This window comes from Phodopus roborovskii, unplaced genomic scaffold (assembly GCF_943737965.1).
Source record: "Phodopus roborovskii unplaced genomic scaffold, PHOROB, whole genome shotgun sequence".
NCBI classification, from domain to species: domain Eukaryota; kingdom Metazoa; phylum Chordata; class Mammalia; order Rodentia; family Cricetidae; genus Phodopus; species Phodopus roborovskii.
Window position 1 is genome coordinate 48,478,083 of NW_026126480.1, and position 136,918 is coordinate 48,615,000.

A 136,918-nucleotide genomic window follows, 5' to 3' on the forward strand; every position below is an offset into this window, starting at 1 on the left:
AGGACCATGCCTTACCTGAACTTTTTTTTTTTTTTTTTTTTCTTTTTTCTTTTTCCCTTGGTTTTATACAGGGTTTCTCTGTATAACAATTCTAGCTGTCCTGGAACTCGCTTTGTAGGCTGGGCTGGCCTCAAACTCACAGAGCTCCACCTGCCTCTGCCTCTAGGGGGCTGGGATCAAAGGTGTGTGTCACCAACACTCAGCTTCTACGTGGACTCTTTAGCTATGCATACTTCTTGCCCTCTCTTCAAACCTAAACCCCATGTCAGTACCTGTCTTAATTTCAGCACAGTGGCTGTGCCTTAATCTATTGCTATTTCAGCCAGCAATTTCGACTCTACAGGCTTTAAGATCACTGAGATTGCGGCTACAATGATGACTCAGAGGTTAAGAGTACTGGCTCCTCTTCCAGTGGTCCTGAGTTCAATTCCCAGCAAACCACATGGTGGATCACAACCATCTATAATGAGATTTGATGCATACATGACAGAACACTGTATGTATAATAAATAAATCTTGAAAAAAATCTCTGAGGTAATATTTCTCCATCAACTTAAAATGCCCTTAGAGTCTGTAATTTGTATAAATATCAAATCCATTTGATATTTGAGTCATAAAATAGTCATGGTGTATAATTATTGTTGCTTTGAACTTTTAGCCTTCAGTTTCAAGGATAACTGACCCAGTCAGTATCTGTGTGCAGGTCAATATGGACACATTCACACATATCTCTGAATACTCATAGGAAACAATCAATGTTCACTATGTCACAGCATAGAAATTGTGTTAAGTTGTTGGAAACTTTTATTTGGCTGCTTAGATAATATAATAGTAGGTTATGTGTATGTCAGTGTTTATATGTCACATGTGTGTGGGTACCCTCTGAGGCTAGGAAAGGGCATCAGAGCCCTTGGAACTGGGAACCAAGCAGGGAATTTATTGAGGTAGATCAATGGGTATGTCTGGAATTCACAACAGTTTCCGGATTGGTACATTTCCAGGCTTGGGGGAACTGTCCTGTGTTGATTGGTCAACTGGGTTGCTATAGCTTATAGGCCCCCCAGGGCAGTTGTTATGCTCTGTATACCATTGTTACCTTAAAGCACATCCAGAGCCCATAAAGCACATCCAGAGCCTGCCAGCTAACTTCTGATTGGCTCCTTGCCACATGGAGGGTATCAGACCTCCTAGTGAGTAGGAGGTTGGCAAGGTCAGGAAACTCAGCCCATGTTGCTGAGCCAGAGGCCTAACTCTTGCTGAGTCTTTTCTGCAGCCTGTCATTGCTGCTAAAGCAGGGGGCTAGATGAGGGTCTGGTCCCTTCACTAAAACTCACCTTGTAGATCAGGCTGGCCTCACAGATCTGCCTGCCTCGACTGCCACCCCCCCCCACCCCAGTGTTTGGAGTAAAGCCACATGCCACCACAGCCTGGCTCTAATTTGACTCTTTTAATTGGCTTATAGAGGATGGATAGCTGGCTATACCTGACTTGGGGCAGGGTTAGGGATTATGGTTCTGTCCCCCAAATTCTATAACACTACATTAGTACAGCAGGCAGGCACAGGACAGAGACTCAGCAGTACTTCCTGGTGGAAGAGGCTTCTGGGAAGGAAAAGTACATTAGCTAATCACATAGCAATCCCTCCCATCTCCTTTTGGTTAGCTTGGTCTCCACCCAAGACCAAAGAGTAGAATTTAAAACAAAGCCCAGATACCACCACCTTTTTATACCTTAATTTAAATTCCAGGAAAGGGCAAAGCTGATGTTTGCTTTTCTAGTGTCACCAGGGAAACTGCAAGCAGGGCCCAAAGCCTCAATACCCTGAGGCTACTGTGTAACAACAACAGAAAAAGGAAGGAAGGAAGGAAGGAAGGAAGGAAGGAAGGAAGAAAGAAAGAGTTTCTTGATTAGTTGAGTACAGAAAAAAATTCAGTATCTTCTACTATATAGATCTGTAACTATACAGAACATTTCTGTGACCCTAGAAGCAGGCAGGCAGCCTCAGGCACTAAGGGACTAGGAGTTAGGCTAGGCATTAAACAGGCAGACAGATAGGGAGAGGGGCCACGACTGGGTAATAAAGATAACAGATTTCCTCACCATCCTGGCCTGGGACAAAAGCCTGGCCAGTTAAAAACAAAGGCTTGGGAGGCCTTTTTCCCTCCAGTAAAACCACCTTGCTGATGAACCTGAATAATGAATGAAGGCCAGATCAGGACATGATTACACAACACTGGTGAGCCAATCAGCCAGTTTGTCTTGTTCAAACGTACAAAGGATTAAACCAGGAAAGAAGGCCTTTCAAAGTTTAAAAAGCCATGGAGAAGAGTTTTTATGGTTCCCATGCCTCTTTCCCTCCTGCTGCTGGAAGACCAGCTTTTAGCAGTGTCAGAGAAACGGGAAAGGAGATGTGCTGTGGGGTGGGGCTGCTTACACACACAGGAGACTCTTCTGAGGACCAAAGCTTAATTCTTCACTTTATTTTTCTCTCTGCTGGATGCTCCTTTTCTGCCTTACATTTTCCCCTTATCCCTTTTATACCACCGAAGACAAAAATTTCTATTTCAAGAAAAGATGTGGTGATATTTTGTTTATGATCTAACAAATAAAGCTTGCCTGAAGATTATTCTGCAGACCTAGCCACACTAGTTAGCCATAGAAGCCAGGCACTGGTTGTAAGGATTCAGGCATTACGGTGGCCTGCCCCTGTCACCTGGCAGAATGCACTCAGGCAGTACTCTGGTCAGCCCAGGGTTCCAGGAGTGCTAGTCTGCAGGCAGGTGTAAAGGACCCCTTTAAAAGTCAGACCCCTGCCCACTTACACGCTCTTTTCAGCTCTTCTCTCTCTCTCTCTCTCTCTCTCTCTCTCTCTCTCTCTCTCTCTCTCTCTCTCTCTCTCTCTCCTCTTCTGTTCCTGGTGTCTCTATGTCTCTTCCCTTCCCCCTCACTCCCCTTTCTAAATAAACTCCTCATTCAAGCTCTGCCTGTTGTGTTATTCCCTCCGCCTTGGTCACTCCCTCCTGCTATGGAACCTGTTATGCTCTCCCACATGGTCTCTTACCTTGGGACCCCCAAGCAGGGCCACCACCACCACCACCACCACCCCCATTCCCACCCACCCCCCAACCCTCCACCCCCCTCACCCACCCACCCCCGCCCTTCTCCAGCTTTATTCCTCTAACTGTGACAAAAGAACAACATTTTGGTGCTATAACTCGGTCTGGCTGTCCTCGAAAATTCCCCTGCTGCCCGCTGGCAGGTGGCAGAGATGCTTGGGAATCCTAATTCCGAACCAACAGTCCAGTTCCATCTACCCATTCGCTGGAAATAGCATCCCACACCAGCTACAATTCAGTAAGGTACTCTTTCTCACTCATCATAAATGTTTCGTTTCTCTTATTCTTACATATGGGGGAACCTTCAGCCACAGTCTTTAAGGCTGGTCTCTCACTGACCATAACCACGGGTACATTTCCCACAGGTGAGGTAAAGTACCGCCCTTGCTGAGCAGTACATCTGATTCCGGGCTTTCACTTCACTTTCGGCTTCATGCCTGTCGGTAACTGCCTTCGGACTGCTGAGTCCTTATCAGCCCTGGCAGCGTTTTTGGGGCTGACGAGCCTCTGATAACAATCTGCCACTCCTGTTTATCAGGCACCTTGCCCTTGGCCATGTTCTTGGGCTGACAAGTTCCAAGAATGATTGGCCAGTTTTTGCTTCACCCATGGGAAATAAGCCAACCAAGGAGATAAGCCCATTCACTCCACTGCGATTTTACCAGACCTTCCCAATTGTTGCCAGTGAATAGGTAGATGGAAGGAGTTACCATATATCCAAGCATTTTCTACCTCTCTGCTAAGAATCTCTTAAACTTTCCTTAAACAAGTTTCCATTGTCTTCTGGGCATGCTAACACTCTCCTCCTGCCTGCTGAAGCTGCAAACTCTCAGGGCAGGAACCTCCCTCCACCTAAAAATGTCCTGTTCTGCTAGGCATCTTGTGCTCTTGTTTTTCCTATCTCTGCTGCTCTTCTACTTTGTTTCTTCTCTTGCAGATGCCAGTGGCTCACAGTGGACTGGCCTGAGGCAGCATCTGCTCAAGATGCTCTGAGTTTTTAAATTTTTTTCCCCCATGAATGAAGTTTTCAGGTTTCGTATCCTAGCACCGCTCATGCTGACTGATTGTGCATTCGTTTCTCAGACCCAAGAGGGGTCTCTCGGGTTTTATACCCTAGCGCTGTCCATACACTGGTATAGTCGTTTCTCAGACATACGGTGTTTTTTTTGTTTTTTGTTTTTTGTTTTTTTATGTTGTACCCCTTGGACTCCTATGTCCTGTTAGTTTCACAAATCTCAAGGAGAGAAAAAAGCCAAAAAAAAAAAAAAAATTATATCTCAAAACTTTCTAACGTCTGCCAGTGGTCAGGAATGTGTTTATAGCAGCTGCCATCTTGACCATGTGGCCTAGCTCACCCCACATGGTTTTTCCCTCTGCTACACCAGCCTCCTAGGCAGAGGGACAGTCTAGCCAGTTTCTGCCACCAACAAGACCTATATTTCATTGACTTTTTTGCCTTTTATTCTTTGTCTCTAATTTCTTTTTCATGGACTCTGTTGCACATGGCTTGTTTGTGGAATGGCGTGCCTCTCCAGGGCCTGGTAGGGCACACATTTCACACAAAAATCTTGTAGCAAATCTCCTTTCTTGTCACTGACAGTTTTAAATCTACGCTGTATCTTTAAATGTCCTGTCTGTTTGCTACAACATAGAAATCAGAGATCACACCCTGGTTCTTATTTTTACCCAGTCCTGTTTGATATATCTGTATATGTGACTTAAATTTAACTTTATATGTAAATGTAAGCTAACTCTATACAACTTAAATTCAACTGTGTTGTCTCAAATATTTCTAAATTGTTATGTGTCTTTAAATGATGGTAAACATTTAAGGTTATAAATGTCTATTTCAAATTAACAAAATATTTATACCTCCCAGTCCTTCCTGTAAGCTGTTTATAAAAGTTAAGCTATTACAAAAGGGAATTTTTCTCTACCTCTTTGCCCTTTATAGGTGTAAATCTAACCTATTAAGTTAAAACCAGTTACAGTCAGGCTGGAGGGCTCTGAGTAAAACATCCCTCTAGTTTCTCAGCTTAGATCCAGTTTTCCAGACAGATTAATTAATTATAGGGATAAAGCCTTACCTATGTTCTTAAGGCAAGTAACTAAAGACAAATTTTGTCCACTGAGATATACTAAACAGACAGCCCTCAAAAGCTCAGAGATCTAGAGAATACAACATTTAAAATGTTTCATTAAAAAGCTTTTATAACAGAGAGAGGCCAGCTGCTGGCACCACCCATTTCCTCCAAGAATTCTGATGAAGACTGAAGAAGCTCCATCCACAAAAGTGGCAACACTAGCCACTGAGCAATCCTGCCTTTCATCTCAACTGCTGCAAAGGGCTCTAAGGACTGTGGGCAAAAGGGCAGTAGAATCTACTTTCTCCACATTGCTTGGGCCAACGGTAGCTAAGTTTTCCAAAAGCTCCTAATCCAAAGGTCTCAAACCATCAGCAGAAGGCAGATGTCCCTAAAGCCTCCGACCTCAACAACTGTAGAGGACCTGGGTGTGGCTGTCCATGATGTCAGCTAGTACATCTCTGTTACTCATTAATTCAGGTAAAATTTTATCCTTCTCAAGAACTCTGATGCTTTTGACGACTGGTAGTTTTGCCAGCTTAAAGCAGCAACCAAGGCACCAACTGTTTCAAAACAGATTTCAGGAATGGATATTTTAAGGTTTATCTATGTGAAGGTAGGGAAGTATAAGTTGTATGAAGGTCTAAGAATGCAAGTTATGAAGGTCTGAGGATGGAAAGGTCTAAGATGATTAAGTAAGGTATATGAATTCAAGTTATGAAGGTCTGAGGAGAAAGGGGCTTAAGTGATGACAGAAAAGTGATTTGAGACACTCAAATGAATGAAACATGTTCCAGATCTCTCTCTCTCATTATGCTACTGTTCATGTCTTAACATTGATCAATAAAGTTTTAATAAGGTACTAATCCAGTTCTGACACAGAACTAAACACCATACTATGCCACTATACAATCATAACTTAATTAACTACAAGCTCAAAATTAAGGCATTTTTCATTGTGCTAAAGATCTGTCAGTTGTATAAGTGTTAATTCTTTCAGCCAAATCATTTTTAACATGAGTATGCTGCTAATGTGCCTAATATTTATGTTTTCACAAACTTAAAGGATTCTTGTAAGTTCCAGGGAGCCAAATTGAACCCACCCAAACAGGTCAGATTCATTCCAAATAAATATTCAACCTTTCCCTGGTCCCAGGACTCCCTTCCTTCACCTCGGGAATCCCTCCCTCATCTTAAAATTCTCCCCTCAAGTACCAGGACCTAAGGAAATTTTTTTTTCTAAACCCTGTCCTCTGCTCTGCCAACATTTTGCCAGGTCTCAAAGAGACACCAGAGTTCCATACAGTCAAGACTTCGATGAAACAACCAGCTGCCCCAGGACGTGACAGCACCCTGGTTCTAAGGTCCCCCAAAGAAGATCAATGCCTCCTGGTCAGCAGGAAGTAGTCTTGAGAATCTGACATCCTTATTCCCTAACCTGCCACGCCTAACTCCTCACCTATTTAATAATAAGTAAAGGCAGAAATGTAAGGATTCAGGTATTATGCTGGCTTGCTCCTTTCGCCTGGCAGAATGCACTCAGGCAGTCTCTGGTCAGCCCAGGGTTCCAGGAGTCTGCAGGCAGGTGTAAAGGACCCCTTTAAAAGTCAGACCCCCACCCACTTATGCTTTCTTTTGCTCTTTTGCTCTCTTTTGATCTCTCTCTCTCTCTCCCTTCCCCTTCCTTCCCTTCCTCCCTCTCTCTTCTCTTCTGTTCCTGGTGTCTCTATGTCTCTTCCCTTCCTCCTCACTTCCCTTTCTAAATAAACTCTTCATTCAAGCTCTATCTGCTTGGCATGCTATTCCCTCCTCCTCGGTCACCCTCACCTGCTATGGAACCTGCTATGCTCTCCCATGTGGTCCCTTACCTTGGGACCCCACCCGGGATCACCCCTCCCCCTTTCTCCAGCTTTATTCCTATAACTGTAACAAAAGAACAGTGGTGGTACACACCTTTAATCACAGCACTCAGAGACAGACAGATCTCTGTTAGTTCAAGGCCCACCCTGGGCTGCACGAAACTGATTCAGTCTAAAAGAGAAACAGAGCTCACACAAAGGTCATCCAGCACTTGGGATGACACACCTTTAATCCCAGCACTAGGGAGGTGGAGACAGGAGTGATATGACTGGGAGGAGAGAGCAATGAATACAAGGCAGGGGGAAGAGGGAGAGGGGGCAGTGGCAGGCAGTCTGAGGAGGATGCATAGACCGATGCAGTCTTGAGCAGCAGTGCAATCTGAGGCAGTCTGAGCACAGGATCGCTCCTTTGGTCTGAGGTAGAGGTAAAAGCTAGTAGCTGGCTGCTTTGCTTCTCTGATCTTTCAGCTCCCCCCTCATGTCAGACTCCAGGTTTTTATTATTAAGACCTATTAGAACTTGTGCTACAAAAAGATTACCTCATAACCACATTACATATTGTCCAAAAACAAATTAAAATCTTTACATTAGAAATCACATTAAGATCTTACAAGTTACATGTTTTCCTTAGAAGCCCACAAGTAGTTAAACATTTTTTATATTAATTTTCTCACCATAACATTTTCACTACATAGCAATGATTCTTTTATTACTGATTAACAAAGTTTAAGCAAACTAAGTATACTTCAGCCAGTTTCTTTTGTACCAGCAGGCAGCTGTTTGTGGTTTCAGTGTAGATTTTTTTTCTTAATTCTACTCTAGAGAAACTTTAAACGAGTGGTCAGCTAACCATCTATTTTCCTTTACACACAATAGGGTTATTTTATTTCCTTTTACAACTTTGTTTTTTCAAAGTGAATACTGGGGCCTGTGATTAATTCTGTAAGTTACATGACCAAGGAACTCAGGCCTAACCTTGGGTGTAACTGTTTTCTTTGATCATCAGCTTGTTTTTCTACAAGCAGAATTCATGAATTCATGAGTCTATAATGCATGAAACCTTATTGTTCTTATTCTCTCTCTCTCTCTCTCTCTCTCTCTTCTCTCTCTCTCTTTCTTCTTCCAGTTTCCAAACAGGGTTTTTCTATGTAGCCTGGCTGTCCTGGAACTCGCTCTGTAGACCAAACTAGTCTCAGATTCACGGAGATCCACCACCTGCCTCTGCCTCCTGAGTACTGGGATTAAAGGCATAGACCACCACGCCTGGCCCTTGTTCTTTTCATCTTCTGCAAATCTCACATCTAACGAAAAGAAGGTAACCTGTAGCCTATTTCTGCCTTTTTTGTGTCTCTTATTGGAGCAATTGTCAGAATGACCTAAATCATATCCCTGATCATATAATCATATATATATATATATGTATATATATATATATAATTTATTATTTTACATGTTGATCCCAGTTCCCTCTCTCTCCCTCTTAACCTCTCTGCCCTCTCGCATGCACCCTGACCACCCTCCCCTCCTATCCCCCCACCCCAATTCCACATGTAGGGCAATGCCATCCAGGTGGGGTCATGTAACTGTCAAGTCATTTGAAGTAGGGACTAGGACCTCTCTCCTGTCTCTAGGTTAAGGCAGTATCCCTCCATCGAGGATGTGTCCGCAAGGTCCTTTTGTGCACCAGGAATACATCCTGGTTCCACTGTCTGAGGTCCCTTAGACTGCTCAGTCCTTCTGGCTGAGACCCATATTCAGGGGGGCCTGAGTCAGTCCCATGCTGGATTCCCAGCTATCAGTCTGGGGGCCCATTAGCCCCTCCTTGTTCAGGTCAGCTGTCTCTATGTGTTTCTGCAACCTGGTCTTGTCCTCTCCATCTGCATCTGGGTTCTAGTTTGACTCAGTGTTTATGTATGGGTGTTTGCTTCTGTTTCCAACATGTACTAGATGAGGGCTCCATGGTGGTGGATAAGTTAGTTGTTGATCTCACTATCCGGGAAGGGTATTTATGGTAGCCTTTCCACGGTTGCTCAAATTGTTAGTTGGCAGCAGTCTTGTAGGTCTCTAGACCTTTCTTTAGATTCAGTTTTCTCTTCAAACCAATAATGGCTCCCTCTTTTATGTTCTCTCTCTCATCTAATCATCTTTAATAACTGTCCTAACCACCTGTATCTTTATGTTGTTGTTGTTGAGTTTTTTGTTTTGCTTTGTTTTTTGTTTGTTTGTTTGTTTTCCGAGACAGTATTTCTCTGTGGTTTTGGAGGCTGTCCTGGAACTAGCTCTTGTAGACCAGGCTGGTCTCAAACTCACAGAGATCTGTCTGCCTCTGCCTCCCAAATGCTGGAATCAAAGGTGTTCGCCACCACCGCCCAGTTAGCCACCTGTATCTTTTAAGCTAACTCAGAAATCCAATTAAATAATTGGTCTAACTAATCATCATTGTTTGTTCTGTGAGTTCCCACAGAGCTTTGGAGCTAGTTTGATCTCAGAATGTTAGCACCTGATTTTGATCTGCCTTTTGTGACTGCTACCTTCTGTTTGAAGTATGCAATTTTTTTTGTGTTTGTTTGTTTTTCAAGACAAGGTTTCTTAGTGTAGCCCTGGCTGTCCTGGAACTTGCTGCCAACCAGGTTGACCTCAGACTCACAGAGATCCACCTGTCTCTGCCTCCTGAATGCTGGAATTAAAAGCATGTGCCACCCCAGCCCATCTTAAAGTAAATTTATTGGAGTGCTTGCTAAAGGTTTCAAAGCCTATGCAAAACTTGGTTGCAGAAAAACCAAGATGTTCAGTGGCTGAGAAATGCTTTGACATTTGTCTCTTTGTAGAGCTTCAGATAATTGACTTGCTAAGGTGCAAATTGTGTAACAAAAACGAACAAACAAACAAAACCAGCCTTTTGCAAAGAAAGCTACAGGCAGTCAGTTCACCAGAAGCTGAGTCCCCTGAGGCCACAAAGGCTGAAAATCATCCTAGTCTTGCAGAGGCCCATGTGAACTGAATGCCCAACACAACGATTGCTCTTATATAAATCATCTTCATTATGGTCTGCAAGAAAAATGCCCAGTGAGCAGTGGCATTTTCCCAAGAAACAACCGCACTACACTAGATACAGTGGGATCCTTTCATACAGTAATCACACCATGCCAAATACAGCAGGAACATGTAGCAGCAAGCAGAAGGAAGCACAACAGAAGTAAAGGGAATTCTGGAAACCATATTCCCAGGGCTTTGCCTCTCCAGGATGTATCTAGAGTAGCTTTGTTATCGACTGGGTTGAATGCTCTAAGTACTATTTCTGTCTGCAGCTCCTCTGACATGGCCACCTGCATCCTCCTTTGCCCAGGCTCTTTCTCTGAGTGCCTGCCCCATATGAGCATATTCCTAAGAAAGGCAACTCTTTAAGGTCTGATTCTGTATACTGTGTTTAAGATTTTCCTGATGCTACTTGTCACATTTGAGATTTTTTTTTTTTCCTGCCTGTTTTTGTTTGTTTGCTTGCTTGCTTGCTTGCTTGTTTTGTTTACCTTGAGACAAGGTTTCTCTAAGTACCCTGGCCTTCTCTGAACTGACTTTGATCTCAGATCCACCTGCCTCTGCTTCCTGATATTAAAGGTGGTGTCAGCATTGTGCAGCCAGCTTTTTAATTCTTTAACTGGCAGGTTAAATGAACCTGATCAATACCCCAGATGTAATGAAAGGTTAGGAGTTAGACTCCCTGGTAGGCAGATAGGGAGAGGGGCCGTAGCTAGGTAATAAAGATAACAAATTTCCAAGATGTCTAGCTTCTTCCTCAGCCTCTGGATTTGACACAAAAGCTTTTGTCTCCCACCTGCAGGGCCCCTGCTTATAGACTGGCTCAACATGTTCAAGGCCAGTTTAGGACTGTCCCATACAGTTATGGACCAATCAGCCATCCTATCTGTCTTCATACCGACCAACCCTAAGGTAGGGGAGTGAACTCTTCAGGGGCTTTAAACCTCCAGCCCTCAAGAAGACACTGGACTTTTTGGTTCCCCCATCACCCTTCCCCCTGCTTTGAGGAAGGGTGTGTTTGTTTGCTTGCTTGCTTTGTTTTTTGTTTTTCTGTGTGCTTTGTTCCATGTGGATGAATGTTTATTCACCCCAACAAATGCCTTCCTTTCTGCGATGGTTGAGATTTTTCTGCTGCTGCCTGTTGCGCTTCAGATTTTTGCCTTTTAATTCTTTGTTTGTTTTTCTAGACAGGGTTTCTCTGTGGCTTTGGTGCCTGTCCTGGAACTAGCTCTGTAGACCAGGCTGATCTCAAACTCACAGAGATCCGCCTGCCTCTGCCTCCCAAGTGCTGGGACTAAAGGCGTGAACCACCACCGCCTGGCCACTCCTCTCTCTACAGTTCCTGTTCTGCCCACCTCCAGTTCCCTAGCTTTTCCATCCTACTTATGAACCCCTTCACTACAATACCCCCTGCCAATAACAATCCCCCTACTGTTCAACCCTCAGTATCCCCAGAGTCCTACCCTGTCCACTCAACTCCCACCCTCTTATCAGCTGCTCCAGCCCCTGTGGACACTTCCCCAAACTCCTCCCCACTTACCCTCCCTTCCTAACACCTGATCCATGGCAACAATGTTCCCATCACTTGAGGTAACAGGAAGGGATGGCCCCACCTCAGTCAAAGTACCTTTCACACTGGCAGAATAGATGTCATAGAACAAAATCTTAGGTCACTCTCTGAAAAACAACCCCATTTCCAAAAACAATTCACCTGAATAACTCAAATCTATGGTCTCACCTGTCATAGTATTGATGGACCTGCCTGACAGAATTAGAAGCCAACTTGTTACAAGGTCAAAATAAGTTCATTCCTGTTTTCTGTAAAACTTGGGTTTGAACGGGTCTAGACCAATTTTCTTAATTTGACAGGTTCAATACCCTATATCTTGACTTCCAACCTGACAAGATAACTATTCTGCCAAATAATTTTGAGATGTTTTGCCAAGTTCCCGTGTAACCAAAATTATCTCTGGAAACCCCCCAATTCTTGAAAACCCCTAGTCTTATAGTTTTTAAGATACATAAATCCTGCTTTCTCCTATGTTCAATGCTGTTCTTTCAAACCCCACTTTAGGAAGACAGCTGTGTCTGATGAGGAATGAAGGTTGGTTAATTTGACCAAAAAAATTTAGATCAGTGGGGTTAACAATATCTGCTATATCCTGATCTCTATCCTCACCCAAGATGAAAAGGACCCACACCTAGAAGGCAGCCAGGGACCACACAGATGAACACCATCAACAAAATGACACCCTCCTGTCAGGGAGGACACAATCCCTTTGAGGGACACTGGCGCTGGGAAGGAACACCTGTCAGCAGTTAATTGTAACTTATTTAGGGGAGGGAGGGCATGCAACATAGTGCTCACTCTAGAGTTAACTTTGACACACTAGGGGCTGCCGTTGGTGGTACGCCTTTAATCTCAGAGCTGGAGAGGAAGAGGCAGGCTCCAGAGGCAGAGGCAGGTGGATTTCTGTGAATTCGAGGCCAGCCTGGTCTACAGAACTTTGACACACTGAAAGGGGTCACTCATGGGCTGGAGAGATGGCTCAGAGGTTAAGAGCACTGATTGTTCTTCCTAGATAGTTCTGAGTTCAATTCCCAGCAATCACATTGTGGCTCACAGCCATCTATAATGAGATCTGGTGCTCTCTTCTAATCTGCAGGCAGACATACAAAACTTTGTTTTGTTTTTTGTTTTTGGTTTTTTGTTGTTGTTGTTGTTTTGTTTTGTTTTTCTTTTTGGTTTTTGGAGACAGGGTTTCTCTGTGGCTTTGAAGTAAATCACAGAGACCTGCTTGTCTCTGCCTCCTAAGTGCTGGGATTAGAGAGTTTGACACTAATGATAGGCTCATAAATAAATCTTTTTAAAAAGGGGGGGTCACTATAACCCCAATGGAAACCACACTTTTTGCTAAGCCCATCTTATTGAGACAAAGTGCACTAATGTGGGAGTCAGACACACCCGCCCCCAGGAACTTTCTTACTCCATGTCCATTTCCTGGGTCAAACTGTCCCAGACAATAGACACATGTGCTAGAGATTACAAAAGGGATCCCTAACCCCTCAAAATGACTCCTAGGCCAAGCAGTGGTGGGTGGCACATCCCAGCAGAGGCAGGTGGATCTGAGTTCCAAGCCAGCCTGATCTACAAAGTGAGTTCCAGGATAGCCAGGGCTGTTATACAGAGAAACCATCTCAAAAACAAACAAACAAAACCAAAAAACAAAAATGACTCCTAGATGTGGCTTTTAAAGTTTTTAACAACAAAGAGGATGAGGCCAAAAAGGAACGTGAGGATAGGAGAGAATGCCATGACAGTTTCAAATTGCAGGCAGCACAGCTCAACAAAATAAAGCTCAACTCACCACCTGCTGTCCCAGCTCCCTCACACTTCTGTCCTTGCTTTCAATGCAATCAAACTGGCCACTGGGCTGAGGGATGCCCTAACCCACAGCCACCTTCCAAGGCTTGATCCAGCAATGGATAATGGGGCTACTGGAAGATGGGTCATCTATTGGGTTGGCCTGGCACTCCCCTGACTCCTGTTGACATTTCTTGGTCAATGCCTTGGTCCAATGATGGGATTTGAGTTCTTGATCCCCAACTGAAACCTGTGTTGGCTCATCAGAACTCAGGGTGAAGGGTACAGTCTGTGGCTGGTAGAATTCTCTCTCTCATATTAGACTAGACACAGGGGCTTTCTTTCTCCTTACCAAGTGGCATGGGCCAACCAAAACTATTAACCTAGCAACAATAGGAGTCTCAGGAATTCCCCATAATCCACTCTATACACCTGACTTAGTCTGCCAGTTTGGCAACACAACCCTCACCCATCCTTTTATCCTAATATCTCAATGTACACTCCTACTTTGAGGTTAGGATCTCTTTCTAAGCTTAAGTTTTTCATATACATCTCTCCCCTGAGAATATTCACCATTTTTTTTCCTTAAGCTGGACTCAGGTGGCATCCCCACCCAAAACCAGACCTCTACCCCTACCTTCTTGCCCTAGGTCAACCCTCTAGTGTGGGACATTTCAGACCTCTTAATAGCTAACCATCACAATGCTGTCCTCAGAACCTGGAGAGACCCTTCTGCCTTTGTTGTCCAGGACCAATATTCTCCCATCCCCACCACTCGCCATGGTCTTAAGCCTGTCGTTGAGGGACCACTACAAGCAACCCTTTTAACTTTCATAGCATTCTCATAGCATATGGGATCTCCTCATGGCATTCATATTCTGGACATCAAAAAGCCCAGTGGTTCTTACTGCCTAATCCAGGGCCTCCAGGAGATCATCTTGGCCATTGTTCCCCACTACCCCATGGTTGCTAATCCATCCTCTCCTCCATCTCTTCCTCTGCTCCCTTGTCTCTGATCTTTGTTGTTGTTGCGTGTTCTGATATAAGGTCTCTCTGTGTAGCCCTGGTTGTCCTGAGCCTTACTCTGTAGACCAGGCTGGTCTTGAAGGCAAGATCCACCTATTCTGCCTCCCAAGTGCCAGGATTAAAGGTGTCTTTGATTTTAAAGGTGCCTTCTTTACTCTCCCCCTACACCTGTCCTCCCAAACCCTTTTCTCCTTCGCCTGGGAGGACCCAGACACCCTGCCTGCCCAGCAACTCACCTGGACGGTTTTGCCCCAGGGATTCCAAGATGGCTGTCAGTACTTTGGCCAGGTCTCACCAAACTAGATTTATCTCCTAGTTTTCTTCTCCAGCATGTAGATGACACACCACAACCCTCCTTGACTCTCTAACCTCTTGATACTACAGGGTCTCCTAACACAAAGTCCCAAATCTGCCAGCTATCAGTCACCTATCTGGGCCTTTCGGTCTCACAAGAGCCAGAGTAGAGGAACACCTTGCCTACCCCATCTCACAATCCAAGTGTGAATTGCTTGCATTACCTTAATTTTTTTTCCATCTATGGATCCCCAACTTCTCTCTCACTGCTCAGCCTCTTTATGAAGCCACCAAGGGACCCACGGAGGAGCCACTCTTGTCCCCCAATCCCTCCTTTGTCCCATAAACCTACTTAAGTCCACTCTTTCACACATCTTTATGCCAACCAAGGACAAGCTCTTTGCAATATTCTGCCAAAAAAGGGGTTGGGGGCACTCATAGCCCCATAGCCTATTTCTCCCAGCAGCTAAAAACAGTGACCAGAGGCTAGCCACCCTGCCTCCAGACCCTAGCTTCAATTGTACCACTTGCCCCTAAGGCAAAGAAAATCTCATATCACAGCCTCCTACACATCCTTATTACAGGCTCACTCAAGGACCTCATCAGTAACCATGTTTTCCCAACACTTCCCCACCCAGGGTACAGCTTCTCCATGATTACATATTAGATCCCAACCTGTATATGAACTATGCCCATCCCTCCACTCCACAACACTTCTCCCCACAAACCTCTCTACATCCTCAGATCTCCTTCAATCTTGCTCATAGCTTTGGTTAACCCCTGAGAAAGGCCCAGACTGGTAGTACCCTAAAACAAGACCCTTACACAACAGAATATGCTGTACTTCAAGGGGATCTGACTACCTCTACAAGCCCACATGTGCTGGAAGCTAAATCCCTACCCTCCACACAACTTCACAACAGGCAGAGCTAATTCTTACCTAGGCTCTCACTAATTGGTAATCTGCCATGCCCCTCTCAACAAGTTTCTTCACTGATGCAGTAAGCCAGATCGACTTGAATGGAAAGGTGTATTTGAACAATGAGAAGAGCAACTCCTGTGTCGGTTCTCCGGTCCCAGTCATCGAGGCCAGAGAAGTCATACCCACAAACCAAAGCAGGGAGATCTTAACGGTTGTAGTCAAATGAGAAATGAGGTGTCTGCCACAAGATGGGTTTGTGCCCAAGTATGGTCAAAAACTAAGCACTCAGGTGGGGACTAGCTGGCTCATGGCATCAGGAGAGGAAGCTGCAGTAATGACCGAGATTTCAGAACTGGGCTTTTTGGCACCTTTGCTTTGTTCAGAGACTCTTTGAGCAGGCAGGGTGTGAAGAGAGAGAAAGACCAGATCATGCAGGGGCAAGCTGAAGGCTCCAACTGAACACTCGCATATACCTATAATATAATACACTCACTCCAATATCTTAATCTGGAAGGAAGGGAATTTACCAGCGCCTAGAATCAGATTATCTCCTTTAGTGAATTGGTGTAGGAAAGATGAGTTGTCAGTGGGACTATTCCCTGGCCAAGGGATTCTGAACTGCATAGAATAGAGAAAGGGAGCTGGGCACTAGCTGCATGCATGCAGTCTCTTCTGACTGCAGACTTAGTAGAACCAAATGCTTCAAGCTCCTGCTGCCTCAACTGATTTAACCCCCCCCCTTAATCTATTGTAACCTGGAACCCTGTGGCAAGATAAATCCTTCTTCCTTGAGTTGTTGTTGGGGTATTTTATCATAACGAGAGACAAAACAAACAAACAAACAAAAGACCAGCTGAGCATCAACTTTTTCTTTTTGGTTTTTTGAGACCAGGTTTCTCTGTAACTTTAGAACCTGTCCTGGCACTCATTCTGTAGACCAGGCTGGCCTTGAACTCACAGAGAACCACCTGCCTCTGCCTATTAAGTGCTGGGACTAAAGGTGTGTGCTACCACCATCCAGCTGTCTTCTTTTGAAACAGTCTCACCATGGAGCCCAGGCCAGCCTCTAAATTTACTATCTCTCTGCTCAGCCTCCCAGCAACTAAGATGACAGACAGGTCTAACCCACCACGCCCAGCTTATGGTAAAAGTTGTATTTATTTATTTGTTTTTGAGGCAGGATCTCATGTATCCCTGGATGGCTGAGGGTGGCATTTAAGGCTCAATATTCCTGCATATCCACCTCTATATTGCTAGGATTACAGGATTACACTCCTGATTTATGCAAGGCCGAAGGTCAAACCCAGGGTTTTGTGCCTGTTAAGCAAATGCTCTGACTGCTGAGCTATACAAATCCAGCCCCCCAAAGCTTTCAATATTTTGCCCTAGCATGTCAGTTTTCTTTTTAGTCTGTTTATGGCATTTTGTCGTGCAAATTTTAACATATTTATATAGCCATGTGCATTCCTCTATTTCCTTGCTGCATCTCGCCTTTTAAGTCTTCCTTAGAAAGACTTGTCAATGTCGAGGCTAGAGAATTTTCCCTGTGCTCTGATGCCTGTGTGGCCTCAGCTTTCATGTTCAGATCCTTGGTCGGCTGTGTTTCTCTTGTGTATAGTGTGAAATACAGGTCTCTTGTTCTTTGCCCCAGGACCCCCTCAGCTACCTTAGGGCCCCTCAGCTGCCCCAGCAACATTCACTGAAGAGTCTGCATTCACCTCACACATTACATGCCTCCTGTGTTTGGATCAAATCTGGATTACTATGTGCCCTCTGTCCCCCACATCTATGTTCATGCAGAGGGCAAGCCCAGCTTTAGCTGGACTTCTTCCACAGCTTCCTGCTCTTGCTCAGCGCCCTATCTTTGTTTCCCTGGGCTTTTTCAGTATGGGCCTGGCCTGTGGGATAGCCTGAGCTGCCTGTCTGTGCCTTTCCTTGGGTTTGTTCCCATTCTTGGACCCAGGAGCTGCTTCTGAGAATTTCCTGGGGGGGGGGGGTCACTGACCCATCTGTCCCGAGGCCCAGTGTCCAGGCTGGTTAGTCTGTGGGTAACCAAAGCTCTACTCCTCTTCTTCCACCAGCCCTGCTGAGAAAAGGGAGAAAGCTGAAACCTTCCCTCCAACCTTCCTATTCAAAGCCAGACAGTGGGCTTTGAATGGTTCCTGGCAGCCGGTTGCTTCAGAGTGGATTTGAGGGAGGAATGGTTTGTTCTTCCCCCACTCTGGATTGAACCCTTCCTGGGCCCACTTTTCCTTCATAGATCCCAGGACCTGAGGAACTCTGGCTTTTCTCCAGAAAATTCCCTTACTAACTGTGTTTGTCAACTTGGTGCCACAACACTTTCTCATCCAAGTAACTCTTTAACTTTTTTCAAAAGATACTTTGGGTCTATTGCTATAGCCAGAGCGTCTCAAGCCCTACCTCCCCAGGCAGGGACTAAAAGCCAGTGGTCACAGCAACTTCGGCTGAGGCAGGACACATGAAACACTGAGAAAGATTTTTTTTTTTTAATAAAACAAACAGCAACTCGAGTTTCCTGACTGTTAAACAAGAGGCCCAGTGAAGCAGGCTTCCAGGCTGTAGTTCAGACTTGTTGCCAAGAAACCAGCTCCAGGGCCCTGCCCTGCTGGTCCCAGCTCCCCAGGGCAGGAAGCCATCTCCTCTCTGCACATACCGATGCGTCCACCCCGCCAGGGCCCTGTGCCAGCCCTGGAGAAGTCTGAAAATCATGAGCCACAGCAACAACAAGCAGTAATCAGAAGCAGCCACGGGACACTTTGTTTTTCTTGATCAAGTTCTGTTATCATCACATTTGGGATATTTCTCCATTGCAATCCATTTTGAATTTGTCCTTAAGAACATGGTGGTTCAGTTCTGAAATCCTAGCAAGGTGATCATGAGCTGAGGGCCAGCATGAGTTGCATAGCAAGATTCTATCTCAAATATGAACAGGTCTATAAAATTGTAGGGTCCTGGGGGTTTGGCTTCCATAAGGGAAAGGTTCATTCTTGCACTAAAACGTTTCCCTGGGACATTTATGAATATCAGCCGTGCCCTGCTGGAGTATGCCTGGATATGGCTTAAGACACTCCATACTGAGTGGAATAGTGACTTTAGGTTGTGCCTTGCTCTGGAAGACTACATTTTACAAAGCAGCATTAGGCTTCACTCAGGGTATAGAGGCAGGACAATGTATCTCATTTGTACACACACACACACACACACACACACAGAGGACAATTGTATCTTATTTGTGCATGCACGCGCACGCGCACATACACACACAACCCCCACAAGCTGTTCATCATCAGTCACCAGGCACAGACTGATTAAAACTTGTTCACACAAGTTAAGGAGTACCACCCATGGCCTTATCAAAGTAGATCAGGATTACACGGACCAAATTAAAAGCATCTCAAAAAAAGCCAGGCTTGTTGACTTATTAAACACACCAGACCAACCAAAGGATGCCCCTCTCTCACCTAGCTCATGTAAATTGGGGTCATGTAACACTGTGGTGGCAGTAACCACACCAACCAGTCACTCAACTGTCCAATGGCTACAGGCAGAGAACTTCTGCCCCTGTGGCTTCAGCTCAGTATAATCCCTGTGGCATGATTGTCTGTCCTTTTGAATAGCCATGTTGATCTGGATTAGTTCTGAGCTTCCTGCCAACTTACCTTGTACCAGCTCAGCTCTGCACCTGGGCTCTGTTACCTACTACACCTCTCTGAGTTCCTTAAAATCTTACCTAACCAGTCAGGCATGGAGGTGCACACCTTTTATCCTAGCAATCTGGATGCAGAGGCAGAAGGAGCTCTGTGAGTTCAAGGCCAACCTACATAGTGAGTTCCATGATAGTCAGAGCTACATAGTGAGACCCTATCTCAAAACAACCAAAACAATTTTTTAAAAGGAAAAAAAAAAAAAATCTAAGCATCCGTGTCAGCTCTCTGCCTCTGCCTTCAGGAAGGCCTCTTTTAACTGTGATCTATATATTTAGTTGTATAAAATGTAATACATGATGTATGTTAGTATTAGCAAATAAGATTATAAGCCAGGCAGTAGTGGTGTACACTTTTAATCCCAGCACTTGGGAGGCAGAGGCAGGAGGACCTCTTTGAGTTCAAAACCAGCCTAATCTGCAAAGTGAGTTCCAGGACAGTCAGAGCTGTTACATAGAGAAAACCTGTCTCAAAAAAACCAACCTCCCCCACCCCCCCAAAAAAAACAAACAAGCAAACAAAACCTAAAATAAATCCTGGGCATGGTGGTACATGACTTTACTCCCAGCAATCAAGCAGTAGATGGATCTCTGTGAGATAGAGGCCAGCCAGCTTAGTGTACTATTGAATCCCAGCCCAGCTATGGCTACTTAATGAGACCCTGTCTAAAAACAAACAAACAAATAAATAGGAATAAAGAAACTTTAATCATCATGGCAATACTGTCAAGAGAAATCTGGACTACTTCAAATTGCAACAAATAAAACCAACTAACATAGCTTGTGAACTTATTTTTATTCAATAAACTTTGACATCATGGAAAAACACAAAATATGTCCATGTTCCTGATACAATGTGCTGACTTTGGCTCTTTGGAAAGGATTTATACTCAAACATGGACATTTCAATTGCTGTCACTGCATGTCATACAGAGTTTATCTAATGAATAAGCTGTTTTGTTTTCATGTTGGGGTGTTAGGGAACAAACACTCCCCATGTCCATTCCACTCTACCCATGAGGTGGGCAGCCCCAGGATTCTCTTGAGCCTATAGTCTGTTGAGGAGGAAGCTGAGGATGGAATGCCTAACCTGATAGTTAGGCCTTCACCAAATGGGTGACTCAGCACAAGGTCTAACTGGTTGCAAGAACTAGAGGCCGAACCTGGAATGGCAGACAAAGACAAATGGCTGTTGGGAGGTCCTCATCATTTTTGGAGAAGCCAGGAGGGTTCTTCCTATCTGGAACAGGGTAGGGACAGTCATGGCATACTCCCTTAATGCCTAGATGGGCTCTTTGCTAGCTATAAGGACACAGATAACCATTTGTTTTCTTGTTTAACAAGAGAAAAACACAAATTTTTGTACTAACTTTACATACACCTTTTGGGGATGTTCACAAGATGGAACTGTTTTGTTCTGAAGTGTTTGGGGTGGGTTTGTTTGTTTATGCTTTACTTTTTTTTTCCTTCTTTTTAAGTAGAAATCAAACACACTGGGCTGTGACTCAGAAGAGTGCCTTTGCTCAGCCATCATCTGGGAAGCTTCCTTTTGCAATAGTTAGGAACGAACACAGAGAACCACAACTGGTCAATGCAGACAGTGAAAGATTCTGGAACACTCAGTTCCAGAAGGCTCAGGAGGCAGAAGGATTTTAGAGCCAGAGGGGGTGGGTGACACCAAGAAAACATTCTGACACACATATGAACACTTGCTTATATGATTTCTGTATTTGTGTTTTTATGGGTTTTATTTGTATGTGTGTTTATTTTTTAAATTTTGGCTTCTGGGGATTTTGGGGGGAGGGGTTGGTTTGATTTTTTTTTTTTTTTTTTTTTTTTTTTTTTTGCCTATTTGTTGTCTAAGATTGAAAAGGAATGTGGAGTTGGATGATAGGGGAAGATCTGCCAGGAACTGGGAAAAGGGAAACCACGATCAGAATACATTGTAAGAAATTTTTTTTCAAAATAAACGCATAAATAAAATAAAAGTAGAAGTCACAGGACAGTTCTCTCTACCGTGAGGGTCATGGGGATCTGTCAGGCCTAAGTGCCCTGATCTTTTGCACCATCTGGCCAGCCTATGAGAGAGTGATTAGAATAAATAACCTGATCTTCCTGCCCCCACCTCCTAAATGCTGGATTAAAATGTGTACTGCCACACCCCCTTTATGCTGTTTTGGCAATCATACCAAGGCCCTGGTGCATGCTAGGCAAGCCTTGAGACAAAGAACTGTTAAGTCTGAAGGAAAGACAAAGATAAACTCATCTGTGAATAAGGGTGGTAATGTCTAGGGGTGGCATAGAGGTAGGGGGTGATTCAGGTTAGTGGAAGATAAGGGTTGCTGCAAGGAGTGTGTTCACTTAGGTTCTGGGTAGTTTGGTCAGCTCAGTTAGATAACTAGCTAAGTTAGTTTAGTGGCCACAGCAGTTTTCTGCCTCAGTGTGAGGACGATAAGTTTCCTTAGAGACTCTGTGGCTTCCTGCCTGTGAGGAAAGAGGCCAAACAGCCCTTTCTGAAGTTACAGCCCTGAAGAGGCCTAAGCCAGAAACAACTTTAGCTCCCCTGTGGGAGCTGCCACATTCCTGGCTGCAAGGGCTTCTGGTCTGCTGCGGACCCCACCCCACCCCAAGCTTACAGGGAGCCTGCCAGGTTCTAAGAAGCTGTCAGAGAACAAGAATCCTTGAATGAGACCCAAAACATGTGGCTCCCTCAACCGCAGGAACAAAGGCCACCTGCCTGCAGTGTCACAGTCCAGACTGACCCTTTGTGACCTTTAGCTTAGGGAACTCCGCATGCTGTACTTAGGCTGAGCAGAGGGTTCCACAGACAGGACACACAGAAAGGGGACCTGGATCGGCTCACCAAGCCATCCCCTCCCCCCTCCCCCCTGTCTCTGAGTCCTGGGCTGCTCTTTGGACTGTTTGGTCATTCTAAAATTTAGTACTGCTCAGGACAGAGACCCAGCCAGGAGTGACCTTTCTTCTCTTGTCACTGCTTCTCTTGAGAGGCTAGCAGCTATGGATTTACAAGGCTAAGGTTTTCCTTCCTCCAGCCTCCCTCAGAAGGGAACCGGGCATCGAAGGGAATCTTGACAGCACCCCTACCCCGGACTCCGGGATTTCTACACTGTGCTGAATGATTCTAGGACCAAGGGCAAAAGCTGGATCTGGACAAACAGGGTGGACATTCTTCTAGGGGGAGGGGGGAGTAGGCGCTGCCTCCCGTATTCTGGGCCCTCTTTCTCTGTAGACTCAGAGCTGCAAACCCCAGACCTATGCCTGACTCCTCATCTTCCCAGCTCCCATGCTGCACTCCCCCACAATCCCAGACCTCTTCCTACCTCCTCTCTCCTCCTTCTCCCTCCTCCTCCTCGGGAATCTCGCTCCCCTCGGGCTAGATTCGCTTGGTCCCCTCCCCCCACCCCGTTCTTTGGGAACTCCCTCCCCCAGGCCCCCCATTCGCTTGGTACCCTCCCCAGCCCGCTCTACCCGGCAGTCACTGTCACTTCTCGGAAGAGAGGAGGCGGAAAGCTGGGATGCAGCCAGTCTTCTGTCCTCCCACGTCAGCACACGCCCCGGTGCACCACAGTTCTCCAGCTCTAGCCCCTCACCCACTCCCGCCCTTATCCAAACGGGCCTGCTCCCTGTGTGCCCCCTTCCTCTCTTTCCACGTGTTCCCTACATGTTCCCACGCACCCCTTCTTTGACCTCCAGCGTAACTGGCTGGATGCCCACATTCTCCCATCTCCCTGTCCCCCCCCCCCCCCGACCCACGGACCCTGTCCCTTCCTACAGCCTGAGGACTAGGGGCCTCTGTATTCGAGAATACTGTGAATATACCCTTCTGATACTGTGCGCCAGGCACCAAGCACATCAGTAGACGTGCCACTCACTCCCAGCAGCATTCCAGAGCACTCTGGCAGAAGCGTCGCAGCCTGACGCAGATCCTGGCCCAGGGCAAAGCCCTGAACACTCTGAGGCCCAAACAACGAGCCTGCGGCGCCACCTGATGACCAGTCTAACTCATAGAACTCACGGACAAAGGGGTGGGGCCCAGGGGAGGGAACGGGGGAAGGGGAATGGGGCTAGGTTGAGAGGTGGGCAGGGGTAGGTGAGAGGGCTTGGCTGCCCCGGAAGATAGGCCTTTCATTTCGGCAGGGCCCCAGGCACCCTCATTTCTTCAGATGTCAAGCATTCCTGGTTATACTGAAGCCTAAAATCCAGGCACGGTAATTGGAGGAAAGTAGAATTGCGACACGAAACGAAACGAAGGTCTGGGTCCTGTTGGCCCTAGGGTCTGGAGCAGGGTGTAAGGAGCATAGGGATGGAGAGAATGAGAGTCACAAGGACAGTTTGAGCACAAGTTCCTGAAACCCACTCATCTCCAGGAAAAGATAGCCATCTCCACAAGAATTGAGGACAAAACAGAGAAATAGGACCAGTGGCAGATTCCAGGACAGAAAAGGCCCAAAGATGAGCCTGGAAAGTCCCCAAATGCCATAAAGTCTAGAACTCAGAAAAACATAACCCATAAAGACAAGATGTCAAAGCAACACGGGAACCAGACGAAAGAGCCCTCTGGTGGTCAAACTGAACAATTGGAGCAACAAGATGAGCAAGGGGTGTGGGAATACCCAAAAGCAAGAAAGTAATGTCCAGGAGTCCGGGCTTTGTGACCAAAGGAGCGAATAGGAGCGGCTCTTAGGAAGAATCCTACAGCAAAGAAGAGGTCCCACCGAGACGTTAAACCTCCACTGTTTCCTCCGCCTTTCCTAGAGGTGAATGTTTCGAAGAGGCACAACAAACACCTCCTCGATGTTCTGTGCCTGTATCAGCAGTTCCTGAGCCACAGAGCTGAACATTGAGGATCCCATGGGGGGGGGGGTCCCTGGGGGCATCGCCTTTGGAGTCTCCCTTCCCAAGCCCCCGAATCTCAGGATTTCCCCAGCCTGAGGAAGAGCAGGCGGTTCTGGATGGAGGGAGCCCTTGCACAGGCTGACCAGTCTTGTTCTCAACCACCTAGGTCATCAGAGACACCTGAAGAGATGTGACGTCTCAGTGTTATCTAAGACCCTAGATATGTATCTGGAGCAGAGGAGGACACTGCGGGAAATATGAGAATACTGAGGAAATATGAATAGAGCATGAACTTCAGTTTAAGTAGTGTGTTTGCCTGAGGAGATAGCATTGATGAGTACTGATTGCATAAACATGATGGCCTGACTTCCTGGTCCTAGAATTCATGCCATTGGGCCTGTAACCTGAGCACTGAGGAGGTGGGACATAGAAAGCTGGGGCTTGCTGGAGAGCCAGGCTGCCCCAAACCAGAAGCCTTCAGATTTAGAAAGAGATTTTATCTCAAGACAACAAGACAGAAATGATAGAGGAGGACACTTGATGTCTTCCCCTGGCCTCTAAGTACACAAATACATGTCTCTCTCTCTCTCTCTCTCTCTCTCTCTCTCTCTCTCTCTCTCTCTCTCACACACACACACACACACACACACACACCATATATCAAATGTATGCACCACACACAGAGAGTAAAGTATTGATATTATAACATGCACTCATACGTACACACACACCACACATATACCACATGCATGCACCACACACACAGAGTAATATATTGATATTACAGTAACAAATATATCACAGGAAAACAAAATTATGGCTTGAAACTCTATATTATATATTCTGAATTTCTGTAAATGTAATAGTGTTCTAAAAAAACTGTTATTATTTGGGGGAGTCTATGAATTCCAGGCTGGCCTGGAACTCAGCATTATCTGGGAGTCTGTGAACTCCTAGCTGCTTGGAACTCACAGTTTTCTTCTCTCAGCATCCCATGCCAAGGCTACAAGTATGTACTATATTTTGCCTTAATTCTATTTTGTTTGCTTGTTTGTTTTTTGAGACAAGATTTCTCTGTGTAGCCTCGGCTGTCCTGGAACTCACTCTGTAGAGCAGGCTGGCCTCAAACTCACAGAGATCACCTGCCTCTGCCTCTTGAGTGCTGGGACTAAAGGCATGCACTCGACTTTTTGATTCCATTTTTTAATTTTTGAGGCAAGGCATCTTGGTTTTTTTTTATTCTTTTCATCTTTCGAGGGGCCCACCACCCAGCTCCCAAATGAATCACACATAGAAGCTTATTCTTAGTTATGAGTGCTCTGCCTTGGCTTGCCTTGTTTCTTGCCAGCTTTTCTTAAATTATCCCAACTACCTTTTGTCTCTAGGCTTTTATCCTTCTCATTTCTGTATACCTTGCTTTCATTCTTACTCTGTGGTTGACTGGGTAGCTGCATGGCTGGCCCCTGATGTTTTCCTCTCTTTGTTCTCCCAATGCTCCTTTGTCCCTCATTTGTCCTATTTATACTCTCTCCCTGTCAGGCCTACCTATCCTTGCTCCTGTCTCACTATTGGCCATTCAGCTCTTTATTAGATCATCACATGTTTTAGACAGGCAAAGAATCACAGCTTTACAGAGTTAAAAAAAAAATGCAGCATAAACAAAAGTCACATACCTTAAAATAATAGTCCACCACAGGGTCACTATATAACTCTGGCTGACCTGGAATTCGCTCTGTAGACTAGACTGACCTTGAATACACGGACATCCATCTGCCTCTGCCTCTGCCTCTGCCTCTGCCTCTGCCTCTGCCTCCCAAATACTGAGATTAAAGGCCTGCACTACCACATCCAGCTCTCAGTTCTGTTTTTCAAATTGCTACACAACTGGATTTTGTGTTTGTTTACTAAATCCTTTCCCGAATGCCCCCCTTCCCAGAAACGTTTGGAAGATTCTCCCAATTCATAGGGCCCTGAAACTGATTAGTGAGGAGCTTCTGAAAGCTTTAGGAGCTCTGGTACTGCTGTCACTGAAGCGGGACTACAGCAAGACAGGGCCAAAGGGCCTTCACCTCCAAAGGTGAGGGAGAATGATGACTATATTGGGCAGTAGTTAAAGAAACATAACAGGACATGATGGTGCACACCTTTACTCAAGAGGCAGAGGCAGGCTGATCCCTTCAAGCTAGAGGCCAGCCTTGGAGAAGGAGACCCCTTCCCCCCATGAACCTAGTTTCTTAGAATAGAATTCACTCATAGAAATTCAATAAGTAGAAACTTGCCAGACACCTATGACATTCATAACCAGGTCCTGGAGAATTCTGGCCTTAGGGCATGGGAATAGGCCCCAAGAAGTTCAAAGCCAGATACTCCCACAACTGCAGAGTCGAGGTTCTGGGGACTCACTGACAAAAATGTGGCTCTGGGCAGTAGAAAGTCCAATGGATCCCCCCTCTTTTTTTACACAGGGTTACACAGGGTTTTGAGACTCTGTGTAACAGTCCTAACTGTCCTAGAACTCGCTTTGTAGACCAGGCTGGCCTCAAACTCACAGAGATCCGCCTGACTCTGCCTCCTATGTGCTGGGACTAAAGGCATACACCACCACCCCCATGCTGGATCCCCAAATTTGAGTCAGGAGAACAAGACAAAAGTGACCTCATCTAAGCCAGAATGCATGTGGTTTATCTCAAGCCATTTTAATTAATGGTTTATCATCAATGCCATTGACCACATTTTGGCACAGATAGCACCAACAGCCAGTTGTAAAACAGCACTACCCTAATGGTTTTGCCTGTCTATAGTTTGCCAGAAAACTTTGTAGTGAAAAAGAAACTAGGATTACCATAGGCATCCTCATGGTAGTTACAACCCACGATGCCTGGAGCCAGGGCAAGTTGGATCCATACGTAGAGAAGGAAATGAACTTTTCATCACTCTGGAGGTCTGAAATCACGGTGTGAGTCAGGATCATACTTCCTTGCTGTCCAGAAATTCCACATTGCTCTATTCTTAAGCAGGTGGGAACTGAGCTCCCTTATAAGAAAAGGCACCTAACTTGCTATGGTTCCCCATCACCCTACATTTCATTTCTCCTCTGCTTGGTCGATATAGAAAACAGTACTTCTTAGAGAATGAAGGATTGTTACAGTAAATGTGACCAGACCCACAGCTCTGGAAACTACCTTTCCTGATTAGTGTCACTGCTACAGAACATTTACCACACATCTCTACCCCCACCCCACAGCTGGACTGATGTGCAAGTGCCCTTTCTCCATACTTGTTATAAAAGTATGAGGATGAAGATGTGAGGATGAAGACATTACTTTCAAAAGACAGCTATACCTTCATGGTCCTTTTTTCTCCCAGGACTGATGCTCTAGTCCAGAATTGTCTCCTACTTCATAGGGACCACCTTCATTGCCTTTCCTCCCCATTACGGTGCTGACACAATGGTGACTGCACTTGGAGGACAGAAAGTAGATGTTTGCAGTTGGATGTTTCCCAAATAACCACTCAAGGGACTTAATATTAGTTATAATCATTTGGCCAATAGCTCAGGCACATTACTGACTACCTCTTACAATTAAATCAACCCATTTCTATTATTTTGTATTTTGCCATGAGGCTCATGGTTTGTTACCTCACATCTTGCTTCTTTGGTGGCTACATGCCATCTTCCCAACCCTACCTTTTTTCTTCCCACATCTTTGTTTAGATTTCCTGCCTGGCTCTATTCTGCATGGGCATTGGCCAAATCAGCTTTATTTATCAACCAATAAAAGCAACACATATTCAAAACATACAGAAGGATATCCTACATCAGATGTTCACTATCATTCTTAGTAGAATTAATGTGCTGAAAAGTGGATCTATCAGAGCCTGGGACTCAGTTTCTCAGGGATTCCAGGTGTGGTGGCCTGAATGAGAATGGTACCCATAGGCTCATGTGTTTGAATGCTTGTCCCCCAGCTGGTGGAGTTGTTTGGGAAGGATTAGGAGGTATGACCTTGTTAGAAGAGGTGTGTCACTGGGAGTGGTCTTTGAGGTTTCAAAAGCCTATGCCATTCCTAGTTCTCTCTCTGCATACAACTTACATGTCCAGATGTAAGCTTTTAGCTACTCCAGGTCCATACATGCCTGCTTGCTGCCATACTCCCTGGCATGATGATCATGGACTCCAGGCCTCTGAAACCATAAATTCCAATACATGTTTTCTTTTGTTTTTATTTCTTGTCCTTGGTGTTTTGCCTATATGTATGTCTGTGTGAGGATGTCAACTCCCTGGAGATGGAGTCATAGACAGTGTGAGCTGCCACGTGGGTGCTGGGCATTGAATGTGGGTCCTCAGGAAGAACAGACAATGCTCTTCACCATTGAGCCATCTCTCCAGCCCCTACATGCTTTCTTTTAAGTTGCATTAGTCTTGCTGTGTCTTCATAGCAATAGAAAAGTAACTAAGATACCAGGGTCCAGTGTATCCAGTCTCCTCAAGCATAGGACAGACAGCATGCTTAGTATATGCCTGTTATTTGAGACAGTTTTTTTTTTTTTTTTTTTGTTTTTTTTTTTTTTACCAACCTGCTAAAATTCCTTCCAGGGAGAGATATAGTAAATGTCTACCCTTTCTCCTCAGGTCCCAGTGGCAAACCAAGGCACAATTCCTCCCAAGTTCACTCAGGAGAACCAATGAGCTTATTGGACTTCCTTATAGATTGTAGGTGAGGGGTTGTTTACAGGGGTGTGGATATTCCTCACCCAACAGGCCACACCTGCAAAGCCTTACTCAGCAGGGATAAGAGTTTCCCATGGCAGCATGGATGGAGAGTTTCCCTGTACCTAGCTGTCCCCAGCCTATATACTCTAGTCCCTCCCCCAAGATCACCAGCAACTATGGCAGAGTATATACAACAGATAGTAGAGAGCAGTTGGATACTCAAGTGAGAGTTTCATGACCCTTTCCATCTCTCTGTAAGGGGTACAAACCATCAATAAGTCCAACTGGAATGATCTTTTTCAAAGAGTTCAGCTGAATTCAAAGTTGCTTGGCTCAGATATCAGTCACTCCTGACAGGGTACTCACTGCAATCCCCTAACTGAATAGCCCCAAAGAAGAGAAAGCTCTTATGCAATTATGAGCACTTACTACTCTTGCACAGGACCAGGGTTTGCTTCCCAGCACCCACCTGGGGGCTCACAACCATCTGTAACTCCAGTTCCAACAGACTGCAATGCCCTCTTCTAGCCTCAAAGGGTACTGTGTGCAAGTGGTACATATGAATACATGCAGGCAAACACGCCTACACATAAACTAAAAATAAACAAAACCTTTAGTTGAGGGGGCTCTACAATAAGTCCAGGCTGTCAACAAACTAACCCAGTGGAGCCTCTGGTTAGCTCTTCAGATGATTAGTGCATGGACATTGGCAAAGTACTGCCCTCACCAGAAGGAAACTATTCTGGTTCCAACTGGTGTCCTAAATACTGAGCATCCATCCTTAACCACTATTAGCACATCTGACCCACTAAACCTCAGGGTGAAGCTCATGGTAATATCCCTCACTAATAAGATATACAGTGGCCCTGGAGGCCCGAGTAGGCAACTCCAGGAAGCAGACCATGAGTAAGCAAGCACAAGAGTCACTCCTGACACAACGGTTAAGTTCCTCTGAAGCTGTACACACCAATGCCTCTGTGGGGAGCTGTTCCATGTGAATACTGACCCAAGCACTAAGAACAGAGAGTGGGATAGCCAATCTGTGGGACTATCACTTCCCCCCCAAAGCACACTGCTCTTAACCAGGGAGAAAAGAAGCCAAGCTCTGTGACAGCAGCATGAATACATGTTAGACACAACCTCATATGCTGGCTTTTTTTTTTTTTTTTTTTTCAAATTGACACAAACTGGAGTCACCTGGGAAGAGGGACCCTCAATTGAATAACTGAATAGTGAACATGTCTGTAGGGCATTTTCTTAATTGCTAATTGATGCAGGAAAGCCCAGCCCACTGCATGTGGTGCTGTCCTTAGGCAAGGTGGGCCTGGGTTGTATATGAAAAGTATCCAAGCAAGCCAGTAACCAGTGTTCCTCCATTGTCTTACTTCAGTTCCTGCTTCCAGATTCCTGCTTGAGCACCTGCCCTGGCTTTCCTCCACAATAGACTGTAATCTGAAAACCGAAATAAATCCTCCCCTCCCTAGGCTTCTCTTTGGCAGAATGTTTTATCACAGGAACAGAGAAAGCATGCGTATCAGAATTTGGATTTCCCATCCCGGGCTCATTCAGTTACAGCTACTGCAGCTGAGAAAGGCACCAACCCCCTTCATCCTGAAGGGGGCAGTGCTTTGCTCTCCCTAGGATAGTTGCTTGTTCTGCTTGTGGATGCACCTTTTCTGGCAGCCTGAATGCTTCTGCCCCAATGGCAGTTTATGGGCTGAGAGGAGGGCCTGTTCACACAGTGTAAGTTTCTCTAGAGAACTCAGTGTCTGGCCATGTTACAGCTGAACAGTAAAATGGCTCCTAGAAGCTGTTTTGGTGTGAGTAGAGTGGCCACACTGTGGGGCTGGGATGTAACCAGGATAGGCCTGATGCTCTAGATCAGTGTCCATGATACAGCTCACCAGAGACAGGATCCACAGGTGCAGGCATCAGGAGGAGAAACAGCAATTATCTTGTTTCCTGTCCCTACAACTTTGGGCTCTACTGGCCTAGTGATCTTAGATCCTAAGGGACCAACCAATTTATCCCTCACTGGGTTAAAGCTAAAAGTACCTGGTCCTCTGGGCCCCTTCAGTGCTGGACAAATGCAAGAGTGTTCTACCAGGGATCATATCCTATAAAAGGGTGCCATGGCCGGAGATCTATAGATAGAACATCACTGTGCTGTCTAGGACGCTAGGTCCTATCAAGGGGAGATCAGGGCCATGTTATGGACAGGATGAGAGACTCAGAACAAAAGAATTCCTTGAGAGTGTCCCTTAGCATCTGCAAGTCCCATGGGAAATAACTATAGAAAACCAAATCCATCCTGTACAAACGAAACTGCTAAAGGACAAACCTTTTGGGAATGCAGGCTTAGGTTCCCCATACCAGGAAAAGACCCTCAGCCTTTTCAGAGGGCAAGGGTATCAGAATGCTCCATCAAATGGGTAGTTGTGGGGCTGGAAAGATGGTTCAGCAGTTAAGAGCAGTGGCTGCTCTTCCAGAGGACCTGAATTCAATTCCTAGCAACCACACGATGGTTCACAGCCATCTATAATGAGATCTTGTGCCCTCTTCAGGCCTGCAGGCATGCATGCAGACACAACACTGGATATGTAATAAATAAATAAAAAAAGGGGGGTGTAGTTGTCAGTGTCACTACAGCCCCATAACTGAATGGTGCTTTCCCTTACCCTCCGGTAACCAATTCCTTTGCCTCCTTTTTCCTTCTCTAGTTCCCCTCCCATCTAACACAACATGTATTCACAATGGCTAATGGTTCCTGTGTTTGCATCATTTACCTCTTGGATGTGCTCAGGGAGTGTGACTCAGCTACAGGAATGAATAGCACCCAAAGGTGAATGTGAAATTTTGATCAGGTTTCTCTGGAGAGGCAGCCAATTTTGGTTAGCAGAGTTAACTGTGGTTCTGCTTTGGTTAAACATAGTTGTAGAAGCTGGAGAGATGGCTTAGCAGTTAAGAGCACTGGTTGCTCTGCAGAGGAGTCAGGTTGAGTTTTCAGCACTCACATGGCCACTTATCTCCTGGCAGTTATCCAGGAGCTCCAACGCCCTTTTCTGGCCTCTGTGGGCACCAGGCACACAGATGGTGCAGCAGACATGCATACAGGCAAAGCAGCCATACACATGAAACAATTTAATTTTTTTTAGTAAAATGTTTTTTTGGGGGGGGGGGGTTTGGTTGGTTGGCTTTTTATTTTTTATTTATTTATTTTATGTTCTTGCATGCTTTCATCAGGAGGACTGTTGTCTTCTTATCAGCTTGGCTAGACTAGAACATCCCCCCCCCCCCCGCAGTTGAGTGATGTGGTCACAGCCAGATGTGTTAGCAAGAGGAACAGCTGTCTAGATTGTCAAAGATTGCCTACTCAGTTGTTCTGCCACCACCCTTTACCCTACTTGCTAGATGCCAGATGAACAGAGGAAATTCCCTAGCGAGGGACCAATGAAGGGTCCCAAACACTTCACTGCCAGTACCTGCTCTCTAATAGTTGCTTTCTTTAAAATGTTGCTTATTATGTGTCTTCCCAATATAAAGTAAGTCCCATGAAGCAGAGACCTTATCTCTTGTTCACTACTGCACCATCTTCCAGTTGTAACAATACTAGGTAATGTCTCTTAGCTGAATGACTATGAGGATACAAAAGCAGCTACAGCAGGTGACATGTAAGGTGTGTGTGAAACAGAACACTTGTTTGAGACAATGTTTAGGATATACACATGTGCAGACAACAGAAACAAATCAGAACACGGGGTGAGTTGATGAGAACAGAAGCTGGTGGTTGGAAGAATGTTTTAAAAAGCACTGTGTAAGCACAGAAATGTGGTCTATTGGATTTTATGTCCCAAGGTTACACAGTGGTAGTATGATAATGTTAAAACAAAAGACAAGCCAGGCAAGCCAGGCGTGGTGACAAATGCCTTCAACCCCAGCACTTAGGAGGCACAGACAGATGTCTAAGAGTCCCAAGCCAGCTAAGACCACATAGTGTGACCCTGTCTCAAAACAAAACAAAAAGAATAAAAGGAGAGCGAAGCAACCTCACAAACAGGATCAGTGGGTTGACAGTGATGCATGCAATGTGGGGTGGCTCCACTGCTTGCTGAGGCGGAGACCACCCTTTAGAATGGACACAGGAAGGTGCTCAGTCATCTCCACTGGGGCACAACCACTCCAGGGTGAGAAGGTCTCTAGCTACCCCGTTCCTATGGTATCTTTCCACTTAAGGCCATGAAGGAGGGGAGACTATTCAAATGTCCAGTCCACATTCCTAACCCACGCGTTCTGCAGGCTCACAGAAGCTTTTGCTACATCAATTGAAGTACTGTGGTCAATAGGCTGGAACGTCAAGAAGAATCAGCTGTTTGCAAAATGGAAGAGCGGTGGTAGTCAGGAGGGTTTAGATGCACCAGCAAGAAAGCAAATACAGTGCACAACCGAAGTAATCTCGACAGAACTACCCTCCACCCACCTGCCCTTCATCACAGCTAAAGAACACCCGAGCCTGGTTCAAGTCCCACTGAGAGCTAGGCTGAGCTCCTCTTTGGTCAGCAAGCTTTCTCTGCATGCTCATTATCCCCAAGGTTTACCCAGACATACAGCCGGCTTCCTGCAGCACCCCTCGCCCTTGCCACGGCTTCCACGGTGACAACGACCTCATCTTACATCCCTCTCCCCGAACGTCCCTGGTCCCTCGGCGCGGATTCGGTCCCCGCAATCCCCCGCATCCCCGGGCGCGTGGCCGACGCAGACCAGGTGAGTGCGCGCGTGGTGAGGACCACTGGCACACCCTAACGCACCGCCCCGCCTCCGAGTATCATGGATTGGTTGTTCGCGGGCTGGCCGCGGCCGATTGGCTCCAGCCACGCGGCTGCCGGTCCCGTTTCACGGTGGGTAGCACCGCAGCGTGGATGCTGCTCCGTCCCGCGGCGGCCAGAGGAGCGTGAGCAGCCGGGAGGGGCGGGCGGGGGAGCGCCTCAAGGAGCCGCTCCCGCCGCCCACCCCGACCGCGGCCCGAGCAGCCTGGGCGTCGCGACCGAATCCCATAGCCCCGGCAGTGGACAAAGGGCCATGCGGGGCCGCAGGCGCTGAGTGCAGCAGGGTGGGCCGGGGGATGTGGGGCGGGGCAGGCGGGGCCGGGGGGCCGCAGCGACGCCCCTGAATGTGGCGCCGCGATGCCGTGGTTCCCGGTGAAGAAGGTCCGCAAGCAGATGAAGCTGCTGCTGCTGTTGCTGCTGCTCACCTGCGCCGCGTGGCTCACGTACGTGCACCGGAGCCTGGTGCGCCCGGGCCGCGCTCTGCGCCAGCGGCTGGGCTACGGGCGAGGTACGCGAGGGCGCGCGGCGTGAGGGCCCGGGCCTCCCAAGACGCGGGTGGTCTGACTGTCCAGAGCCCCCGATGTTCTGCTCCTCCCAGCTCCGCTATATTGGGGGAGGGGTCGCGGCTCTGTTCGGCGGGACCTCTGATTACGTCAGCAATAACGCCAGGGGCCCTTTTGGGGACGCATCCCTAACCTTTTAGGACCCTGGAATCTAGCTTAGATCCAGTGGTGATGGAGTTAACGGTGGGCTATTGAGGGCACCTGGGCCTTCAGCCAAGAGGCCTGGCAGGCCCTTATCTACTTAGCAAGGCCTCAGTTTCCTTGTCTCCTGTGGGGGTATAGGTGGTGTTGAGGGATCTATCTGCCTAGAGTGGGCAAAACAGTTGGAAACCGTGGGTACACCTGTGACTGTGGACTGAGATGCCTGTGTGCTAGAGACCAATGCTAACTTGAGTAAATGCTTGTAGTCTGCACATTTAAGAGTGGGTAGAAGATGCACAAAGCAACTCAGACCTGGTGAGCCCTGTGGGCTAAAGTAGGGAGAGCCTCTGGAGATGGTGGCCATTGACCCACACTTTGGTGGAAAAGCTGCAGAGCAATGTGGGCATCCATGACAGCTAGGTAGAAAAAGCAGGGAATGGACCAGAGAAGCCCAACCAAGCTAAATAGAGCCTAGCCAGGCTGTGTCTGAGCCTTGTGATGGAGGCTGGTGGACTGACCAGCAAGTGTCTCTCCTCTAAGAGACTGAGAGCAGTGACACTGACTTATGGCATCCTGGTCCACTTCACTTGACGGATCCAAAACTCCCTATTCAGCCCTGCTCCTGTCTCATACCTTCAGAAGGCCCTCTGCCTCCTCATGTGCCTGACACCTGTTTCCATACATCTTCCACCAGATCCTGGGCCAAGGATCTGAGACAGATCCCAGTCCCAAAGAAAGTCTGTGGGTCATCCCAATCATGTACCTTATGACTGTGACATCCTCAAGATATCCTGGCACAGTTCTATCCCTAAGAGAAGCATTGTACAAGGTCTGAACCCAGAGCTGACCTTGTACCAATAAACCCAGCCCCCATCAGCTCCCCTTGTGGGTTTTTCAACAGCCACAGGCCTCCTGGCCGACTTCCTGAGCAATTTGATTCTGACTGAGACCAACCAGGAAGGGGTGAAGACAGGGAGCCCCAGTGCTGAAGGTTGGATTATTAGGGCAGCTGGCTCTGCTACTCCTGGGTGGGTGGGATCTGTTCTGGATCCTGGAAGATCAGTGCTGCCCAATGGTACTGCTAGAAGCAGCCTGGGCTGCAAGGATAGGGCCCCAAACACACACACTCTACTTTGGGCTGAAGCCCATCTCTTATCTGGACACCTGGGATCCCACCAGGCACTACAAGGCTTGTGAGAAGCTGAGCATGTGCCTAAGACTTTTTGAACTGTAGTCAGGATTTGGTGTAGGCAACTTTCAGTGGGTGTCCAGCAGCCTCTGCTTCCAGATTTCTCTAAGTCAGGTTGGGCCAGCAGCCTGTCTGCATTCCCGGCAGTGCTGAAGCTTACTTAGCTCCTGCAAGATGGTGATGGTGGCCTGGGCCACTATAGAAGGTTCCCAGTGTACTCCAGGTGCCTGCACTTAGCTTGATGGGCCAGGCTCTGGGAATTTGACTCAGCGAGTCTTGGTTGCTCACTTCCTGGCTGGTCAGTATCTACATGTGGATCAAGTGAGAGGCACCACAGCAATCTCAAGGGAGGAGACCACCTGCAGGCAAGCACCTAGAGACAGTTCAGAGCCTTCTGGTATCATGTGAAGTGTGTCAGGGCTTCCAAGATCTGCCCTGAGGACCTGATGTGGATGCAAAGCATAGTTGGAAACAGGAAGGGTTCCTGGATCCAGTGTCTCTCATTGGAAGCACCAGGAGGGACAAGACTAGGATAAAGTGAAACTTCTTGCCTTTGAAGATGCAAGTCCAGAAGAGTAGGCACCCAGACATGCAGTGGGCATACAGATTAGGGAGAAGGTCCAGGAAGTGGAAATAAGGTACATGTGGTCTACTCCAAACTGGAGGGGCAGTTATGGACATTCTTCGTATAAATATAGGGAGAGTCAGAAGGCAAACACCCTAGCACATGGGAAAGGCATGGAGGGTACTAGGCCATCTGCAATTCTTCCCAAGGCAAAGCCATTCAGAAGATCACCAGATAGGGGTGAGCTTGTATAGTTTTACAGCCTGGGTATGTATATAGCTCTGCTCCCAGCATTCATCCAGGACTGGAGAAGAGCTTGATGAAGGACTCTTACTTTGCACTGCCCACCCAAGGTGGGTTCTAGAAGGGCCCCAAAATGAAGAAGCACAAGTTCAGAAACTTTAGCAATTCTCCCTGACCCTCCCCTCCATCTGACCCCAACAACAACTATGCTGACCTTAGAGAGTCTGGGTCCTGACACATTTCACATACCATCTGCAGATGGTGAGAAGCTGACTGGTGTGACAGACAGTAAGGGTGTCCGACTGGTGTCATCCACGCAGAGGGCCGAGGACTCTAGTGAAAGTCATGAAGAGGAGCAGGTGGTAAGCAGTGACCAGAAATAACTATGCACAAGAGGCCACTCTCCTGGATTTATGGATGGATGGATGGATAGATAGCCAGGGGTTGTATGTGAGCTTAGATACCGTGTTTGGGTAATGGGTGATCTGCTCATGTTGTGTACCCTGTTGGTGCATATCTACCTGGGCAAATTGGCTGGAAGTGTCTATGTGGAGAGTACTTAGATAATGTGCAAAAGTGGGACCATGAAGTTCTGCTTCGCTGTGTGTACCTAGATGAACTGTGCAGTTGTGACACTTCCTGCCATTAGAACTCTGACATAGCTCCCCTTTCCTGCAGCCTGAGGGGCGGGTCCCAAACATGCTGTTTCCTGGAGGAGTTAGGAAGCCACCACCACTGAACCTTACCCACCAGACACCTCCATGGCGGGAAGAGGTGAGCTCTGTTGCGTTGAATGGGGCTGGGCTGGGAGGAGGAGGGGTGAGGCAGGCTGTATAACAGCAAAAGTGCCCTCTGCCCCCTAGTTCAAGGGTCAGGTGAACCTGCACGTATTTGAGGACTGGTGTGGGGGTGCTGTGGGCCACTTGAGAAGGAACCTGCATTTCCCGCTGTTTCCTCATGTGAGTACTTCAGGAAAGGATGGGTGGGCAAAGTGGGCATGGCATGCAATGAGCTGTGAGTCAATGGCTATTGCACTACCGGCAGACTCGCACTACTGTGACAAAATTAGCTGTGTCCCCTAAGTGGAAGAACTATGGACTCCGGATTTTTGGCTTCATCCACCCAGCCAGAGATGGTGAGTAGGTGGGGTATGCCAGGGACAAGATGTCTTGAACAGTCCAGCTTCCTGAGCCTCTGTCCCATGGACTAGGAGACATCCAGTTCTCTGTGGCTTCGGATGACAACTCTGAGTTCTGGCTGAGCTTGGATGAGAGCCCAGCAGCTGCCCAGCTTGTAGCCTTTGTGGGCAAGGTAGGTTCTGCCCTCTTGCCCTAGCTCCTCTGTCGGCACCACACCCATACCCATCGGGCTTCTTACAGCCTCTTTAATGTGTCAGATGCCCACAAGGAAAATGTGATCGCTTCTCTACCCTCACCCCTTGTGTCACCCCCTAGACTGGCTCTGAGTGGACAGCACCTGGAGAATTCACCAAGTTCAGCTCCCAGGTGTCTAAGCCTCGGCGGTGAGTAACTAAGGGTGCATGCATTACGTGTGTATACACATATGTGTTGGCATGTGAGAGGGAGGCTGGGTATCACCCTTGCCCTTATTACACATCCTCCTGAGGGACCCTCCTAGAGGGATGTGAGAGTCTTTCTCCACTCTCCAGGCTCTTACTCTGTTTGGTGGGAGACAACCCTGGCTCCTTATGTCCACAGGCTCATGGCCTCCCGGAGATACTACTTTGAACTGCTTCACAAGCAAGACGACAAGGGCTCAGACCATGTGGAAGTGGGTGTGAGTGTGGCCTGCCCCCTGGAGGAGCTCCAAAGACCACAGCTCTCCCATCCACTTCCCATGTCCTTATTGCGCAGTCACTCAGGGTGGTCCACAACCCAAAGGGATTTCCAGTCTAGGAGATAAAGCAGATATTCAGGGACATGGGCCAGGGTCAGGAGGGCATGTTGTGCCTGCTGGATGCTCAGAGGGGCTGCACTTAAAAGCAGCCCTTCACCAGGAGACGTGGTGGAGAAAGTGTACAGTAGGAAGTACGGCATGTAAATTCTGTACCTGGAGAACTGGCCCCCATTTTCTAGCATCTTCTGAGACCCCGAGACGTCTGATCATGCCAGACCTATAAATGCCATGCTGAACTAACTGCTCAGGCTGTCGTGTGAGAGTGGGGCAGTGAGGTTTGCATGCCAGGAATCCCTCCTGCCACTGTGGAACAATGGGAAGCTGAGAGGTAGAACCTGAGAAAGTGTATTGTTACTTTTTTGTTGCCATACTTGTCACTGTAACTAAGTACTTGGCAAGAAGCATCTTAAGGGTTTGTTTGGGCTGGAAGTTTGAGGGTTCAGTTCATTGTGGAGGGGGAGTCCTGGCAGTAGGAGCGTGAGGCAGCTGGTCACATTGCATCTGCAGTCAGGAACAGAGAGAGATGGATGCTGGTGCTCAGCTCACTTTCTCCTTTCTATCCAGTTTTGGACCACAGTCCATGGAATGGTACTGCCCACATTTTAGGGTAGGTCTTCTCCCCTGATTAACCTCATCTAGATAATCCCTCACAGACATGCCCAGAAGTTTGTCTTCAGTGAGTGTAGATCCAGTCAGGTCGAAAATCAGTATCAGCATCACAGGGAAGAAAGACAGGTAGCTGGGAGGTAGTTGAGAAGGGTTGCACAGCAAGGTGGAAGAGCCTGGAGGATGCGGATGCGGTGCAGTGGCCACAAAGGGAGTGGCCTCAGCACTGTAGGATATTACATGTCACCCCAACTCAGTAGTGTGGAGACTCGGGGGACTTGATGGCCCCAGGAAAGCAGAGGTATTGGTATAAAGGTCTAGGACAAGCCGGCAACAGAAGTCCAGAGTCAGCCCCCCAGGAACCCCAGATCTACAGAGGTGGGAGGCACACATCTACAAGGACACTCAGGAGCAACCATGGAGCTGGGGCATGGGAGGCCATCTGGTGGCAGGTCCTAGGTCTGGGGCTAAGGAAGATCCAACAGTGACCTCAGGAAGGCAACATGCAAAACCAGAGAGAAAATGGGGTCATAGTTTATAACCAGCAATCCTTGGAGGAAAGGAAGAGGGAGGGAAGGAAGTTGGATGGGGCCTGGGTGTGCCCCTTGAGCCCCTCAACCTTTGGGGGCTTCTGTCAGGTGCATCTTCCTTAAGCCCCTCCTTCCCTCTCTCCCCACCAAGCTTCTTACATCCTTGGAGGATTTTCACTCTCTAGTCCCTCACCCCCGAACTAAGGAAAGCCGCCTACCACAATCCAACCTCTTTCCTATCCCCACACCCCCAGTGGCGAGCTTTCCTGCCTGGTCTGAAGTTCGAGATCATTGGCTCCGCTCACATTTCCCTGTACACAGGTGAGGGCTGGGTACTTCCTTAGGGGAATGGCTGGGTTCTGATGGGCTCAGCATGGGGATGGTGAAGGGTAGGCTGAAGTTCCAGACATCCTTCTATTCTCAGATGAGTCATCTCTGAAGATGGACCATGTGACCCATGTGCCTCAGTCTCCAGCCAGCCATGTAGGGGGATACCCACCACATGAGGAACCCAGCGCCGACATGCTGCAGCCAGACCCCAGGGACACCTTCTTCCTCAGTAAGAGGATGCTCCAGAGGAGGGTGAGGATGGAGTGGAGTGCGGTGAGGACCAGGCCACCAAGTGACAGCCCTTTTGTTATAGCTCCTCGGATGGAACCTCTGAGCCTGGAGAATGTACTGGAGCCCTGTGCCTATGCGCCTACCTATGTCCTCAAGGATTTTCCCATAGCCAGATACCAAGGACTACAGTTTGTAAGTGCTCAATGAGAGAGGCCTCCTAAAGCAACCCTTTCCCCCAAGCCCTGCCCCTAAGCTCTTGGCCCTGCCTGCAGGTGTACCTGTCCTTCATCTATCCCAATGACCACACCCGTCTCACTCATATGGAGACAGACAACAAGTGCTTCTACCGTGAGTCCCCACTATACCTGGAAAGGTAGGTTTTGTGTGTGTGTGTGTGTGTGTGTGTGTGTGTGTGTGTGTTGGGGGGCAAGGTTGTCTTATCAGAAGTGAGGTAAAGCCTCAATGAGGAAGGTCTCTGATGCCCTTTCTCCTTCAGGTTTGGGTTCTATAAATACATGAAGATGGACAAGGATGAAGGAGAGGAAGATGAGGAAGAAGTTCAACGTAGAGCCTTCCTCTTCCTCAACCCGGATGGTGAGTGCCCCACTCCTACTGTCCTCCCACACATCCGCCAGGTACTCAGGTCACTTACCAGACACTCTCTACAGACTTCCTTGATGACGAGGATGAGCAGGAACTATTAGACAGTCTGGAGCCCACTGATGCATCCCTACGACAGAACCACAGGACCCCCATCCCAACAGCCTCCACTGGTACTACAGACACCCCGACCCCACCTATGACCAGTCCTCTGGATGAGCAGACCCCCAGACACTCCCGGGCACTGAATTGGGCCCCACGCCCCCTGCCCCTTTTCTTGGGGAGAGCTCCACCTCCCCGAACTGTGGAGAAGTCACCCTCAAAAGTGTATGTGACCAGGGTGCGACCTGGACAGCGGGCTTCCCCGAGGGCACTGAAAGACTCACCCTGGCCACCCTTCCCTGGCGTCTTCCTACGCCCCAAGCCTCTGCCCAGAGTGCAGCTGCGGGCACCCCCACATCCACCGCGGACCCAGGGCTATAGGACCAGTGGCTCCAAGTTCACAGAACTAAAGCCCCCAGTCAGGGCACAGACCACCCAGGGAGGCCAAGAGGGCCGGTTGCATGGACAGGGATTCGTGGTGCCCACAGTGGACTTGAACTCCTCAGTGGAAACACAGCCTGTGACTTCCTTCCTGAGCTTGTCTCAGGTGTCTAGGCCACAGCTGCCTGGAGAGGGTGAAGAAGGGGAGGATGATGGGGCCCCTGGTGATGAGGCCACATCAGAAGATAGTGAGGAAGAGGAGGACCAGGCCGCTGGGCAGCCCCCGGGCCGCTGGCGCGAGGATGCCATTGACTGGCAGCGCACATTCAGCGTGGGTGCCATGGACTTCGAGCTGCTGCGCTCTGACTGGAACGACTTGCGCTGCAATGTCTCGGGGAACCTGCAGCTTCCTGAGGCGGAGGCGGTGGATGTGGTGGCTCAGTACATGGAGCGGCTTAATGCACGCCATGGCGGGTACGGGGCAGGTTGCTGCTTGGAGAAAGGGCATGCTGTTTCCCGCAGAAACCTCAGACCTTCCTTGGCTCTCAGCTGCTCTCTGATCTCCTTTTCCCTCTCCAGTGATAAGTGCCTTATTGTTCTGCCTCACCCAGGTTGAAGGGCTCTCTGGAGCCCCACTCAAGACTGGCTTCATATCCCAGACTGCCAAACCCCAAATCCATCACCTTGAACTCTAGGATGAATCCAGATTACAGGGGATAGTTGTCACTGTCAGCCAGGTCATGAGCAGTCTTCAGTGTTAAGAGACACTGAAGAGTTGAGCTCAGCACTGCCAAACCTCTCCTTGTGGAGCACTGAAGGCCTAAGAGACTATGTCTAACTCAAGTGGGGAGAGTTCAAGGCTCTTGTCCCACTGACCCCTTGGCCTTCCAGGTCTTAGGAATCTAAGTTTTTGCCCCATTTTGAGGGAGATTAGGGCCATGATTTGTCTTTGAATTCTTATGAAAGTCTGTTCTGTACATTGTCAGCCTTGAGGAAAGTTAGAAACTTATGTGGGCCTTGATAAAATCAAGGACATCGAGACAAGGTGTCTAGCCTGTGGATAGAAAGAGCCAGGCTTAACAGGAAGTTTTGAACAGGGCAGGGGTTGTACATAGGTGTGGTGCCGATCCAGAGGACAAGAGCATGACAGTCCTCAAGTAGGGCAGTGATGAGGTGGCCTAAGACCCTCTTGTCATGAGGGGTGCAGGGCAGTCCCAAGTAGTTCAGAGGACAGGTTTCCTGAAAGTAGCTTCTGGGCACAGTCCCATGATCTCTTTAATGGACTGTCCACCCTGAGTGGTCCGGGGATAACCTCACTTTTGCACATCTGGGTACTAGGGTGTGGGTAGCCCCAAGGAATAATCAAGAGTGTTTGGTTGTGGGAGCAGAGGTTCCTGACTTGGGGTGGGCAATGAGTCACATGTATGGGTCTGGTCCTATTTGAAGTCACACTGATGGGTTACTGTAGAGAAGCACTAGCTGTCATGAGAAGGTAGGTAGAATGAATAGCCCGAGGCCTGAGAACTCTTGCCTGAGACAAAATGGAGGGGCCTGCTGGAAGGGGGGGGGGTGGCCAGGAGAGAACCAACATCCTCCTCCTTATGGCTCTGTAGGAGGCTAATCATAGCAGGAGTGGACTGAGAGAGCACCCCAGGACAAAGAAAATCAGGCAAGGAATTCATCTGGGAGACCATGACAATCCCAGGCTCACAGCACCTTCTAGTGCTTCCCTACTTCCTGCTGGACTGAGGAAGTGAGATGTGGGAAGGTCAACCTGTATCTGGGAAGGTCGGAGCAGGTTGCAGGTGTTACATGGTGTCTGAGGAGTGCTGTTGCCTGATGCTGCTGGGGTGAAGTGGGCGGGGACGTCAGGTGGAATTACTCCCCTTGGCTAATCAGCCCTGCTTCGCAGGCGCTTCTCTCTTCTGCGCATCGTCAATGTGGAGAAGCGCCGCGACTCTGCACGTGGAAGCCGCTTCCTTCTGGAATTAGAATTACAAGAGCGTGGGGGCAGCCGCCAGCGCCTATCAGAATATGTCTTCCTGCGATTGCCTGGAGCGCGTATCGGGGATGAGTATGGAGAAAGCCCTGAGCCCCCTCCTGCCGCCTCAATCCACCCAGACAGTCGCCCAGAGCTCTGCCGGCCTTTGCATCTGGCCTGGCGTCAGGATGTCATGGTTCACTTCATTGTGCCAGGTATGTATGCCTTGGTGGTGGTGCGGGATGCCAAGGGCATAGGTGCCTGTGAAGAGGATCTTCCAAATGAGAAACCATGTTGTCCAGTCATGCTGACTCAGTGGCACCCCTTCTCCCAGTGAAGAATCAGGCTCGCTGGGTAGTACAGTTCCTGGCAGATATGACTGCGCTGCATGTGCACACGGGGGATTCGCACTTCAACATCATCTTAGTGGACTTTGAGAGCGAGGACATGGACGTGGAGCGGGCCTTGCGCGCGGCTCAGCTACCTCGGTAATGATGACTGTAGCCACCACATAATGAGGCCAAAGATCTTTCCTCTTGTGGGAGGTGGGTTGTGCTGACACCATCTACTTCCCTCGATGATCCCTGTGGTTCCTTCACTTCCTCAGGTACCAGTACCTGAAACGAACTGGAAACTTTGAACGCTCTGCAGGCCTGCAAACTGGAGTGGATGCAGTGGAGGTCTGTGGGCCAGTCAAGGGCTTAGGGGAGAGAAATGAGGGTGCTGAGCTCACCTTGGGGAGGTGGGCAGGGCTCAGACCTCCCAACCTACAGGACCCCAGCAGCATCGTTTTCCTTTGTGACCTGCACATCCACTTCCCACCTAACATCCTGGACAGCATCCGAAAACACTGTGTGGAGGGCAAGCTGGCCTTCGCCCCTGTGGTCATGCGTCTGGGATGTGGAAGTTCACCGTGGGATCCACATGGTAAGGACCCGAGCGTTCCCGAGGAACTCCAGGTTCTCACAACCACCAGGGCAAAATCCAAGCCTAGGTTCCCCGGGTAAACCCAGGCCCCTATCCATAGCTCATAGTAAGTACCCAGAAGTGAAGGGTCATGCAGCTTTCATAAGACCTTCTTCTCCATGGGCCTGTGAGTTCATGGGTTATGATCTAATACAAAGTCTCCTAAGAGTCTCCAAAATGAGGAGGCTTCTTGGAAGTCCTGCTGAGGTCCTCCAGTCCTCCCTGGGGAGAGAATGTTAAGGACCACACTGCCTGATGGACACCATCCCCACCCCAAGGTTACTGGGAAGTGAATGGATTTGGCCTCTTCGGAATTTATAAGTCAGACTTCGACCGAGTAGGAGGAATGAACACTGAGGAGTTCCGTGACCAGTGGGGAGGCGAGGACTGGGAACTTCTGGACAGGTGACTGCCTTCCCCTACTTCATACCAAGAAATCTCATCTTCCTCCAGTGGGAGGGCCCCACAGGGTTCCTCTTGCTAAACTGCCCCTGATGGGACCTTAGAGACCCACAAAAGCCCTTCCATCCTACTGCTCCACTCATGCTCAGGCTCCTGTAGTCTCAGGCAGCCCTGAATCACAGCACCTGAACCAGGGCTCTGACATCCCACCCACCCATCCCAGGGTCCTGCAGGCAGGGCTGGAGGTGGAGAGGCTTCGACTGCGTCACTTTTACCACCACTACCACTCGAAGCGGGGCATGTGGGCCACTCGCAGCCGCAAAGGTGCCCGCACGCAGCGATCCTGAAGACCCACAGCCCTCTGTGCCACTGGGTTTTGAGGCAGCAGCTAGAGGTTGCACCCTGAGCCTGATTCAGGCTCTACTACTGCCTGTGCTGGCCCCATCAAGTCTCCTGTGTGACTCCAGATAGGCAGCCTTCATGGCAGGGCAGGTACCTTGGTCCCCACACTCCCTGATGATTTCTGTGAAATTTTCTGTAGCAATGACATTGTTTTCAGAATTTACAAGAGTTCTGTCTGTTCTGTTTTTTATTCAGAATGAAATGAAATATTTTTTTTAGTTCTGACTTGTTCTCTGTGACTGTTCTCTCTCTTGTGAGGCAGAGCCCTGGTTACCACGGTTGCACTGCAGCCTCTACTCCCACCCCCAACTTCCTGCCCTTACTTAGCCTCTGTGTTTCCACCTGGTTTCTGTGGAGTCCAGCTACCCAGAACTGACAATGCATGAGACCTTCCCACACAGGAACTGTTGCTGAGCCAGCATTTGCGGAGACACCAAGGTTCCAGTATGATCTTGATCTGTCACTCCACAGGGGACGACCCACACAGCCAGAGCAGACACATTGAGGTCCCCAGTTATTCACATTGCCTTTTTTATATCTAGTTCAGATGAAGTGCTCCTACCTACAGATGTTTTTTACAAGAAAAAAAGCATTGGATTTAAGAATATATGTTCTAGAGGCTGGAGAGACAGCTCTGTGGTTAAGAGTACTTGTTGCTCTTGCAGAGGACCTGGGTTCAGTTTCCAGTACCTACATAGTGTCTCACAATTAGCCCCAACCCTAGTTTCAGGGATCCAACACCCTCTTGATGTCTCAGGTCACCTGGTACACATACATGTGTATAGGCAAAATGTGTGTGTGTGTATTAAAAAAAATTAAAAGAAGAAAGTGTGCTATAAGCCAGACATACACCTTTAATTCCAGCAGTTGGGAGAAAGACTGTCATATCTCTCTGGCCTGGATACATAAGACCCTATCTCAAAAGATAAAAAAGAAGAAGGTGGCATGCTACCAGGGCCAGCAAGATGAATCAGCTGCTGAATCTGATGACCTGATGACCCACATAATAGAACTAATTTCTCCAAATTACCATGGCACATGTTCAGATAAAAGCATAAAATGTTTTAAATTCTGGGTGGTGGTGGCACACACTTTAATCCCAGCATCGGGAGGTAGATGGATCTCTGTGAGTTTGAGGCCAGCCTGGTCTATAGAGTGAGTTCCAGGACATCCAGGGCTACATGGAGAAGCCCTGTCTCGAGAAACTTTTTAAAAAATGTTTTGAAATAAAGTACTGTCAGTTAAATGAAAGAATCTCTCTTTAAAAATAAGTAAATAATATGAGCTGTGCTGGAGTACCGGCTTAAGCAGTTAACATTTGCTGCTCGTGCAGAGGATAGAATTCAATTCCCAGCTCACATGGTAGCTCACAACCAACCAGGACTGCAGTTCCAAGTGATCCAACACCCTCTTCTGATCTCCACACACACTACACATGCACACACATGTGGTACAATACATACACACATGCACACTCATGGTATGCAAAATGTGACTTAAGCACTGCTGGTCTTCCAGAGAATCTGAGTTAGGTTCCTGGCATCCACATCAGGTTACAGGGGACCCAAGGTTCTCTGGTTTCTGGGAACACCCGCACACAGATGGCATATACACATACACAGATATGCACACATAAATAAGAATAAAATCCTTTTAAATTAAAAAACAGCAACAACAAACCAAGTGTGATGTTGCACACACGCAAGCCCCACTACTCAGGAGACTAAACAGGAAGTTCTCAAGTTTGAGGCCAACATAGACTGTGTCAAAGTGGGGTGGAGAATACATGATATCAAGAAAGAAACATTCTTAAGCAATAAAGACAGGAAAAAAGAAGCCATAAGGAAAAGGAAAGTGAAGCAGAATAATACCAGAAGCCCAAGTCAGCAGGCTATGCTCATACTATAAATTCACATTAGCATATCAAGGAGTTCTCCATCCCTTCCTCCCTCCCTCCCTCTGCCCCCTCCCTCCCCCAGGGGGTCTCTACATAGCCCTGGCTGTTCTAGGTCTCACCATGTAGACCTGGCCGGCCTCTAACTCATGGAAGATCCATCTGCCTCTGCCTTTGCCTCCCAGTGCTCTGCTCCCAAAGGTATGTGCCACTTTGGACTGTTAAGGTGTTTTCAGTGAGTGCCAGTCAGAGGACAAGACTGGGTGGTGGTGGTATTGGTGCTGCACCCATCAGACACACTAGTAAAATATCTAATATCATAGTATCAGTTAATGGCAAGTGCTATAATGAATAGGGCCAGAAAAGAAAGTAGTATATCTGTATTTGTTGTGGATAGGAAAAGCAAGCCTGCAAAGGCCTTCCTCACCCTCTTGGAACTGGGGGAACAAGCAGATAATTTGAGGAAAATTTAGAAAATTGATGATGAAAATAATGGAAATAGAAAATATGGGCAGCACTTAGGCAGAAAAATTATTTAAAGTTAAATAAGATCTTTGCAAAAAATAAAAGCCACTTTAGCATTTGGTATATAGCTGAGTGGTAGAATGCTTTGCTGGCATATAAAAAATCCCTGGATTTGTTCCCCAGAACCCACACAAAACAAAGCCGGGCGTTGGTGGCTCAGGCCTTTAATCCCAGCACTCTGGAGGCAGAGGCAGGCAAATCTACAGAAGCCAGCCTGGTCTACAGAGTGACTTCCAGGACAGGCTCCAAAACAATACAGAGAAACCCTGTCTCAAAAAAACAAAAAACAAAAACAAACAAACAAACAAACAAAAAAAACCACACAGCATACAGAATGGAAGGATCTGCTAACCTGGGACACTGTGGAACTCAGCAAGATCTCTGATAAACCCTATCTGTAAGAGTGAGCCTCTCAGGACGGTGGCGGTGCCTGCCTTTAATTCTGGCAATCAAGAGCAGAGGCAGGGGGTTCTCTGTGAGTTCGAGGCCAGCCTGGTCTACAGAGTGAGTTCCAGGACAGGATCCAAAACTACAGAGAAACAGTCTTGAAAAACAAACCAAAACAACAAAAAAGTGAGCCTCAAGTGGCCGGTAGTGGTAGCGCATGCCATTAGCCCCAGCGCCCTGGAGACCAAGGAAGGTGGATGGATCTCAGTGAGTTTAAGGCCAGCCTGAATCACAGAGTAAATTCCAGAACAGCCAGGGTATGTAGAGAGACCCTGTCTTAAAAAAAAAAAAAAAAAAAAAAAAAAGTGATCCTCAAGCAAGTACTAGGGCCAGCCAAGACCTCCATAGAGGCAGTAGCCTCAGGAGGGGACTCACAGGACCAAGATGCAGTCTTCAAGACATACTGAAACCCCACCACTAACAGAAACAAACTGTACCCTTGGAGGAAGTGTCCAGGAAGTGGCCCAGATAGAGATGACCATCAACAACTCTACCAAGACCCCATTCTGCCAGCAAGCAACACCCTGATCTGCTGCTCAAAGTTAGGAATGTCTCCAGATGCTGCGTGTGATGGTACAGGTCTCTATTCACAGCACTCAGAAAGCACGGGCAGGAAGATTCTGTGAGTTCAAAACCAGTCTGGTCTACATAGAGAACTCTGGGCCAGCCAGAGCTACACAAAGAAATCTGAAACTCTGGCAAGACAGATAGAGATAAAGACAGAGATAGAGATAGAGAGATAGAGATAGGATAGAGATAGAGAGGGAGATACAGATACAGATAGAGATAGAGATAGATAGAGAGGGAGATACAGATACAGATAGAGATAGAGATAGATAGAGAGGGAGATACAGATACAGATAGGTAGAGAGAGAGGGAGATGGAGGGAAGAAGGAACAGAAAGAGGGAGGGAGGGAGAAAGGCAGGGAGGGGAAGGAAGGAAGAAGAGAGATATTCTGGCTTGCTTTACAATTTGTGTAATTTAAGGAAACTCATTTAGCCTCATGGAGCCTTGGTTTCACCACCCATAAATGGAGGTAGTCATAGCTCTACTCTCCTGGAGTTTCTGTGAGGATTAAGGGCAGAGTATGAACAAAGAATTCATCACCCTGCCTGGTGGTACTTCATCATTCAGGGGTCAGCATTAGCCACACTCTAGGGAACAACTCACTGCCATGGGGCAGTTCCTCCCATTACCACACCTTCTGCAAGATGACACTAGTCTTTTCCCTCGTAATTCCTTTGCTACAAAGGCTAACCACACACACACACACACACACACACACACACACACACACACACACGAGCATGCACACATGCACTTAACCTCTCGTTTTCACCTTATTACTCTGCGGCTGTTTTTGGTACTTGGTTCTGCTTTGGTACTTTGCTCTGCCATAAACTGGCCAGTACCCTGCAATGCTGTCACCACTGCAAGTCCAGGAGGGAATAGTCAGGGATAAGTCCTGGGTGTCATGTCACAAGAGCTGCCTTCAGAAGTGCCTGGTGCACGGGATAAGGTGAACCTGACCAATGAATGGATTAATGTGGATGGATTGACAGGCAGGTGGACATATTCCCACGTGTTGGTGACCTGAACTGGCATTCCTCAGCTACCTTCCGGGGTGTAAGTCTGGGATTGGAGCATGGGCAGTGATAATAAAACCAGCACACCCATGGGCCCAGGCTGGGATAGGGAGCCATAATGTCTGGGAACGTAGAGTGACACCCATGAGACATGTCTGAGTAGGCTTTGTGAAAGAGGTGGTCTTTGGGCAGGCGTGATGACTCTCAGACTACTGGACATCACCAGCACAAGAACAACGTGCACCACAGGTCTCAGGTCAGGCTACTGTACCCAGCCAGTTCATCAACTCATCCCAAACAGTGCTGGCATGCCCTCACCCTGCCCCTCGGGCTTCATGAGCACCAGGAACCTCCTTAACCTGTCTGTGCCCCAGCATACTCATGACATTGTGTTTGGGAAACTCTGCTGTTACTATCCTGACACTCTTCTGGGCATTCAACATCCACTCCTTAGTAAGCCCATCCCTCCCCACTGTCATGCTGTGCACTGTCTCCCAGCAGGCCTGCTCACTGCCTCCCTCCCCCAGCTCTTTCCTCAAGTGCCCGCCCACAAGTAGCAAGCAAAATCTCCCACTCCTCCTCCACTCAGAACCACTCTTCCCCCAATCTGCACTCCTCTCTGGGAGGTGGCAGCCTCTGAGAGGGTGGCAGAGAGGGTGACAGCCTAACAACAGCTTTACTCATCCTTCATGATCCTGAGTTCCAGGTTCTAGACCCTATTATAGCAGAAATTCAACCATCCATCTCTAAGAAAAGGGAGAGGGACCTTCACAGAAGTTGAGGGGACACTGGTCACAGAGGTCAGACACAGATCCAAACACAGGGCTGAAAGGAACACAGTGAGCATTACTGATCCCTTAAGCCATATAGCCATTAAAGAAAGTACCCAAGATTCCAAGCTTTTTAGGGACACTGAGCCCCAGATGTGGACACAGCTCTCAGTCCCCATGTCCTTAAGGAGACTGGTCATAGCTGTGGCACCTACAGCCCTCTGCCAAGTGGACCCCCCCAAAGCTGACTCTGACCTTCCATTCAGCTGCTCACCAGGTACCATCTTATCTGGCTACAGCCACACCTAAGCCCCCTGCAGCCATGTGTAATTATGGCCCTCCTCTTTGTAACCCTCTGTCCCCTCTGCCCCCCAGCCTGGCTGCTGTAGGGCTCTGGGTGGACCTAGGGCATACAGGGCGGGCCTCTTCAGACCAGGCGTGTGCCTCCGGGCCGCACGGCGCCGCACAAACTTGTCTCCCAGGATTTTTCCACACGAAACACGTCTCTCAGGGAAGCAACCGGTCTGATGAGATGGGTGTGCAATGTTCCCACCCCACCCTCAGGTGCCCCCACGGTACCATCTCCAAACAGAAGTTGTTGCCCACAGGAGCTGGGCCCTGATGGAGCCCACCACAGGATCTCGGACCCGGATGGAGCCCAGGAGGAGTTGTTCTACCGCAGTGGCCTCCAGAATGAGCCAAGGGGCCTGTGGGATCCAGGCCAGCAGCAAGGTAGGTTGCCCAGACCTTGCCTCCACCCATGACCAGTAGACCCAAGCCAGCCTCTCTCTCCTGGAGGGGCTTCACCCTCCTTGCTCTTTCCCCAGCGACCTCTCACTCCCATCCTCCAGCCCTTCCATCGCCCTGAGCTTGTCTCTGACACTATTTTCTCAGAGCACTCTCCTTCTTCCAGGCTTCTGCTCCTAGCCACCAGCTGTTAAAGCAAATGTCTTTTAAAAGCCGGGGACTCAAAGCTAAGGACCTGGTGTGGGAGGGAGAGCTTGGGCTGAGCCCAGGGACTGGGTTCTGGGAAGACAGAGCCTTAGGATAGTGTCCCAGGAATGCTCAAGGGAAGTCCATGGGGCATGTGGAGGCAACTTGTCCCCATCCTCCAGTTCTTCTAGCTTTTTTTCTTTAGCTCCTGCCCCCTCCCCCCTTCTACTGGGATGCCAAGCCTAACTCACAAGCTAGTCTACCAGACAGGGTTAGACTTGGGAGACCTTCTAGGGACAAGCTCTGATGCCCCTCACTTCTAGCTCTCCCATTTTCTCTAAGCCAGCTCCCCCACCCCCAACCTCCTGGCCCCCCAGCCTGGCAGGCACTGACATGAGCCTAGGCCCCTCTGAGTCAACCCCTTGGGGCGGCTCCGCCTGCCTGCCCTGACTCATACGTTGGGAACGGGCCTCCCACCCCAGGCCTGGGGGGCAGAAGCTGGGGAGAGGTGCCAGAGAGGGCCAGGCAGCCCTTCTGAAGCCTCTGTAGAGGTGGAGGCTGAGTGAGTTTCTAGGTTTGCAGGCCACAGGGTGGACATTTGTCTAACTCACTGGGCAGTCTTATTGAGTTGTAGGGCCCAGGTTTAGGGCCTTCATGGGGCTGCTTTTGACTTTAAAATCCAGCACTCAAGTTCTTTATCCTCTACCAGGATTCTATAAACACAAAACTGTCTCTGGATACCACTCTGCCTGGACCTCACCAAGCCCTGGGCCCAGATGTCTTGAAGGCTGCCTGGTCTTTGATGCTCTAGAGTTCCCAACCCCCAGGCTGGGAAACCCTTTCTCATATGGCTTGGAGTGACAGGCTCCCTATCCTACTCTCATCATACTTAGATCGCTCGCTCCCACGGGGCTTGGTCTGGGCTTGGAAGGCGGGGAGCAAGTAGAACCCAAATCCCTGTGGCCCTGTTCTCGGATAGGAGGAAAGGGAAGGCTGGGCCATGACTTGAGGACGCGCTGGGCCTGTTCTTCCGCCCAAATTCCACCTTAAGCAGGCAGAGGCCCCTCCCTCCCACCTGGCCCAGGTGTCCCCGCCCCCAACCAAGCTCTGGGCTGGGCGGGCGTCTGTCTAAGAGAGCCAGCCAGGAAGAGACTTCTGGAACCGAGCCTTGAGGGACAAGACCGGGAAGAGGCCCAGGACAGGTGGGGTGGATAGTCGCCCCTGTCACTATGCAGGAGGGTAACTTCCTGCTATCTGCCCTGCAGCCTGAGGCTGGTGTTTGCTCCCTGGCACTGCCCTCGGACCTGCAGCTGGATCGTCGAGGTGCCGAGGGGCCGGAGGCTGAAAGGCTTCGAGCCGCCAGAGTCCAGGAGCAAGTCCGAGCCCGCCTCCTGCAGTTGGGCCAGCAGTCGCGGCACAATGGGTCTACTGAGCTTGATGGCGCCACCGAGACCACCAGAGGTAGGCCAACTTGGACATAGTGGGCAACAGAGGGCGATGAAGGTGGAGTGGTGACAGTGGCAGGTAGAGGTGGCTAGGGCAGGAGCGTTGGTGGCAAGGGCAGAGGCCGTACCAGCTCGGGGTTCAGGCCTTGACTCACGGCACTGAGGCCTGCTCTGAGTCACTGCCCCGCCCCAGTAGGCATGGGGAGCAGCCTGGGTGGGGCATACCTCCTCCCCAGCCAAGACAGGGGTCCTAAGGCTGGACCCACCCACTCTCTAAGTAGGGAAGACCTGAAAGCTCAAGAGCAGCCAGGCCCACCTATTGGCAACGCCCCCCCCCCAACACATTCCCTCCCATCACCACAGGCTCACTTGAGGTCTCAGATAGAGAGGCCAGAATGCCTTCTAACCAGATGGGAGTGAATTTAACAGTAGTATGAGAGAGCGATGATCCTGGACAGAGCCCAGGTCTGTCTGGAGCAGGGGCTCCCTGAGGAATTACAGAACTGGGCCTACCAGGAGTGACCCAGATACTCTTCATGAAAATAGCCTGCAGGGTACTCTTTAGGGGCTCTCTCTCTCTCTCTCTCTCTCTCTCTCTCTCTCTCTCTGTGTGTGTGTGTGTGTGTGTGTGTGTGTGTGTGTGTGTGTGTGTGTGTGAGAGAGAGAGAGAGAGTTAGAGGGTCACTCAGACATGCTGGGCTCAAGGCAGTCATTCCAGAAACATCATTTTCCTACCTGCCAGGCTGCAACAACAGGCATTAAATTCACACAGTACAATAGACCTCTGTTCAGAGGTCCAGACCCCAGTTCACAGTGGTCCACATGATGTCTGGCCTCTAGCTACTAGCCAGAAGGAGAGGGCTGTCTGGCAGAAGGGCTGGTCAGGAATTGGATTGCTGCCTGAAATCTTCCTGAGCCTAAGCTTTCTGGAGCCAACTTGATGCCCAGGGGTCATAGGGTGGGGAAGGGCAGAGGGAGGGGTTAATTACCACCTGGCTACCCTGCCAATTAGGGGGAGGAGGATAGTAATTTGGGGGTGGGCGTAAGGTCCCCAGGCTGGGGTGTGCCCCCTAGGCTGGCCCTCACTAGCGTCAAAGGGTTAACAGCCCCTGCCCAGAAGCCTCATTAATCTGGGTGGATCTGGGGAACACCAGACTGTCCACCCCCTGAGCAGGGTTGGGAGAAGTAAAGGCCCCTTCCCCATACCCATACTGACCTCTGTAGTAGTAGCCTTGCTTAGGGAGTGCTTCCCAAGTAGAGGAGCCTTGTCAGAGGCTGAATCCACCCAAGGCCTGCCCACTATCACCATCAACTCTTGGGATGATGTGTCCTGGGTGGTCTCACCTCGGCACCCACTATCTCTCTGTTCATCTGGTTGCCCATTTTTCTGTACACCTATGTGATCCTCCCTCTTTCCCACCAATCCGTTCATCTACATATCACTCTAAGCTTCTGACCAGCCCTCCCCACCTACTCACCCACCTTTCTGTCCACTGACCATGGAGCTGATCTGACACCCTGTCCATAGCTAATATGCAACTGGATGGGGTAGGTGTGGTCCCTGCCTCAGGCTCTACCAGGTGACTCTCCTACTGTCCATCAGAGCAGATAGATTCCAAGAGACTACATCCTTGGCCTGTACAATGTCACTACCCTGTGACTGACTATAGTACAAATGGAGTCTGGGCACAAGAGGCTCTCAAAGGAAGTCATTGTGGATTGGGGCAGGCTGGACTGGCTTCCTGGAGGGGGCCAGAAGCTTTGCTCTGGCAGGGACTGAACAGCTGATGGAGAACCTTGGCGAATTCTCCAGGCAGGCCAGAGGTCAGCAGGATAAGTAGTCTGAATTCCTTGGAGCAGAGAAGGAACTTTGGAGTTGGGAAAGGGGCCCCACCAGGACAGAGCCATGGCAGAGCGAGCCATGGCCAAGACATTAGCCCCAAAACCCTCTTGGCCTCCCTGCCCTGGGTCTGATGTCATTCTCAGGGTGTGATCAGAGACCTCTGGCAGAAGAGAGAAGAAAAGCCAAAGCTTTGCTATCTGTCATGATCAGACTATCACTAACCCTGTCCACAGGCATGCCCAGGGCTCAATACCACACTATGCAGGCTGGCTTCAGCTCTCGATCCCAGGGCCTCGGTGGGGACAAGACCTCGGTGAGTCAGGGAGTCAGCTCTGCGGTCCACACTGAGGGGGAGGCTCCACAGGGGAGGCTGGGAGCTCTGGATCAGAAAGGGAGGGCGCCTCGTAAATCCCAGTTATTCCTTCACTGTGCCCTCCCTTCCCATAGACCATCCGACCCATCGCCAAGCCAGCCTACAGCCCAGCTTCCTGGTCCTCCCGCTCAGCTGTGGACCTGAGCTGCAGTCGGAGACTGAGCTCTGCCCACAATGGAGGCAGTGCCTTTGGGGCTGTGGGATATGGGGGTGCCCAGCCCACTCCACCTATGCCCACCCGCCCAGTGTCCTTCCATGAGCGAGGTGGAGGAGCCAGCAGAGCCGATTATGACACGTTGTCCCTACGTTCATTGAGGCTGGGGCCTGGGGGCCTGGACGACCGTTACAGTGTGGTATCTGAACAACTGGAGCCTGCAGCTGCCTCTACCTACAGAGCCTATGCTTATGAGCGCCAGGCCAGCTCTGGTTCTAGCCGGGCAGGAGGCCTGGACTGGCCAGAGGCCACTGAGGGCCCACCCAGCCGGACCATCCGTGCACCTGCCATGCGAACCCTGCAGAGATTTCAGAGTAGCCACCGAAGCCGTGGGGTTACAGGGTCAGTATCAGGTACCGGCCTGGAACCCGTGGCCCGAGCCCCATCTGTGCGCAGTCTCAGTCTTAGCCTGGCTGACTCAGGTCACCTGCCAGATGTACGTGGATTGGACAGCTACACAGGCCATCGCACGCTGCAGAGGCTCAGCAGTGGGTGAGGAGCTGGGCTTGAAGCAGGGAGGGGACAATCTGGCCCAATCCTAAAGTCTTCCTGAACACTGACTAAGCCTTGGTTCTGCAGCTTTGATGACATTGACCTGCCCTCAGCAGTCAAGTACCTCATGGCCTCAGACCCCAACCTGCAGGTGCTCGGAGCAGCTTACATCCAGCACAGGTGCTACAGTGACGCAGCAGCCAAGAAGCAGGTGACACATCCCACTGACTGTCCCCTGTTATCTCTTGGTGACTGCCCCACTGGCCTTGGATTCCCTTAATGACTATCCTCACCAGCCCCCAACCCTCCCTGACCTCTGCTCCTTGGCCCTCCTTGCTGATCACTAGGCTGGCTGGGCAAACCTCACCACTCCATATCTTCTGCAGAGAAAGGGCAGAAATGTCCTGTTTGTATATACCTGCATCACCTATGTACACCTACATACATATACATATACCTGTGGCACATATATGCATCCTTGACATATACTTAGATTACCTCCATATACCTGAATATGCATGCACAGTCCTGCATATACCTGTAGCAAATATAGTCACCATTTCCATGCACCTACACCCCCAAAATACTTTGCGTAGACTTGCATATCACCTGCATCATCTGGGTCACCTATATACATATGCACTCATTTCCATGCATGTGGACACGTCTGCATGTATTTTCAGTCTACATATGCCCACATACATCTGTATATATGTGCCACAGGCTCGTAGCCTTCAGGCGGTGCCTAGACTGGTGAAGCTCTTTAACCACGCCAACCAAGAGGTGCAACGCCATGCCACAGGTGCCATGCGCAACCTCATTTATGACAATGCAGACAACAAGCTGGCGCTGGTGGAAGAGAATGGCATTTTTGAGCTGTTGCGGACACTTCGAGAGCAGGATGATGAGCTACGCAAAAATGTTACAGGTACCCTTGTCATTCGGTCCCATCCCCTGCCCTCTCTCCTGTCTTCTCCCTGCTCCATTCTTCCTCTACTCCCTCTTTCCCTTCCTTATTCTCAACAATCTGTCTTTATCTTATGCCCTACCTGTGCCATATTGAAGTTCTTGGGGGGAAGGCTGAGGTTTTTGTTGTTGTTGTTATTTATTTTATTTATTACTACTTTGTGTGTATGCATGCATGCCACAGGCATCCATGTGAAGGTCAGAGGACAACTCCTTCGACCATGGGATCTGGGGAGTCAAACTCAAGTAATTGGGCTTATGCAGAAAACACCTTTACCTGCTGAGCCATTTCACAAGCCCATTTGTTTATTTCTTTTTATTTATTAAGACAAGAACTCACTATGTAGCCTTGGCTATCTTGAAACTCATTATGTAGACCAGGCTAGACCCAAATTCACAGAGATCTGCCTGCCTCTTCCTCCTGAGTTTAAAGATAGGTGATACTATTTCCTGTTTATTTAATTATTTTTTAAAGAGTTGTTTATTTTTATTATGTATATGAAATTTTTGCCTCTATGTATCTTCGTTTACCATATACATGTCTGGTACCCACAGATGTCAGGAAAGAGCATTGAATTCCATGAAAGTAGAGTCACAGACAGTTATTAAAAACCATGTGGGAATTGGAACCAACTCTGTGTCTTCTACATGAGCAGCAAATGCTCTTATCCACTAAGTCATTTCTCCAGCTCCTGACGTGTGTGTGTGTGTGTGTGTGTGTGTGTGTTTGTGTATATATTCAATTTATTTATTTACTTTATTTTATATAAATGCATCTTTTGCTTGCATGGATGTCTGTACACCACATGCATGCCCAGTGCCCATGGAGACCAGAAGAGGGCATCAGATCTCCTGGAACTAGAGTTATGGATGATTGTGAGCCACCATGTAGTTGCTGGGAGATGAATCCAGGTCCTCTGGAAGAGCAGCCTGTGCTCTTAACCACTGAGACATGTCTCCAGCTCACCCTACCCCACTGTATTGTTCCACTCTGCACACCAAACTGGCTTCTGTCTTACTGTATCAGACACTGGCCATAAGCTCATGGCAGTCCTTCTACCTAGGCCTTCTACCTACAAACACCTTATTGTGGTGGCTCTCGACACTTATTGTTGTTGGTGTTTGCAGTTATTGTTGTGTGTGCTTTACAAGAAACAGGGTCTCACTATGTAGTTCTGACTGACCTGGAACTCATTATGTAGACCAGGTTGGCCTCAAATTCACAGAAATATGCTTGCCCGTGTTTCCTAAATGCTGAGATTAAAGGCATGTACCACTATGCCTGGCTATTTATTGTTTATGAGAGAAGGCCTCTCTATGTAGCCCAGGATGGCCTCAAACTCATGGCAATTCCTTCCTAAATTCTGGGACTGAAAGTGTCACACCTATAAAACTCTTTCTTTCTTTCTTTTTTTTTTTTTTTTTTTTTTTTTTTTGTGGCTTTCATCCTTATTATCTGTAGTGCGAGGTGTGATACTCAGGGATTCATGCATACAAGCAGGGCCTACAAGTACTCTACCACAGAGCAACATCTAGTCCAGGCTCTTTCTGGACTAGTGGTCACTTCCACTCTCAGGCCTCCAAATCCCCCACACCTTGTCTCTCTTGCTCTGCTCCTGCCCCATGCTTCCAAAGGTCACACTGAGGACATCTCCAGGGGAGCTCTAGAGTAGGCCAAGAAAATGTGGGGGCAAGAGCTGACATGATGGTCAGTGAATGAGAGTATTTGCTGTTCTTCCAAGGGACCCACATTCTGTCCTCAGCACCTACATCAGGCAGCTCGTAAATGCATGTAGCTACAGTTCCAGGTGATCTGATGCCCTCTTCTGGACTCAACGGGTACCTGTACTCATGGGCTTATAATATATCCATGTATGGACACATACATACTTTAAAAAAATAAGTAAATCTTTTATAAAAAGAAGCCATTCCCGGAGTAAGCAGAAGGGCCAGAGAGCTGATATTGGCCCCCTCTTGTGCAGGGATCCTGTGGAATCTGTCCTCCAGTGACCACCTGAAGGACCGTCTAGCCCGAGATACACTGGAGCAACTCACAGACCTGGTGCTAAGCCCCCTGTCAGGGGCAGGGGGACCCCCCCTCATCCAGCAGAATGCCTCTGAGGCAGAGATCTTCTATAATGCTACTGGCTTCCTCAGGTGTGCTAAATGGAGGCCCTAGGCCAGGAGATGCTGAGGGGAAAGAGCCAGGTGCCAGAGAAGGATCAGGAAAGCTTCTAGAAGTATGTTCATTTGCCACCTAAATGACAAGGACAGTTAGCCAAGCCTGCAAGGAGAAGTAACCAGCAGGGGAAAGTTTAGGGGCTGAGGCAAGAGTGGGATAGGCCAGGTATGACTACCAGGTGGGTGTAGATGTCAGGACACCCTGGAGCTTTATGACTCATTAAATCAAGTCCCTTGTCCAGATATCCATCTTCTTAACCTTTGAGAAGTAGATGGGAGATGGGGGATGTGAAGGGCAGTGCCAGAAGTGTCTGGTATATCTGATAGGGTCTAGGAACAGGATGGCACAGCGGTTAGTCCCAAGTCAGGATCAGTGCCTGGTGAGTTCATCTCCAGGACAGGGGCTTCAAGTTAAGGATTCTGAGGTGGCATTCTAGGGTTCCTGGAGGGGGGACTGTGTTGGTATCCCTGGGGGAGCTCTGATATGCCTCCATCCCCAGGAACCTCAGCTCAGCCTCCCAGGCCACTCGCCAGAAGATGCGTGAGTGCCATGGGCTAGTGGATGCTCTGGTCACCTACATCAACCATGCCCTGGACGTGGGCAAGTGTGAGGACAAGGTGAGGGGCAGCTGGTGAGCCAAGGGGGCCCAGGGGCTTCGGCCCACTCTGACCCCCCCTCTGTTCCCTGCAGAGTGTGGAAAATGCTGTCTGTGTGTTGAGGAACTTGTCCTACCGCCTCTATGATGAGATGCCACCATCAGCACTACAGCGGCTTGAAGGCCGGGGCCGCAGGGACATGAGTGGGGCGCCACCTGGTGAAGTGGTGGGCTGCTTTACGCCCCAGAGTAGGAGGCTGCGCGAGGTGAGCACAGGCCTGGGAGGCCAGGAACTGGGAGTGCCAGCCCGATCCCTGACCTCAGTGGTACCCTTGGCCCCAGTTGACCCCTGTACCCTCCCACTCAGCTTCCTCTTACAGCTGATGCACTCACCTTTGCGGAAGTGTCTAAGGATCCCAAGGGCCTTGAGTGGCTATGGAGCCCTCAGATTGTGGGGCTGTACAACCGACTACTGCAGCGCTGTGAACTAAACCGGCATACAACAGAGGCGGCTGCAGGGGCGCTACAGAATATCACCGCTGGTGACCGCAGGGTCAGTGAGCTGACAAGCCCCACTCTTGATCCTGTGCTGGGCACTAGGGCACATGGATGGGAGCCACAGCCTAGGAGTTCATGGTCTGTCGGGGAAAGGATTCCTAAGAGTAAGACACATAATGAGACCCATGCCCAGCCTGAGGAATGGGGCCCTGATATTCTGAGCACAAGTGTTACCTGGTCATGTCCTGAGTTGGCAGAGTAGCAGAGGTAGCAAGCAAGAATTGAAGAAGTGGTCCTGCCCAATCCTGAACAGGGATGGGGTGCTGCTGGGCTTCACCACATTCCCGCCTTTTCCTGCAGTGGGCAGGCGTGCTGAGCCGCCTGGCCCTGGAACAGGAGCGCATCCTGAACCCCTTGCTGGACCGAGTCCGCACCGCTGACCATAACCAACTGCGCTCACTGACTGGCCTCATCCGAAACCTGTCTCGGAACGCCAGGAACAAGGATGAGATGTGTGAGTTGTTCTGCCCCTGGTCCAGCACACAGTCCATGTCTCCCAAGGAGCTGGCTTCCAGCTAGCAAGCCATATAGAGTGGGCAGGTGTGTGTGCCAGCCCCCAGGGGAAGCAGGGGTTCTGGGTGCCAAGGCAGCATGGAATATATCAGACTGACCCTAACCTCTTATCAGCCACAAAGGTAGTGAGCCACCTGATTGAGAAGCTCCCTGGCAGTGTGGGTGAGAAGTGTCCCCCAGCTGAGGTGCTGGTCAACATCATAGCTGTGCTCAACAACCTGGTGGTAGCCAGTCCCATTGCTGCCCGGGACCTGCTCTACTTTGATGGGCTTCGAAAGCTGGTCTTCATCAAAAAAAAGAGGGACAGGTGAGGAACAACAACGTGGCCAAGGTGTACCCTATCATCCTACCTCCTAGCCTTGGCCCTGACCTTCTTGAATGCTCCTAGCCCTGACAGTGAGAAGTCCTCTCGGGCAGCCTCCAGTCTCTTGGCCAACCTCTGGCAGTACAGCAAGCTCCACCGTGACTTCAGGGCGGTATGTTTACAGAGCCCGGGAACAGGGTTTTGGGGCATGGAGTCCGGTGCAAGCTGTAGGTCACCAGGGGAGGGACACAAGCCTGGAATGCAGCGACAAGAGGCCCAGGCTATGCCCAGAACATTATGGGGAAGGCAAGATTTCAGAGACAGCAAAGGTAGCCCTGATCTCCTGTGTCCTCTTCCCTGCAGAAGGGCTATCGGAAGGAGGACTTCCTGGGCCCATAGGTGAAGCCTCCTGGAGGTGAAATGATTCAGCTTCCAACAGATAGACTCAGGTCCTACTGTTCCACAGCTCATGGAGGAGTAGCTGATGGCCACAGGACCTCTCTGTCTCTGGAGTCCTGTGTGTACCATGAGGGACCAGGGCCACCAGGAAAGAATGGGGGCTTGCAACTGGGGATTGATTGGCTTCTGCAGGGCAGGGGAAGGGGGTGGGGCTTGAGCTGCTCTGATGCTCCGGGTGGTGATTTAGCCACAATGGCAGGGCCAGTGGGGTTGCCTGTGGCCTGGCAGCCTTGTGACAGCAACACTGGGAATAAAAGTGGTTTTGAACATAGCCCCAGCTCCATGTGTTCCCATGATGGGCCACAGATTCACAAGTGTGCATTGTCCCCAAACATGCCTACCTGTCCCAGAAGGCACAACTCCAGGCCCACACACAGGCCTCCCAAGGCAGAAGTCATAGGACAGGAAAGGAGTAGAGAGTAGGGATGGCCAGCATTACTGCTATCTGAGGCATACACAGCAGAGCAGAGGACTCCATGAGCAGTATCCATACCATAGACACATCCAACACCTTCTGTCCATCCTGAGCTGATGCTAGGAGGTACCCAGGCTAGAGGATACCTAGGCTTGAAGTCCAGCAACATCAGGAACAAGGTTACCCATTTTTTCTTGTAAAATTGTCAACAGTAGCTTCCTACTGAAGGATCTGACCAGTGAGAAGGGGCTAGGGACGGTCACACCAACAAAGAACCAAGAAGGGATACAAGGGGCTATTAGAGCAAGGGATGTGCCAGGGAGCTGGGAATAGAAGGCAGATTTGAGTGGCCAGCAGCTTGGGAAACCTGTGCTGGTGATGGAAGCAAGAGGAGATATAGCAGTTACCACCCAGGAGAGAAAAAGGCCCAGGCAAGAGCAAAGAGGATTTTTATTTTGTGGCACCCTGGAGCCACGCTCCTTCCCCGAGGGGTTCAGAGCAACAGGCAAGGTTTTGGTCCTAGGAAGAAGGGATGTCTGCCTCTACCCTGGAAGCTGCCACCATGACCCCATGATCTGGGCTGCTAGGGTAAGGGCTACACGTCATCCTCAGACACCAGGCAGTAGAAGTCTGTCCGTGCACTGTAGTTTCGAGAGCCAAGGTCAGACACATCCATTTCACTGCCATGGCCCTCTCCCACGGAGACCCTGCTTGCATGCAGTGTAGTTGGTAGCTCCCCAAAGACAGGTCCACGGACACCTGCAGGACACCACAAGGCCTGAGGATCTGTGATTAGAAGGGGTTACTCCATGCTCACCCACCAGCCACAGTGACACTAGAAACCCCCAAAGCTCACCCACAGAGGTCTAGGATCAAAGAGCCTCCCCAGTAAGAGGCAGTTAGGGGCACCGCCATTGGAGGTCAAACCTCTACAGGAGGCAGGATCTCTCCGTGCGGGAGTAAGACACTGGGGCTGTATCTGGCCCCCTAATCTGCAGTGAGGCCAGATGGGCATACCCAGGTCTCCCTCAGGGTCTGGATCCAGTTCTGACTCCATGGCTCGGCCCTGGGCAGCTCGTCCTCTCACGATTAGCATAGGATCTTTATCATCCTGGAGTCGCGTCTGGGGGTCTCCCTCCACCGGCCTGTATTGCACCTTCCGTGGTAGTGCCAGCTGTAGCTCTTTCCAAAAATCGGAGGAAGGCGTCTGGGGGGGCCAGGTTTGGACCGTCAGTATAAACACATGGGGATTTATGAACTGGAAGCCTCTAACCACCCAACTCATAGAGCACTGCTGGTGCTGGCCCTCCAGCACTTCAGGCACCCACTCACAAACCCCCAGCCCTCGCACCACGGAGCCAGGCTTCCAAAGCAATAGGGTCACGAGGTGGCGATGCTGACGCAGGAGGTGGAGAGCAGGGTGCATAGGTTCACGCCTCTGGCCCTCAAAGGTGATGAAGATAGGTCTGCGTGTGAGCTCCAGTAGGCGGCACAGTCCCTCCCTGCGGGGACAAGACCTTGTCCATCAGGCCGGGCAGGACCATGCCTCCCCAGTTTCCCACCCCAAGCCAAGCACCGGACGCACCGGAAGCTCTGGCTACACCAGGCCCGGCCCAGGAAGGCGTCTGAAAGAACCACGATGAGGCGCCGACACCGGCTCAGGTTCACCAGGAGGTCGGCAGAAGGCTCTGTGGGCAAGGGCGTGGGCCGGCGAATGAGAGGCGGGGCCAGCGACAAAGTCAGGACTCAGGGAATAGGGTGGGGACCAGGAGGCCTGGGAAGGGCGGTACCAGCGCGCGGCAAGAGATCGCGGTCCTCCAGGAAGAGCTTGTATCCCCTACGCCGCTCCAGCTGAGGCTTCAGAATAAAATTCACAAATTTACGGTCCTCCGGGCAGTCGCTATAGGACACGTAGGCATCGTATAACTTCCCATCTGCAGAGAAGGCCATTCAGCGCGGCCAGTTACAGAGATACCCCTACCCCATGTCCAGCACTTCTCTGAACAAGTGAACCAGACCCCAGAACTCTTTCTTCTGTTGACTCCAGTTCTATGCCCCTTCCAGAATGTACACCTAGAGCCCTCTAGAGCTGCAACTCCCTCCTCCCAGGGCTGAACACAGCATGCCGCTGGCACCTCAGTAAGGCCCTTGACTGAATTTTGTGCCCTAATCCATGCAGGACTCCACAAACCCACCGTTCATCTCCACCTCCCCATAGGTGTCTTGGTACCAAAGCAGCACGTTGAGGCGACACTTAACATAGAGCAGGGCCACCAGCAGCAGAACCAGCAGGACAAGAAGGGAGGCCAGCACTGCAACCACATGGCCAGCAGGGCCTGCAGACAGGAGGAATCACTATTCCCTTAACCTTAGCACTTCAGGAAACCCTTGCCCTCCACCACCTTGAACTCCCTCACCAGCTTTCCAAAGAGTGAAGGAGTGGGAGCTGACATTCCAGACAGAGCAGGTGAAGCTTCCATAGTCCTCAGCATTGGTCAAGTTGAGCACCAGAACACTGGACACAACCTCTGAGAAGTTGGCAGTGACCCTGGGAAAACCAGGTCAAACCCTCACCTTAGGACCAAGAACATCAGTGGATGCCCTGGGATTTACCCAGGGAGATTGCAGATTTGGGCTAAGTGATCAGAACTTGGGCCTGGGTCCTAGGAATCCTCTGGTTACAGGCTTAGCTAGTAAATGGCCCACTCAAGACTTATGGTTCTATTCCCAGACAGTCTACAAGATATATACAGGGGCACAAGGAAACTCTGGACCTGTTTCCAAAGTCAACTTTGCACAGGTACTACACAGACCTTGTCTAGGTTGTAGGGTGTAGGTTAGAAAGGCTGCTGGCCATGGTATATCTTGGTGGTTCCTCTAATCCTGGAAACCGAAGTCTCTTACCAAAAGTCCTGATGGAGGCTGAAGTGGCTTTCATTGCCCAATGGAAGACCATCTTTTAGCCACTGTACTGAGGGCTGGGGACACTGGGGCCTAGAGTCCACCCAAGCTGTGCAATTCAAAGCAACTGCACTGCCAAGGGCAGGTCCCAAGACTTGGTCTTCAGGTGGGGAGAGGAAAAGAGGGGTCCTGTCACAGACACCTGCAGGAAGAGAACAAGTCAACCATGCTGGGATGCCTTTTCCCACCCTATTCATAGATGCTCTATGGTCAAGGGAAAAAACAAGGCAATGGACAAGTGGTGTCAATAACCACACTACATTCATCCATGGGTCCTGCAGGCTAAAGCCCAGGCTTGCATTCTTCCCTCAGTGTGGCCAGTTGTGCTCTTCTGGCCCTCATGTGACAGCCTTGTGCTCAGGGAAAACATTGACAGGGAGAGGAGTGACCAGAGTCATGTTTGCGCTGAGCCAGCCCAGCCACAGGGACCCATCTATTAGCTTATCCCTGCTGGACATGAGTCCAGCCCCCATACAACCCCCTCAGAGCAGGGACAGCTCCCTCTGCCCTCAGCCTGGCTAGCTTCTATTGAAGAGCTGCAGGGACTATGAACACCAAATGTTGAAAGAATACATATACTAGCATCTTTCACAGGGACAGGGCAAGCTGGAGCCTAGGTTTCCAGGATCCCCCTCCACTAACCACAGACCTGCTTTCCCACTACTCTGAGACCTAAACTTTTTCAACTTTAAGTGAGGGTGATGACCCTAGCAGGAGACTGGAGAGGTACACTATATCACCTCATTTAACACCCACAACCCCAAGACCCCTCACTGAGATTCCTAGACTTACTGATTTTTTTTTTTTCCCCAAGACAGGGTTTCTTTGTGTAACAGCCCTGACTGTCCTGGAGCTCGCTTTGTCTCTGCCTCCCAAGTGCTGGTATTTAAAAGCATTCACCACCATGCCTGGTGGGCTTACTGATTCTTGTATACCTCTTCTGTAGGCTCCGGGCATGAGAGAAGTAGAGGCTCTCATCATCCCTGACTGCCCTGAGTTCAGAATCAAGCACCAGAGAGAAGGGATGTGCATGGGCTTTGACCTCTGGCATATATCCAAACACAGAGCTCAGCAGAGAGTACAATGTGGAGCCAGCCTGAACAGCAGAAATTGGGGTGGAGACTTGGCCGTGGCCCTCTCTGACCTGCCTACCTGTCATGGCTCTTCCCCAGCCTCTTCAGGCCGAACACCGGTTCCGGCCCTGGCTCCACGGGGGCTCCTTAACCGAGCAGATGGGTCCACTGGAAGCTGAGAAGGACTCCTTTCTGTCTGTTCAGCCAGCTGGACAGGGTACCTGGAGGTCAGAGGCTGTCACCATCCCCAGGGGACAAGTTAAACAGGAACAGGATGAGTTAACCAGTAACTGTCAGCCACTAGCAGCACTGGCTGCATACCAGAGAGCTTTCTTGTAACTTCAGCCAGCCTCAGAGTGCTGTGTGAACTCCTAGACAGCACAAGGCCAGAGCAGACTTTGCCTCACCAGCTTTGGAGGGGCAATGGCATGGACCAGCTTCACGTGTCCTGGAGCCACTGTGGTGACTCAGGGATACAGCAGACATGCTCCAAGATGGATCTAACCTCAGGAGATAGCAGTTAGCCTCATTCCTGGCTGTCCCCTGTAATGGACTGCTGCTGTATGCAGGCGGGTGCATGGGTGCTTGTCACCTGGCCAGGACCTGGGGATTGAGGGGATATGAGCCATAAGTGAAACCTAACTGTGAGATTTTGTTCCAGATGCAGTCACACGTGCACATGTGAATGGACACATTACACCTGCAGACAACTTGAGGCTCATCTGGGCCAGGAGAGGCAAATGGGGACCAGGCTAGTATAGAGGCCACTCTGAAGGGCCTTGGGAACCCCTTCCGGATACCTTAAACACAGATGACTCTTACCTAGGGTCCTGGGCCATTCTCAGCCCACAGCAATTATACACACCCGAGACTCAAAAAGCTCTGCAGTGGCACAAATGCAGGAAATTCAGATGCTCTTTCTTAGCAGCCCTAGGTGATCCTTCTTTCCTGGGTGCCCCAAGTTCACTCTCTTTATATAACAAGCATTTAATTGAGTTCCTACTCTCCTCCATGCTAACACATGAGCATCAGGGACATGGGGTCAAGCCTGGGCCTGGCCTGCCTAGGATGTCCTTCCTATACCTAAGGTCCCAGAGGCTTTTAAAAAATACTGTTTCCCTTTGCTCTGCACTGGGTAATGCTTAGCCAGAAATCTCGGGCTTGGCTAGACATCAGTCTCCTTGGATGATTGTTCAGCAAGAGGCACATTACTGTCAGAGATGGCAAGGTGATCCTTGCAGAAACCCTTTGGGGTGAAGGGCAGTCCTACTTCAATCCTGGAAGCAGAACCACCCATCAAGGGCCTGTAGAAGATAGGCTTCTCAATTGACCCCTCAGAGTGACCAGAAGTACATATCCCAGCCCAGCAGATTCCAAACCATGCCCTGCAATAGCCCTCATCCTCCTCAGAAGACCTTGACCTCTGCAAAAGCAGCCCCAGATACTGCCAGAAATCAAGACCAACCCACCAGGACATGACTCACTGAGGCAGCAGGTGTCCTCCCCTGTGCCTCTTCTCTTTCACATTCCATGCATGCACAGTCCCTCTGACCCCCACTCAGCCACACTGAGTTCACCTTGGCCAATGTGTACACATGTATGGGCTGCACACACCTCATTTCATGAGCTCACTCCCAAATACCTCAGGGGCCACAAGCACACTCATACATGAGTGCTCATGTGTGTATTATACACACACACACACACACACACACACACACACACAGTGTGCCTTTATGCAGCTCAGTACCATGGGCCTCTCCTCAGCCAAGCCTACCTTCAAGGACAGATCACAAGGCCACAGGATCACTCAGAGCAATCGGGAGGGCACAGTCACCTGGTTTCCGGATCTTTCCTCCAGAGGGGAGATGGTCATTAAGGTCAGTAACATGCACTTGTGAGCAAATTGTCCCCTTTGCTCAGCCCCAGAGAGGAGCCACAGTATTGTGGCTACCCACGATGCATCACCAAGCTTGGGCGAGGACCTGGCTTTTGTTGATATATATTTTAGTCAGAACTTTCCCCCTTAGTTTCCTGGCCTTACAGTCACATCCTCTCCTAAGCCTAAACCCCACCCAGGTAACCACCCCTTCCCCTGGTGGGGCGGGCTGTTGGCGGTCCTTGCCCCGCCTTGCCTGGCTCTTCCTGTAACTCTAAGAGGCCCCTTCCTCCCAGGACTGCCCCAGTCCCTAAGAACTATATTTGCTCCTGTGCTAGAGTGTAGGTGGTTACTTCAAGTGGCAGAGGTTGGGGTGATGTACAGAGATTCTGGCAAGGAGACCCCAGCCAGCATTGTCCTAAACATGCACTGGGCAGGAGGCTTCCTAGATTCCATTCCCCACCCCCAACCCACCTTTTTACCACAAGGTCTTTGTGTAGTCCTGGTTTGACTTGAAATGGTCTATGTAGACCAGACTAGCCTGAACTCACAGAGCCCCACCTGCTTCTTTCTCTTGAATGCTAGGATTAAAGGCATGCTCCAAGCCTGACAACACTCTCATTTTTTTATACTATATTTAGGAGTGGAGAGGAAGAATTATATTATCTGCTCCCCACCCCAGCCCCAGGCATGACTCACCTCTGACCTAGTGCAGCAAAGGGGATCTCTCAGAAACTGGTGACCAGTACTGAAACTAGAGCATATCTCTCTGGTCCTTACCCTGTCCACCTCCCAGGCAATAGACTCATCTGAATGAATAAGTGTGACAGGCTGTGGTATCTCATAGGCATTCGCTTAGGGCTGGGGTGAGAGAGAAGAGCCCCTTTTCAAGGTAAAGTGCCAAACACAAGAGTCACACGCTTCTGGCTCTGGGTGAGAGGGGAAGAACACAGCTGATTTCTCCTATTGTTACCACTGACTCCAGATTGACTTGAGCCTCGGGCTCTGTCACCCTCTCAGGGTCTTGAGTCACTACTGTTCTCCTTTCCTGTTAACATCTACCACCCTCTACTTCACCCCCAAGTGTTGGGACCCCTTTTGGGATCAAATGACCCTTTCATGGGAGGGGGGAGTCACCTAAGACCATCAGAGAAGACAAGTTACATTACAATACATAACAGTAGCAAGATTACAGTTAAAAAGTAGCAATGGAAATAATTTTTTGGTTGGGGGCCACCATAACATGAGGAACTGTATTAACTGGTCACAGCGTTAAGAAGGTTGAGAACGGCAGGGCAGTGGTGGCGCACACACCTTTTATCCCAACAATCGGGAGACAGAGACAGGTGGATCTCTGTGAGTTTGAGACCAGCCTAGTCTACTGAGCGAGTTCCAGGACAGCCTCCAAAGCTACAGAGAAACTTCCCTCAAAAAAGAAGACCAAGACGAAGATGAAGACCAAGACGAAGGTTAACAACTACTCTATCCAGTACCTCAGCCTCAGACCAATCTTGCATAAAAGCCCAGATTGCCCAAACACCTCGGAATTTAAATCCCAGCCTGGACCCTCGCATCACTTAGTATTGCCTCTATATTATGATGTTTCTGGAAAGCCCAGGTCCTCTTCCCACCAGGCCCAGTCCTTCAGCTCTACCTAAGCTACTCCTGATGAACTCTTGACCTACGCTGCCCCTGGTCCTGGTGTGTGCATAAAAGGCCTCAAGGAGACCAATTCCCCGAATTCATCATGCTCCTACAACTTGCCCTTCGTCTTCTGTGAGTGGCACAAGATCTGTTTCCCCGGACCTAACAGGTGCTACTAGCTGGTCTAGCAAGCACAAGTGCAGAAGACGGGGACGCGCACGGAGAGCGGAAGCACGCTGACAGCTAGTCTGGGCGCGCACCACACGCGCTCGCAGAAGGCGGAAGCTCTGCTGGGGTCACCGCGAGCCGGGGCCCCAGGCAGCCTCTCAATCGGCCCAGGGTGTCCTAGAATGCTCAGTGTTAAGATACGCTCGTGGGAGCGAAGGTGGGGTCTTGCGCCCCTGGCCCAGCTCTGCAGGTTTGCATTGAAGTCAAGAGGAAGCTATTGACCACGTCGGGCAGACTGAAGAGAGCAAGCCCAGGGAAGGGGACTAGACGCCGCGATCTCGAGCTTCCGGGCTGCTCGGGAAACCTGCCTGGTTCAGAGCTACTTCCCGAGGGACCATGGCCCCGAGGCTTCTCGGAACATAGTGCGCCCAGGTCCCCAACCCTAGAACTGGAGCGGCTTCAGGAACCACGACCTCTACTCACCTCCACACATCTGTCTCACGGCTGCCACCCACCTGCTTTCAGACCTGGTAGTCGCGCGGAGGCTGGCCGATTACCTGGCCTAGGTGCGCAGTAGCGACAGACTCAGCGGCAGGTGCAGCCCCGCCCCGCAGGCAGGACGAGGGCGGACCCTAGTGTCCCGCTTTATGCCTGAGGCTAGTGCTGAAGACTGCCGGGAGTTCAGCCTCGGGATCTTCAGCTTTATTTCGGCTTTGGGGCAGTGGCCAAACCAGCCCAGACAGCCCAGTCCGCAATGGGGCACCGTCATGGTGTTCTGCCTCTCTAACCTGCGCTCTTCCCTTTTGTCCAGGAAGCCTGTTTTGATCCACACCCCACCCATAACTGATCCTGGGTCTTGCCATCCTAAAATCCAGATCTTTGGAAAGGAGAACCTTCTTCAATAATGTGTGCCTTATAGATCAGGAGATCAGGCAAACCAGAGAAAAGTCAGCTGGCCCGCGGCTACCACAGTTCAGACTTGCTCACACTGGGCTTCCTTCTGTCTAGCCCAAGGCAGAAATAATCCCTAGAAATTTGACCTACAGCCAGGCGTTGGTGGTGCTCGCCTTTAGTCCCAGTACTCGGGAGGCAGAGTTCGAGGCCAGCCTCTGGGCTACAAAGCTAGTTCCAGGACAGGCTCCAAAGCAATACAGAGAAGCCCTATCTGGAAAAAACCAAAAAAGAAAAGAAAAGAGAAAATAAAAGAAAAGAAAGAAAATGGATCTACATCATGAGGCTCAGAAATCAATACACACAGGTTTATTTCATTTGTAAAAAGTTTTACCGGTGGTGAGGAATCCAGCTAATGGGGGGGGGGGGAGGTGCCACCAAGCAGGAGGCCACAGAGCATGATCTGGGGCCCAGAAGCCAGAAGGTCCATAGAACTTGGGCTAATTTTACTGCAATAGGATCTTATATATAAGCAGACTGAAGTTCTATGGGTACCAGGGCCACTCAAGAGTTTCAAGTCAAGTCTGTGACACATTTGAACCCTAGGAAAGTTGGAGCAAACCCCACATGCACATCTGTGCTGTTCATAAATACCATAAATATACATGGAATTCCAGCAACCCCCAACATGTACAAGAGACTCCCTTGGTTAACATATATACATGAAACCTACATATATTCAAGGGCCTCCTATGATCTTCATTCACTGACATATATGTAGACCACCCAGGACCCTACATATACACGGGCCATTTTACAGCCTCCTTCAATACATGGATGCACATTGTCATGGATGGGGCAAGCTGTAGAGATGGGGAATCCTTCCTAGTCCAGGCTCCTGGACGTCAGCATTTCTCCACCTGCCCCAAGTTTTCTATACATCTGTGCTCCTAGAACTGAAGCTGCAGGAAGAATGAAGTTGGTATGTATCAGAGGCCAGGCCTGTCCCCAGACATAAACCTACCCCCAGCCAAGTAAGCCACTGCATCCCTACCACATTTTCTCCCGAAGTATCCGGTACTTCTCCTCCAAAACCTTGTTCTTCACTGACTGGGGCACATCGGGCACAAACCATGCAGCAATGAGCTTGATGCATAAGGCGACATGCTGGGGGCAGGAGGGAGGAAATGGGTCCAGCAAGATCAGTGGCCAAAAAGAACCTTTAGGATTTGGGGGCTGAGATAGAAAAGTGAGAGACCTGCCTTTACTTAGACTCTCTTTCACAATCCTACCCACCTCAAAGAGGATGACAAAGGCCAGCCGGATGGCCAGAATGAACCAGAACTGCTCAGAGAAGTTGTAGCCACGGTCGTTTCGGTAGTCCCGGTACCTGGGGTAGGGAAGTCCCTAAAGTCAGGAATCAGAAATTTAAAAGGCATTTATGGGGGGATAAGAGGTTCCAAACCTGCACACAGTCACATTTTCTTGGCCTTCCATCCTGCCATGGTCCTGGAAGTCTTTGGTGTAGAAGACAGACAAGCTGTGGTTGACATAGCCCTTGAGGCAGCTGGGGAGAGAGATGTGTGGGACACTCATGGCCTGAGGTCCCTCCTAAGAACTCACCTACATCTAGGGGGCACAAGGAGGAGGGCACACCATGGAAGGCCTTCTCCATTTCCCTTCATGAGAAAAGGCCTGCTGTCCAAGCACAAGACTACACTTGGGAGGGGGTGAAAGAGGCTGAGGGGCCACCAACTGTCTTCCCTCCCAGGCGGGAAGAATACTCCTAAGGCTGATGCAAAGAGTCCCAGTCTGGAGGTGCAGTGGGAGCCAGACACATCTGTGCTCTGCCTTCCCACGCCAGAAGCAAGACAGAGGTGTATAACTTTTCAGGAAAGCCGTTTAGGTACTTCCTGCTCATTACCAAATGGGCCTGGCCCTTCTCTCCCTACAAAGGTCCATCAGTTATTCCTGGGATCTAGCCAAGGTATGTAAGTTGTGTAGACAGTTTAAGGAGTAGCTGAGTCCCAGCCCAGATAGCCCTGGAAGCACCCAGATATACTCAGGAGAGCCCCAGATCTAGGCTCCAAGGGGTTAACTGGAAGAGCCAGTCTGGGGGGGGGGGGCTTGACAGTTTAATGCCTTACTCTTCAGTGAAGTTCCTGTTCTGTCCACATGGGCCATAGCGGTACTTGTAGACTACTCTGGGGATGAACTCAGAGGTGAAGGCGATGACCATCCCATTGGCAATGACAGCCAGCACTCCAATGGTCTCCAGTACCTGCAGCCAGGTCCCTAAACCACAGTAGGGAAGTGAAGCAGCCAGTCTTGATCATTGGTAGTCTCCCACCCTAAAAGCTTAGAGCCTGATTGCTCAAGAAACCTTGTGACAACTCTGTTCATGGCCCCATTGTTGCCATGTGGACCAAAATTATCTACAAGAAAGTCCCCAGCTATGATAGACATGATGTGGCTGTGCCCTCTTCTCCTTGATGTGAGCAGTGAAGGACTCAGGTTTCCCCAACCCCACTCTTCCTGAACCCCACCCAGGTGGGGATTCCTAACCCTGGGCCCTGGCCTATAGGTCTTCCTAATGCTCCTCCCACGTGTAGCAGCTAAACCCCATTCTCACTATGGAAAGTCAGGATGACTGAGACTTTGGGCTCTGTTCCCTCCTATGTGATCAGACTCCAGCTCTTCCATAGGTTCCCTTGGAGGTTGCAAAATCTTCAGCCACATGCTGGAGGCTCAGGGGAGGGCCTTGTCAGGTGTACTCTAGCCCACCTTTTTCTAGGGTTTGAGCCCATGAGGTTTAGTCCCCATATCTGGAACACCTAGGGACTGTCTCTGGAGTAAGGGGGAGGGGCCCCAGCTATCACAAGTTGGCCTGGCACTCACTGACTGGTAAAAAACCCCAGGGTTGGAAGTTGCTCCTCCCGATGCCCTGACTCTTCTCCACTGTACACTTTGTGTGCCCTCTGACCTATGTCCTTAGCCTTGCGAGGAACCAGGCGCCGCTGTAGTCTGACCATCTTGATGGCGTCCAGGCGAATCTCCACAAGGTTGCTGAAGAGTGCCAACAGTGGTGCCAGTGGGAAGGCGGCCACAAAGATGGTGGTGAAGCCATATTGGATCACTGTGGGGTGGAAATGTCACCCTGGGTCCAGGACAGCCACCATCCACTTTTCACCCTGCATACCCACCCCATCTGCTCAGCCCACTGGAACATTACGCACTCATCTCCATGAATTCATCAAACAGGCTGAAGGTGTTGACTGGATTCATGCGGTAGTTACGCTGCCACTCTTCCAGTTCTGGGTCTTTGGACTCATGACCGTGTTCATAAGCCCGCATTAAGCGGCATTTATGGGCCAACCACCTGTGGGCACCAAGAGTGTGTGACTAATACAGAAAGACAGCGGGGCACAGGGACAGGCAGTGCAGGAGGCTGGAGTGGGGTGGGACGAGATCCTCACGGGCACAGGTACTCGACACAGTTGCTCAGGGTTTGTTTCAGCCCCATGATGATGGCCATCTGGATGAACAGGTCCATCATGCAGCCGCTGAGATGGCACTGTGGGGCCAATGTGAAGGTCAGGGACGGAGCTCGAGGAAGGAGAGGGATTCAGGAACTAAGCAGTGGGGTCTTAGGAGAGACTGACCTCCTCTAGCTTCCACAGGCCAGCCAGGCGTGTGGACTTCCCAGGGTGACCATTGATCCTAGGGAGAAAATCAAGACCTGTAATGAAGCTGAGAAGACCAGGCTGGCCTGGAACTCACAGAAATCCACCTGCCTCTGCCTCCTGAGTGCTGAAATTAAAGGCATACACCACCACCTGGCTCTTGGTTTTTTTTTTTTTTTAATATGAAATACTTCACAAATTTGAATGTCATCCTTGTACAGGGACCATGCTAATCTTCTCTGTATTGTTCCAATTTTTTTTTTTTTTTTTTTTTTTTTTTGGTATATATGCTGCCCAAGCAAGCTTGCTAGCTGTCTTTCTTTCTTTCGTTCTTCCTGTCTTTTCTCTCTTTCTCTCCTTCTTTAACTGAGGGTCTTATGTAGCCCAGGTTGACCAAAAACTCACTCCTGCCTCCAATTATTAAGCCCTGAAATTACAGGAGTATGCCACCACATGCAGTTTATGTGGTGCTAGAAGTCATTCATACTACACAGGCACTCCAACAACTGAGCTATAGTGCCAGCCTCAAGATCTGGTCACTTTTATTTATTTCTCACATTTATTTATTTACCTTATTTAGTTTTTTGAGACAGAGTCTCTCTACTTAGTCTTGGCTTCTGGAGCTTGTTATGTAGACCAAGCTGGCCTTAAACTCACAGGGATCCACCTACCTCTGCCCCCAACCCCCTGTGTTGAGATTAAAGGTGTGTGACTGAGATCTGGCCATTTTAAAAGCAAGAAACAAGCCAGGAGGGCTAAGGCTGAAGGGACTAGGGACTGGGGTGGACGATGGGCGTGTCGGTCAGTGGGGGCATACCTGCCCAGAATGAAGGCGATGTAGATGAGAGAGGAGAAGTGCGCAAAGAACTGCAAGATGAAAAACTTGACAGTGAACTTGCTCTCTCGCTCTGAAAATGTCCTGGGATCCTCTGGAATGAGATATGGCCATCCTGTCTTTCCCTAGACCAATAGGACAGCATGACCTACACCTCTCAAGTGGGAGGTCCCAGAAGAGCAGGGAGCCCCCACCCCATGCCTGGTCACAGCTCTATGACTCTCAGCCCTGAGTCCTCCCCAGCTCCCAGAGAGAGGCTGGCCTTTTCTCACCAAAGTTACAAAGCTTCAGGGCTACACATTTGTTGACCTGAGGAAAGAATGAATCAAGTGGGACTTGCCTAGAAAATTTCAGTCGAGCTCTCCCTGCCTGGGCTCTCCCTGCCTGACCTCTACCTTAGTCATGATGACGATGATTACATAGTGTACCACAGCTCCAGTCACTACCACGACAGTAGTCACCTGCTGCTCTAGGAGGCTGCTGAAGAGAGCAGCGGCCAGCACACGGTAGACAACCAGCACATGGGCCATGCCAATCATGAAGCAGATCTGCAAAGGGTTGGTGGTGGCCATGAAGGGTAGGGATGGTTGGGTCTCCAGCCCTTACCACGGTTCCCAGAAGTACCATGAACAGGGACAGGATCAGGATGATAGTGCTGCTCAGGTAGGAATGATGATGTGTTCTCAGCTTGTACTCTGGATAGTTAATGAGCTCAAGGGCCATCTCTTCCTAGGAAGGTGAGCAGACACACCTCAGATACAAGGATACAGGTATGGGCCATGTGGGAGATCAGAAACGAGCAACTGTGATACTGATGGCCTCATCTTACCTCTTCCTCATCCCATCCATACAAGTCCCAGTGCAGGACCACACGGGCACGCTGTCGCTTCCAGATCTCCAGAAACACTGTGGCTGCAGTGAGCACAGGGGAGTGTCACAGTACACCTGGGGCAAGCCAGGGTGGCCGAATAGCTCAGGTCGGCTGGCCCTAGGCCCCTCCAGGGATGCCCAGCAGCAACTCACCCCACAGAGCCATGAAGATGGCAAACAGCACAGTGCCATCGTTGTCAAAGAGATGAGTGAGCTGAGGGCAGGAGCAGAAGGGCTTCACGCTGTGCCTCCTACCCACATCCCCCAGTAGGGATGGGAGAGCCTGGCTCTTTAGGGCATCCAGGTACCTTGTCTTCCCCACTTCTAGTTGGACATACTGGACCAACCCTTGCATAAGCCCTAGAAAGATTCCAGTAGCATCAAACCTTCGCAAAAGTGCACAATTCTGAGAGCGGCTGGTATCTGCGACTATTGTCACCAAGGGGGCACATGAAGATGTCCTTGGCCCCACAGATCTCTTTGCTGTGAGTAATGAGACAAAACCAGTGATTCTCAAGTGCAGGGTCCACCCAGACTCCCACTTGCATTGCTGGCCCATAAGACTGCAGGCCTCAAGCACCAACCCACCTGATCTGGCTGGAATCAAACAGGGCAAAACCACTCAGAAAGATGATGAGGCCCACCACAGCAGCAGGCACCAGCATGTAGGTGTACCAGCCAAGCCAGGCGAAATACAGAGCCACCTTCTCGCCAAAGTAGTTCCTGTGGGAAAGCTTCCCCATCAAGGCCACCCTCCCCACTGGCCTCAGTACCTGGGAGGGTACAGGCATATGAGGATAGGGTATGAGGGAGGGCACTGCTAGTGTCAGTGTAAGTGGGGACTGTATCTGTCACTTAGGACTGGATTTGCTGGGCCACAGGTTATCTGGTTTGAGCACAGACATATCTGTGGCCCACAGGTGAGCTGCTTGGTGTGGTATTACCTAATGTCATCAATCGGCTGTTTCCGGAACATGTTTCTCCATCGGGCCCATTTTTTCTGCAGGTCTTTTTCCCCCTGTGTCACAGGAGACAATGAGAGCTTGGCTTCCTACCTCAGGTTCCCACCCTCGGGCCCATTCTGAACTTGTCACCCCTCACCTCGTGCAGAGGAAACATGGTCTCAAAAACCCCATCTTTCACCAGATCCTCGAAGGTGTCTAGGGGTTACAGGGAGCCTCAGTCAGAAAGCAATGGAGGGTAGTAGAGTCCAGCCCATGGCAGCACCCTTCTAGGCCACCTGCCAATCTGTGCTCACCACCAGGTTTCATCTTGTTGTTCACGACAAAACTCACAATTCGAATTCTGAAACCCAAGAGTCTGAGGATCAGAATGGCCTCATGCTAGCCTAGTGGACCCTGCCCCTTAAGGCCCTGTTCTCCACACATTCAGGCCTTCTCTGTTCTAGAAGAGGCACTCCACCAATAATGACCAGAACCCAGAGTCCATAAGTCACCCTGAAGGCCTGCTTGGGTCATGTCTGCCTGGCCTCCAGGACAGGGTCATGTCCTTATTCTCAGGGTTCCACATCTCTCCAAGGTTCAGGGCTGGGAGCCCCCATCATTGACCACTCTTGCCTGCACACACTGAGTGTTTATGTGCACAAACTCTCTTACATGGTTATAAATCATTCTGCTTATGTGGAAACTGATGTTCAGAGGGTAGGGTAACTTGCCCAAGGCTCCACAGGCATTTGTAGAGCCATACTCAGACACATCCTAAGTGTCTGAGATACAGTCATCTTGTGACCACATGGAAAGCATCCCCTGCCCATGAGTCTGTCTTTCTTCATCCCCAGCAAGGTGTCTCTACTCTTCTAACTTCCCCTCATTCCTCCTTAGCACCAAAAAAAAAAAAAAAAAAAAAAATTGTGCAGGAGCACAGGAACTGGGAACACAGGAAGCTCTCCTTGTCAGATGTCAGGACCAGATGTCCAGAGAGGGGATTTTGATCTGATGAGGAAGGGATCTATGGGAGATAAAGACCTCAGAGTCTGGAGGGGATATCTGCTCACTTCACCGCTGGCTCTGACTCAAGGACCACAACAAGTAGTTTTCATGAGGTGTCAAGAAGTGAGCTGTTGTGAAATATTATTTTAACTGAGCAAAGATGGGTCACATTTGTTTACACTGCATTTAACAATATAAGGATGTGTGCTTACTTATGTACAGATGTGTTGCATTGTTTCACCTTGCCTATCTAAGGCACCAGATTGGTCTAATAAAGAGCTAAACAGCCAACAGCTAGACAAAGAAAGGAGAAGTGAGGATGGCAGGCAGAGAGAATAAGGAGAAATCACCGAGCATTGGTGGCACATGCCTGTAATCCCAACACTCAAGATCAGCCTGATCTACAGAGTGAGTTCCAGGACAGGCTCCAAAAGCAATACAGAGAAACCCTGTCTCGAAAAACCAAAAAGAAAAAAGGAGAAATCTAGGTGTGGGGGAGAAGAACAAAGGAGATGCCCAGGGCCAGAAGTCAGGCAGCCAGACAGACATGAGAAGCAGTGAAAGTAAGATACACAGAAGGAATGAAAGGTATAAGGCCATGAGGCAAAGGATAGATAAAGAGAAACAGGTTCATTTAAGTTAAAAGAGCTAGCCAGAAATGAGCCTAAGCTAGGCGGAGCATTCAAAACTAATAATGTCTCCATACTATGATCTGGGAGTTGGTTGGTGGCCTAAAAGAAAAAGCCTGGTACAAGCTGTCATTATTACTATATCAAAATGAGAACTGGGGCACAGAGCCTTGCTCAAAGAGTGGGGTCTGATCCCCTGTGACATCCACACTAAGACTGTATGTGTTGTCCTACCTTGGGTGGGATGTGGCCCATGTTCTGCCTGGACATGGGGCAAGAGTTCTCCTGGCTAGGTTCTGGATACATCCTCACCTTGTTGTAGCTGGGATGGAGTTCATATTGCTCAGTTTGGTTCTGGGGCCAGGATCTTCAGGCTTCATGAGAAGAGTCCGGTACAGGTCAAAGATGCCACTGTCAGCTCGGATCCCAAAGAACACCTTCTTCTGGTCCTTTATCATCTTGAAAGCCACAAGGAAAGCAACTCATCCACAGCCACTATCCTGTCCCCTGTTCCTGGGGCATATGACATGGCTTTCCCCTTGTCTCTCTGGTCCATGATTTGGCCCCTGATGCAAACTAGCCCACCTTGAAGTGGAAGCCCTTGCTCTCAAGTTTCTCCAGGAACTGCTGTTGCCTCTGAACCTGCTTCTGGATTTTCTGTGTCTGGAGATCAGCCACCAGGACACAGTCCCATTGATGAAAGGCCTCGAGCTGGAGCAAAACGGTATAGGGAAGAAACAGAGCACTGACACAGATAAGAGGAAATGTCGATGTGGAACCCAGTGCATGACACAGGAATGGGAAAGGTGTGGGGCAGGAACCCAGAATAGGACATGGTGTGGGAGGAGTAGGACCATAACCAAGCCAGAAATCAGAGTAGGCAAGGGGTCGGTGGAACAAAGCCTAGGAGGTCTGATCAGACTCACCCTACAAGTTCCGATTTCCATCAGTGGCAAGTTGTCCCCTTCTGACCCCACCAAGATCTGGAGGCTCTCATCACCCTGGGGAACAGAGAAAACCAGGGAGATGAGCATGTAAGCCCCTCACAAGCCTCTTCCCACACTCTCTGAGCAGGTACACAAAGAAGCAAGACTCCCCACTCTGTACCAAGCTGGGGACTGGTCTACCAGAAACTAGTTGGCAAATAGGTCATTCCTGGTGGAGGTGAGGCTGAGGATGTCACAAGGTAGCAGGAGGTGACAACAGAACTGGCATAGTCTGTGTGGGAACACCAAGGCGTTCCTTCAGGGCTTTAAGGAAAGTCAGGCAGCCCCATTCCTCCATGGCAGACAGTGGCTCACAGGGGTGTCACTGAAGGGAGTTGCAGTGAACACCTGATGGATGAAGACATGGCAACCAAGTGGCAGGTCAGAGGGCCAGAACACACCAGCTGCACACATTTTAGGAGTCTGAAGATGACCCAGGGGACATCAGGATGTACTTGTGTCCTGCTGGTGGTTCACACAAACCTGGGGAACAATTTGCACTGGGTTTTTAACTGGGCAGTACTGTGACCTGGTCATCCTTGAGGACACAGACTAGAACCTCAAGACAGGCATATTCCCTATCACTGAGAACCACAAGTGGAATCGGGAGGATTGGAGGTTTTTCTGACTTGTTCTCTATTGGACCACAGTGAGGATCCCAGATCTTCTGGGAGACAGGCTTACATCTCTCCCCCACTGTAGGCTAAGCTTAATGCCTAGAGAAAGCTGCGGCCATGGGAAACACAGTGGGCACCAGTATCACTCCAATCCATATGAGGAAGGTTGTGGTTGCCCCTTATATCCCTGGGAATCAGGGATGCACAAGAGGATGTGGAAGTGAGTGACAGTCCTGCTGCCTGAAGCCTATAACCCATCCCACTGTAGGTCCTCAGAGAAGTTCATGTGACAAGAGTCCAGGAGTCATGTCACCAAGACAAGGGGAAGAAGTGTCTTAAAGGGAAGTAAGAAGATGGTGACTAAATGCCACACAGAATCCTGACTGCCAAGAATAGGTGAATAGTGACAAGACACAAGGGTGTGTGACTGGAAGTGCTGGGCAGCGCAGGTGTGACCTGTGCTTAATCATGGGAAGCATTAGCTTCATTAGAAGGGCTGGGGGACACCAGAATGCCCTTCTGGCTCTATTGCTAACCAAACTCTCAAACAAGTTTGTTTTTAAGAAAAGAAAAAAAGCAAAACAAAACCTTAAGGATCTACATCTACCATGACATCCTTTTTTAAAAAAATGTGCAAAGAATAGGTATTTTGTTTGCATTTTTGCCAGCTAAGTCTATGTACCATTTGTCTGCCTGGTGCCCATGGCATCAGATTTTCTGGAACTGGGTAGGTAATACAGAAGAACCAGAGGAGTTACAGAGGGTGATGAATGTGGGTGCCTGAAATTGAACCAGTGTCCTCTGGAAGAGCAGCCAGTGCTCTTAATCAGTCCCTAGCATATATACATACATACATATATACATATATACATATATATATATATATGCAAGTAACAATAAATCTGTGCTTTTTAATTTTTTTATTTATTTTGTGTGTATGGGTGTTTGGTCTGCATGTTTGTCTGTGCACTGTGTTTGACCCTGGTGCCCATAGTAGCCAGAAGAGCTGGAGCTGGAGTTACAGAAGGTTGTGAGCCACTATGTGGGTCCTCTGGAAAAGCAACCAGTGAGTGCTCTTAACCACTGATCCATTTCTCCTTTTCCTTTTTTTCTTTTTCGCCCCCCCCCCCCCCCCCCCGGCAGGGTCTCATTTTGTAGCCTAGCTAGGCTGGAACTCATTTTGTAGAGCAGGCTGGCCTTGAACTCAGAGATCCATCTCCTCTGCCTACACAGTTCTGGGATTAAAAGTGCATACCAGTACACTTGGTCCTATTTTTCTTTGTTTAATTTTTATATCTTTATTTTTTTTTATTGTACATGTATGCCTGTTTGCCACGTGTGTGCCTGGTCCCGGGGAGGTAAGAAGATCCTCTGGAACAGGAGTTACAGGTGGCTGTGAGCCATTGTGTGGGTGCTGAAAATTGAACCCATGTCTGCTGCAATTTTGTTTTATTTTTCAAAATAAAAGTTTCATATAGCCCAGATTGATTTAACTTCACTAAGTAGCCAAGGATGGCCTTGAACTGCTAATCCTCATGCTGCTATGTCCCCCGCCCTGGAATTACTGACAGACATTGCCAAGCCTAGTTTGTGTGGTAAATGGGATTGAATTCAGGGTCTCATGTGCACTAGGCAGGCTTTCTAATTGAGCTACATACCCAAACCAGTTTGTTTGGTTTTTATGTTTTGACCCAGGCCTCAAATTGGCTAAGAGGGAGGATGACCTTGAAGTTTTGGTCATTGTGCCTCTACTTTCTGAGTGCTAGAATTACAGGTACAGGACACTATGCCTGGGTTTTTGTTTGTTTTTCTTAAATAGGTTCTAATATGACTCCCAGGCTGGTCTTGAGTTTTTCATCTTCCTGCCTCAGCCTCACAAGTAAAGTGGTACATTTTTAGGAAAACTTACAGATGTAATAAAACTACACTACCAGCTGGTGGTGGCACATCTTTAACCTAGCACTCAGGAGGCAGAGGCACGCAGATCTCTATGAGTTTGTCATTAGCCTGGTCTACAGAGTGGAGTTCCAGGACAGCCAAGGCTACATAGAGAAACCCTGTCTCAAAAAAAAATCAAAACAAAAAACAAAAGGCAAAAACCAAAACTACACTACCAAGGGAGGGAGCAGAGTCAGGGCAATGGGTGCTGTGGTCTCTGTCTCAGTGCATGCTGGGTCTTGGGTTCTTAGGACTTCATTTACTTGAGACAAACAAGGTGCCTGAGGACTGAAGTTAGGTGGCAGTTGAGGCTTCTTCCTGAGGGTGTGGGCTATAGGAAGCAGGGAGGGAAAATTGGGGAGGTGGGGGCTGCCAGGCAGGTTGGAGCAGGTTGCACTTTCCCGAACCTGATGGAGTAAAGGTCGAGGGAGGAGGTGATTGGGCAGATACACTGGCTAAAGAGACAGCATTTGGTAGATGTTGAGGATGCCAGTTTTGTAATGCATGATGTGTCCTTTGTCTCTGTGCTCATGGGTGACACAGTCCTGTCCATGTCCCTAAGAGCAACACACAGGGCATGATGGAGGGATTCCAGAGAGAATCCAGAGTGACAAGGACCGTGTGGCTCTAGAGTCTGGGAAGCAGGTACACTCAGTGCCTTCTAGGCACCTGGATCAAATGAAGCTGTTTCTCTGGGTGTCCAGCAGGTTGGGATGCTCTTCTCATATCCCATGACCCTCTACCCTCACACTGCATCTTACCATCCCTATCCCTGAAGTCTCCCCAATGCCAGGTCTAGCTCCTGCTTCCTCTGCCCAAACACATTCCTCCTACCTCCTCCACAGTCTTACCATACTGCTCCAACAGGCCAGCTGCCAGATAAAATACAGGCCACTCAGTTATGTAGGAATTTCAGATAGACAAACAGGCTTTGCAATGGGCATGGTAGCACATGCCAGCAATTGGGAGGGTTGTAGTGAGTTTGTGGCCAGCCTGATCTACCTAGCAAGACCTTGTCTCAAAGCAAAACAAAATGAAGTGGTTTTGTTTGTTTGTTTTTAAGTATATCCCAGTGTTGCATGGGTATACTTATACTGAGAGGGAAAATTGTTTATCTGAAATGCAATTTAACCTAAGGTGCTTTGTTTTGTCTGTCTTGCTGCTGAGTCCACATCCTACTGTACCCCTGTAAGTGCACAGACACACACTCACATAAACCCAAGGAGCTTCTGGTTTCAGGATGAGCTGGTGTTGCCCCTACCTGCATCTCCATCTAGCTGCTGGAGGGAGTACAGGCCTCAGAACTTCATCTCCCTTCTTGCATGCATCCTATGTGATATACTTCCCCATCCACCTGGGCTCTCAAGGGAGCATTTCTGTCTGCTCCCACCCTCCCTCCTCTGACAACATTGCCCAGACTCCTAGGATCTCTTGGCTTCCCATCCACTGCCCACAGACACCTGTACCCAGGTATTGTGGACAGTGATTGAAACTTCTCCAGGAGAGAAACCTATACCTAGAGCTGCAAGACAGGATGAGCACCCATGTCTCAACTTGAGAAGGTGACATCTCAACCAACAGGATAGTTAGCCAGGGGACCCTTATGTCCCTGGCACCCAGCCTAGTAATCCACCCACCACAAGGGCTCATAGCAAGCATCATGTGGGATGAACTGGTGAGTGAAATGTGTTTGACTTTGGACCAGGACAGACATCCTCTCATGACTTCCCTTTCCATAAACCACAATCATCAGCATGAGACCAAAGAGTTAGAATGTATGGAATAAAGAGTGGAGATAAGACCTAGGACAGAAATCAGGAACCTGTAGGTCTTTGGAATCCAAACTGAGAGGGATCCTAGGAAGAGGAGTATATCTTTGAAGGTTGTCTATAGTCAGCCCAAAAATTAGATTAGAAAGCCCCTTCCCACTAGAGATGTGTGTAGCTTTGGCACAATTACCTGGAGCCTCATGGGGCTGGAGATGTCACTTCAGCCAGTGTAAGATGATGCCACTCTGGGCAGGACCACTATTTATACATATATGGCAAAGCAATATTTACATAGCTGAGGGCTGTACCAGATTTTAGCTGCCACCATAGCACAGGAACAGTGACCAATCTATCAGCTAGGCCAGAGAGTCCCTAGATAGTCCCGGTTCATCCATTCCAGCCTACAGGAAGATAAGGCCAGTCACTAAGTTCTGCATTCATGCATACTGGGTTTACCAACCCATCCACAGCCACAGCATCCAGATTTCAAGGTCAGGCAGCCCAGGACCAGTGTGTACAGGGTCACATCTTTCTGATCCCCAGTGGATGATGATACCCTTGGGTTGTTCATGGTAGAACCAGCTGGTGAAGCTATCTTTATGTCCACCCAGCAGCTTCCTCAATGTCCCTGAAATATTCAAAACCTCTGGGTCCTAACCCATTGGGCTAATGAAACTCCAGGATACCCAAGGTAGGGACAGGGCTGTCCCCATACACTCAGCTGGGGCCATGGACCTTCTGTCCCAACCTTCTCATATATAGCCAGACTAGGGTTCAAGCTCAGGCAGACAGACACCCCACCTCTGATGGGATCAGCCCTCTCAGAGACTCAGTTTCTTCACCTATAGGATAACACCTCTGCAACAAAGAACCTTGACAACATACACGGACAGGAAAGGAGTGAGGAAGTCACATGCCTAGGCACTAAGGTTCCTGCCATTTTCCGAATTCCTTCCCACCCCCAGTCCTACAGGCCACACACAGTGGACTGGGGCTCAGGGTTCAGGGCTGAGCTAAGACCCCTAGCTCCTTGTTATGGACATAGGCCACCCCTCCAGTGAGTGGAACACCATAGCATCTAAGGAGCCCTCCTTTTGAAGGATCAGAAATGCAGGGAGCAAGAGCTGGGTGATCCTGCTCCCTACTGCCCATCTCCTCTCAGCCCTCCTGGTCAGTGCAGGCAGAAGGGACAGTTGTGCATACAGCTGCCATCCTCTCCAAAGCAAGCCTGACCTGGGGGTATACAGTATACACACATGACTGCATCCCAGCCATACACAAAAGACATGCGAACCTCACTTCCCACTCCCTCTGTGGCCCACCTTACCCTAAGATCATGTCAACCTCCCTTGTTAATGCTCTGAGGCCTACCACAGTCTTCAGTTTCATTTTCCACAGGGGGATCCACACAAAGGCCACATCAGTGGGAAAGGTTCTGTTTTCCCACTGCCTTTCTGGGCACCATCTCTGCTTCCTAGGATCTCCTGAGGCCTCTGTCTCTTTCCTTGCAGCTGTCTGTAACTGGCTGTCTCCCATCAGTCCCTCCTTTTGTGTGCCAGCCCATCTGCTCATCCCTAGACACTAAACAGTCAATTTGTTCTGTGTTCTCAGAGCTGAGGCCTGGAGAGCAGTGCACAGTGTGGGTGCACATAGGGACTGGAGTCACGTCTACCTGGTGGGAGAATTGGTGGTCCCAATCTTTACCTCATAAGGCAAGAGATTAGCAAGAGGGGAAAAGGGGTTGGAGCAGTATTTCTGAGAGAGGGCAATGCATGTGGATTAGTCCTGAGAGGCAGGTTGCACTTGGAATTTTTACTCAGTTCTCAGCCCTTCAGAGACTCAGTCCTTACCACCTCAAAGGATGTAATAGCTATTGCTCTCAAGAACTCAGTCCTGGACCAGTGAAATACCTCAGCACGTAGAAGCACCTGCCAGCAAGCCTAGGACCCATGGTCAAAGGAGAGAACTGACTCCAAAGAGTTGTCCTCTGACCTCCACATGCATGTCCTGACAGGACACAGTCCTCAGCACCCCTGGGAACTTGGTAGTCACTATTCCTGGTGACTCAGTCAACTTCGCAGGAATATAAAGGGCAAGGACAGAGCTACCAGGTGAGACTAAAAGTTTACAGAAGCCAGATCACGGAAGGGTTCTTAGACTCCAACATAAACAAAGGAGAACCATGGAAGAGACTTAGACAGTGGAGGGCAAGCTCAGATCCCACCAGGAGCTGGGACTACCAAGTCCTGTAGGTACTTTAAAAGGCTTATGCTCTCCCTTTCTATCACCAGCTTGGAAAAGAGGCTGGCAAGGGGGCACTGGAATCAGGCTAAGGGGTGTTTATGAGTTGGCTTGAACAGCTCATAGCTGGGTTCTAGAAGGCCCAGTGAGAGGACTGAGTAAAAGCAGAGGCAGCAGCCACCCATACAGCCCACACCGGGAGACCTGGGCCTGAGTGGGAAGTTAGTTTCACTCTCTGCCTCGCCCTTTCCTCCTCCCTGGGGATGTCAGTGCTGGCCTCTGCCACAGGTAACCTTTTCAGTTGACAAAAGGGAAAATGATGTTTTCTAAAAAGTACCCCCCAATACACACACACACACACACACACACACACACACACACACACACACAAATCTCACCTTCTGCTCTACACCTATACTTCAAGTTCAGCTTTAGGGCTGGCCTCTGCCTGGAGCAGGACCCAGAGAGCATGGCAGTTACCCAGGCCAGTCTATCCTAGTGCCCATAGTCCCTCCCACTCAGTGCTAGCCACAGGTCTGAGGGTTCTACCATAGCATCTCTGTCCTCACCTTGCACAGACAACTCTGGCAGAAAAACCCTAATTCACATACTCATAGGAGCCCAATCCTGGGGTCTCCAGAATTCCAAGATCGGGCTAGAAAGCTATGTCATGCCTCATAGGTCTAACCATATTCTCCCTGGATGGCAGGTTGTTGGGAACTGCCTGTCACCAAACCTTCCAAGAAAGAGCAACAGCTGTAGGGGCTGAAGGCGTGTATCTTTAGAACCCAGGCTTACCTGCATGCTGGGGGCTGGTCCCTGAGTCAACGTGGGGCTCTGGATGCTGGTGCTGGCAGGTATAAGAGTGACTGCCAGGCTGCCGCCTGTTACCTGACTTCCGTGTGTGATTTGCCCCGCCCTCTCCTCTGATAGCTTGTCCAAGTGTGCTGAGGAGGAGCCAGCATCAGGCCCGCCAAGAAAATCCTTTCCAGTGTCCAGCAACCCCAATACCTTCCTGTCAGGGGTGAGGGTGGGACAAGAGGGCAGAAAAGCACTAGTGATCTCTCCTGGGTTCCCTGGCATCCTCCCTGCAGGGATGTATTGGCTCCAAGGTGGGGTCCATGGCACCTCCCCGCCTTTCAGAGAAGACAGTGACATGGACAACCTTCACAGACAAGTACTCAGTAGCACCTGGCCCCAAGACATCCGTCCGCAGAGTTCATTTCTGACCCTCCAAATGTACTGTTGACTTCATAGAGGGGAAAGGGGCAAGGGGATGGCAAGACAGGTCCCAAAAGGAACTGTCTTCTCACATACCTGTGGTGACCTGAAGCTGTAAATCTCAGGAAGATCCTGAGATCATGAGCCCCCCTCGCACACACACACCCCCACACCCCCACACCCCCACCCCGTGCAGCCCGCACTGAGGCATCTGCTGGAGAAGGCTACAGGCAGCCTCAGAGTAAGCAACACATGGGAGTAGCCTGAGGATCCTGGAGCTGGCAGAGGGTGGCGGCCAGGAAAAACCCAATGTCACCTGTTCAACACTGTGTCAGCATGTATTACTCTCCTGCAGTTCAAGTGTTGAGTTGATGCATGTTTGCTCAAGTTTCTTGGAAGAATGACATGTCCCTACTTCTGCTTAGGGTCAGTAGTAGGTTCTAGGGCTGAACTGTGATCTATCAGAAATAAAACACCAAACCAAAACAAAACAGAAAACAGAGGAGGGAAAAAGAGAGAGCGCAAACTGTGTAACTGTGCTTTAGTCACTGTGGTATTTCTGTGAAGAGACATCATGACCAAAGCAACTCTTTTCTTTGTTTGTTTTAGTTTAGTTTTTTTTTTTTTTTTTTTTTTTTTTTGGTTTTTGGTTTTTGGTTTGTTTGTTTTTTTTTTTTTTTTTTTTTTTTTTTTTTTTGGAGACAGGGTTTGTATTGCTTTGGAGCCTGTTCTGGGACTGGATCTGTAGACCAGACTGGCCTCAAACTCACAAAGATCTGACTGCTTCTGCCTCCCGAGTGCTGGGACTAAAGGTGTCCACCTCCAACGCCCAGCTCAAGGCAACTCTTAGAAAACATTTAATTGGGGGGCTCGAATTCAGTTTCAGAGTTTCAGTCCATTATCATCATGGCAGGCATCATGGCACTGGTACAGTAGTTGAGAACTACATTTTGATGCCAAGGCAGATAAAGAGTCAGAATCCCAAGAGACATAACTTCCTTCAACAAGGCCACACCTAATCCTGTTAATTCTATCAAAGAGTTCCAATCCTTGGTGGCTAAGCCCTCAAACCACACTGTGTAAGTAATGAGGCCAACCCAGAAGGACATACTAGTGTATGAGCAACAGATGGAAATGGTAGTGGCTTAAGCTCATTTCTGTATTTTCTTTGCTAAACAGGAAGTCAGGAGTTGGACAATGAGGACTAACATGTTCAGTTCATAATTATCAAGGACCCAGATTTTCTTTACTGTGTTTTGCCACCTTAAATATTTGGTCTTTATTAGATTATTTTAAAAGGCAGCTGTAAAGGGACAGAAGGCAGAAAGAAAGAGAGGCTTGGTCTGTCCCTAAGTGGGACCATATTTATTCAGAGCAAGGGGGGCATCTCGTCACTAGTATGTGTGGATGGCCAAAATGCCTGCAGAGGGAAGTGGGAGGTGGCCCCTTTTAGGGGTGGAAATTACTTCTGTAGTTTGCAAGGGAAGCTGGGACCTGTAGTCCTTCAGCAGGGCAATATCATCCCTCCCTTCTTTTTTTAGGTGGCTGCTCAATCTCCTAGCATTATATCCACACTCAGCCAGAAGAAAGAGGGAAGAACAGAGGGTACCCACCCCTCACATGCCTGGTCACATAATCATACAAAGGCAAAGAAGCTGGGAGAATGTGCTCTCTTCTTCTAAAGAAGGAAGTAGGACCCCCTTTAGTACCTACCAGCCTCAACCTATGGACATACAGTTTCAAACACCCCATAAGAGAATCAGTAAGGGTTGAATCCAAACTAAGGCCCTTACTACAGCTGTTTGTCTTTCTGCCAGCTCCCACTTCAACCTGCCCAGGACACTGGCTTCCCACTCCCATCCTTGCTATTTCTTTCTTCTTTCGTTGTTTGAAAAGAAGTCTCACTAAAATTCACTATATAGCCCACACTGGCCTGGAACTTGCAGTGTTCCTTTAGGATTTGCTTCCTGAACTCTGGGATTCCCAATATGTATCACCAAACCTTGCAGGACCATAAGTTTTATAGTGGGTGAAATAAACTTTGTCTACTCAGATTTTTCCTGTTATTGAACATCTAGATGATTTACAATTTGGATACAAAAGATATATATATATATCTTTGAATTTTTCCTGAGAACAGTTGTAGGAAGCAAGGTTAATGGGCCTCACCAAAAACAGTTCTGAGGCTGTTGATCAGTCTTGGGGACTGATACCTAAAAAGACTGGCTCATGTTCTCTCCAGACCAGGATGCTAAGACTGGCCCTGGCTGTACTCACTTCCCTGAACGTGGGCACTTCCATGAGATAGGAAAGGCTAGAGTAAGATCCTGTTTCTAAAAAAATAAAACAAACAATATTATGTTTTGGCGCTGGAGTTTAGGTGAACAGCAGCATGTTTGCATAGCAAACTAGAGGTGAGGGTTCCATCCCACACACTACAAAAAGAAAAAAAAAATACAATCCATGAGAATATAGAAAAATGCTTATAATGAAATATAATGAAAACTAAGAAATTAAAACATGAAATTTCAACTAAGTTGAAACATATGAAAATGCTGGAAACAGAGGTTCACAAGTTTATTGAAATTTGTATCTGTGTAAAGTTAATTTGCTGATTCTCATGTTTGTTTCTTTTACATTTTCTACCACAAACACACATCTATTTAGTGTTTACTACTAAATCATTTTATTAGCATATCATGATCTAGTATTACAAACCTTGTTTTCCCAGACTTGCTGTGTTCTTTGGTCTCTGTTCTGGGTGTAGCTAAGATGGAAGTGATAGGGTCTTGGATGAGCACCTGCTGTGGTGTGCCCAGCCTCCTTGGCCACTGGCTGTGTTGCCTTGCCTTACTATGTAGAGAACGTTGGCCCAGGCCACATGGGGCTCTGGCTCTTCCTTGTGGACCATGGACCTTTCCATTCCTTCCTTATTTCTCCAGCTACAAACCTTGGCACCTTCCAAGGGCCAAAGTGCATCAAGAGGCAGGCATCTGATGCTAAGCAGGACCCAGTGGCCTCACTGTGGAAGGGATGACAAGGCCAACAAGGGCTCCAGGGGGCAGTGAAACTCCACAGATGGGAGTGAGCACTGTCTGCCTTACCCTGACCTAGGCCCTCCAACCCTTCAGGAACGTGCCACTCAAGCCTGACGACTTGAATGTGAATAGATACACTCTGATGCTTTCACCAAGATGCCTCAAAGTGAGAGGAAATGGGTGCATCAAAGAACCTGCTTCCTAACTTCTCTCTGGGTTAGCTCCCAGCCTTATTCTATGCAAGAGGAGACCTAACCATCTCTCAGGTTGCTTGCCTATCAGGTCTCTCTGAAGCTGGCCTTGTATTTTTCACATAGGGTGGGGCCTCCCTACAAGAACTACTTGGTTTCTCTACTTTGCTCCTTTAAAAGAAAACTCTCAGCCAGGAGGTGGTGGCACATGCCTTTAGTCCCAGCACTTGGGACTAGGGACACAGAAGGATCTCTGTGAGTTCGAGATCAACCTGGTCTACAAGAGCTAATTCCAGGGCAACCTCCAAAGCCACAGAGAAGCCCTGTCTCAAACCCCCCCCCAAAAAAAAAACCTCTCACATGTCAGGTGTGCTGGGAATGAGTTTTCTGTAATCCATTCAGCTTTATAATTTACCACACCAGTAGAAACAAGCCATTGTTCCTTTATACAGGCTTTTTCTTCTTTCCTTGTAAGGGTATTTTTAGAAAACATTTCCGCCATTGTTCCATTATTTCCCACCATCAATGTGATTCCCTGAGCCTAAGGAAACCTTAGGCTCTGATGCCAGGCCAGACCACACCCATGTGAGCCTTGGCGCCCTCCTTCCCAGGGTAAGGCCGGAACTGACCATTTCCTTTAAGCCCTGCCTGGCTCCAGAACCTTGGGTCCCTGACATGAGGCTTCACAGCTGAGAAAAGGCCACTCTCTAGGGACTGGGGTGAGGGCTTTCGCAAACAAGAACCGATGCGAACCTACAAGCAGAGGGAGCGCCTGCAGAATCCTGGAGTTCAGGTAGAAGCTTCGCGATCCTGTAAAATGTTGGGAGTGGAGGTCGCCAAAATCCCCGCCGTTCAGCATCTCTGTTTCTAAACAAGGTGCAAAGATAAAACTAGAGATTTGTGAAGATTTGTAAAACACTTGCACGAACAGCGTGGTCCACCTAAAAGGTGGAAGCGCCCTCCTAAACCACGTCCTTTTCGGGGCTTCCTCTACCCAACGCCCACCAGCTGCAGGGAGGGCCCGGCCCCAAAGCAATTCCGATCCGCCAGGAGCAGTCCTCTCCAGGAGGCCAGACCTTTAGGTCTTGGCTCCGCCCTAGAACCGCCCGCCCACCATCTGCTCAGAGCCTGGCCAAGCCGCTCACCCCGCCCCTAGATCGCCAGCCCCGCCCACATGCCGTCATGTCGGCCCACCCGAAGCCCCGCCTCTTGACCCCGGAGCGGTCCCAAACTACCCTTCCAGAGGTCCCAGGTCCGCCCAAGACGACGCCCCCGAGCCGGCCAGCCTTTGGCTCCGCCCCTCGCCGAACAGTTGTGGGTTGGTGCTGCCTTTGCAGTTTAAAAAGGTTGCGGCACTTCAGCAATGCATGGGAAGGAGGGGCTTGGTCTCGGCTCAGGAGAAACACCCACACTAGGGAAGCTGTCTCCCTCCACCAAGGGAGATCGAACGGGAGGTACAGAAGGGGTGCTGAAGGATGGCTCGGAGGGAGCCGCCCTTGGGGACTGCGACGGGGTGAGCCGGTAGCTAGCCGACCAGCGCTACCTCGCGTGGTGTGACATCACCTCCTCGCCAAGTATATATGTTCGTATAAGCCATTGTCTCAGTCCCAGACAATGCTGTCGTGGTGCCGCCCACCCCATCGCGCTCTCAGCTGTTTTAAGGCCCATTACAGGATGGAAACTGAGAACCAGCTCTGCCCTACTTTGTGTTGTCCACTTACACACCCACCAATAACACAGGGTCCACACCCGACCAGAGCAATGGGCGGCAGGGGGTTCAAGAGGCAAGCACTCTACTTGCTAGAAGACTCACATTTGTGTTTAGAGCAAGGTTCAGTATTCAGGTGACAAATATTTTAATGAACTGTGAAAATTGTAAACACTGAGGCAGGCTAAAAGATGGCGGGGACGGGGAGGGCATGGGAAAGGAAAGGAGCCCCTCCCAGCTGAAAAGTCAAGAATTCCAGCACAACTTACATTTGTTGTGAAGAGCAGCTACCTAGAGACAATATACTTCTTTTATTCGAAGTATGTTCAAATAAATGTTAAAATACCAATGAGCCATGCTTAAGCCCTGAGTGTATACGACCTTAGAATATGGGCTTACTTCTTTCCCACATCGGAACCTGAAAATTTCTGATGTTCACAAACAGGAGTTTACAGTAAAAATTCCAAGCAGCTGGGTATGGTGCTTGGTGGCTTAGAAGCAGGTGAAACCCTTGAGTTCAAGGCCAGCCTGGCCTATCAAGAGAGTTAAACACATCCAGAGCTGTTACACAGAGAAATCCCATCTCAAAAAAACTAACCAAAACAAACAAAAACACCTCCATGCAACCCATTGTCAACTACAATCTTATCCAGTGCACAGCAGGAACTGCTGCTTTATGATCACATTTAAATTCTGTAGCAACCCTTTGAGATGTAACTTCAGGTGACACCAACATCTTATGTAGCTACTGTAAAATTACTTAAGGAGGACTATCTTGAGAAACACACATTCCCACTAGGGTGTATACTATTCTATTCCCCATAAGCCTACTACCCACCCCCACCCTGTAAATCTGTGTTAAACTCTCTTCTTAATTAATTCCAACTTTACTTCATACTGACTCATCCTGAAATTTCCTAGGGTGTAGTCAAGAAGTCCAGTTTCCAAGGCTTCAGCATGGAGTTGTGTCCTCAGCCCACACTCTTAACTACTGCTGACAGACTCCAAATGGAATCACTGGTCAAAATCCTGAACAAATAAAGCTGATACATGCCTGTAATCTCGACACTTGGGAGCCTGTGGCTTTAGGATTGCTGTAGGTTCCTAGTTGTACAGTGTGGAAGGTAAGAACTGGCTCCCAAATGTTATCCTCTGGCTTCCTCCTGCACAACCATACTCTTGAATGAACATATACACACAATCTTTTTAAAACAGTTTCAGCTGTGTTTTTATTTGTTCACTCAACATCACAAATAAAATGACATCAAATTTCACAGTTCCTTTTACTTAAAATTCAAATTCTTTATGCATTTTTTGTAGTGCCAATCAACACTTTTTCATTCAGGGATTGCTATTGCATTTTCTAGATACACTGATAGGGACCACAGCTAAACAGGACAATCTCTGGTATAGGCCTTAAGGTGCTGATAGTATTATTAGTTTTGGGTTTGTTGGAGGATAGTGGTTAACAAAGAATACATCCTCCAGGTTTAACCCAATAGTCAAAAAGGATGTTAGGGTAAATACAAAGGTGAAGAATAAATAGCTATTAAGGATACTAAAGACAGCTCAAGATAATTTGGAACAGGATCTGAAACATTGTAATTCTCCTTAATCATGAAGTTCTACAGATGTAGCTTGCTTTTTTTTTCCCCCAAAGCAGAGTTCACAGAAGCATATGTTGGTTCTACAATAAAATATTTCATCCTAGAAACTTGTCTTTGAGTTTCTTTTTCCACGTGTAACATTTTTTTCTTTTCTTTTATTTTATTGAGATAAAGTCTCACTTTGTAACCTGGCCTCTAGTTGTCATGTCTCTGCCTCCTAAGTGGTGAGAATGAAGGTGTATGCCACCATGCTTAGCTATAACTTATTTTCTTGAAACCTAGATATTGTCAGTTTAAGAAGAAATTCACTGTATCCACAGTGCTCTTGCCTTTAAATTCTGAAGTAGATAGCACATTCACAAGATTGCTTAAATTTCTTTTTACAATGTACAATCCTAATTCTCCCCAAGTAAGTGTAATTGTTTTGTTGTTGTAACAAAGATTATATGATGGTTTGTGAGCTTTGTTTTAATTCTTAGTTAAAATAATAATAAAAAAAAACTTGGAGAAACATGAACCATTGAAAATGAAATCAAATGCCTGCAGTTGTGGTAACCCTTGTTTTTCAGCTAAAAAAAAAAAAAAAAAAAAAAAAAAGACTAGTAGAATAAAGGAACTATGGTTCTGCCTCCCTTTGAGATAACTAGTGTTTTGTTTGTTTGTTTGCTTGCTTATTTATTCTTGGTTTTTAAGAAGGTCTCCTATAGCCCCAGGCTGATCTCAATCTGACAGTGTAGCCAAGAGTTACTTTCTACGTTCTCTTCTCTGCCAATTAAAGAAGCAAAAGGCATAAATGGCAGAAGAGGAAACCTAAGATATAGCAGAAAGAATTAACAAATAAAGAAAGGCTTTATTGGGGTGAGGAAGCACACAGGGCACATAGAGAGATAGACCCTCTAGAGCTCAGGGGCCACTCAGGAGTCCCAAATCCGGTCTTTCTTAGAAATTATTTCACTATATATCCAGGCTGTCCTGGAACTCACTATATAGGTTACAATGGCCTCCAAACTCACAGAAATCTGCCTGCCTCCAGGTCCTAGGATTAAAGGTTTGGACCACTGTGGCCATACCAGCAACATAGGCAGAAGCTTTAAAGATCTCTAAGGGAGTATCCCTCCCCTAATTTATGCTTTGTCAATTTGAACAATAACAAGGAGGCTGCCAGGCCCACAACTTTTGAGCAAAGATGTCCTTATCTGGCCTTGAACTTGTCAGGCTCATCTGCAGACTAGGGGCCCTTACTATCAGAGAAAAAACCCACCACAGCCTTTCTTTTGAGCTACCAGACTTTTGTTTCAGTTCAAGAGGGTGAAGAAGAAACTAGAAGTTAGCCATCTTTGTTTGTTTGCCTTTGTTTTTTGTTGTTGTTCTTGTTTGTGTAACCCTGGCTGTCCTGGCACTCACAGAGATACACCTACCTCTGCTTCCGGATTACTGGGATTAAAGGCTTGTGCTGAAATTTGCCACTTTTAATATCTATTCATCGGTTCTCTTCCTATCTGTCTGCCTATCAAGGACTCTGTCTAAATCCTAGTTCCAGAGAAGGATGACCTGTACTTCTTGATCTACTCACCTCCACCTCAAAGTGCTAGGATTTCAAGCCCTTGGCACCACATGCCAACACAACTAATGAAATTGAAAAAGAACCCACACCCTCATACAAGTTTAGGTAATCCATCCCCTACTCTATGGCAGAAATGAGCATTTTCAGGAACTATCCCTACTCTTTTCAACTATTCAACATCCAGTTAATTTAAAACAGTAATAAATAAATTAGGTAATTAATTTTTAAAAATCAAAACAGAGTCTCACTGTATAGCTTTGACTGCTCTGGAACATACTATGCAGACCGGATTGTCTTTGAACACATACAGATCATTACCGCCTCTGCCTCCTGAGTTGCTGACATTAAAGGCGTTTTCTGCCACGTCTAGCTAAAATTTTGTTTCATTTTTTTTTTTAATCGTATAAATGTTTTACCAGCACGTATGCATCTGTGCACCACCTGTGTGCAGCGCCTCCGAGGCCAGAAGAGGGCGTTAGGTATGCTGGAACTAAAGTTACAATAGTGAGCTGCATTGTAGGTGTGAGAACTGAACCCGTCCTCTAGAAGCACAGCCAATGTTCTTAACTGCTAAACCATCTCTCCAGCACACCCACCTGCTTTTTAAAACAAGGTTTGTCTATATAACCCAGGGTGGCCTTGAATTCGTGCGATCCTCCTGCCACAGCTTCCCGAGTGCTTAGTTCGCGTGCTATGGTTATAACAACAGCTTAAGCTTAAGCTCTCTCTGGGTTCCCAGGCACCTGTCTTTGGAACTCTATCAACACCCAACTACTGCCACTTGCTAGAACTGTCTCTCTGGCTGGAGGAGCACGCGGCTGGTCTCCTAGCAACCGGACCGCGTCCCTCCCGGCTAGCAGCTTAGGACCTGGGCCGCCAGCGCCCAGCATGCCCTGCGGCTCGGCGCGCACTACGCGTCCCACAATGCCTCACGGCCCCGCCCCACTCCCGCGGAGACCCCGCCGGGTGGCAGCGCGACCCCTGCCCGCCGCCCGCAGCCTGGCGGGCTGCGCAGGCCGGGCGCCATGTGGAAGGCCGAGCGCAGAGTTCCCGGAGACGCGGGGTCCGGATCGCCGCTGCTCGAGGGCCGCCGCAGCACCGAGTCCGAGGTCTACGACGATGGCACCAACACCTTTTTTTGGTGAGGGGCTCCACGCGTCGGGGTCCGGGCTTGGGACAGGCGGTTTGGGTTGGAGTTGGGGACCGTCGGGGCCAGGATCAGTGAGGGAGCGCTGCACCGGTGTTCAGCGGCCGGCAAATCGGTGGAACCCTCCCGTGGTCGTCGTCTGCGTGTGAGATGGCGAATGCTTTTCGGGTCGGGGGAGCCCGGGGATGAGCTCTGGAAGGCCTTGCCACCACAAATTAGTGACATTCAGGTTTCCTCTCCTTTGTGCAGTTAGGGTCCCTTGCTCCACCCCGGTGGCATTGCCCTGAACTGGCTGATGGTTATGGCATATGTGTGTGCTAGGTTTTGTTCATTGCTACCCTTTTCTAGGACCCTGGCCTGAGGGGTCGGGCTGCCCCCTCTACCTTTAGTGGAATGAATGCCTAGGAATTGCAGGTGTTTTGTTCCTTTGAATGGCCATGCCATCGCCCTGGCTGACCAGTCTAATGTGTGATCCCATGACCTTGGGCTAACCCTTCACTTTTCCTCGTTTGTGAAAAATGACAAAACTCATAAACCAGAGAGCACACTTCATGGAAGGAATGGTTTTGCCGTGTGTGTGTGTGTGTGTGTGTGTGTGTGTGTGTGTGTGTGTTTCTGTGTTTGAGACAGGTTTTCTCTGTATAAAACATGTCAGGGAACTCACTCTGTAAACCAGGCCAGCCTCAAACTCACAGAGATCCACCTGCCTCTGCATGCAACATCACTGCCTGGAAGTTCTACCCTTCCTCAGATGGCTAAGTTTCCACCCACCTGTGCAATATTGGAGTCCCAGGATGGGTCCTGTACACAGTGGGACCCAAGTGCACAGGGACAAATGCATACCCTCTGGCGTTGCTGAGTGGACGTAACTTTGAGAGCACAGTGCTGAGAGCATGTTTCATCAGTGACAGAAGCCTGATCTGAAAGTGAGTGATTGGACAATTCAGGAGAAGGTGCCATCACACAGATAGGGTTCTCTTGAGGGACTCTGTCGTGTGCTGGCCTGTATCTCTGGCTTGCAAGTGGGAGTGGTAGCTGAGGCTCTGGTGAGATACAGTTGGAGTAGCAGGAAAGTGGGCCGGTGTAGGAGATAGCTTTGCATCTGGACCTTATATTATTAGCACCTTTCCCAGGTTATGGTCTGCTTCTACAAGGGGGTTCAGCCAGCACTTATTTTCAATACGGTGCTCTCTAATGACTGAAAACATTAGAAGGGAAAGAAGCAATCCCAGTACTCAGGAGGCAGACGGAGGTCAATCTCTGTGAGTTTGAGACCACCCTGGTCTACAAAGTGGGTTCTGGGACAGCCAGAACTACATAGTGAAACCCTGGGAGGTGGGGTGAGAGGAGGCAAGGAGCCCCAGAGCTAGTGCCAATGGACTGCTCTGACCTTTGAGGTTCTTTGGACATTGAAATGACCTAGAAGAAGTTAAGGCTGTCCTGATCCCATAACTGACCCCATAACCACTCCATCACATCCTTCCTGACAGGACAAAGGGTTCCTCTTCCCTTGCAGGGAAATGATGCTTGTGAAACTCCTAGCCCATATCTGGTTTTTGATTTTATAAACTCTGTCTTGCTTTTAGGGCCAAGAATTCTTTGTGGCAGATGCCTACTTTTGGTCTCCTGCTTAAATAAGAGACTCTAGTTGGCCTTATTTCACGATGGGCCATGAATTACTCAAGTGGATATTGGAATATCGTTCTCTGTCCGGTAGCCCCCACCATGCTTCTTGGGCAGGAGGGAGGCACCACCCAATACAGTTGATGACCACTGGAGAGAGAGTCCTGGAGGAGTAGGCTTCCCTTCCTTCCTTCCTTCCTTCCTTCCTTCCTTCCTTCCTTCCAAGACAGGGTTTCTCAGTAGCTGTGGAGCCAGTCCTGGAACTAGCTCTGTAGACCAGGCTGGTCTGGAACTCAAGGAGATCCGCCTGTTTCTGCCTCCCAAGTGCTGGGACTAAAGAAAGTCGTGTGCCACCGCCACCCATCTTCCTTTCTTGTTTTATATTCATTTCTTCGTTCAGTCATTCTTCAGTGTGTATTCTGGAGACCTCTACTGAGTGCCATTACTATCTTAGAGGATATATCAGGACACTAAACAAGAGCTCAGACTCTAGCACAATCCTGGAACTTATTTATTTAGAATTTTATTTTGCTTTGTGTGTATTGGTGCTCTCCCTGCATCCTGCATGTGTATGTGTGCACCATGTCTATGCAGTGGCCCTGGAATCTCAGAGCTTGGAGCCTCTACTGAGCCTTGTAGGTAACTTGGGACAGATATCACCAGTGCATCCTCAGTTCTCTTTTATTTCTGCAGCTTCAGGTGTGTGCAGGTAATCCATCACTGTGGGCTAGGGCTTGTCTAGGTTTGCTCACATCTAGCAAACATGATTTGACAATTCATACCTGTCTAACTATCAGATCAGAAGGCCAGGAAGGCCAGTGTAACAGGCTAGGAGCCTCTTGCAGACTTGGGGCAGGCCCTGTCCCTTTCTTGGCAATGCCTTCATGTCTCCCTGGTTGGTTCTGGCAAGGCTGCCTTCCTACCCACTCAGCATGAGGAGCGTGGTCATCTCTAGGGAGAAACAACAACTGGGTATTTTCCACTCATACCAAGGAACCAGTTTGTCCTCATGCTTGCCCCATGCAGTGACTGAAGTCCCAAGATTTACATAGGTCAGCTCTGATCCTGGTTCTGGTCATGGGACCCAGTCCATCCCAGCATCTGCCCACACCAGGGAGGAGTAGGAGGCACCATAGCACAAAGCTGACATTCCGGAAGGGGAGGATGGCCTGCCTCTTCTCTCTCTCTCTCTCTCTCTCTCTCTCTCTCTCTCTCTCTCTCTCTCTCTCTCGTGTGTGTGTGTGTGTGTGTGTGTGTGTGTGTGTGTGTGTTGTAAACTGGCCAGGGTGCAGCATTGTAGAGCTTGCTCTTCAGCAACCATTGATTGAAACATTCTGAAGTCTGCCTGCTATGAATTTGTCTGGCTGATGCCCTTCCTGCCTTACCTTTCTCAGGTTAGGGGAGGCCAGGTACTTAGTAACTATATGAATGTTAAAGTAAACATTTACCTCAGGGGAAAGGTGGTATTTATTTTTCAAATATTCATGCTATATTTAAGAGAAATAAAAGATACTACTCCCAGCTGAGTAGTGGTGGCGCACACCATTAATCCCAGCAGTTGGGAGACAGAGGCATTCAGATCTCTTTGAGTTGGAGGCCACCCTGATCTACGAATTGAGTTCCAGGACAGCCAGGGCTTGTTATACAGAGAAACCCTGTCTCAAAAAACAAAACAACAAAAAAAGTCAGGGTTGTCCTCAGCTTACTGGCTACTTCAAAAACAGTAAGATTAGTATACTAGTAAAAAATAACAGTAAAGTAACCAAGGAGCTGACATAATTTTTTAAGGTCTATGGGAAAGAGCTGGGGATTGTATCTCAGTGGTAGAGTACTTGTCTGGCATATGTAAGGCTATACGCACAGTCCCCAGTACTGCAGTACTGAATGTTTAACTTGGGTTAGTAATGTGACCGTAACTACCTGTGCTTATAGGCAGTACACTCCAACCCCTCTGGTACCCATGGGAGTGGTCAGTCAGCTCGGGAGTGCAACCCTCTTCTATGCTGGGTGAGTAGATATCCTTGGTGACCCTCTCTGCTTTGACACTACCTGTGTGTGTGTTTTGGATTCAGGCGTGCCCACACCTTAACTGTGCTGTTCATCCTTACCTGTTCACTGGGCTATGTGACTCTCCTGGAAGAAACTCCTCAGGATACAGCCTACAACACTAAGAGGTAACTGCTGTGTGTGGAGGGTGTGTGTTCTGTGGTGCTCTGGCTAGCACAGGCTCTTAAACTCTCCTTGTGTGTCTAAGTGACTAGCTCCTACACCTCCCCTTGGAGCTGAGTAGGACCCTGGGTGCACATCACCTTTCAAGTGATACAGATGTTTTGTAGCAGCCTTCAGGGTGTGCGTCTATAATGGTGTTGGTGTCAGTACTTTGTAACATTCAGTGACCACCTGTGATCTTGCTTCAGGATTGTACAGAGCAGGCAAGATCACAAGCACTGTCCTTGCTGCATTGCCAGGTTCTGGAGCCAGAGAGGATATAGTAGGGGCAGAGACAGAGACACAGGGAGATGTGAGAGGCTATTGAGGTCTCAAGACCACCTTGGTTGCTTGTCCCCCAAGCTTGTGGAATCTTCATAGTCTTGACACTTCTAGGCCAAAATTTTGTTTTGGAAAAAGTGGAAGTCCTAGTACTTTGCTCTGAGAATTGAATGAGATAACAGTGAATTTTATATGAGCATGTGGATGTAGTCATTCTCTCCTCCCCAGTATCTGTGGGCCTTGTGAGAGTGACATAAGGATACCCAGCCTATCTGGGATATAGAGCCACCAACAATGAACCTTGTAATGGAGCTTATGCCCTTAGGTACAGCTGGGTTCTGGTAAAACATTGCAGTTGGGATGTCTTGATTCCAGGCCCACCAGCCTTTCTCTATTCCTTTATGTCTAGCTGGGCCTATACTGGCCCTTCTGCTTATTCTCATCTATAGGCCTGCCTGAATCTCCTTTCTTGGAAAAGCTTCCATCATACTCTTTAGTTCCAGGTTAGGCCTGTAAGCTCAGCATGCTCTTAAGGAGATGAGCTAATACTGAGAGAGGAACTTATGCCACTGGGTAGTCTGTTTTGCCCTTCCTGTCCTGGTCCTAGCAGAGCGGCCTCTGAATATACTAGTGGATGTGGAGGCAGTAGACTCTTGGTTATGTGTACACCTGCTCAGGGAATTTTCAGATAGAACCGGTCTTAGCTAGGTGTGAGTGCTCATATATGTAAACCTAGCACTTGGGAAACAGAGGCAGAAGGATCAGGAGTTCAAAGTCAATCTTGGCTACATGGTGAGTTCAAGACTAGCCTGGGCTACGTGAGACCCTGGGAAGCAGAGCAGGCAGATCTCTATGAGTTTGAAGCTAGAGTTCCAGGACAGCTATTGCTACATAATGAGACCCTGGAAAAGAATTTGATCTGGTTTCTGCCAGGTTTCTCTGAATCCATCTCTGTATACCTGGGCATGGAGGTTCAGGTTTACTGAAGTCCAAAGAGATGGGACATGGCTACACCTCAGAAGGTGTTCTCAGTGGACTGAATGTATGGCTTAGGAGCCTAGGGTTTAATCCTTAGCATTACACCCTACATTCCCCAAAAGGATTCTCTATATGAGAAGTAAAATTAGCTAAAGATGTCCAGCTCTGATGTCTGGAAGAGTTGTCTCAAAAAAGAGCAAACTTGGCTCTGAAGAGCAGGAACATACACAGGTGTCCTGGTGTGTGACTACAAACACTTGCCAGAGCAGTTACAGGGCTGTTGTCCACTCAATATGTTGGTCCTGTTGTCAATACTTGGTGACTCAGACCCTGGAAAGTCCAAGAACTCAGACCCCCCCCCCCCAAGCTTAAGGAGGCCAGTGGTGCTGTGAACCTTAGTGGGTGAGGCCACCCTTCCTCAGCACTGACCTCAGCAGAGCTGCCTCACTCCTCCTCCAGGGGACACTGAACACCCATTCCTCATGTTGTCTCCCTCTTTCCTCTTTAAGAGCATGAAGGCAACTGACCTTTCTGGCTTGTAATTCTTCTGATAGAGCCTGGAATCTGCTATTTTCTCCTCCTTAGGAATATGTGGGAGTTTTCTTATGCCTTTTAGGGTAGGCTTCATGTGTCAAATATTTTTTCATTATATTTATTTTATTTGTGTGCATGTATATGATTGTTTAAGTATGTACAATACACACATGTCAGAGGACAGCCTATGAGTGTTAATTTTCTCCTTCTACCATGCAGATCCCAGGGATTGAACTCAAATTGTCAGGGTTAGTGACAGGCATGTTACTTGCTGAGCCATCTCACCCCCCCTATAGAAAATATTTTATAATTTTTGCAGTAGAATTTTGTAGATGGAATTCAGACCAAGCTAACACTCTACCACAAAGACATAACCCCAAGACTTAGTATTTTTCATTGAAAAATTATTTTTATTTATATGAATGTATGTGAGTATAGGTAAATGAGTGTCCTCAGAGGCCAGAAGAGGGTGTCAAATCTCCTGGAGTGTAGACAGTTTTGAGTTGTCTTATGGGTTCTAGAATCTGAGTCTAGGTCCTCTGTAAGAGTAGCAAGTGCCCTTAACCACTGAGCTGTCTCCAGCTCCCCAAGATTTGCTTGTTTATTATAATTTGTTATTGTATGCATTGGTATTTTTGTTTTATATATGTCTATGTGAGAGTGTCAGATCCCCAGGAAATGGCCTCTTCCTCTGGAAGAATGATCAGTGATCTTAATCAGTGAGCCATCTCTCCAGGCCCCACAAGATTTATTTTTAAAATTTTTCTTTTTTGTTTTTCAAGACAAGGTTTCTCTGTGTAGCCCTGGTTGTCTGAGAACTTGCTCTGTAGACCAGGGTGGCCTTGAACTCAGAAATCTGCCTGCCTCTGATTCCTCATGGCATATCTCCTGGATCTGAAGTTGAAGGTGTTTGTAAACTGTCTTGTGGGTGCTGGAAACCAAACCCCAGTCTTGGACAAACATCCAGTGCTCTTTTTTTTTTTTTTTTTTTTTTTTTTTTTAAGATTTTTATAGTATTCTCTCTGCATCTATGCCTGCAGGCCAGAAGAGGGCACCAGATCTCATTACAGATGGTTGTGAGCCACCATGTGGTTACTGGGAATTGAACTTAGAACCTCTGGAAGAGCAATCAGTGCTCCTAATCTCTGAGCCATCCCTCTAGTTCTACTAAATTCACACGTGGTCCACCATCAGGTTTCTAAGGGTGAGGTCAATGGTAGAACACTTGTTTTGCAGCGAGGACCCTAAGAAGGAAGGCATACTGACAAGAGAATCAATGTATAGATGCACTGAGACTCCTGAAGTGGCAGGAGATGAGGTCTTTAAGAACAGAATCAGAGAGACTGCACGAGCCCATTTACTGGCTGACAGCTGAGCCCATGGGTACCTACCTGTGCAGTTGCTTCTGCTGTCTCTTTGATTATTTGACAGATGCCAGAAACCAGTAGAGTTAGGTCACCAAGGACAGAGGTCAGAATTGTCCCCATTGGGAAACATCAGAAACAAACTCAGATTTAGCTCAATACAGATCCAGGTGGTTACAATTAGAAGTATGTGTTATCTATAATACTTTAGTCTCCCATATCTACCACCTTCATCTCAGGGGATTCAACCAAACGTTGAAAACATTGGAGAGGGGACTGGAGAGATAGCTTAGTGGGCAAGAGCACCAGCTACTCTCACAAAGACCCAGGTTCCATTATGGCAACTCACAACTGTCTATAACTTCTGGGCTCTAGAGACAGTGCATAGATGTGATACAGATATTCATGCAGACCAAACACCCATGCACATAAAAATAAGTAATTTTATTTGTTTTTGTTTTTCAAGACAGGGTTTCTTTGTGTAGCTTTGACAGTTCTGGAACTTCCTCTGTAGACCAGGCTGGCCTTGAACTCAGAGATGCACCTGCCTCTGCCTCCAGAGTGCTGACATCAAAGGCATGCTCCACCACTGCCTGGCTTGTCACTCAGTTTTGAGTTAGGCCATTGCTGTGAAACAACCTGAGAACATTGGGCTTTTCTGAGTTTCAGACACAACAGGAACCTGTAGACCCATTTGGAGCCTTTTCTGCCTCAGTCCTGGCATTACAGTGGACTCCATGGGGTCCTAACGAACAGATCAGGTTGACAGTGGAGACTATAGTTGGTGACCAAACGGTGTTTTCCCCCTGGGCCTTCCTCCTCAAGCCCACAGCCATATTCTTACTGTGAGGAAAGCAGCGGGGAAGTCTTCAAACAGGATCACTAGAAGCAGCCTCTGTCACCACCTGAGGAGCCTACAGAGATGTGAAGACCCATCATGTGCATCCCCACACAGACACCTGGGTAGAGGAGGGCTTTAGAGGGAACTGAGGAATAGGGTAAAGTGTGAACTTTATTTGGTTAAAAGTCTATTTAAAAAAATAAGGCATGGGCTGGAGAGATGACTCAGCCATTAAAGGCTAGGCTCACAACCAAAAAAATAAGGCATATGTTTTCTTTTTATCCTGTCTCTGCTCAGCTGACATATTTTCAAGTACTTCTTATAACTCAACTTTGTAAATGATTATTCGCATGGGCCTGGTAGCCATGTCAGGTTCCTTCACTACCCAGCCTACATGGCTATGTGTTGCTTTGCACCACAGGGTGACTGTGTCCTTGAGGCACACTGATGGCCCTGATGGGTGTGACACGGGCTTGTCTCAGGTAAGCAGAGCAGTGGCATCACTTTATCATGATCTTTCTAATTTCTGTCCTTTTGGGAATGGGAATTTTTTGTTGTTGTTTTTGTTTTGTTTTTTAAAACAGGGTTTCTCTGTGTTACAGCTCTGGCTGTCCTGGAATTCACTTTGTAGGCCTCAGAGATTCTCCTGCCTCTGCCTCCCTAGTATTAAAGGCGTGTGCCACCACTGCCCAGCTGGGAATGGGAATTGTTTAACTTTCCTTCAGGTAATAGTATAGCAGTCTACACGGAAGGCAGCTAAGTCAGTCTGTGTCTTGCTTGAGGTATCATCACTTCAAAGTGTCCTTTCCAGGTGCCTTTCCCACCTCTTGTCTTTCTTGCTAGTGATTCCTCCCTGCAGAGCTAAGCAGTGAGGGCTCTGTTCCTGGCAGCAGTGGTGTAGAATTGCATAGGAAAGTAATCCAGAAAGTCGCATGTGCCTTGGAGGGCCACATATGTTCTGCTACAACTGGGACTCTCAGCTGTACATGGCTGGCAAGCAGTACTCAGTTTTCTTGGCTTGTGCTGGTCACCTCAATGAGCTAGGGTGTCAGGATGCCAAGGACACTCAGCAAGGGCAGGACAGGGTGGAGCTGGTATCCCTGTGAACACTGGTCCGAGCCAGTCCTTAGCAGGGACCGTGGCCTCACAGCTAGAGCCTGAACTGAGAGCCCTGGGCCATCCCTACTGTAGTACAGCCCTGGCTCTGTGGGGCCCATGCTTCTGCATCCTGTGCTGTTTTCAGTGTTTGGTCTACACGTGAGTATCACACTTTTTCTTCTATCTTGTACTTCCAAGAGTGCATTGGTGTTGGAGGTGGTGACTCAAAAAGACAAAAGCTCTGGGAAGACCTGTTATTAGATCCTGTCATTTTTTTCAGGGGCTTTATGGGGTCTAATCATCCCATATTCACCTAGTGGATTCGCCAAGTGGATGAGTAGTGGCACTATAAATGACATGAGAAACCTAACACAAGGACATCTGAGAGGTGCTGCTTGTGGGTTGTTGAGGTAGAGTGAGCCATTTATGGATCAGCCTCCTGCCTATTAGCTGCCAGACTCTGTTGTAGGCTACTACTCACAGCTGATCCTGCATGCCAGGGATTGGCCTAACATGGGTGTCCCCTGGGGTCCCTGCTACCTCCCACCTCTGCCTGGAAGAAGCTTGCACACACTGAGGGGCTGTTTGTTCTTTATTTGCAGAGGCATTGTAGCCAGTATTTTGGTTTTCTTATGTTTTGGAGTCACACAAGCCAAAGACGGGCCATTTTCCAGACCTCATCCAGGTAACTCACCATTTCTTTCTCCGTGTGTGCCACCTAGCCCTTCTGTTCTGAGCAGCTGTTGTGTCCGTGCTGCTGGATGTGAATGTCCTGTCCCCCTCTGCCAGTTCCTCCTGTGGCTGCTACCTCCATGGCAGGGAGGGCTGGCTATACCTCTTCCACTTGTCCCTCACCTGTCCTATGGCTCTCTCACCTTGTTCCTGCAAACCTGGATGCCCTGGGGTCGTAGGAGGGGCTGGAGACCTAGGGGTAGCTGTTGGGTGCTGTTTCTATCACTTCTTCCCCAAGTCCTCACAAATCCATGGCATAGAATTGCCCCCTGTGAACCTCAGCTGGAGGTCACAAGCTACCCACTTGTCTCCTCAGTTGGCCAGAGCTCAAATGAGATCTTTGAGGCTACAACTTGGTTGTTGTAACTTAAGAGCCTTAGCAAATATTTAGAAACATGTTTCTTTTCTGTCTCAAATGGGAGTATAAACTGTGGAAATACAGAAACTATTTTTAGGCATTTTAAAAATAAACACTTAAATGTGGATGTGTTGTGTACATTTATTTATTTACTTATTTTTGAGGGTTTCACTATTGCTCAGGCTATTCTCAATTTCCTGGATTTAAGAAATCTTCTTGCTTCCCTTCCTAAATACTAGGACCACAAGTGAGCAGCACAGCACTTCTCCTTTTCCTAGGTTTTGTTTGTGGGTTTTTGTTGTTGTTTTGTATTGTTTTTATAAATTAGGCAGTCTGAGATTTGCCCACGTCTCTGTGTACTTACCTGATTATAAAGCAAACCATTGTAGGAGCAGAGATAAGGACTTAGCCCTGAGCTTGTTAGCCTTCAGGATGGAGCATGTCTGCCAAGGGTAGTTAGTTTATTAGACTCCCTTGTGGCCCAGAGACTCTGAGCTGGACCCTTCAGGGATCCGAGTAGTCTGTATGATCTGTGATTCCTGCTAGACTATTGAGTACCCTTGTAGCCTCAGTGGGCCTCTGCTCTCTGAGCCTATCCAGCCTTGCCTCAGTAGGGTTTGCAGCAGAGCCACAGAACAGCCAAGTAATTAAAAAGTGCCAGTTTGTTTTAGCAGTATGATTTCTCCTTTGACATATTTAATTGTGATGTTTTCAGATGCTACTTCTGAAATAAGTTTCTCTTTATCACACAGTGGGAAAATCCACAGAACCTATAGAATTGCATTTGGAGGTGACATTCTCTATTTTGTCATTTAATTATTGTTATTACACACACGTATATTAGGTTTTCACTGGAAAGGAAAGATGCTCAGTTTTAAGTGTTCAGGTTGTACACATTGCTGTGTTACAATAAATCTGCATATGTTCAAGGGGGCTAATTACTAAGTGCTTGTCCTGTGTTTGGAAGAGGAGGACAGTAAGCCCATCCAGTAAGGCATACTACCTCTCTCTTGGATGCCAAATCTCAGTGAACATGACAAATGGAACCAAGCTGGACACTGGAAGTGTCTCTGGGACATGCAGGTTCTCTATTCCAGGGTCATAAGCCCTATACCCTGGCAAGCACAAGTCACCATGTCTGCAATGGTTGAGAGCTTTCAGAGACTCCCACTAGACTCTTGAGTTAAGTGACTACTGCTCTAGCTCCCAGTACTTGGGTGCTGCTCCTCTCCCTTTTTGTTTGTTTTTTGGCAGGGTCTCACTGTGTAGCCCTGGCTGCCCAGAACTCATCCTTGTAGACCAGGCTAGTCTTCAACTCAGATATCTGCCTGTGTCTGTTTCCTGAGTACTGAGACTAAAGGCGTGTGTTACCACACCCAGGAGTCCTTTCCCTCTTAACATGCATGCTCACTGAAGAGTTACTTTGAGAGCTTTGCTCTGCCTTTCCTTCCAGTGTAGTAGCTCTGTACTGCATAAGCTCCAGGATCCTTCACTGTTCTTTGTCTATTTATGTAGAAAGTCTTTTCTCAGCCACCTCCCACCTCACTTTTTGTTAATATACTGAGCATGGAACCCTCAGAGCCTCCAGTCAAAAGGCATGTGATGTAGCTAAGTGAAACATCAACAAGGAGCACCATGGGAGGCTCAGCTCAGATGTGCTCCACTCCAGGAGGGTTTCCCACGGGGCTTTGCCCTCCACCCTACCTCCTGGTCTGCACTTAGGAAATACAGTCACGCTTCCTTCTGGGGCCATTACTTGCCTGGCCTCATTAGAGCAGCAAAATGAAGTTTCAGCTGACCTGTCTGGGGAGTTGCTTTATTTGGAAACTAATTGGCTGTGATTCCAAGTGGACACCTTGAAACAGGTCCTGGTTCTTTTGAAACAGCTCGCTCCTTGGTTCAGTTTTTTGTTTTTGTTTTGTCTGTGCAGTTCTAGGAGCTGAACCCCTGGGCCTCATGCATACATACTAGACAAGTGTACCACCACTGAGCTACAGCCCCAGCCCTTTGCCTGGTTCTTTTATCTGTGACTGTGTCCAAAGCTAGGGCTCAGATGTCATCCCCAGCACTGCCAGGCTGCCTGTATTCCTTCTCATATTTTATATTTGGGTGGACAAGGGACACAGACATCAAAACCACCACACCCAGAGGTCAGGTGATTGGGGGGGGGGGTGTAAAGGCAGCTGGATATTTAGAGATGGACCTAAAGGAGGCAAGGATTCGTGGTTTAACTTCTGATTTGGGCTTTTCCTTGAAAAGGAGGGAAAGACAGGAAACAGCAGTAGTGAAGAGATGGTGTCAGCCTCAGAACTGATGACAGAAGACGTGCCTTTTGGGCCGGGTGGTGGTGCACACCTTTAATCCCAGCACTTGGGAGGCAGAAACAAGTGGATCTCTGTGAGTTCAAGGCCAGCTTGATCTACAAAGTGAGTTCCAGAAGAGCCAGGGCTACACAGAGAAACCCTGTCTCAAAAAAACTTAAAAAGAAAAGAAAAAGAAAAATGTTCCTGTTGGAATGTGGCTTTAAGTATCTGCCTCTTCTTTTAAGGGGACCCCCTCCCCCCCATTACACAAACTCCAGTGGTATAGGCCATCTTGCCCCACTCAGCTGCCATTGTACTTCTAGAGCTGGTGAAGATTTTCACACAGGCTCTCCCTCCACTTCAGGTGTGAAGAGCATTCATAACCTCCATTGTATCCCAGGGAAACAGGAGCAAATCCATTAAGAGCTTCCCACATTATTTGGGTTAGTCATTCTCAACCAAGTAGCCAGGTCACATACACCCTTCAATACCGTGGTGCTGTTGAGGATGGAGGGCGTTTTGGTTGGTTTGTTTGTTTGGTTGGTTGGTTGGTTTTTGGTTTTTCAAGACAGGGTTTCTCTGTATTGTTTTAGAGCCTGCCCTGGAACTCTTGTAGATCAGGCTGGTCTCGAACTCACAGAGATCCACCTGCCTCTGCCTCCCAAGTGCTGGGACTAAAGGTATGCACCACCACTGTCAGTTATGGAGGATGGAGGGTGTTTTAATATCAGAAGTCTGCTGATACGGTTTGTGTTAAAGCACCTTCCTAAATAAATGAAGAAGACTAAAGATTTATACTCATTCCTGATTTAAAAGAAAGAAAGGAAGGAAGAAAGAAAGAAGGAAACTAAACAGGTATTCGTCCCTGAAAAGGGTGCCCAGCAGAACCTGGTACAAGTCAGCAGCCTGAGTGGTACATAGGAGAGCGGGATGCTGCTGCCATCACCGCTTTTGTAGGAGGCCTCTGTGCCTAGTAGGGACTGCAGTAGAGGAAGTGTTTCAGAGAATTTATTTAGGCCTTGCTTGTAAAGATTCTACATCCCCCAGAAAAAATACTGCCTGTGATCAAGAACCTCCTGGGGCTGGGTGGGGCCTAGAGCCCCAGAACAGAGCCCCTGACATTACTGTTATCTTGTTGTAGCTTACTGGCGGTTTTGGCTGTGTGTTAGTGTGGTCTACGAGTTGTTTCTCATCTTCATCCTCTTCCAGGTAAGCAGCTTTTCTTGGTTGATAAAATAGGAATAGATAATAGAGGAGGCCTTGAATTGTCAGGCCCCAGAGTCCTGGCAAGAAGCCAAGCTGAACCATCATAGGTAGCTACAGACTGTCTCACTCCAGGAGGGCCCATATGGAGGGCTGTCTTAGTGTGGGTGCAGGCACAGGTTGCTGCCTTGTCTGTATACAAACAGGGACAGACATGGAAGGTAGCTGGTCTGATTTCAAGACAGGAAATGTGCAGTTGAGCAGGTTTGCCACTGGTCTGTAGCTAAGCAGCTGCAGCTTTAGGAACTTTGGCCTACCTGGGACCCACAGAGCTGGTGGGGCTGGCAGCTCACCAGGGGGTGGAGTGGGGATGGAGTGTTACATTATGTGTTCACTAATGGTTCACTCATTGAACTCTGAGCTTCATGAGTGAGTGACCAGGTTTGTTATTAGGCCATCTGTGGCCAAGTTATTCAGGGCCAAGTCCCTCTGCATGTACAGATATCCTAGTAGGACCCAGAACGATTCCATCTCCAGAAAAGTCACTCCAATCTCTGTTCTACCCTACAGTTACCCCATCTGTCAAGACTTGTCTCAGAACAGCCCATGAGTGGAGTTACCCAGTAGGCCACATGAACCCATGATACTCTGTATCATACCTCTGAGGTCCACCCAGCTGTATCATTGGCACAGTGCCTCTTCTTATGGCTGGGAGGCATTTCAGGGTGTCATTCTGCTCATTCAGCAGACCTGAGAGGCCTTTGGTTTCCCATTTGGAGCTACTGTGAATCAAGCTGCTCTCAACACTCCTGTCAGGCCTTGTATGGACACAGATTCCCATTTCTGTTCTGGACAGGCCGTAGTTGTCTCACTGGTCACATCACACTTCAGTAGTTTGAGGAGCTGCCAAGCTGCCTTCCAGCTCATGCTGTCTTGCATCCCACCGGCACTGACTTAGAATTCCTGCTGCTTTATCCCTTTCTTTCAGTTCTGTTGTGTGAGTGCTCAGAGGTGGAATTGCTGCTGGTGAAGGATTAGATCCAAATAGGTGTGAGGTGGCATTTCTTGGTTTTGTGTTTTTCCTGCTAGGGGTCCACTTGAAAACACCATAGCACACCTAGGTTCACATCTTCTGGGCTTCTTGGGACTGTGTAGTTCTCAGGCTGACCTTGCTTATGGGCTTGCAGCTCTGGAGAGGCTGGTGGGTGTATGATTGTTTAGGTGACAGTACAGTCTTCCACACTATGTTCTTCTCTTTCAAGATTGTCCTGTGTCAGCTGATCTCCATTTTCAAACAAATGATAGAATCACTTTCGGGCTATGTAAAAGAGCCCATGAGATTTCTTTTTCTTTCTTTGCAGTGCTGGGGGTGACTTCCTGCATGCTAGGCAAGTGCTCTACTACTGAGCCACACCCCAGCCCTAGCAGATGAGATGCTAACAGGGGTTACATTGATCAGTTTAGAATACTGCCATTCCAACATTATTAGTCTTGTGATCCATGAACATAGGATGTCTTCCTATTTATTTAGGTCCTTAATTTCTTCCTACTATGCTTTATAGTTTTCATAGTGTAGGTGTATACTTCCCAAGTATTTTATTCATTTTGATGTTTTGGTTTTGTTTTTATAAAAAGATTTTATGCATACAGAGCATGCTGGCTCTGTAGGCCAGTAGAGGGCACCAGACCTCATTCAAGGTGGTTGTGAGCATGTGGTTGCCAGGGAATTGAACTTAGGACTTCTGAAAGAGCAGCCAGTGCTCTTAACCACTGAGTCATCTCTCCAACCCTCATTTTGATGTTTTATTAAGTGGAATTGTTTTCTCAGTTTTGTTTCGGATTGCTTGTTAATCGTATGTAGAAATGCAATTTATTTTCATGTTGATTATTCGTGTATGTACCATGACCTTACTGAACTTATTAGCTCCTATACTTCTGTAGGATTTGCTGTTTTCTAGTTCCTGCCATCTGCCTTTTCCCTAGCGCCCTGTTCCTTCCCTGGACGATGGAGGACAGTCCTACTCTTTCCTGACTTATCCAGCTGGGCCTTCCAGAAAAATACTGAGTACAAGCATGGACACCTTAACTGGCTCTTGATCTTAGAGGAGTATCTAGCCTTTCTTTCCTGAGTATACTGAGAGCTCTGACTTTCCCAGAAGTCTTCACCAAGTGGAAGTGGTTCAGTTGTAGCAGTTGGTTAAGTGTTTTTATTATTAGATTTTAGGATATTAGATTATTAGATTTTGCCAAATGTATTTTCTGTGTTAAGTGAGATGATTATGTGACTTTTTTTTCCTTTATTGATGATAGTATTTATATTGATTAATGTTTTTAAAGTTTTTTTATTATTATTATGTATACAGTGTTCTTCCTGCATACATGCCTGCATGCCAGAAGAGGGCACCAGATCTTATTATAGATGGTTGTGAGCCACCACGTGGTTGCTGAGAATTGAACTCAGACCTCTGGAAGAACAGCTGGTGCTCTTAACCTCTGAGCCATCTCTCCAGTTCTATATTGATTGATTTTTAAAATGTGGTTCATTTGGGGTGTTCTGTTGTGCCTTGTTTTTGAGCAAGATCTTGTTGTGTAGCCCAGGCTGGCCCTGAGCTTGCAGTAGTGCTCTTGCTTACACTTCTAGAGTGCTTTGGTCATAGGTGTGTACCACCATAGCTGATGTGATTTTCTTACTGGAACCTACGATGCTTTCCTGAGATGAGATGATGGTGTATACCCTGTCTGTAGCCTGAATTCAGCCTCCTAGTATTTTGCCTAGGATCTTTGTGCCAATATTCACAAGACACATGTCTTTGATTTTCTAGAACTGTTCTTTCTGGCTTTGGCATCAGAGTTAATTTGAATTTGTCTGATGTATTTCTTAGGATTTGACCAGGGTTGAGTTATGTGCCATCCGAATGAGGCTTCTGCAGAAGACTAACTGTGATTGTGGATATGTGACACCTTTCCGTGTGCCCTCCATATGGTGCCTTTTACTGCCTATTTCTGTCTGCACGCTAAAAGGAAGTTTCTGTGTGCTATCCACATGGGAGGAGGAGGCAGGACTTGAGCTGCACTGCCTCAGGGTTCTGTGTCTCTGTGTTACTGGAATTCCCCATGTGTTAACTGTCTAATGATTTGTTGGGATCAGTGTGACTCAGAGTTATCTTGTTTCAGGTTGTACTCAGATGCTGCTTTTTCATTTTCTTACTGAAGTTCTTTAGGCCATTGGCAGCTCTCGTTTAGTTTCCCTCTTGTTTGACACACCCCTTCTTTAGTGATTCTTTGGACTTTTTGTTTGTTGAGGCTCTTCCTGACTCATACCATAGGCCATAAGATGTGCCAGTTGTCAGCACCCTCTATCTGAACCCTGGAATCTGCCTTTTCCCTGGGACCCAGTTCCTTCCCTGGAAGATGAAGGATAGTCTTAAGAGACTACAGTCTGGGAACTGTGTTTCCTGGTCAGGTGTCCCAGTACTCAACTATAGAAAGCAGCTCCATTTGTATGGGCCATGTATGGAACGCATTACTGTGATCATATTAGTTTTATTTAGTACTCTATCTTGAAGGTCCTTCTGCATTCTGGCTCTTCCCTCCTGCTCACCCTGCCTTCTACAAGAGTGCCATGGGGGTCACAGGGTTTCTGCATGTTGATCAGGGCAAAAGGTATTTTGAACCTAGGAACAGATACCCCTTGATACTCACCGTTTCTGGCTTCATTTGAGGCCTTGGGGCCTATGCTGGAAGGTGGTTTCAGGAACATTCCTGCCTCAACATGTCCTCAAGTCTTGCTACTTTCCAGACATATGGCATTTCCAAGATGGCCACCAGTGGGGTCTCTGTACTATCAGCAGGTAAACCCTGACTTCAGGTCAGGGGCTAGACTCACAGCTGGCCAGTCTGCTCCCCTTTCCTTCCTCTCCTGTCTGTGCTAGGCCCCTGTCATCTGCCCTCTGGGCCTTTGAGCCTCCTCTTTGTCCTAGCTTGTGGTTTGCTCCAGGGGCCCCTCCTCTTTCTGTTCTAAAAGTAGTGCTTCCTCCACTGAGGAGACAGAACTTATTAGATTCTGCATATCCAGAAAGCTGGAGTTGTGCCTGGCAGAGTGGGCTTGGGTGTGGCTCTGGGCCATGTGTTGAAGGGCAGCAGTGCAGGCCACCTCTTCTGGATAGGGATCTAGTCCTATGTCGCCTCGGAGAGTGTTGTAGGGGGCTGGCATTTGTGCCTTGATGGCTTGCCAGGACTCAAGGCGCCCCGGGTCTCCAGCTCTAGTTGGAGTAGAAGGGCTGCTGTCCCTGTGACATGCTGACTAAGATAGAGGGCACACCACAGACTCCTTCATCCAGGCTGCCCTGCTAAGCCTGACTACACTAATGGCTCTGCTTTGCAGACAGTCCAGGATGGCCGGCAGTTTCTGAAGTATGTGGATCCCAGGCTGGGAGTCCCGTTGCCAGAGAGGGACTACGGGGGCAACTGCCTCATCTATGATGCTGACAACAAGACTGACCCCTTCCACAACATCTGGGTAGGGGTGTTCTCCTCAACTGCAGGGCTTTAGTAGCCTTGGGACTGTCCTTGTGTGTATGGGATCAGACAGAGTACCCTGCAAGCCTGTCCACCCTCCTGCTTTTCCTCAGTGTGGGGCAGTGTGGAATGACTCTGCACATAGGGTCCAGGCCCATGGCCCTGTTCATGTTAGATGAGGATCCAACAGAGAGGCATCCTGCTTCTGTTAACCAGTGTGGTCATCTGAAGGGGTCCATACAGCAACATACTTGCCTGACTCTGACTTGGCATCAGCCTGGAGGGTTGTGAGGGGCAGGGGAGTGGCTCTGGGCCTCTGCACAGCATGAGGTTGTATGCTTCCTGGAGTCTTGTCCAAGACACCACAGGGGAGAAGACTGCCTGAGGGAGGGGCTGCCAGGGGGTGGGAGCTGTACCTCAGGGTCACATCCTTGTTACTTACAGGACAAGCTGGATGGCTTTGTTCCTGCTCACTTCATTGGCTGGTATCTGAAGGTAGGGTGGCCTAGCTGGCCTGACACTCTGGTTCTCTCTAGTTCCCCTTCCTCCACGTTCCAGACCACTTGGTAGGTGGGTGAGCCTCTGGTGAGGAAGCACTGCCATCCTGGAATGTATGCACAATACTGGAAGCTTCTAGGTTTCTCAGTAGGACTCAAGTGCTCATGCTGACTCTGCTGCTCAGATCTGTGACCAGTTAGGAAAAGGGAATGAGGCAGAAAGCCCAGGTCAGCCTGGGTTCCTGGTACACCCCACAATAGTGCTGCCTACCAGTCACACAGCACAGCTTAAACCAGGCCTCCTGTCAGAGCTCAGTGCCGAACCACTGGGCCCCTCCATGTTGACTGACAATCTTAAAATTAGAAGGACAGTTGCCCGTCTACTATACATACCAGGGATTGGGGGTTAGGGGCTGGGGGCAGGAGGCAGGAATTGCTAGTCTGAAGGGCACAGTCTGGGGAGTGAATGGCAAGCCTGATGGGGTGCTTTCTGGCACCTCACAGACCCTCATGATCCGTGACTGGTGGATGTGCATGATCATCAGCGTGATGTTCGAGTTCCTGGAGTACAGCCTGGAGCACCAGCTGCCCAACTTCAGCGAGTGCTGGTGGGATCATGTAGGTGCAGCGGGCAAGGCGCAGTGTGGGTGGGCCTGGACCTGTTGTCTCCAGCCCTGTAGCTAACCCTCTCCTTTCCTGATCCAGTGGATCATGGACGTGCTCATCTGCAACGGGCTGGGCATCTACTGTGGCATGAAGACCCTCGAGTGGCTGTCCTTGAAGACATATAAGTGGCAGGGCCTCTGGAACATTCCAACCTACAAGTACATCTTGGGAGTTGTAGAGGGAACCACAGAGCATTGGGCCCCCCAATCATAAGCCCTTGCTGCTCAGGAGGGTGGCAAGCAAGATGGGTCTTTGTCCTTCATACATTAGGGTGCTAGAGTCGACTGTTAATCCTCCAACTGGGCCCTTGGTCTGCTTCTCTCAAGAGGCTGTGGGCCTGTTCAGTCCACCTCTCATACAGCCCAAGTTAGCCTCAAACTGTCATCTAGAGTGACTCTTGCCCCCACCTCCCAACTCTAGGGAGTACTAGTGTGTCCACCTATAACCAGTTTCTCTGCTACTTATGATATTTAAGAAGAAGAAGAAGTGATAATTCAGGCAGTGGTGGCACATGCCTTTAATCCCAGCACTGAGGAAGCAGAGGCAAGGCTGATCTCAGTGAGTTCGAGGTCAGCCTGGTCTATAGAGCAAGTTCCAGGACAGGCTCCAAAGCCACAGAGAAACCCTGTCTCGATAAACAAAAGAAGGAAGGAAGGAGGGAAGGAAGGATACCTACAGATTCCATTGCTTCAGAAGTTGATTCAGGAGAATTCTTTGAACATAGAAGTTTGAGGCTAGTCTAGGCAATCCAGTGAGTTTCAAAACTAAGAAGTTTGGGCTGAGGATGTAGCTCAGCTCAGTAGAGTGCTTACCTACCATATCCAAAGCCCTGGGTTCAAACCTCAAACCCCAGAACCACATAAACCATTACTGTTGCAGTAATCCCAACACTTGGGTGGTAAAGGCAGATCAGGAATTCGCAATCCTCAGGTATATAGTAAGTTTGAGGCTAGCTAGCCTTATCTACGTGAAACCTCATTTCAAACAAGCACAGTGACACATACCTTTAATCCCAGGAAAGCAAGAAGATTTGTATGAATTGGAAGCCAGCCTAGTCTACATAGTTAAGACCTTGTCTCAGTAACAAAGGTGAGGTAGTGCACACCATTAATCCTAGTATTTGGGAGGCAGAGGCAGGAAGATAGATCTCTGAGTTCTAGGCCAGCCTGGTCTACATAGGAGGTTCCAGGACAGCCAGAGCTACATAATAGAAACATCCTGTTTAAAAAAAAAAGAAGAAGAAGAAAAGAGAGAGAGAGAGCTCTAGATAGTTCCAGCACCAGAGAGGTAAAGGACAAGAAGATTGAGACCCTGGCCCCTGGTACAACAAAAGAGAAAAAAACCTGGGACAATAAGGAATGAGGTTCCCCTCCTGTCTGAGTGCCTCAAGTGTGCAAGTAGCCCCTCTGTAGCTGTGTGGGATTTTGAACAGGGCAGAGCCTTGTGTCTGCTGAGGAGGGCAATGTGTACTAGCTCTCAAGTTCTGGCAGTAGCTCTATGATCTGGCCATTGTCCTCAGGCTCCTGGCTCTCTGGTTCCCAGGGGCAAGATGAAGAGGATTGCCTTTCAGTTCACACCCTACAGCTGGGTACGCTTTGAGTGGAAGCCAGCCTCCAGCCTGCACCGCTGGCTGGCCGTATGTGGCATCATCTTGGTGGTAAGTCCCAGTAGCCTGGTGACTGTGTATCCACACACCACCAATGGTTAGTTCTCAACTGATGAACTGACCTTCTCCCATCCTCTAGTTCCTGCTGGCAGAGCTGAACACATTCTACCTGAAGTTTGTACTGTGGATGCCCCCCGAACACTACTTGGTCCTCCTGCGGCTGGTCTTCTTTGTGAACGTGGGTGGTGTGGCCATGCGTGAGATCTATGACTTCATGGATGAACTGTGAGGGCCGTCCATAAGACCTAGGGGGTGGGAGGCCGGAGCCTGGGAGCCCCAAGGGCATTTGGGGTGCTGAGCAAGCCAGGCAGCTGCTGCCTCTCTGCAGGAAGCCCCACAGGAAGCTGGGCCAGCAGGCCTGGCTGGTGGCAGCCATCACAGTCACAGAGCTGCTCATCGTGGTGAAGTATGACCCGCACACACTCACCCTGTCACTGCCCTTCTACATCTCCCAGTGCTGGACTCTTGGCTCCATCCTGGTACTTACGTGGACTGTCTGGCGCTTCTTCCTGCGGTGAGTGGGAGTGGGACCCCAGACCATTAGGCTACACTATGAGTGCTATTTGCCCCCTCCATCCATTCCCCCCACCCTTGCCTTAATGGCTCTAGCTGCCTTGGCCCCTGTACTTTTTGAGTCTATATGGCTCTGCCTGGTAGATCAAGGTTCTTAAGGTTCAAGGTGGCCTGCCTTGCCTGCAGCTGGCACTCCAATTTAAGTTCTGTTCATCCATTCCTAGAATTGTAGCCTCTTGCAAAGGTGTCCAGGTGTCTGGGGCATGTGCTGGGGGCTGCTGCAGGGATAGGTGGTGAGGTGGCTTTGCTGCCCCACAGGGACATCACCATGAGGTACAAGGAGACCCGGCGACAGAAGCAGCAGAGTCACCAGGGCACAACCATCAACAATGGGGATGGGCACCCAGGGCCGGATGATGACCTGCTAGGGACTGGGACTGCAGAGGAAGAGGGGACCACCAATAACAGTGTACCTGCTGAGGAGGGGGCCTCAGTCGCTTCATGACGCTCTCCCTCTTCAATGGCCTTGTGCCATAGGGCTGTCCCATTTCTCCCATCCTTATGCTCCCTGCTTCAGAGGAGGTGGGGGCCCATTCCCAACTCCACCAGGGGCACCTGAGTGTACATGTGTGTGCGGTAGGTGTGTGCACATATTGGCTCCTGCCAAGTCTCCAGGGCTGTGAGCTGATCAGTGAGCCTGGAGCTTGCTCTAGAGCAAGGGTCCTGCCCTGGCCTACCTGGTCAGCCGAGGCACTAGCCCATAGTCTCTCTTGTGTTCAGTCTCAGCACGGGCCAGGAGAGGTATGTCAGTACTCTTCCTCTACCCTCTGTGGGGCAGACAGAAGCTCCTGAGACCCTGTGACCCCACCCAACTTGCAGCAGCAGAGGTGAAGGATTTTTTAACACCAAGATGGCTGCAAAGTGGTGGGTCTGGAGTCAGTACTGAGCCGTTTCCTTTGGAACCTTCCTTTAACCAGGACTCTAAGCTTAAGGATGTGTAATGAAGGGAGGTCACCAGATGGGCCTCTTGAGGGATATCAAGTCAGAGAGAGAGTCCAACTTGGAGACCTGTACCCCAGGTGCTAAGGTTGTGTTGTCACCATGGCTCCCTGAGTTTATAGTCGTATTCTTGAGCAAACAGAACAAATAAAGTGATGATGAAGGTGCATAGCCTCTGGCTGCCTTCTCTGCCCCGTTCCCAGAGACCTTTGCAGAGGAAGGGACTTCTCCATCCATTTGGAGTTGGGTGTGTGTCCAGGATGTAGTTCTCATGGGTCTTCAAAGGCTTGTGGGACACATGTCCTGGGCAGCACCCCAGTGCCATTGTCTCTCACTGAGGGTGGGGTGGGTGGTCATGGAAGAATGATCATGGGACATGACTATGAACCTAGCTTTGTAGTTACAGCCATAGGTATGCAATGACAAACCATTTGTCTTCTGATAAGTTCAGTTGTCCCACAAATGCAAATGTACAAATCTTGTCTCTTAATCTGCTCAGGCAATATGTTGTTTCTTGGGATTTTTGAGACAGGATTTTGTTACATAGTTCAGACAGGCACAGAATTCCATACACAGTCCCGACTCACCTCAAATTCTTGCCACTCGTCCTATTTCAGCCTCCCAATTTCTGGGATTATAGGTTTGTGCCAATATGCCTGACTAAAAGATTATTTTAAAAATACTTAATTTTTGCCAGGCGTTGGTGGCTCATGCCTTTATAATCCCAGCACTCAGGAGGCAGAGGCAGGTGAGTCTCTGTGAGTTCAAGGCCAGCCTAGTCTACAGAGCTAGTTCCAGGACAGGCTCCAAAAGAACAGAGAAACCTTGTCTCAAAAAAAAAAAAAAAAAAAAAAAAAACTTAATTTTTTTCTTATGTTTAATTAAGTATGTGGTTAATTGTATGGGGGCCAGAAGAAGGCATCAGCTCCCCTGGAACTGGAGTTAGAGGTGGTGGATAACTCCCATCTTTCCAACCCTATGTACTTCTCCCCCAACCCCAACATCCTTATTGCTGTGACCACTGCTGAAATGTCAAGGCAGTATAGATGTCTCTGACAAATTGATTTTAGTTTGCTTTGTATATGCATCTGATGATAATTCAACTGCTGGGTCATACCAGAGCTCCATCTTTAAGGTTTTTTGTTTGATTTTTTGTTTTGTTTTGTTTTGTTTTTGGTTTTTTTTTTTTTTTTTTTTTTTTTGAGACAGGGTTTCTTTTCATAGCCCTGGCTGTCCTGGAACTTGCTCCGTAGACCAGGTTGGCCTCAGATTCAGAGATCTGCCTGCCTCTGCCTTCTGAGCACTGGGATTAAAGGTGTGTACCAACAGGAATAAAGGTGTGTACCAACACTGCCCAGAAAAACTTTTTAGAGATTCACTTTATGAGGAGTGTTTTGTCTGCATGTATGTATGTGTGTACCACATAAGCTCCTGAGGCCAGAAGACAGCGTTGGAGCCCCTAGAACTGTCGTTAATAAATGGCTGACAACCAACATAGGAGTGCTGGGAACTGAACCCAGGTGCTCTGTAAAAGCAACAAGTACTCTTTTTTTTCTTCTTCTTCTTTTTTCATGGTTTTAGAGATTTGTTTATTATGCATACAGTGTTCTAACACGTAGATGGTTGTAAACCACCATGTTGTTACTGGTAATTGAACTCAGAACCTCTGAAAGAACAGCCAGTGCTCTTAACCTCTGAGCCATCTCTGCAGACCATCAACAAGTACTCCTGTCATCCTACAGGATGCACTTGTCTCTCACCTTTTCATAACAGCCATTCTCAATGAGTAAGGTGACAACTTACTGGTTGGCTATATGTTTGTTTGCTGGTTTGGTTTGGTTTTTTGAGACAGGGTTTCTCTGTATATCTCTGGCTGTCCTGGAACTCACTCTGTAGACCAGGTTGGCCTGGAACTCAAGAGATCCACCTGCCTCTGCCACCCGAGTGCCGTGACTAAAGATATACACCACTACTACCTGGCAAGGACCTATATTTTAAAAAATTTCATTTGGAGACTAGAGAAATGACTTAGCAATTATGAGCATTTGCTCTTACAGAGGACCCAGGTTATATTCCCAGCACTCACATGGCTATAACTCAGTTCCAGGGGTTCAGACATAGACATACATACCAGCAAAACACCCATACACATAGAAAAATTAATTTTGCCATGTGGAGACACGTACCTTTAATCCCTGCACTTGTGAATTCAAAGTCAGCCTGGCCTATTTAGCAAGTTTGAAGCTAGCTAATACCTACTGAGACCCTATCTCAAAAAAACAGAAATAAGTGAATAAATAAATATAATTTTCAAAGTAATTTATTTGTATTTTATGTACATTGGTGTTTTGCTTATATATATGTCTGTGTGAGGGTGTTGGATTCCCTGGAAAAGAAGTTACAGTCGTGAGCTGCCGTATTGATGGTGGGAATTGAACCCAAGTCCTCTGGAAGAGCAGCCAGTGCTCTTAACCACTCAGTGCTCTTAACTTCTGAGCTATCTCTACAGCACCAAGAAAAATAAAATTTAGGTGGGTGGTGGCAGCATACACCTTTAATACCAGCACTCAGGAGGCAGAAGCAGGAGATCTCTGAGTTCAAGACCAGCCAGAGCTACACAGAAAGACCCTGTCTCAAAAAAAGGAAAAAAAAAAAAAAAAAAAAAAAAGAAAGAAAGAAAAGAAAAAATTTTAAAGTGTATGGTTATGGTGGCACACACTTTTAATCCCAACACTTGGGAGGCAGAGGCAGGCAGATATTTGTGAGTTTCAGGTCAGTCTGATCTATATAGCCACATTCATGCAAGTCAAAGCTATAATGTGAGACCCTGTCTCAAAACCCAAAAATAAGTAAATAAGGGCTGAAGAGGTGACTCAGTGGTTAAGAGCACTCACTCTGCCCCTGCAAAAGACCTGGTTTTGGTTCTCAGCATCCACATAAAGTTAAAACCTTAAAAAACAGACAGACTGGCGACACTCAGAAGGCAGAGGCAGGCGGGTCTCTTGAGTTCCAGGACATAGAGAAACCGTGTCTCAAACAAAGTAAGTAAGTTATTAAATAGATAAATAAAAATAAAGCCCCCAACTTTCACATTTTCCACATCACACAGCCAGTCTCTTCTCTAGAATTTGACTGGCCACCCTTCTCTCATTTCTGCACTTTTAGCCATGGAAATTATTTTGGTAGTTTCATTGTGAAGGTTTAATCGTTTTACAATTTGGGGATTTTAGACTTTAGAGATTTTGATCTCTTGGGGTTTGTTTTGTTTTCAACCTTTTTTGTACTAGAAGAGCTCCACACTGACTCTTACCCCAGACTCCTGGTTTTTCAGGTATGGGAAGCAAATCTTCCAAAGTCATGCTTGCCCGTGCAAGCAGAGATCATCCTCACTCACACTACTCAGTGGGGCAGGATTCAGCTTTGACAGTTCCTTTAAGACCTGTCTTGGATCAAAGTGTAATGGCACCTAGCTGGAATCGCCTCTACAATGCCTGTAGTCCTACCACTCAAACAGCAGAGTATGCCCAAGGTTCAAGGCTGTCCAGGGCTATAGTAGCAAGACCCTGCTTTTTAAAAGGTCATATTGGATATTGACTAAGGACCCAATGCTGAGGTTAGCATAAGAATGAACTGCCCCTAGCACAGCTACACCGGCCCACAAAGAATGACAGGGCCTTTCTTGTCAACATGTGTTTTAATAGTTATAAAGTGTCTAAAGTTCTCTGCTGAAATAAGATCACACTGCTTATCTCCAGTCAACACTAGGATACCCAGAGCCAGACACCCTGGGGCTGCATTAATGTTGTGTCCAGAGAAGTGCACATCTCAGGAGATGATCCTCAAGGATGGCTTTTCCACCTCCAGGGCCCGCAGCTGATCTTCCACCTCCTCTGTCCAGTAAATGTCATACAGGCTGTACACAGGCAGGCAGGAGAGAGTGACTGGGGTGCCGCTCTTTCTCTTCCATTCCTACCTTCCCGGATGAATCCCCTGAGCCCAGGCAGCCCCTCCCACCACCTTCACCAACTACACCCACTTACACTAGTTGCTGGAGGGCACAGCTGGGCTGTCTGAGGCTCTCTATCAGTCGCAGGACACCTGCATCCCCCATGCAGTTGTTACTGAGGTCCAGTTCCTGCAGGCTGCGGTTGGCCAGCAGGACTGTGGCAAGGCTGCTGCAACCATTGTCACTCACATCGCAGTCCCCCAGCCTGGGTGGAGAGGGCAGAGCTGTTCTCCATATCTGCTTTGTCAAGAAAACAGCCCCTCCATACTTCAAGTACAGCGAAGCTTCCCTCCACTGAATATAACACCCAGAGCCCTAGCTTCCCGTGACAGGAAGGGCGCACATTCTAAGAGGGTACATTCATCTCCAAGCACCAAGAGCCTGGCTAGGTCAGAACCCTGTGTACCAAGGCCAACTACATCAGGGCGCCTATAGAAAGTGACAGGGCAGACAGGCCCCAGACTGAGGAAGACGGGTACAAATGAGCAGGGCCAGGACCCATGCCCATCAGATGGAACCTGAGGAACTGAGAAGCTCAAGGTACAAGTAGGCCAGGTGATATCAAGAAGCTTCTATGGCGCAAGCAGGGGGACAGGGGGTGGGGGCTATGCCTTTAATCCCAGCATTTGGAAGGCAGAGGCCAGCCTAGTCTACACAGTACCAAGGCTACATAGAGAGATACTATCAAGAGGCAGGATGGGATGTGGAAACCCTAGGACATCTCTACCTGGGTTTCCTCACAGGAGGAAAGTGGATGGACTTGGAGCTGTACCTACCTCCCAGCACGTGCCCACCTACACTCACCAAAGCACACGCAGCACAGTGTCTGGCTGGCCCAGGGCCTTGCAAAGCTCACGGACTCCCAAGTCCCCCAGTGGGTTGCTGCTCATTTGTAGCTCCAGCAGAGAACGGTTCTTGGTCAACACCAAGCATAAGTGGGAACAACAGGCAGCTGTGAGGCTACAGGTCTTTATCCTGTGGGAACAGAAAGGCTGGACCCAACAGCTCCAACTAGCCCTTCCCTTGGAGGTCCATAAGGAACCCAGGTGCTCACCCACTCCCTTCCCCATCCCTCATCCTCTGCACCTGCACCTCAGCCCAGCACTGCCCTCTTACTGCCATGCCATCTTCCAGAGTCCAGCATCCGTTCCCAAACCTCACTCCACCCCTGCATTTCTTCCCATTCCCCATTCTGTCCTAGAAGAACCTCAGGACCCCTCACCACAGTGACTCCAGCTGACAGCTGGGCTCCAGCAGGCTCTCACACAGCAGCTGGGCACCTTCATCCCTCAGCTCATTGCCAGCCAGGCTGAGTTCCTTCAGGCTCTGCTTGGTCCTAAGGACACGGCACAGGTCCTTGCAGCCCTCTGCAGTGATATCACACTCCCACAACCTGTGGGACATAACATTCTTGAAGGATGTCTCTCACTTGCCGCCATGTCCCCCATCCCCATGCAAAGGCTGGCAGCTGACTCACCACAGAGTCCTGATCCTACAGCTGGGGAGCAGCAGCCCTGAGCACAGTGCTGCGATGCCCGCATTGCCCAGCTTGTTGCTGCCCAGGTCCAGTTGCTGCAGTGAGGCTTTGGAGGCTACAACATCACACAGATCCCTGCAGTTGGCTGATGTGATACCACAGTTCTCCAGCCTGGAGATACAGGACATAGTAAGAGGAGCACTGGTGCCTGCCCCTGCTCCTTAGCCTCTGTGGCCTAATACATACTTGAGTGACTCCAGTTGACAGGCAGAGTCCTTCAAGCCCTGGCACAGCATCTGGATACCAGCCTCATGGAGGTCGTTGTTGCTCAAAACTATCTCCTTAAAGTCAGGCTTCACCCTGAACACTGAAGCCAGTGGCTCGCAGCTGGTAGCTGTGAGGTTACAGTATTCCAACCTGGGAGCAGGCAGAGGTCTCAGGCATATCAAAAGGATTAAGGCCTAGAAATTTGGTATCAGGGAAACTAAGGGGTTGCTGGCATCTCATGTCCCACTGCCTCTTTAGGCCTCATCTGGTCAGGCACAATGACACCTACAGTCTCCAGGTTCAATGTGGACACCAACATCACTTATGAAACTTTTACAGAATAGAGCCACATCTCAAAATCTGAGGCCCTCCCAGAACCAGCAGAAAGAAACAAGTTCCTCTTCAGCTCATCTGGGGTCACACTACAGAATCAAGCCAGACTCCACCAGCATTGGTTCCTAATCTCAGAGCTAGGTCACCTGCCAGTCCCCAGCAAAGGAGAGACCCTCAAATCCTAGGAGTCCCCTCCAAAATTCTTATCCACGGTGCTGGTGTGAGGCTTAGTGAGGATGGCTGGCTGGGCCCTGGGTCAGGGGCAGCAAAGAGCACAGGGATCCTGGCAAGGTTCACACTCACTGAAGCTTCTCAAGGCGGCACTGGGGGTCCAGAAGTCCTTCACAGAGCAGCTTCAGGCCTGAATCCCCCAGAGGGTTATCACTGAGATGTAGCTCGCGCAGGGTAGGCAAAGAACGCAACACGTCAGGCAGGACCCCACAGCCAGCCTCCGTCAAGCTGCAGTTCTGCAGGCTAAAGCACATCCCATGAGCAGCAACCATGGACAGACAGACCATACCTGCCAGAGCTCCCACCACACCTAACAGGGATTAGGGCACTATTCCTCTAGGTGAGGTCCCAGGCCAAAGGAGGACACCAAGGTGGCTCAGCCAGACTCTGTCTTGGGTTTGGAGCCTGGAACAAAGCCATAGTCCATAGTGTGGCCTATCCCAACACTTGATATGGATGGAGCTGGGAGTGCCTGTCCCTTCCTACCTCACCCACCTCTCAGTGGCTTTCCACATAACAGCTGCCCACTTGGCCACTTCAGGTCCTGCCCTGAACAGGCTGGGCTGAGCCCCTGGGCTTACCTCAGCTTCTGGATCTTACAGATGGGACTCTGCAGGCCCTGGAGCACCTGGCACACACCAGCATCCCCCAGCTCATTGGTGCACAGGCTAAGCTCCGTTAGGGTGGGGTTGGCCTGAATTGCTGAGCTGATGTCTTTGCACCGCACCTCAGTGAGGCCACAGTCATCCAACCTGCAGACAGAACCCCTGGGTCAGCATGGTGCTGGCCGCAGACCCAACCACCATCTCACACAACGGGTGGTATGACCCACCAGGAGCCAAGAAATCCAAATGTGGATTATAACTACAATGTTTAAGCTTGAAACAGGCATTTATGGTGGCAGGTGGATCACCAAGCTCTAACTCAGTCTGGGCTACACAGTGGGATAAAGCATTCTCAAAAAAATCCAAGAAAGCATAGCTCACACAAAGTTCCAGCACTGAGAGTTGGGGTGGAGAGGGTAGGAACAGAGGTTGATAGCAGGCAGAGGAACTCAGAACTGACCAGAGCTGCAGCAGCATGAGTCTATGATGAACCACAGCAAGTTATGACTCAGTTATGTCCACATGGGGCCACTGTACACCAGGACACAGTGTGACAGGCCACACCCATAGTATCTCCATAATCTCCGAAAGCACATGACCACCTCAAAGAGCCCTCAGACTAGCCAAGGGAACATGTGAAAGGTATTCAGACTCAAAACTCAAAGGTCACTAAGACAAGAGGAAGCTTGTCTACAAAGGGGCTAATGAGGTTATCAGTAAGTCATGTGGGATTCTAAGCCATAAGAATGGGGAAAGGCACAGGGCAAAGCTGGGAACCCATATCTGACTAGAAGTGCTAGACAGCACTTTGGGACATGGTCATGGGAAGCTGATACATGGTTGGGGATGCCTAACTGCCCTTCTGATTGTGTGGCAAACCATAACTATCCCGGAAAAGATGAGGATGAAGCAGGTACCTATCTCTTGCCTGTGAACCTGAGAGTCTAGTAAGGAGGACTTTCTCAGTCAGAAATGGACAGACAAGGACAGGTGTGTACAGGCGCCACCATCACCTCCTGAAAAGCCTACTCTCTTCAGAGAAGGAATAAGGGTCTAGACTGCCAGATTCGGGGTGCCCGCCACCTGCCACTGCTATCAGTCTCCACACCAAACCTGCCCACCCTACCTGAGCCTGCAGTGGTTCCCTTACTGCTTCTCATACATGATACATACTAGCCAAGTTCTACTACCTAGCTAAATGCCTAGGTGTCAGTTGTTTTTAAACTCTTTTATCTCAGGCTAATATGTTGTGTTATGCTCACTATGTAGCAGAAAATGACCTTGGGCTTCTGATCCTCCTAATTCCACCTCCCCAATGCTTGGAATATAGGCTTGTACCACCATGCTCATTTATATTTTGTTGGAATTGAACCCAAGACTTTGGGCATGCTAGGCAAGTACTCAACTACTGAGCTATGTCCCTATAGCCAGTATGTGCTACAGAGTAAGACCCTGTCTGACAACAAACAAATGAAAAGGTTGAGGTAACACCTCATGAAGATTATGTAAAACATCTTCATGTCCACGAACAGCATGCTTTTGGAACACAGCAAACCCCTATCAGATGGCAAGCCGCAAGAACCACCCATCTCCACAACAGAGTCCCACCCTCCCAGCCAGATCCATGGTACCCATAAGGTCCCCAAGGCTGCCTCTACCTGACCACTTGGTATTGCTGGATCAGGGGAAGGAGCTCTGTCCACCTGGCATCACTCAGCTGCTCACACTGGATGTCAAGACTCATGGTGGATGCACAATGTAATCTGAGCCTGAGAAAGAAGGAAGAGAACTCTTGAGGAAATTTCCATAGCTTGATAGGATAGAATTTTTAAGAGGATGAGTCCAAAAGCCAAAAGAGTAATTTTTTTTTTCAGTAGGGGCCCAGCCTCTACCCAACAAGTGTGTCTACACATTGAGTCTCCAGAAGTAAACAAGGTGTCAGGAGAGGCTACCTGCATGGTACCCTAGCAAATACCACCAAAGGCCAGCACTATGAGCTAGAAGGAGCCCAGCCATTCGAGTACCTCCTTGCTGAAGACAGGACTGGGCACCAACCAAATCTGGCCTGGAACTCTCTGGCCTCCTGTGCCTGAGTATGATTGTCTGGAAACTCCAGCAGGGGAGCTTCCTGCTCACTCAGCCTATGTCCTGAGAATAAGTTGGGTGGCAGGTAGCACCACTCTACTGTTGCCAAGCCATCCACACAGTCAGATGCCTAGGAGCCAGGATCCTGGACACAACCACCTAAAGGGTGGGAAGGCATAGGACTCTGGGAGAAAGGGAAGTATTCAGGGGCAACCACTGGGGGACTTGCTTCCATGATTTCCTTCTGAGGCTAGAGGCTCAGGCCAGGCTAGGACTATTTTTAGCAAAACCCTCAGCCAGCTCAGGCCCAGCCCACAGGATCCAGGCTGTCCATCAGGCTGAGAAAAGTGAGACCTATATCCAGGAAAACTGGAACAAACAGGTCACAGGCTCTGACAGGGATGGGCACAGAACCTGAATAAACAAGGCTGGCACTAGCAATGGAAGGATGTTCCTGAGGCCTGGGGGACAGACACCCATGCCCCCACATTTCCTGAGCAGGCCAGCTTGGACAGCATGTGGGTAGTATCCTGGAGGGCTCCTTAGAAGAAGTGATCTGTGTTGTGCTGCTGGCACAGAAGTGGGAGGGGGCACTGGGTTCTGTGTCAGAGCAACAGAAATGCACTCCAGCTGCCCTCTATGATGGTCATGGCGATGACAACAGTTCTGTATGCGGTTACAGTGCCTGGTACAGGATGGCCTGGCTAAATGAGCCTTCCCTTTTCTTCCCAGAGCTGGGAGAATACCTCTTTAATGTCAACCAGGGAGAAAGATTCACTTTACACATCTTGACACAAAAATCAGTTATGATCACTCACTGTGGTCATAACAGACCCAGCATGGAGCAACCAGTTATCCCCACCCTCAATGAGCCAGTGAATAAAACCAGCACCGCCTGGATCCCAGGGTGTGTCACACAAACACAGTCATCACTAGGTCACTAAAGGTGGGGTGGGGCAGCTCTCACGGTATCATCCCCAGGCCCACAAGTTCGGTTCTCTTCCTCATTACAGACTAGGGGATCCTAGAGTGTCTACCGTTAGAAAGCACAGGGCTGGGCTTTGAGACCAGGTGCCAGCCAGTTCTGACAGATCATATGAGGTCAGGGACAAGGGATGTGAAAGTAACCAGGCAGCTGGTTCTCTTCCCACCCTCCACCCCTCGCTTGGCCTTGGGACCAGGCCATTGGTTTCTTTGGGCCCTTGATCCTTTGGTGTAAGCCCTTGGAATGTACACAGGTGACCAAGCGGGAGGCCCTACAAGCTGCGACTGAGGACTGCTAGCTAGCTGCTCCTAGCTGGTAGCCCAGTTGGGTTAATTCTAGGATCTGAAGACACTCTCTTTGGGCCTTTAAGTAAGCCAATAGGCCGCTGGCCACGGAGACATGAGCTCAGCCTTCAAGCACAGAGAAAGGCTCCTTCAGGGCACATCTCTGTTCCTTCCTAAGGAACAGGCCTCCGAGGCTCGCCAGGCCAGCGTTCCCGCCCCCGCCCTAATTTTGATCCCTCGAACCTTGTGGTCCAGACGCTCTGCCACGTATTAAAAGGGCCAGGAGGGGACTCGAGAAAAACTCTCAGAGCCAGCCAAGCGCCCCGAAGCATGGTCCTAACTCACCTGGCTCTGCTTCTAGAGGTCCCAGCCGCTCCGGTTCCTTCCGCCCAGGGCGGAGCCTGGAGACTCTCGCCGGTCTCACTCTCTGGCCCCAACTAGCTTTTCACTTTGCTTTTAGGAAACCGCCCACCAGGTCTGCCCCTCCCACATTCAAGCTGCACTTTGGGAACAGAACTAGACAAACTTGAGTCACTTCTTTTGGGCCTGAATAAAAATAAGTAAAAGGATTCACAGCTGCCGCGAAACGGATGCGATTGCATTGAGAGATTGTGCTACGAACAACAGCACGCGCCCATGTCTTCTACGAGCCAAAAAAGTTTTCATGCATAGAACAGTGTTCAAAAAACACTTAAAAACCGGGTGGGGTGGCACACGCCTTCAATCCCAGTGCTCAGGAAGCGGAGGCAGGTGGGTCTCTGGGTTTGAGAGCGAGTTCAGAACAGCAAGGGCTCTGTTACACAAAGAAACCCTGTCTCAAAACAGGATCCCCCCAACGCTTTACGCTCCCCCCGTGGGGGGATGTGACTGAGATGGTAAACAGAGGCCTCTTATGCATGAAGGGCAAGCATTTTGTCACACTATTTAATCACTTTGGCATTAGTTTTATAAATTTTATTTATGTATATAAATATTTCATTTTCATATGTCTGTGCATCTTGTCCAGGGAGGCCAGAAGAGGACTTAAGATTCCCTGGGACTGGAGTTATAGATGGTTGTAAGCCACCATTCACCTAAGTGCTGGGAACTGAACCTATGTGCTCTGGAAGAGCAGCCACTGCTCTTAACTGCTAAGTCATCTCTCTAGCCCATGTTTAAACGTTATCACATGCTCCCACATTATGGGATTTGCTTTTGGTGTTTGCATTTTGAAACAAAGGCTTGATGTGTAGCTGGCCTAGAACTTGCAGATTTGTCTCCGAGTGCTAGAATTCTAGCACTTTAGAAAAGGTTAGCAAAGAGTTTGAATGTCACTCAGGAGTCCTGCTCTCCTGCAGATAGCCACACACTTGTCAAGGGACCAGCATTCATTCGTCCATTTGTTGAGCACCTACTGTGTGCCAGTCACTGTTCCAAGTCCCAGCCCTCCTAGGACTTAAGTAATACAAGAAAAGGGGATTCCAGCATGCTAGCATACAAGGTCAGGGATTGTATTTCCCAAAAGACCTGGAACAAGGATCCCTAAAGAGGGAGAAAGTGGCAAAGGGGCAGGCAAGAAGGTAGATTGGAATTCAGGTTCAGAAACCCTGCTCAGTGATCACTGCAGACCTAGCTTAATCTTGGTTGCAGGAGCCACAAGAACTCAAGAACTGTGAATTAGGGGATCAGTTCTTTTGGGAAAGGTAGAGGCTGCCGGACTAGAAGGGAAGCTTTGGCCAGGCCAGCCCTTTCTTGGTGCATATGTGACGAGTTACTGACTAGAAGCCGCCAGATCTACAGGATCTGATAGATTAGAATTCCAGTGCCATGGAGGGACTGCAATGTGGTTCCAGGGCCTAATTACCTTATCATGGGCTAGTTCTAGCCCTCCCAGACTGCCCTTCCTTGCCCAATCTCCAGGTGGGAACTAACAAACATCCTGTGACTGAAAGAAGCCTTTTGTAATCTTAAAATTTAGCTTCCACCAACCCCAAAACTAAGAATGTTATCAGATAGCATCTTGGACCGATAGAAGAGCTTCCCCCATCTTACTGTACCTACCTCTCTGATGTACCCACCAGTGTCAATTGATTTATGACTTTGTTCTGTAAAACTACAAAATTTCCATGTTGGAACATGGAGTTTGAGGCAACCTAAATCTGTGTCTATAAGGATTGAGACATTATGTTGGTCTGCCCCTGTCACCTAGCAGTATGCACTCAGGCAGTACCCTGGTCAGCCCAGGTGCAAAGGACCCCTTTAAAAAAAAAAAAAAAGACCACCCACTTCCATTCTTTCTGCTCTTTTCCTGCTGTTCCCCTGTGGCAGACAGCACTTTTCGTGTCTCCCTCTTCTCTTCTGTCCTCTCTTGTCTCCATGTCTCTCTTTTCTCCACCCTCCCCTGCTTCCCTTTCTAATAAAACTTCTCACTTAAACTCTGTCTGTCGGGCATGTGTCCCCCGTGGCCTGCTCCTCGGTCACCCTCAACTGCCAAGGAATCCACCAAGGTTCCCCAGATGCATTGTTCATAACAGTGTCTCCAGGCCACAGTCACTAACAATAAACTATACTCCCTTTAAGATGAGAGCTGTGGTTTTTGCATGGGCACCCTGTACTCAGCAAGGGCAGGGGCTTACCAATTTGGGGTGCTGAATTCCAGCAAGACATGTGCCTGGCAGGTACAATGTGTTTCTAGCACTTCACCAGGACCTCAGGACAAAGTGTGAAGCCAGTGAGCACCTCTCTTCCTGCTGCATGCATGAAAATGAAGGTTTCTATAGAGACCCCTTCCACTGAGGGAGGGTGAGAAGGGAGAGAAAGGGAGCATGGGCTCCCTGGGTATGCTGAGTTCCCACCAACTTTACTGGATGCTGTATGGAAAACTAACATGGGTGTGTTGTGTAACCACGAGAATCCACGTAGGGAAGTGGCAGAGAAATGGGTAGAAAGGGCAAAGAAACATCAGTCTTTTGGAGCCTCCAGAAGGAACAACCCACAGACACTTGATTTTTAACTCATTTTGGACTTCTCTCCAGAACTGTAAAGTGACAAATGCAAAGTAGCAAACAGATTTGCAACTTTGTTACAGCAGATATGAAACTGGTACTTTTTAGAACTATTACAATTCTGGGTGTTTTGTTTTCTTTCAAGACAGGGTCTCACTGTGTAGTTCTGGCTGTCCTGGAACTCATTATGTAAACCAGGTTGCCCTCAAATTTACAGAGATCTGTCTGCCTCTGCCTACTGAGTGCTAGGACTAAAGGCGTGCACATTACACATGGCTCTGTTACATTTTTTTTTTTTTTCTAAAGTTGTGATCTTGCAGCAGATTGTGGGCTACCTTTAATCCCAGCACTCTAGACCAGAGGCCCAGGCAGGGATCTCTGTGAGTACAAAGCCAGCCTGATCTACACAGTGAGACCCAGTCTTAAAAAAAAAAAATAACAAAACCGGCCAGGTGGCAGTGGCATACACCCTTAATCCCAGCACTGGAGAAGCAGAGGTAGTGAGTTCCAGGACAGCCAGGGCTGTTACAAGAGAAACCCTGTCTTGAAAAACCAAAATAATAACAAAAACAGCACTGGATTCTAACCTATCAGTTCAGGCTCACATATGTAGCTAGGGCTGGCCTCATCCTCCTCCATTCTGAGCTTGGAAGCCTGTGCCACCACACACAACCTACTTATCTGTGCACAATCACAGTGAATCCGCCCAACCTTACGTTAATCCCTCCACTTCATCCAAAAGCCTGAGCCAGAGAATCAGGATAAGTTCAAGATTAATTTGTGCCACACAGTGAATCCCAGGCAAGGCTGGGCTAAAATGTGAAACTGGTCTTTAAAAAGAAAAAAGAAAATCCTATTTACAATGGCTAGACTACTGAGCAAGCCCCCCCTCTCAAAAAATAAGTACTTTTAAAAAGTTCATACATTGGGTCCCTTTGTGTACAATTATCTGTTATGTGACTGAATCAACCACGTCTATGGTGGACTGTTTTCAGATTTTGCACTATCCTGTAAAGATCTAGCCGGTTCTAAGGTCCTTCCTAAACACAGCCAGAATTGCATAAACTGCTGTTCAGGAGGTGTGGAACTAGTTACATGTCCTCTCACGGAAGCTGCTTCCACTTTCCCCTCGAGTCCTGGAGGCCTAGGGCTAGCCAGGCTGCCCCGTTTCAGGCCCCACTGTGAGTCCGCAGTTCTCGGAGGACCTGGACGACCCAGCGATCCTCCACTTCAGATCTCGCCCCATGGAGGGCCTCCACCAACTCTTCGTATCCCGAGGAAGTGCTTTGGGGAAGTGGGTGCTAAAGGCCAAGTGCTGTTTAGGGAAGGGGAGCAAATCTGACTGGGCGGATCCTCAGTCCGGCGGCTTGAAGGAGAGACTACGCATGCGCATGCGTACACCGCCGCTCCAGGTCCCAATCCCCCCCCCCAAGCGGGCGGGGGTACTTGATGCGATGGCGTCATCCACGTGCGCAGACACCGCCTTGTCCGTCCACCCCCCCCAGCCCCACCCTACCCCGCCCGGGAGCTCCAGTCTCGCCCCCAGCTCTTCACTGGCGGAGCGGGGCATGGATAGCTGAGTGGCCACGAGCAATGACAGCGCGTGAAACTGACCTCGCGGTGGTGGAGGCCTGGAGACCCCGGGCGTGATGTCGGCCTTCTGACTGAAGTGGGCGAGGCGAGGCCCTACGAGGCCTGTCAGCATTGTGGGGGCGGGGTTTGCTGTGGAGGCGGGGCCTAATGCGTGGTACTTTGAGCTGGTGATGCGCTCTTTGGACTACCGAGTGGCGAGCTGTGTAGTGGTGGTGCTCCAGGTGTGGTTGGCGCCTGGGCTGGAGTTTAGGCATTAGTTATGAGGGTGGTGCTGGCTGATTACTGGACTGGCTCTTGACCTACATGATAAATATTTCCCGAATTCTGCTAAAATGTGTTGGAGAGTTTTGGGGTTTGCTTGCTTGTGTGCTTACGTGCTTCAGTGCTTGAGTGCGTGCGTGCTTGCTTGCTTGCTTGCTTGCTTGCTTGTTTCAGGGGCCAAGGTCTCATTGTATAGCTCTTGTTGGCCTGAAACAATTCTGTGTAGCCAAGGTAGCCTTGAAGTAAATTCGATCCTGCCTCAGCTTCCCTGGATTCTGGGATTACTATGACTAGCTTGATTGGACAAACCCTCACTATGTGGCCTCTGGGTATCATCATCATCATCATCATCATCATCATCATTATTATTGTATGTGTGTGTTGTCCGGTGTTTGGGAGGAGGACATCCAGTGACCTGCTCTATCACATTCCCATTATTCCCATCAGACAGGGTCTCTCACTATCTTTCTACTGCTGTGAGACACCATGTCCAAGGCAACTTATAAAAAAAGCTTTTAATTTGTTGTGTTCCAGAAGTGAATTCATAACCATTACAGTGGGGAGCATGGCAGCAAGAAGTCAGGCAAGCCTGACTCTGGAGCAGTGAGTGAAAGCTTATATCCTCGTCTGCAAATAGGAAGCAGAGAGGCCTCACTGGAAACAGTATGCAGGGGTATAGAAACCTCAAAGCCCACCAGGCAGTGGTGGTGGATGCCTTTAATCCCAGAGGCAGGCTGATCTCTGTGAGTTGGAAGCCAGCCAGGTCTACAGAGTAAGCTCCAGGACAGCCAGGGCTACACAGAGAAATCCTGTCTCAAAAAGAAAAAAGAAACCTCAAAGCTCAACCCCAATGACACACCTTCTCCAACAAGGCCCATATATCCTAATCTTCCAGAGAAGTTCCACCAACCGGGGACCAAGAATTCAAATATCTGAGCCTATGGGGTCCATTCTCATTCAAAGCACCACACTCACTGAACCTGAAGCTAAACTGGAAACAAGCAAGACCCAACAATCAGCAAGTCTCTGCTCCTCGCCGATGTAGCATTCCACATGCAGTGGTGCTGAGTGCCTAGGTAGCCTCCTCAATTCCACAAATCCATCCCACACACCCACCACAACTAAGGCTTTCTGACACAATACTAGAAAGCCCTACCCACTTTATAAAAGCTGGAAATTGATTTTCTTTTTTATCTTACAAGAAATTCCTTGTAGGGAATTGAAACCACATTAACAAAATAGTGTGAACCTATAATCCTGTGGTCTAGATGAGAACATTGGCATTTTGACTGCTGTTACTAGCATTTTTTGTAGACCAGGATGGTCCAAAGAAATGCATTGTAACCACGAACGTGATGTAACAGGACATAATAGCAGGAAAATTTTATGAGGAAAGACTTTAGAAGAAAATAGGTGATAGCTCAGCTTGCAAAGCCACTTGTCAAGTCTGACACCTTTGTTCTATTCTGGGAACCCACATGATGGAGGGAGGAAACCAAATCCCTTGGTTGTCCCTGACTTCTACTCCCAAGTGTGACATGCCCACATCCATACATAATTAAAAGGGAAGAAACAGGTGAAACTAATCTTTAAGTCGGTACTTCTAAGATATGATTTCATCATGTAGTAAGTGTTTTATGAATTAAAGTGAACATGGCTGTTCATGTGGCTGTTCAGTACTGAGGCCTTATGCTTACTTTGCTCATGGACATCTCAGTTCAGGTGAGTCCTTTTTCCAGTGCTCAGTGTCTCATAGACTTTCTTCTTTCTATTTTTTTTTTTTCTGGTTTAGACAGAGTTTCTAGTTCTGGCTGTCCTGAACTCCCTCTGTAGACCAGGCTGGCCTCAACTCAGATCTGCCTGCCTCTGCTTTCTGAGTACTAGGATTAAAGGCCACCACCACATGGCAGTCTTTTTTCTTGGTGTGTGTGTACACATGCATCTCACACACAGAAAAAGTTTATTTTAAAATTTTATATCATCCATTAAATTCTCATATTTTGAGGAAGTAGATATTTGTGGGCCAATATAACAGGGAGAATTCAGAAATGAAACAGGTGATGCAGTGATGGCTCTATTTGGGATTAGTGAAACTGTCTCACCAGCGGAGCCAGCTGTATAGGGTTCTGGCTCCCTCTAGTGGATACAAGCTGGCAACGTTCGAGGAAGATGTGTCCTGAATTTGAGGCTCCCATGCTGGCCTCAAAACAGACCAGAACAGGTTGGAACACTTCTATGTGTGGTATATCTCCCAAAACCCACCTTGACTGCCCAAGGAAGTGGGAATGCTGGGAAGGATTCATGAAGTTCCATCAAAAACCACAGAGGACCCACAGCCTGACAGATGAGTAGTACACAAAGGCCTAGGCAGTACTTACAAGGTAATCTACAGATGGCTGAGCCTCAGTGATGTTTGCTATAGAGGGAATATGGAATTCTGGAGATAAGGAAACTTTTCATTCAGGAACCCAAAACATACCTGCCCTCAGCACTGTGGGGCTATTACCCCCTGAACATATTATAAAATGGCATTCTTAAAAACCATTTTGCTGTTATTGCTTTGTTGAGACAGGGTTCCTTTATGTAGCCCTGACTGTCCTGGAACTCCATTTGTAGACCAGGCTAGTCTCAAACTCAGAGATTCACCTGCCTCTGCAGGGATAAAGGCATGTGCCACCAACACCCAGCTCCTTAAAAACCATTTGAATATTTTCCCCCTCAGGTAGGAATGATGCACATGCTAGAATAAATCTTAGAGCATACAAGTACAGATAATAAAAGTAGAGGCTGAAGGGATGACTCGGCTGTTAAGAGCAATTCCTTCTCTTGCAGAGGGCCCAACTTTAGTTCCTAGTACCCATTGAGGGCATCTCATAACCATCTGGACCTCCAGCTCAGCTATCCCATACCATCTTCTGACTTCCAAGGACACCTGTACACTGGTGGCATACATTCACAAGGTACAAACAAATGTAAATACAAGTACAGCTAGAGAAATGACTCCATGGTTAAAAATGCCTACTGCTTTTCCAGAGGACTCAAGTTGGTACCCAGCACCCGTGTCAGACAGCTTACAACTGCCTACAAGTCTAGCTCCAGGGAATCTGGCACTTGTGGCTTCTTTAGACACCTGCATTCATGTTCACATATCCACATGCATACACACACTTACAAATAATAGAAATGGATCTCTGTGAGGTCAAGGCCAGCCAGGTCTACAAAATGAGTTCCAGGGCAGTCAGAGCTGTTATACAGAGAAAACCTGTCTCAAAAAACAACAAACAAACAAATAATAGAAACAAATCTCCCCTCCCCAAGACAGGGCTGGAGGG

General features: G+C 48.7%; 6 protein-coding genes and 1 pseudogene across 16 annotated transcripts; 3 read left to right on the plus strand and 4 right to left on the minus strand.

Moving 5' to 3' along the window:
• Window positions 1–34,118: 34,118 nt before the first annotated feature.
• On the plus strand, window positions 34,119–45,193 carry B4galnt4 (beta-1,4-N-acetyl-galactosaminyltransferase 4). Of its 2 annotated transcripts, XM_051193319.1 has the most exons (20): window positions 34,119–34,327; window positions 36,779–36,882; window positions 37,199–37,294; window positions 37,384–37,479; window positions 37,565–37,655; window positions 37,731–37,831; window positions 37,975–38,042; window positions 38,239–38,317; window positions 39,828–39,894; window positions 39,998–40,132; window positions 40,217–40,326; window positions 40,407–40,507; window positions 40,631–40,728; window positions 40,803–41,691; window positions 43,130–43,413; window positions 43,533–43,686; window positions 43,806–43,878; window positions 43,972–44,125; window positions 44,443–44,569; window positions 44,790–45,193. In XM_051193319.1, the coding sequence occupies exons 1-20, from the start codon at window positions 34,177–34,179 to the stop codon at window positions 44,911–44,913; spliced, it is 3,102 nt and encodes a 1,033-aa protein (XP_051049276.1). In that variant the 5' UTR covers window positions 34,119–34,176; the 3' UTR covers window positions 44,914–45,193. The 2 variants fall into 2 exon arrangements, with proteins under 2 accessions (XP_051049276.1, XP_051049277.1); XM_051193320.1 differs by lacking the exons at window positions 37,384–37,479; window positions 37,565–37,655; window positions 37,731–37,831.
• Window positions 45,194–50,680: 5,487 nt separating this feature from the next.
• Pkp3 (plakophilin 3) lies at window positions 50,681–61,339 on the plus strand. Its single transcript, XM_051193321.1, has 14 exons — window positions 50,681–50,923; window positions 52,390–52,585; window positions 54,646–54,725; window positions 54,860–55,491; window positions 55,579–55,702; window positions 56,215–56,419; window positions 58,440–58,614; window positions 59,139–59,256; window positions 59,330–59,500; window positions 59,602–59,787; window positions 60,093–60,246; window positions 60,420–60,612; window positions 60,694–60,781; window positions 60,973–61,339. The coding sequence occupies exons 1-14, from the start codon at window positions 50,735–50,737 to the stop codon at window positions 61,006–61,008; spliced, it is 2,547 nt and encodes an 848-aa protein (XP_051049278.1). The 5' UTR covers window positions 50,681–50,734; the 3' UTR covers window positions 61,009–61,339.
• A 577-nt stretch (window positions 61,340–61,916) lies between these two features.
• Sigirr (single Ig and TIR domain containing) lies at window positions 61,917–69,830 on the minus strand. 7 transcript variants are annotated; one of them, XM_051193331.1, is made up of 11 exons: window positions 69,692–69,707; window positions 65,839–66,120; window positions 65,597–65,738; window positions 64,388–64,586; window positions 63,901–64,031; window positions 63,679–63,819; window positions 63,274–63,417; window positions 63,069–63,171; window positions 62,835–62,985; window positions 62,501–62,690; window positions 61,917–62,242 (listed from the first exon to the last, which is right to left on the minus strand). In XM_051193331.1, exons 3-11 carry the CDS (start codon window positions 65,601–65,603, stop codon window positions 62,079–62,081), a joined length of 1,230 nt encoding a protein of 409 aa, XP_051049288.1. In that variant the 5' UTR covers window positions 65,604–65,738; window positions 65,839–66,120; window positions 69,692–69,707; the 3' UTR covers window positions 61,917–62,078. The 7 variants fall into 7 exon arrangements, with proteins under 7 accessions (XP_051049288.1, XP_051049286.1, XP_051049282.1 ...); XM_051193329.1 differs by lacking the exon at window positions 69,692–69,707 and adding an exon at window positions 67,355–67,812; XM_051193325.1 differs by lacking the exon at window positions 65,839–66,120 and having other exon boundaries at window positions 65,597–65,752; window positions 69,692–69,830.
• A 616-nt stretch (window positions 69,831–70,446) lies between these two features.
• Ano9 (anoctamin 9) lies at window positions 70,447–86,504 on the minus strand. Its single transcript, XM_051193322.1, has 24 exons — window positions 86,415–86,504; window positions 78,992–79,066; window positions 78,651–78,776; window positions 78,378–78,523; window positions 76,746–76,792; window positions 76,589–76,647; window positions 76,432–76,505; window positions 76,076–76,210; window positions 75,874–75,970; window positions 75,641–75,701; window positions 75,447–75,529; window positions 75,242–75,346; window positions 75,013–75,165; window positions 74,890–74,926; window positions 74,600–74,711; window positions 73,762–73,819; window positions 73,576–73,673; window positions 73,336–73,478; window positions 73,083–73,235; window positions 72,247–72,394; window positions 71,565–71,666; window positions 71,396–71,489; window positions 71,154–71,266; window positions 70,447–71,061 (listed from the first exon to the last, which is right to left on the minus strand). The coding sequence occupies exons 1-24, from the start codon at window positions 86,418–86,420 to the stop codon at window positions 71,034–71,036; spliced, it is 2,253 nt and encodes a 750-aa protein (XP_051049279.1). The 5' UTR covers window positions 86,421–86,504; the 3' UTR covers window positions 70,447–71,033.
• Window positions 73,959–74,044, minus strand: LOC127228993 (uncharacterized; annotated as a pseudogene).
• A 9,362-nt stretch (window positions 86,505–95,866) lies between the features above and the next one.
• Ptdss2 (phosphatidylserine synthase 2) lies at window positions 95,867–118,642 on the plus strand. Its single transcript, XM_051193323.1, has 12 exons — window positions 95,867–96,086; window positions 99,788–99,889; window positions 105,623–105,705; window positions 109,555–109,622; window positions 114,001–114,135; window positions 114,579–114,629; window positions 115,136–115,249; window positions 115,337–115,455; window positions 116,840–116,954; window positions 117,043–117,188; window positions 117,292–117,477; window positions 117,795–118,642. Exons 1-12 carry the CDS (start codon window positions 95,971–95,973, stop codon window positions 117,979–117,981), a joined length of 1,422 nt encoding a protein of 473 aa, XP_051049280.1. The 5' UTR covers window positions 95,867–95,970; the 3' UTR covers window positions 117,982–118,642.
• A 3,521-nt stretch (window positions 118,643–122,163) lies between these two features.
• Window positions 122,164–133,437, minus strand: Rnh1 (ribonuclease/angiogenin inhibitor 1). Of its 4 annotated transcripts, none has more exons than XM_051193336.1 (10): window positions 133,347–133,437; window positions 127,053–127,163; window positions 125,371–125,541; window positions 124,862–125,032; window positions 124,205–124,375; window positions 123,959–124,129; window positions 123,704–123,874; window positions 123,286–123,456; window positions 122,516–122,686; window positions 122,164–122,388 (listed from the first exon to the last, which is right to left on the minus strand). In XM_051193336.1, exons 2-10 carry the CDS (start codon window positions 127,136–127,138, stop codon window positions 122,301–122,303), a joined length of 1,371 nt encoding a protein of 456 aa, XP_051049293.1. In that variant the 5' UTR covers window positions 127,139–127,163; window positions 133,347–133,437; the 3' UTR covers window positions 122,164–122,300. The 4 variants fall into 4 exon arrangements, with proteins under 4 accessions (XP_051049293.1, XP_051049294.1, XP_051049292.1 ...); XM_051193337.1 differs by lacking the exon at window positions 133,347–133,437 and adding an exon at window positions 132,410–132,432; XM_051193335.1 differs by lacking the exon at window positions 133,347–133,437 and adding an exon at window positions 129,094–129,246.
• Between the last annotated feature and the right edge of the window lie 3,481 nt (window positions 133,438–136,918).

Bases quoted from the DNA above. Each gene is read 5' to 3' on its own strand.
- B4galnt4 (XM_051193319.1), top strand. From the start codon at position 34,177: ATGCCGTGGTTCCCGGTGAAGAAGGTCCGCAAGCAGATGAAGCTGCTG. The intron at 37,480-37,564 runs GTGAGTACTTCA...CACTACCGGCAG, and splicing joins ATTTCCCGCTGTTTCCTCAT to ACTCGCACTACTGTGACAAA. The intron at 41,692-43,129 runs GTACGGGGCAGG...CCTGCTTCGCAG, and splicing joins CTTAATGCACGCCATGGCGG to GCGCTTCTCTCTTCTGCGCA.
- Sigirr (XM_051193324.1), bottom strand. From the start codon at position 65,425: ATGATGAGAGCCTCTACTTCTCTCATGCCCGGAGCCTACAGAAGAG. The intron at 63,418-63,678 runs GTGGGTTTGTGG...CCTTCTCTGCAG, and splicing joins TGGGGAGGTGGAGATGAACG to ATGGGAAGTTATACGATGCC. The intron at 62,691-62,834 runs GTGCGAGGGCTG...TGGCCCCCCCAG, and splicing joins TTTGGAAGCCTGGCTCCGTG to ACGCCTTCCTCCGATTTTTG.
- Ano9 (XM_051193322.1), bottom strand. The intron at 76,211-76,431 runs GTAATACCACAC...GCTTTCCCACAG, and splicing joins CAGCCGATTGATGACATTAG to GAACTACTTTGGCGAGAAGG. The intron at 73,236-73,335 runs GTGCGTAATGTT...TCCACCCCACAG, and splicing joins TGATGAATTCATGGAGATGA to TGATCCAATATGGCTTCACC.
- Rnh1 (XM_051193334.1), bottom strand. From the start codon at position 129,080: ATGCTTCGGGGCGCTTGGCTGGCTCTGAGAGTTTTTCTCGAGTCCCCT. The intron at 124,376-124,861 runs GTGAGTGTGAAC...GCCTGCTCCCAG, and splicing joins TGCCGCCTTGAGAAGCTTCA to GTTGGAATACTGTAACCTCA. The intron at 123,875-123,958 runs GTGAGTCAGCTG...TATGTCCCACAG, and splicing joins TGTAGGATCAGGACTCTGTG to GTTGTGGGAGTGTGATATCA.
- Ptdss2 (XM_051193323.1), top strand. From the start codon at position 95,971: ATGTGGAAGGCCGAGCGCAGAGTTCCCGGAGACGCGGGGTCCGGATCG. The intron at 117,189-117,291 runs GTGAGGGCCGTC...GCCTCTCTGCAG, and splicing joins TATGACTTCATGGATGAACT to GAAGCCCCACAGGAAGCTGG. The intron at 117,478-117,794 runs GTGAGTGGGAGT...GCTGCCCCACAG, and splicing joins GTCTGGCGCTTCTTCCTGCG to GGACATCACCATGAGGTACA.
- Pkp3 (XM_051193321.1), top strand. From the start codon at position 50,735: ATGTTCCCACCCCACCCTCAGGTGCCCCCACGGTACCATCTCCAAACA. The intron at 55,703-56,214 runs GTGACACATCCC...TATGTGCCACAG, and splicing joins ACGCAGCAGCCAAGAAGCAG to GCTCGTAGCCTTCAGGCGGT. The intron at 58,615-59,138 runs GTGTGCTAAATG...CTCCATCCCCAG, and splicing joins AATGCTACTGGCTTCCTCAG to GAACCTCAGCTCAGCCTCCC.